The sequence below is a fragment of the Acartia tonsa genome, chromosome 5, assembly GCF_053477335.1.
Source record: "Acartia tonsa isolate MP-2025a chromosome 5, ASM5347733v1, whole genome shotgun sequence".
Lineage (NCBI taxonomy): Eukaryota > Metazoa > Arthropoda > Copepoda > Calanoida > Acartiidae > Acartia > Acartia tonsa.
Window position 1 is genome coordinate 31,213,716 of NC_137264.1, and position 131,938 is coordinate 31,345,653.

Below are 131,938 nucleotides of genomic sequence, written 5' to 3' on the forward strand. Positions count from 1 at the left end.
AAGTGAAGTGTTCATTCAATTTCTCAGAAATTTCTGCATTATCTAAATATATAGCATCATTAAACTTCCATTGACCTATCCCCAACTATTAACCTTTTTTTCTTCCATTGACCTATCACCGACTATTAACCGTTTTTCTTTTATTGACCTATCCCTGAATATCAAACTTTTTTCTTCCATTGACCTATCTCTGAAAATTATCCTTTTTTCTTCCATTGACCTATCCCCGACTATTAATCTTTTTTCTTCCATTGACCTATCCCTATCTCTCTCCGAACCGAACTACAAATCAAGTTACTTATAAAGATTACTACGACATTTATAGTTTCGTTTATTCATCATTTTTTAAAGATTTAATGTCCCTCTCCTCACTTCCCTTTCCTTCCGTCTTTATTTTGATTTCATTATTTTTATATAAAACCGTATAAATTATAAAGTTTTGCCTCTCTTTCTTTAAACTATTTTAGAATCCTAATGTTTTTTGTTTAAAATTATCGTCCAGAAAGGGTTAAACTCTTTAGTTAAATGTTAAACTTTAGTTTAATATCTGAACACATTCGGGCGCGTCGCTAGTATCAAATTATATTAAAACTTAGTTTTCCTTGATTTACTATATTATAGATTTTAATTTTCTATTTTATGAATAGAAATTTGATACTTCAATATAATTTAAATAGCAACATGAAATAAAAAATTTAATTTATTCTTCATAGAGTAAAATAATGGGTCTTATCAGTTTGGGTAATGAGAGTTTATTATTGATTATTGAACCAGTATGAGTTTTTAACTTCTTAACTTTGGAAAACTTGAGCTCATATATAGACATTTATTTCCTATATAGATCTGTCATGGATCTTGATGCAATACAGCAGGCCATTTTGTAAATTGTTTCTAAATGTTACAGGAATCATCAAGCTAATGTTAAAATCGATAGGACAATTCTAACATGCCTGATTATTGAAAGTTGTTTTTTTAGAATAGAATATATCATGTATTGTATATATATATGCAAAACAAGGATGACAACATCCATAAAAGTGAAGCTCTGAAATGGTATGACAAACGAACATTAACAATTGTAGAGTGTCAGAACTGAAAAAGCAGAATATTAATTTTTAAATGTATAAACAAAATTGTAAGAATATTTGTTTCAAAACTTCTGAAATACGGGATACTGTTTAAGGACATACTGACATTTTTAGGACAAAATTATAGAGATGCTTCGCTTATAACATTGTACTTTGTTGTCCTAAGAATCTGTATTTCAAAAATTAGACCAATCGGATAATTTGATCACATAAAAATTAATTGTAAAAAAGTTAATAATCAACATGTATAAAATGGACGTACGGACATTCTGGTAACGATTATGGAGTTGCTATACTTTCTGAATCGTACCTAACTACTACAGGAATCACCAAGCAAAGTTTGAAATCGATTCTAACATGCCTAAATTAACGAAAAAAGCTATCAGTTCCAGACGGACGGAGTGACCCTAATTATGGAGAAGCTTCGCTTTTAAAAATAAAAAATATTATCTGTATCAAAGAAACGTCCCCAGTGGAATCCTTTTCACAATAAATAATATAATTAACTCAACATAAATAAATGTACTTATACCACATGTAGGCATATCAAGGGATAAGATAATGAACGATAAATTGATAAATATCCTCATTAATGACAAACAAAATTACCCCTTCTGTAGATTAGAAAAAGTTAAGACATTAATAGGTTTGGACCCAACCAATTAAATTTCAATCAAAGTATCAAAAGTTATTGAGCCAACGAATGAGACAACATGGTTATAAAACATTGGGTACCAGTGTTATTTATAGTCCAATATCCCCAATCTCCCTAACTTCTACAACATGTAATTTGACACCATCATTTTCTGGAGAATCTCTCTTAAATAGTTGGAAATTTTTGGATCATGGAAGAAAACAAATTAGCGGGCTTCGGCATATTTTCACAGTAGCTTTTGATTATTTTTGGTTATTTTAGGCTAGGTTAGGTTAGGTAAATGTTAATGAAATAGGCTCTGCAGAGTTCGAGCCCCCCTCAGGGGCTAGAAATAGGAGATAAGCTTCTGTGAAAATACGACGAAAACCGCTACTTCATTTTCTTTTCATTATCTTTGTATTTTTTTTTATGTAGAATGTTATCATTTTTCAAAATATATACACTAATGGCTTTTAATTTGGTACTGAATGGTACATCATCTATAATACAAAGTAGAATTATCTGTCCGTCTGTCCGTCCCTTAAGATCTTGGTAACTACTGAACCGATTGGATTCTACTCTTCAGCGTATATACCTACTGGTCCGTGGTGGTTTTAGGCTTTTTTCTTGGGGGTGGGACACCCCTAACCCCCTCAAAAACCAAAAAAATGCGCTCCCATTTTTTTCTTTTTTTAGTATTTATTTTTGCATATATTTTGCGAATTCCCCATTTATTTGCAAAAATTGGCGACTCATTCGCAATTTTTTCAGTTGGGATTGGCGATTCATTCATAATTTTTTCGGCTGGATAGGTAATAGAAGATGTAATGATTCCCGTACTCACATCATGTTTTTAAAATTTTCTATTGGGGAAAAAAGCCCCTAGAGACTAGAGGCGAAGCTTAGTATTTTATAAAGTAATAAGGTTTTTATTTGTCTAAAGCTTAAGATCTCAATAATTTCTGAATTTGGGTTCTAATTTTATGTAAGCTTCACATATGGTTTGAGGCTAATTTATTTTCAGATTTAATTCTTGGGTTAGTTTTCAGCGTTTTTTCTAGCCCTTCTCTGTCACTTGGAGTACAGAGCCCCTGGATGCTAAGGGCGTATCCTCTAGTTAGTTTATAAGTCAGTAATTTGCTAAAATATTTTTTTTAATTACCAGCTGCGCTCCAATCATCTCCGCAATATACGCTGTAATTGATGCCTACCATGAAAATGTTTAAATAATTTAATCTGATATAATTATTAATTATTGCATAATAATTGAGAATTCTTAATTACTTTTCAGCTATAAATTTACTTATTTTTGCTAACTGGCATTTCTATTTCTCATCAGGGATCTAAAGGAATTAGACAATGGCAGATAAATTGATGTTCATTCCCAATGATGATACACAAAATTACTCCTTCTGTAGATTACAATTAGTGGTTGAAACTTTTGGATACAGAACTAAATGAACCCACCAATTAAAATTCAATAAAAGTCCCCAAGGTTGTTAAGCCAACGCATAAGAAAACATTATTATAAAACTTTGGGGAATAGTATAATAAACAGCGCCTCCCTCCCTGATTTCTCATTTACAATTCCCAATAAATCTGAGAATTAATTAACAAACTCAAAACTTTTATGTAAGTCTGATATTTAATAGGAATTGTTTTCTTTTTCTCAAAAAAATTGCAAAAGTAGAAGACAATAGATTCCAAAGAGCCCCAAAATTATTAAAATAAATTAAAATTATATAAACCAATTAAATTTAGGTATTTTATGGTAAAATTTGATTTAATGTAAAAAAAAGGATAATTTTGTCAATGAGTAGAAGGTTTATTTTTGTCTGTAGCTTAAGATTTTAATGACTACTGAACCAGTTCAGTTACCTATTTTAGGAAAGCTTCACATTGGTCCCAGGATGTTTTTAGGCTATTTGATTTTCAGATTTGGAATGGTTTTAGGCTTTTTCCTGCCCTTTCCTACCCTTTGTATTACAGAGTTTGTTTGTTTGTTTTTTGTTTGTTTGTTTGTACCGAAGTATCTTGCTAACCGCTTAACCGATCGGGTTCTCCTTAACAGGGTAGCTTCACCTAGGTCCCGGAAAGATTTATAACTATTTTTGGGGAGGATACCAACACCCTCCCAATAGAAATCGCCTCTAAAAAAATATACCCACCACAAAAAAAAAAGATTTTTTTACCTTTTTTAAAAACTAAATAGGGGCGAAGTCGCTAGTATTTAATATAATATAAGAAAAATTGAACTATTTATTTCTATGAAGCAAAAGGTAAGGTAAATTGTGCAACCAAACTGGAATTTCAAACTATCTTGAACAAGAAAAATATAATCATTGGCTTTCCCTTAACCTTGAACTTCTTAGTGATTTTTGGTTTTTTATACAATACATATATATATATATTATATATATACAGCAATTAAGGTGTGCCGTCTTTTCCACTAATTTAAATTTAAAAAGGGTCATGTTGTTAAAAAGATTCTGAAAAATGAGGGATGAGGAGAGGAGAAGTGGGAAAGAAAACTCATGAAAAAGAGTTATTTTATTTTAAATTTGCAAGAAGTGTATTACTACAAATTTGCAAAATATTACAACTTTTTTCTGAAATGTAAAAACACCACCATAGCCTGATTAAAATGTATGTATAAATTGCCTGTAAAGTAAACATATAAAGCAACTTAAATATATTATGTAAAACATTTATAGGACTATTAAATATTCATTTCACGTTTTGTCAATATTTTTCAGTGGCAGAATGGTATGAGGGCGGAAAAATGTCTTTATTCGTGGAAAATTGTCTGTAATTCGATGCTATACATGATTTTTCAGTATGGTAGAGAACTTGATCTAGTTTATCGTATATTAATCGGTATCGAGGCCATACTGGAATAGTTATTTCTCGCATCATATTATAAACGGCTTTCCGCGGATATAGAATGTACAATTATAAGATTAAAACTAGCTTGTTTAGCCCCGAGGTGCCGAAGGCAGAAAGCTGGATATAATACGATGCTGGACATAGTTTTTTCGTATGGATGAGAACCGGTTCCTATCCACCGGATTCGAATGAATACGAGAAAATATTTTACAATAACTTTTTGTTTAATGATCATTATTTCGACAAAGCCTTAAAAACTAAACTTTTAAAGTATTGTTGATTAAAAATCTATATCCGATTATATTACATTTAATTTTAGGTTAGATAATTAAAATTGTTTAATATCAGTCTTTTGCTAAAATATAATAACATCGCGTCGGTATTGTGTAAAGGAAAACAAAGCATGCCAGTTTGTTTCATTAATGTTTAATCAAGTACAAAATAAATTATTCTATTAATAGTTGCTTTAATACAGACTTACACATAGAGGACTGCTATAGGACGTCAAAATGCATGTTTTTAACATTTATTTTAGTTTAGGTTAGATGACTAAGGTTTATATACAATTGGCCCAAAGACACAATTCCTCTCTCTATTGCAGATAGCCAACCCTTTGATTGCATAACTTTTGTCTGGAAATCATAATAATGAATGGTAATGAGTTGCGCTTGTTTGACGATTGCAATATTGTCGTTCTTAACAAAAATGTCACGCATCTGACATAGCATTATCAGTTAGACTTTATAACGTCTTGTTATCGCGAAATTTATGCTAAGATTCGTAGCAATCATAATCCCGATTACTCGCGAATTTACATTCCCTGTTTAAAAATAATTAACGACACTTTGACTTTAACGTAGCGTTTAACTGCAGGAGGTTATAAACTTTTTTATAATTTTAACTTTATTGTTTAATTTCCATTTTGTACTAGCTATAGAATGAAAACAATGGTTATATAACAAAGGTTTTTTTACCGAGGTTCAACGAATATGTATGGTTCTATTATTAATTAAAAATTTTAAAAAAGGGTTAAGATTAAATATCTTTAAATTTCTATTTAACGTTATCATATTGTTTTATGATCCTTAATTTTGAATAAAAAGCATTTTTCTTAAAGTAGATTGTTATCTGATTTTGAAATAAATTGTGAGTAACAGGCAGGGGTAGTTTTTTGTATGTTTCTTTTTTTCCTTATGTTAGGTTAGGTTATAATGGGTACTGGGTAGCCCGGCAGGGTAACCCCCACTCATTTTTAATTTCTTGATAATGGGAGTGGAGCAGTGTTTCAGTGATCGATAGGCACGTTGACGAAAAGCACGGAATAAGTTACCAATTTCAAATGTTATGGTAGATTAAATCATATTTTTCTTGCAACTTTTTCGTAAATAAAAAATACCAGTTATTTGTCTCACTAAGAACTATTAACTTCATCCCATATAAAAGTATAAACGTTTAGTTAGGCCTGTTAAGTTCTCGAGAACAGTTGTTTTTTAATTTAGGGTAGCTGTATAATTTTTCTTGGAAGGATTTCGGCTATTTTGGTGTCTGGAAGGACAGCCTACCCAATCCCAACATTAAAGCAAAATAATAGAGGGGGAAGGGGTTAAATAACTCTATGTCCCCATCTCGAGGTCCCTGTGCTAACTTACAATTGGGTCTTTAAACTCAACTAATAGCGTCAGTAAATTCACAAAGCCAAGTCGAAACAAAAGAGCAGAAAGCAATTTGCTAGCAGACGAAAAAGGTCCTCAACATGGGGATCCAGGTAGTTGTATGGTTATGCTCAAGGTAGGGGGAGAAAGTCACTCATAAATCAGCCACGTGACGTCATAAAAATGAGGGATTATCCGTCTCTTTTTAAGGGGTTTTCTTTACCCCTTCTCCTCTCATCTACCTCATTTTTATGACGTCAAGTGTCATATTTTTGAGTGACTTTCTCCCTCTACATACTTAAGAGAAATGTACTTAACATTATTAAAAATAACAATTATTTCAGATAGTATATACAAAGATAAAATGAATAAAATAAGATGAATGTACATAAAGAAGTAAGAGTCTGGTAGAAGAATTAACCAACATGAAATTATTATTCAGTTGTTGCGGATTTTTTGGAAGGTGATCAGCTTTTTTTCCACGAAAATAAATTATGCATTTTATGTCCAAAACTTACGTCAGTTCGTTTATCCCTCTATGTTAGAAGATTTACTCAGTCGCTTTTAAAGATAGGCGTCTAGATTTTTGTTTAAACATTCCCATGATCAACGGTAATCTATTCTATAAAACAACATATCTCTGACCAATCATATCATTATTATAATTATTACAAAAATTCTATTGGATTAAAAATCATATTTTAGAATATTTTAATGACCTATTAGAGTCTACTCTATAACGTTGTATGTCTAATTTTCATGTAATGTTACATGCAAATTTGATTATATTTTAGATATGTATATAATTGTTTGAATTAAAGGCCTCCTTTATTTTAAATATGCAAAGGTTATTGATTAAAATATACATTAAATATTTATAAACATTAAATAATCCTTTCATATACTAAAGTAACAGGATGTCTATTTGTAAAAAAAACTATAATATACATTTTTATAATAAATAAAATTATATTGACCAAAAATATAAGTCTTTAATATGTCATGTGATTATTTAAGCTATTTTTCTAGAAATATAACCTATAAAACTTAAGCCTCTGAAGGGGCTATAATACAATGGGTTTATTCTAAGCATAAAAGTTTTAGTTATTTCTCCTCTTCCAAAGCAAAGCACTTAGAAGAAATGAGTGAAGCCACTACAAGTATAATACATAATGTAACAAGGATGACAACATCCATAAGTAGTGAAGCACAAACAATTAAATAAGAATTTAGATATTAGTTGTCAAAAGCATGTATATTAGGAAAAAAATAACGAAACCTTTTCAACATTTGTTTTTAATTTCTTAATATTTATATAAGACTGGCGGTCAAAGTAAATTACATGCTGCTCAAAACAAACGGGACATTTAATTTTAATATTTTTAACTACAAAAATTTAAAAAACGGACCATAAACACCAAAGATATAAGGAAAAATGTGAAAAATATAAAAATAGCCAAAAACCTGCAAAAAGGCAGTCTGACCTTCATTGATGTTTTCTTGAAACGACAGGAAATTTAATTTTGATATCTATAACTGAAAAACCACGGAAATCGGGCCATAAACACCAAAGGTTTTGAGAAAAATGTGAAAAATAGCCTAAAACCTGCTTGAAGGCAGTCTGTCTGCCATAGTTGTTTTCTTGAAACGACAGGAAATTTAATTTTGATACTATAATTGAAAAAAATTGAAAATCGGACCATAAACACCAAAGATATGGTGAAAAATACAAAAATAGACTAAAATTTGCTAAAAAGCGGTTCTACCGCCATTGACGTTTTATAGTTAATTGTGCTCCTTAATAATAGGAATATTGTCAAAAAATTTTATCTTTTATAGGAGCCGAGAAAATCACGTTTCCCCCAAACTAAGACGGACATATGGACAGACGGACATTTTGAATTATAGAGTAGCTTCGCTACTAAAAATTTAATAAAGAATGCCAGAAGAATTTTTATTGTTCTTTTAATAGTTGTACTATGTATATGAAGAAGTTTTTATAAACGTCAAAATAATATTTATTTCTACAGCAAATCTTTGAACAAAAAATTCTTAAAATGCAATATGTATACCTTTTACCATTTTACCATTACCTCGTAAGGGCGGGATTTTCCTTCGATTTTAGTTAATCTAGAGAATCCAGAGCCCCATCTACGTGTAATGGGATGCGATACTCTAACACCCAAGGATATTAGGTTAAGTAACATCCATCAGACAACCAACCCTTTGATAGCACGACCTGAGAAGTGCTAACTGTGCATGGTAATGAGTTGCGCCTGTTTATGGGCCAATGCAATCCCCTTACTCTTATTATTTATGTCGCGCACCTTACATAGCAGCAGTAGGAACCATTTTTAACGTCTTTAGTTATGACGCGGTGTCGGCCCGAGATTCGAACCTTGGTAAAATCCTTGCGGGACTTTTCTAACCTTTACTTAATACAACCTAACATAAAAAGTTTAAAATATATATTATATATGTGTAAAGAATCGAACCTCTGACCTGTACGACAACTAGCGTACATCAGGTTGCTAGTTTATAATTTGCTGTATGGCAACGAACCCAAATTCCATATTCATGTATAGTTTGTGCAGATAGGGAGGGGACAATGGACTGTAATTATTAAACTTTAACCCAAAGTTTTATAAAAGCGCGTGTTTTAATTTTGATTGGGTTATACAAACTAGCAGTGTCCAAACTTTTTCACCAATAATTCAAATAGAAATATTATCATTTGGGGTCACATAAATCTATTGTTCATTGTCTTATCCCTTGATATCCCTGGGTTCGTGTCTGCACAAAATTTATGTTTCTCAAATTAGGATATTTGTATTTTGCGTTGTTTGCGCAATTTTATGAGGTTTTGTCACAAAATAAGATATTTATATTGTTTATTATAGGGCAACTACTCTGTAAAATATTTGTTTGTCAGCCCAAGTAATCAGAAATCTATGGCCGATAATTTCTTGTAACTCCCCAAACAAAATTAACAAAATTACCCCTTCTGTGGATAAAATTATTGGTTGGGACGTTTGATGGTACTTAACTTAATCAAAGAACCAATCAAATTGACCAAAGTCTCCAAAGTTGTTAAGCCAACGAATAAGAAAACGTTATCATGAAACTTTGGGGACTGGTGTAATAAACAACCCCCGTGGTCCCTCTCTCTCTCTGCCAATTAGATATAGAGTGCTTTCGCTTCTTATAATAATTATCGCATTAAAAGTTTAAGTCAATAGGATATTTCTTTAATATAAAAAAAATAAGATTTCATGTTGAAGTCCTCGGACTTATTTAGTTTATTTGTTTGTAGCTTAAGATTTCGATAACTACAGAACCGAATGAGTTCTTCATTTAAGGAATCTTTATTTAGGTCCTAAGGTGGTTTTAGGCTATCTATTTTTTTAATTTAAGCTATAGGACGTTTTAGGTTATTTTTATCCTTTCCACAAATACCATTTGCGATTTATTAAATGTTAAATTTGTGTAGTTTTGATATTAACAAAGCGTTTGTTAATAATATTAATAACTTTTAACGTGCCCTCATTTAAAATTTACAAGGAGGGTAAAAACCATGGAATTTTTTTTTGTTAGTATGTATCAAATTTGGGGATGTCATTGTCTTTGGCACCTCCAACTCAAAAGAAAACTTGTTATGAATGGAGCGAGGGGGTAAATCTGTGCAGAGCAGAGGAAGGAGAAGAATCTGTGTTATTGAATGATGAACAGACTTGTAGAGTAGCTGTTGTTATAAAAAACGTACATAATGTGAAGAGAAAATCTAAAGTATAATCCGTGGTGATTGTTCTTCAAGAATAGTTGAAGTTGAGACTTTCATCATTTATCTCTCTTGCTCTTTCTCTTTATCTCCCTTTCTCTCTTTCTCTCTCTCTCTCTCTCTCTCTCTCTCTCTCTCTCTGTCTCTCTCTCTCTCTCTCTCTCTCTCTCTTTCTCTCTCTCTCTCTCTCTCTCTCTCTCTCTCTCTCTCTATCCCTCTCTCTCTCCCTCTTTCTCTCTCTCTGTCTCACTCTCTCTCTATCTCACTCTCTCTCTATCTCTCTCTCTCTCTCTCTCTCTCCCTCTCTCTCTCTCTCCCTTCCTCTTTTTCTCCCTTTCTCTCTCCCTCTCTCTTTCCCTCTCTCTCTCATTCTTTTTCTCTCTCTCTCTCTTTCTCTCTCCCTCTCTCTCTCTCTCTCTCTCTCTCTGGCAAGTTTCCTCAAAATGAAGAACCCAATCGGTTCAGTGGTCAGCGAGATCTAGAATGATAAACAAACAAAAAAAACCTTACTACTTTATATGGAACTAGATACTTCGCCCCTAAACTAAAGGGAAGAGCGGCGGGTGAGGCCAGAAAATGGCATAAATCCACTCCATTTTATTCCGTCTTTTAAAATTTATATTTTCTTTGTAATAAATGATGAGATTAAACTTTGTAATGTGAATATTCTCAAAGTTATTCTCATATTTTAGCGTAGCTACTCTATAAAAAAGGTATGTTCGAACTTTAAGGGTCGTTAGCTAAAAAATATTATTCCTATATAAAAATACTAGCGGCCACGCCCCTAGAAGTCTCTAGGGCACTTTTTTTTTGGGGGGGGGGGGGTTTTCATCTTCTTTGGGAGGTTGAAGATTCCTGTAAAGGAGAACATAATTGGTTCAGTGAATAGCGAGATCCTTCGCTACAAACTAAAAAAGCTTACTACTTTATATTAAACTAGTTGCTTCGCCCCTAGCCTATAGGGGATGGCAAGAGAGGTCAGGAAAACAGATCTTTAGCTTTAGACAAAAAAATCTTACTACTTTATTTTAATTATTATTTAGTGTATACAACATTCTAATTGTAGCTGCACTACATTACAATTCTGAATTTATAGTGTATGAATATGATATAAAAAAGAAAAAAGACAAAAACTAATCATTTTAAAAGCAAAGCTTTTTTATATTTAGGGTCTGTCCGCACGTCCGTCCGTAACAATTAGCTCTTTTCAATTATCTTAACAGGTTAGAATTGTCCTATCGATTTCAAACTTTGCATGATGATTCCTATAACAGTTAGGTACGACTTAGAAAGCGAACCAACTCTATAATCGTTACCAGAAAGTCTGTACGTCCATTTCAAACATGCTGATTTTTTTATATCAAATTTTTGTATGTTAGAATTATCCGATTCATCTGATTTTTGGAATACTGATTCCTATTACAACAAGGTGCGATGTTATAAGCGAAACATCTCTATAATCAGGTCCTAAAAATGTGAGTATGTCTTTAAACACTCCTTAAAAAGTTATGTATTTATGCAGTTTACAAAACAATGCAACAAATTTACTTATAATTTTGTTTGTACTTATATATAATAATCTTCTAATTCAGTTCTGACAATACCTGTGTTAAGGTTCGTATGTCCTTTAATTTCAGAGCTTCGTTTTTATGGATGTTGTCATCCTTTTTAATCCTGGGTTTTAGCATTGAGATTAATTACTTATGAATATTGAATAGTGGGATAGATAGATAGATTGATGGATCGATAGAAAGATAGATAGACACACAATAATTAAATTTTAAGAAATACTTACATATATACTGACAGTTAGATTGACAATATATACATTAATGAATGATAGATAATAGATAGATATACCTACGTCATGAATATCTTGTAATAATAGGATTTTCTTGAAAGCAAAGTTCCTCTAGAATTCATTTTTTTGTATTCGACTAAGGCATAACACGTAGCGAAACCGCTAGTTTTCGGGTAGGTTTTAGGTTACAGTCATAAGTAACCATATTAAAAAATCCTACTATTGATATGTCAGGTGCACGACATTGAAAACTTTAGTAGGGGGATGTCTTGGCATAAAAAAAAACAGGCACAATTCACTATAATGCACAGTGACTACTTCCAGACAAAGGACATTCAATCAAAAATTTTGTTTCTCTAGGACGTTCGGCTGCAATATTTGTTTCAGAAATTAGCCAAAATAAGACTTAATGGTGTGTCCCCTCATCTAATTTTTCATAAAATTCTTTAGAATGCTTGCCAGTGTTGAACTTGATCTTCCTTGTTAGTATTTATATTTTTATTTATTGGAAAAGGATAACTTTGGCTTCCTTATTTGCTAAATATAATTTAGAATTGCATTATCATCAGGGATTTGGGGATAGGAGAATAGGGTGATACAATTAATCTTCTGACATGTTAGATTCAGTGTTTTTAAGGGGGAATAAAGGGTTGTTGATTATTTGACCATTATTATCTTTCTCGCTGATTATATCACACTGTAAATTAGAAGGGTTCTGAAGGGATAAGACAATGGCCGATAAATTGATGTACTTCCCAAATAATGATACACAAAATTACCTTTTCTTTAGATTACAATTAGTGGTTTAAACGTTTGAACACTCAACAAAATGAACTAACCAATCAAATTCAATAAAAGCCCTCAAAGTTGTTAAACCAACGAATAAGAAAACATTCTTTAAAAAAACTTTGGGGACTAATGTAATAAGCAGTCTGTTGTGCCCTCTCTTTCTGCTTTATTCCTGATTATGACACTGTAGGGAAGATACTTTGTATCTAGGGCATTTCCATCGTGTATCTGATAGTGAAATAGTTTTATGTCTATAATATCTTCTCAGTTTCACTCTATACATATAACAACATATACATATACAAGATAAAATGTAAAATTAGTACTCGATAAATTTAATCAAGAAAAGCTTTATTCTAAGAAATTCGACAATTCATAGCTGACTCATAATGCGTACAAAATGAAAAAAATATGCCCTTACATAATCAAATCTGTAAAATGTTTGAACCAATGACAGGTCTGGGATGTTCCATCACTATTCTCCTATTGGCTAATTTATACATATTGTCTCTAGATTATCTCTATTGTTAAGGTTTGAATTGCTCTGATTATTCTGAAAAAAAACTGGAACACATTCTGATTGTGGAGAGGTGATGGGGTGTGCACCAAGTGCTAGCAGGTAAGGTGAAAGGGGGGGGGGTGCAGAAAATACGCCCCTCCCTCTGCAGTTTTGTTAGACAATAGGAGGAAAAGAAAATTGGAGTGTAAATTATACTGGTCCTTAAAGATTTTAAAACACGACCTCTCATTGGTTGACTAGAAAACTTTAGTAAATTTTATTCGATCTTGATACAACTTTTCAGAAACTAAACTTTTTCACCTATAATTTTGATCTACATTTTGTTTATCATAAATGGAGTTTTACATCAATTTATTATCTATGGATAAGTATCTTCGTAACAAAGATCTTGCATTATTTAAGATTTAATTTTATTTCACGTTCTAATTTTAATTTTAATAATGTTATCTAAAATGTGTAATCCTTTTAAGACCATTTGATAAGTGAGAATTTTACTTAGTATCAAAAAAACCAGTAAGAAAAAATAATACAAGTTAATAGTATTTTTTATGAAAAAGCACAGTAACGTTTTACACAATGAAATAAAGGAATTTTCGGTGATAGGCAGGGATGGAGTATGGGGGGAGGAGGTTGAGGTGAATTAGGCTGTTTATTACATTTGTCCCCAAAGTTTTATAATAACATTTCCTTATTCGTTGTCTAGATAACTTTTATTTATTGAATTTCAATTGTTTTCACCAATTTTAAGTGTCCATACATTTCAATCACTAATCGTAATCTACAGTAGGGATAATTTTGTGTATCATCATTGGGGATGTATATCAATTTATCGGTCATCGTCTTATCCCTTTGTATACCTGGTGATATGTTTTTTTTATATTGTAAAGAAATTACATAAAATCTTTAGCAGTAAATGTTTAATTTCTTCAAAGCTGTCAAAAAATAATGATTGAAAAAAATTATCTGTAATGTAGAAACAACCTGAAATAAATAATTTGAAGATAATTTAATCTTTGCACGAAGTTGAATTAAACAAATTTTGTCAATATTTTACCCTATCTTAGTTTTGAGAGATAATAGCCAACACTACCTATCCTAACCTGTCTGTCTGTCCTTCTGTCTGTAATGCAGGATTGATTTAATTTTCAGTAGAGCGCTGGCAATTCTCTTTTCTCTTCCTCTGCTCCCTCTACCCTTCATTCCCCTCCACCTCTCTTTCTCTTCCCATATCTTCCCTTCTTCTTCTATTTCCATTCCCTCTACTAATCCTTCCCCATCCCTTTATTTCTTTTCTATACTTTCATCTTAGCTACTATTGGACGTTATCGTTCTTGTAATTATTCAAATAGTGAGATGCCAAATAAAATCTTTGCATCGTATTGTAGACAGATTTCCGCGTATATTAAAATGCAAAATTATAAAGGAGCCGAATGAATAGGCTAACAATTTTATTATTTTTTTTTTTAATTGTCTAATTTGATGATATACATGACTTTTCAGCAATAGCATGGCTGTAAAACGGTTCTAATCCACCGGATATTAATCAGTTTCAATACCATACTGGAATATCTTTTATTTACGTATCCCTGTATCAATTCCTTTAACCTGATCATGTTAAAATTTGATAGAATTAATTTTCAAAGGGTTATTAAATTTAAAAAAAAATTTAAATTTATCAGAAAAACCCTGGAAAAATCACTGACATTTTAAATTTAGACATTAAAAAATAGTTTTTCCTATTGGATAAAACTAAATTTTTAACTAAATTTTATTTTTAAATAGTACATGAAAAATAGTATGTCACCAAACTGATTAATTCTCATGGTCCATACTGAAAAACAATGCATTGAATCGTTAAATAACAATTAAAAATGAAACAAAATAATGTAATATATACTAGTTTTTAATTTTACTATCCGCGGAAAACGGTTCATAATACGATTCTTTCCTATCTACAAATTGAAACTTGATATAGATGAAAAAATACTAATTTATTGACAATACCTGTTATATGTATTAATTTTAGGTCAAGCACGACTTCCTCCACTCCAGAACCTGATAATAATAACCAAAGATTCAAACAGTTTGATCCAAATCTACTTCCAGATCCAAAGGTAGATATATGAGACAGACACACAGACAGACAGACGATCAGACAGATAGAAAGAAAGAAAGAGAGACAGAAAGAAAGACAGAAAGAAAGACAGAAAGAGAGACAGAAAGAAAGACAGAAAGAAAGAAACACAGAAAGAAAGACAGAAAGAGAGACAGAAAGAAAGACAGAAAGAAAGACAGAATGAGAGACAGAAAGAAAGACAGAATGAGAGACAGAAAGAAAGACAGAAAGAAAGACAGAAAGAAAGACAGAAAGAAAGACAGAAAGAAAGACAGAAAGACAGAGATACAGACATACAGATGGACAGATGGACAGACAGACAGACAGACAGAACAGACAAAGCATACAGAAAAGACAGAACAGACAGACAGATGGACAGACAGGAAGACAGACATACAGACAGAACAGACATACAGACAGTAATACAAATAGAAAGATGGACAGACATAAAGACAGACAGATAGACCGACGGACAGACAGACAGACAGACAGACAGAAAGAACAGACAGAACAGATAGGACAGACAGAAAAGTCAAAACAGACAGACAGACAGAAAGAACTGACAGAACAGACAGAACAGACAGAACAGATAGACAGATAGACAGACAGATAGAAAAACAGTTAGACAGTAAGACAGATAAACAGACAGACAGAATATATTATCGGTATATTGTATAAATAGATGGATTATCGAATGAATAATATTGTTTAGTGTGGAGTAAGAATAAGATTGAGTCCTACAAACAGCCAAGTTGACGAGGATGGGACTGGCAGACCAGCAAAGTAAGCAATATCCTTGCAACTTCTAGTATCTCAACACTTGTTATCTAAATCTTAGGAATCTAAAGGGATAAGTCTATGGCCGACTAATTGATGTACGTCCCCAATGTTAATACAAAAAATTACTCCTTCTTTCAATTACAACTAGTGGTTGAAACGTACTGACACTCTATTTAATAAACTAACTAAATCAAAATTCAGTAAAAGTCCCCAAAGTTGTTAAGCCAACGAAAACAACCAAATTACGAAAAAAGCATAACAGCCAAACATTTTATTCTAACGAATGACGGAACGAGTTTTTTTTTAATTAGGGTAATGTCCACAAAGGAAAAAACTTCCATACATTTTTCTTGGTTGTGTTAGAAATGTACATGAAAATAAAAAAGTAATTTGGTAATTAAACACTTTAGAATTATTTTTAGGATCATGGAAAAATACGAAGTAGCTGGTTTCGTCGTATATTCACAGATGCTATTTTCCTATTTCTAGCCCCTGTGGGGGTTCTATTTCTCCGGGGCCTATATCCTAACCCTGCGGGGCAATCATTAACATTTACCTAACTTAAAATAACCTATCAAAAGCTACTGTGAAAATACGACGAAATCCGCTACTTTGTTTTCTTTCCATGATCCAAATATTGTCAATTACAAATAAGCAGTTTATAAAAAAAATAAAGACGTTACTTGTATTTAATAATTTTACTTCTTTGTTGAAATTCTTTTACAATAATAGTCTATTGCTTTTTTTCCAAACAAATATTTATGAACATTTTTTCATCAAATTACAGAGTTGATGTTCTTGATGCAGCAGAAGTAGGACATGCTATCATAGATGATGATGAAGAAATGCGGCTAGGCAAACAAATGGCTGAAGAATCTCCAGGCAGAGTTGACAAAAATAAATTACACAACCTGCTGACAAAAAACTAAAAAACAAAATAATGAATTTAGGGTTTAGATTCAGGGTTCTAGAGGGATATGACAATGAACGATAACTTGATGTAAATCCCCCATGATAACACAAAATTACCCATTTCTATAGATTATAATTAGTGGTTGAAATTTTTGAACATTCAACTTGTTTCACCAACCAATCAAAATACACCAAGAGTCTCCAAAGTTGTTAAGACAACGAATAAGAAAAAGTTATTATAAAGCAGCCATTGTCCTATCTCTCTCTCTATCTGGTTTTTTTTCATTTCCCTAAATCTCTGAAAAATTGTAGTTTTTGTTGTACTTAAGGTGGCATCCAACTTCCAAGTGCCATTCAGTTAAGTATAAACAAATACTTCAATATCAATACACTTGATAATTATCAATAAAAAAAATCAACTTTATGCATTAGTTTTAAAAAAATAATTAAAAGAAAAGTAATATTAGATTATAATATTATTAATACAGTGTGTTTTTTTAATGAGAACTTTTTTGAAAGCAATTTTACCCCACTTAAAATTATCAGAATTTAATGATTAATGGCTTATTTTCTTCGTTTTTTAATGCAATTGATAAAACAAACAAAAAATATTACAGTTTTTGTTTAAAAAGTACAGTAAAATGTAAAATTCAAAACTTAGGTGTCAACATCTAAAAATGGTTTTAGCGCATTTTTCTTATGTTCAAATCTTCTACCTTTTGCAAGAATGGCTACAAAATGTTGAGATATAGAGCTAAAAATTAATACAGATACTATTGGGGACATTTACTAGAATATATCAAAGTTTGAAGGCCATATCTCAATCAGGGAGGAAGTACTGGTCCCCCAAAGTCAACTACTGAAAATCCAATTTTTTTCTTGCAAAGGGTAGAAGATTTTAGCATAAGAAAAATGCGCTAAACCTATTTTTAGATGTTGTCACCTAAATTTTGAATTTTAGATTTTTCTGCACTTTTTAACCCTTACAGATCGGAGGGGGGGGGGCTCCAAGAGCCCCCCTCCCCCTCTATTTTTTTCAATCTCATTTTTTTTGTAGGTAAGATGAAGAGCTGTAACTTCATGACTTTTTAAGTTAAGTAACTATACGTCGGCAAGAATTGATTTTATTAGGATATCTGGTCTGTGTCGGTCGTGGTGTCCGGTCAAAGTCGGTTGGGTAGCAAAAAAAAATTAGAAAAAATTCTAAATAAATCTTAATTTCTACATTATGACTATTGTGTATAAGGTAGAAGCCTAAATTTTTTTTGGTGAATACTTAGATATCAATGACCTTTTGAGAAAAGTGGGGTTATGACCGTTTGACCGCTTACTGACCGACTTTATGACCGATTTTGTCCGGCTTTTACTACAGACATATATCATGAATATCGTGGCTTCTATTACAGCTAGAGACCTAAATTTTTTTTTTGTAAATCCTTGAGCAATAATAAACAGATAAAAATATTAATTTGCGCCGCCAACCGCCGTTTTACCGCCGTAACCGCCGAAAATGGCGGTTTCCGTTATTTGCCGTTTTTCGGCGATGATTAGAAAAAGTAATTTTTTTGTTATGAAAAATAAAAGTTCGTCCTAAAATTTGGTCATCCTAGCTGCAAAATTGGCCGCTCTACAGCTGTTTTAAAATTTAGCGGCTGGCCGCTAAAAAGCGGCTAAGGAGCGGTCTGACTGCTACGACTAGAAAAAGTAATTTTCTCTAAAAATACACATGAACCACCAGAAAAAATTTTTACGTCTTTATCTGTACCAGGAGCCGAGATATTAATGTGGGAATTGGGTCCCGATCTGTAAGGGTTAATAAAAAAACTGAAATTTTTTTTAATGTTCCATTAATTGCATTAAAAAACGAAGAAAATAAGCCATTAATCAATAAATTCTGATAACTATAAGTGGGGTAAAATTGCTTTCAAAAAAGTTCTCATAAAAAAAACACACTATATTATTGGCTAGATTATTATTATCATCATTGATAGACTATCTTTCAATTTTTAGCACTCTAAGCTATTGATTTTTTAAATTATCAAACATACTGTCATGGTGTGGCTTATATTAAAAAAATAATGAGCCATGATTTCAAATTTGACAACTCTGTGATGAACTAGGTGACGGCAAGCTGGGTATTATGTCTTCTACTGCCCCACCAAATCATTATAAGGTAGAAATACGTAGATATTGTTAGAGGTTTTCGCATACCCTGATAAATGTTTCTGGCTAATATAAAGATAGCAACCACCCCCCCCCCCCCCCCTCGCATGACTTTAACACTTTCCTTCCCCTGACAGTTGCTGAATTTATTGACCAATATCTGATAACTAAATTAACAACCTAAATAGACGACAAAAATTCCCCGGTCATAATATCCCCGTAATTTATATCCTTTAAAGGTAATTAGATAAAATAAACAGCGAAGCGTTTTTTTGATGATCTTTCTTTTGCACTGTTATATTTTTATCTTCGCCCTTCTGCACTTTTTCCTTTTTCTTCTCAATTTTCTCCTTTATATGCCAAAAATATGTTAATTATTCTGCACAGTATTCTCTCACATATCTACCTGTTCTTCAATCTATTTTTTTTCTCTATCACTTCTGTTTGTATAATTTTCAGTACTTTGTGTTGCAGGGTGATCCCCCATTTGAAGATCCAGAATTTCCAGCGGACAACCAGGCATTATTTTTCAGGTAAAAAATCAACGTATGGAAAGATCACGAAGTAGCGGGTTTCAACGTATTTTCACAGTAGCTTTTGATAGGTTAAGTTAGGTTAGGTGAATGTAAATGTTAATGATTTGTTAGGTTAGATTAGGTAAATGTTTATGATTGCCCTGTAGGGTTTGAAAATAGGCCCCGCAGTGTTAGATCCCCCCGCAGGTGCTAGATATAGGAGAACAGCATCTGTGAAAAGACGAGAAAACAAGCTCCTCGTTTTTTACCATGATCGAAAAAATCTTATCCTGATACATCTTAATTTTAAGTAAGTCTGTTTGTGTGTCTTTCAATTTGACTGTAACATATTTTGAAATTTGGCTTATCTTAGCAATTTTCATCTGAAATGAAAAATTTTAGGATGAAAGCAAGTTTTGTTAGTCATGAGTTGCCGAAGGTCCGGGCTAACAATTATCATTTTTTTTTACCAATTGTGGAAACTTTTTTGTATGCTATACTTGATTTTTCAGTATCGCCGAGAACCGGTTCTAATCCAGCGATAATTAATCAGTTTGGAAAAAATTCTGAAAAATTATTACCATTCGTTATATGCATAAATTGGATGTTTATCTTCCAAAAAAGTAGGAGGATGTATGTGTACATGTGACTGTATTTCTTATAGGAATAATTTTTTCTTTCTTTTCAGGAAATAAATCTAAAACGTTTAATAGGGTTTAACGAGAGTATGGTCCTATTTTGTGATATAAAAGTGCATAAGGTTTCACGAAAACTAATGTTTTGTTTTTAAATTTCAGTGAAAGGAGTGAAGAAGAATTATCTCATTTTTCATGGGTGAGTTTAGTATAAAGTCAAAAGCCTTTATTAAATCGATATTTAATAATTTATTAAAATCTACTAGTTTATTGTTTCTTGAAACATAATTTATTTTATATTTTAATGACTAAAATTATTGATTAAGTGTTTTACAATAATGCTAATATTTTATTCCAATATAAAGGGTGTGCAAAAAAATGCGGACATTTTTAAAATTGAAATTGCGCTGCTTGTGTTAATAGTAGAAAAATGTACGCATACCGTTAGAACCGCTAAGAAGTTTTTTGGAAATATAAGAACGATTCCTGTGCTACGTTTAGTTAGGGAGCTACGTGTTAAAATGTCCCAACTGACTTAAAACTTGACTTAGATTGGTATTTAAAGAAGCTTTTTATAGTGCCCATAAAATATGAAGTAATACTGGCCTGCCATTTGTAATTCAGTCTGTGTATTGGCCTATCATTGATCATTTGTTTTGTATTACGTCATTTTTTATGGGCACTATAAAGAGCTTTGTATTTAAAGAATATAACAGATTTAAAATTTAGAAACGACCCCACGAGTTAGTGGAGTCACCTGAAATCTTTGTGAATGGTACTTCCAGAAGAGATGTATTACAGGTAGCTATCTCCTCATCTTCTAGTGTAATGAACAAAGTCTGCGGACCCGACTTACGGACGTTACTTGTTTTCAATTGTAGAGAGGCTTAGCTTCTGAACCTTGTCATATGATCTTTAAGCAACGTACTGAGTTTATAAATACCCTGTGTAGAAAAGCTTTGCGAATATTTATTATATCACATGAAGAAATCCGAAATTTTGTTGAAAAACTTTGTTTTTCCCTATGGTAGCAGAATATCCACAAATTTTCCCAATGGTAGCTGAATATCCAAAAATGACATCAATAGTATTTATGTGGAGTGGATACTTTCTATTCACAAGTTTACTGGTCTAAAGTTTTAACAATAATAATCTTATTTACAATATTAGGTTAGGTTAAATGCAATATAAACAGATTCCTTCACTTTTTATATATTTTTGGGGAAGTAATTAAATACATAATGACAATACATTTCAAAATTAAGATTTCTTAAGATAGGCATATTTTACAATACATTTATTAATCAAAGGAAGCGCAGCTACTCTTACTCTATGTCTATCCGCTACAAACTATCTAAACTGGAGACTGTTGCATAATACATTGCGCATCTGCTCATATTCAGGAAGGGTTCGAATCGCTGCTTTGGAGTTCTAATAGCAAATGACCAATGATAGGCCAGTATACATTGTAATTGACCAATGGTTAAATGTATACTGGCCTATCATTGGTCATTTGTATTGAATGACGTCCTTATTCATTAGACACTAAAAGCTGATTCTTTTACGGGGTTATATGTATTATTAATCCATCTATATGTACAGCTTAGATTTTTACTATTAGGGTCGGTCCATCCCTCCACAAGTCAACTTAGATGTGTTAGAATTGTCCAATCAACTTCAAACTTTGCATAATGGTTCCAAAAACAGTTAGGTACAATTTAGAAAGCACGGCAATGAACAATATTTATCAATACGCCTGTTTGTCTATTTTAAACATACATATATATTTTTAATTATAGAGTAGCTTCACAACTAAAACACTATAGATGTGGTTCGACACTATATTTTATTCATCTATAAAAAATGACATCATACAATACAAATGACGTCCTTTTTTATTAGGCACTATAAGCTGCTACTTTATCTATCTACATATCTTTCTGTCTGTGTAGGGTATTCTGGGTGATTGTTGGTTATTATCTACATGTGCTGCCCTAGCCAAAAGAGAAGACCTACTGCGTAGAGTTATTGATCCTAAACAGGTAAAATTAAATTCATCTGCATATTGACAATTCAGAGAAAGATGGGACAATGGGCTGTTTATTACACTAGTCCCCAAAGTTTTATAATAACGTTTTCTTATTCGTTGGCCTAACGACTTTGGGGACTCCAGTGAATTTTGATTGGTTGTTTCACTAATTTTAATCTAAAGAAGGGGTAATTTTGTATATCATCATTGGGGATGTACATCAATTTGTCGGGTATTATCTTATCCCTTTAGATATCTGTCCATTATTTTGATTTAACACGGATCTTGAGGATAGGACAATCTATGATACATCAATGTATATCCTCAATAATGATATACAAAATTACCAATAAGTTTGAACCAACCAATCAAGATGTAATAAAATTGATCAAAGTCTTTATGCTAACATTATAAAACTTTAGATACCAGTTTTATTTACCGTTCAATGTCTCCACCCACCCTGAACTTTTTATCTATTTATTTTCTGTCCTAACTATCTATTTATTTTCTATCCTAACTATCTATCTATTTTCTGTCCTAACTATCTATCTATTTTCTGTCCTAACTATCTATCTATTGATGATGTGTTTACCTTATGAATCTAAAAATAGAATTCTATCTAAAACTTTTAATGGAAAATGCAAACGATAAATGGCAGGGACACACGGACGGACAGGTTAAAGAAGATTAATTAATCTCCCCCAATGTGCATGTATTGTGGAGAGAAGTATTTTTCATTGAATTATGGAAAAATATGAAGAAACGACTTTGATAGACAGATCCATGTAAATGGTGAAACTATTAGATTTCAAACTTTTCAACCAATATTTAATTTATAATCTAAATAAGGTGTAATTTTTTTTTTTTTATCAACCTTTGGGGTATACATCAATTTAACGTCAATTGTCTTATCCCTTAAAATCCCTGCCCAACTAACAAATATATGTTTTTCTGCCTTTTCCTGAGGCTTTAGAATCATAGAAAGTTATAAATAGACAAGCAGCTACTACACCCCTAGTCACCTCTAGAGGCACTTGAAATGTGGGTTAGGAGTGAACCCTATTTAAATTTTTTTTTAAATGAGTGGGGGGGGGGGTAATCTTACTACAGGCATTCCTCTTCGAAGGGTGGTGGTACCCACCCCAAAAATAATTTAAACTATAGTTTCACTGTAAAGAAAAAAAATTTATGTTCAGCGGTTAGCGAAATCCTTCGCTACAGACTAGAAAAAAAATACTACTTTACATAATAGGATAGGTTGAAAATGAATTGTTTGCGTAGTGGAATTCTAGAAAAACATCAAAGAACAAAAACTTTTATTAGATGTTTGTAATTCCACACAAAAAACGCACACGCCTTCAAAGTTACACACAAATCTTTATCAGAAAAGTACGTCTCAAAGTAGGTTTCTATCTTCCTCTATTCTTTTTGTAGCGAAGCTACTCTATAATTCCAAATGTCCGTCCGTCCGTAAGAGACAAGGTAGGGGAAATGTAACTTTTTGAAGATAAACACCTGAAATTTTTAGGGATTAATTATGTTAACATTCTTCATATTTTGAAAAGATTCGTCAATGAATTGGGGTGCTGGATCGATTCCTACATTTTTAAGTTTTCATGATTTTCTCAACCCCTATTCAAGATAAACGGCTGAAATTTAAAGGGATTAAGTACTATAATTTTCTGCATACTTTTATTTAGTCTTATTGAGATTTGCCTTTTGGTTGGGGCGCTAGTTTGATTCCTAGATTTTTAAGTTTTCATGATTTTCTTTGCTCCTCTTTGAGATATATGGCTGATATTTTAAGGATTAAATAAGTTTACAATTTACATATACCCACAAAGTTTCATTAAGATTTGCTTATTGGTTGAGGTGCTAGATCGATTTAACACGGATCTTTCACAAGAAAGAAAACCCCTAAAAAGAGATGGATAATCCTTAGTTTTTATGACGTGACATGCTGATTTTTTGAGGGTCTTTTTTCGTCTTCTTTTTGAGCTTCGCTACTTATGGATGTTGTCATTCTTGTCTTCTTATCTTACTCTTTCTATAAATCAATTTTAGTGCCTGCGTACCTTACACCAATTGGATCAGTATTCCAAGGGAAAGTTATCTGCGCAAAATAGCCAAAAAATTCTTAATAATACTTAAATCTTAAATGGATTAGCTTAAAATCCTCCAGGTACTTATATGAAGCTTGCCTAAAGTGGAGAAGTCAATCAGTTTATTAGTTATAGTTATCATAAGCTACAGACAAAAAAATCATACTTCTTTATATCATAGGATAACTGTTTCGATCTTTACTATCTAGTACATGAAAAATCTTCTAAATAATTTTTTTCTAAAAAATTCCTTAAATTTAATTATGATTATAAACTTAAGTTTTATATTGATATCTTGATCGAAACAATGTTTAATGTCTGAATGATTATGTAAAATTCATATTTCGTTTGCTCATTCGTTGGCTAACAAACGTTAAAAACTTCTTTAGGATCTTGAATGGTTTGTTTAAATTAGCAGTCTGTAAACTTTTCAACAAATACTTTTAATTTACCTAGATTGCTAAATTGTATTTTTTTATCATTGGAAATGATTAATTTATTGTCTAATTCTTTAGCATTCCCTGGGTTTATGCCTACTGGCAGCAATACTAAGGATTTAAAGTTGGTTTTATTCAAACATATTATAGGGTACCTATTTTTAGATTTTTGAAGAAGAAAAAATTATACCTTTAGCACATGCGGGGTGCTCTATCTTTTTCAAAGGGCGATTTCTCTTGGGAGGGTGGTTGTGCACTATCAAGTTATAAACCTTCCCGGGACCAATGAGAAGCTACCCTGTTAAGGAGAACCCGATCGGTTCGGCGGTTAACGAGATCCTTCGGTACAAACAAACAAACAGATAGACAGACAGACATCGTTCTACTTATTAAATCTCGTATTATAGATAGATTTAAAGAATTCTAATTCTAGCCTTACTATCTATCTATTAAGCAACTGTATGGAGAAGGATATACGGGCATAGTCAGAATAAATATCTGGAGGTATGGGTCTTGGACTCCGGTCTATATTGACGACAGGTGAGTTCTTCATTTTTAGAGAAGTTTCGATTCTTAAAATCTTATCAGTTTTATCGAAAATTTTAGATTGAGTAACTTCATTAAAAAGACTTAAATAATCGACGTATAATAAATTGGATGTTGCACCAGAATTTCATGTAATAAAGTTGGCTAAAATAACGATGCTCCACCTCCACTACCTTTACCCCATCCCATTTCTCCTACTAGGGCGAACTGACCAATAAATCATGTCCATATTAGCAATCATAGAGAAAAAAATAAAAGAGAGGAATCGAAGCAACTAGAAGACGAAAATAGGCAGTGGGCCTAGAGGCCTACTCAGCGCTTTTGCCGCGCTAAAATTTATTGCTATTCCACTACTTTTCAAATGGGAGGATTAAAAATTATTAAAAAAAATATTTTTTTACTTTTTACTATTTCCATATTTAGGGCAAGAATATTAGATTAGATATTTTCGTTTTAATGTTTTAATTAAAAATTACATAGAATTTTATTTTTTTATAAAAAAAATTGTTCATGAAAAATTAATCCTTCTATTTCTAAAAAGGGGGAAATTTTTTTCATAATGAACATTCAGCTGATTCTGACCGCCCACGGCTGTTTGCTAAATATCGCTTTTCTTTTTATTCCCATTATTATTTATGATTGACTTACAAAAAGCCCTGGGCGGTTTTTGATTTTCGTCTGCTTCTAAATTTAGGGATGGGGAAGTAGTATTTTACCATGAAAAAGAGGTGAGTATTCATCCTCTTATCCTTTTTCCTTATGTTAGCAATCTAAATTGACGACAAATTTTCCCCATATAAATATATCCACGTATTCTATATCAATTACCAAAATAGACCTGTTAAAAAAATGAAATACTTTTTTTGTATTTTTGTATTCATTTGCCCCACTGCAATGTACAATATAAAAACTTCTCCAGTATTGCTTCTTAACCATTCTCAAAAACCATGTATAGCATCTAATTAAGACAATTTTCCACGACTATTAGAATGAATATAATAAAATAAACACTAGTTCTGTTAGCCCGGGCTCTCGGCCCCTAATGGCTGACAAAATTGGTTTTAAAAATCATAATAATTATATTATATATTTCTATTTTAATATCCACGGAAAGCTGTTTATAATGCGATGCGATGAACAACTAATCTTATATCTTGATTAGACTGCCCCAGAAGAATGGAAAGTATTGTTTTGCCCACTGTCAAGATCCCTCAGAATTTTGGGTGGCTCTAATTGAAAAAGCTTATGCAAAATTGCATGGCAGTTATGAGGTAAATCTTCTCTCTCATTTTCTATTTATTTTTTTAGCAATACCTTCTATAATTAGGTATCTATTTAGGCTTTAGAAGGAGGAATGCCTATCTATACCCCTTTATCTATATTTCTCTCCATCTATATAATTATCTATTTAGGCTTTAGTAGGAGGAATGTCTATCTATACCAATCTATCTATATTTCTCTCCATCTATAAAATTATCTATTTAGGCTTTAGAAGGAGGAATGCCTATCTATACCACTCTATCTATATTTCTCTCCATCTATATAATTATCTATTTAGGCTTTAGAAGGAGGAATGCCTATCTATACCACTCTATCTATATTTCTCTCCATCTATATAATTATCTATTTAGGCTGTAGAAGGAGGAATGCCTATCTATACCACTCTATCTATATTTCTCTCCATCTATATAATTATCTATTTAGGCTTTAGAAGGAGGAATGCCTATCTATACCACTCTATCTATATTTCTCTCCATCTATATAATTATCTATTTAGGCTGTAGAAGGAGGAATGCCTATCTATACCACTCTATCTATATTTCTCTCCATCAATATAATTATCTATTTAGGCTGTAGAAGGAGGAATGCCTATCTATACCACTCTATCTATATTTCTCTCCATCTATATAATTATCTATTTAGGCTGTAGAAGGAGGAATGCCTATCTATACCACTCCATCTATATTTCTCTCCATCTATATAATTATCTATTTAGGCTGTAAAAGAGGAATGCCTATCTATACCCCTCTATCTATATTTCTCTCCATCTATATAATTATCTATTTAGGCTGTAGAAGGAGGAATGCCTATCTATACCACTCTATCTATATTTCTCTCCATCTATATAATTATCTATTTAGGCTGTAGGAGGAGGAATGCCTATCTACCACTCTTTCTATATTTCTCTCCATCTATATAATTATCTATTTAGGCTGTAGAAGGAGGAATGCCTATCTATACCACTCTATCTATATTTCTCTCCATCTATATAATTATCTATTTAGGCTTTAGAAGGAGGAATGTCTATCTATACCAGTCTATCTATATTTCTCTCCATCTATATACTTATCTATTTAGGCTGTAGAAGGAGGAATGCCTATCTATACCAGTCTATCTATATTTCTCTCCATCTATATAATTATCTATTTAGGCTGTAGGAGAAGGAATGCCAAACTGTACAATTTCTCTCCATCTATATAATTATCTATTTAGGTTTTAAAAGGAGGAATGCCTATCTATACCACTCTATCTATATTTCTCTCCATCTATATAATTATCTATTTAGGCTTTAGAAGGAGGAATGTCTATCTATACCACTTTATTTATATTTCTCTCCATCTATAAAATTATCTATTTAGGCTTTAGAAGGAGGAATGCCTATCTATACCACTCTATCTATATTTCTCTCTATCTATATAATTATCTATTTAGGCTGTAGAAGGAGGAATACCTATCTATACCACTCTATCTATATTTCTCTCCATCTATATAATTATCTATTTAGGCTGTAGGAGAAGGAATGCCTATCTATACCATTCTATCTATATTTCTCTCCATCTATATAATTATCTATTTAGGCTTTAGAAGGAGGAATGCCTATCTATACCACTCTATCTATATTTCTCTCCATCTATATGATTATCTATTTAGGCTTTAGAAGGAGGAATGTCTATCTATACCACTTTATCTATATTTCTCTCCATCTATATGATTATCTATTTAGGCTGTAGGAGGAGGAATGCCTAACTATACCACTCTATCTATATTTCTCTCCATCTATATGATTATATATTTAGGCTGTAGAAGGTGAATGCCTATCTATACCACTTTATCTATATTTCTCTCTATCTATATAATTATCTATTTAGGCTGTAGAAGGAGGAATGTCTATCTATACCACTTTATCTATATTCCTCTCCATCTATATAATAATCTATTTAGGCTGTAGAAGGAGGAATGCCTATCTATACCACTCTATCTATATTTCTTCCCATCTATATAATTATCTATTTAGGCTGTAGAAGGAGGAATGCCTATCGAAGCCATGGTAGATCTAACTGGGGGTTTGGCTGAGAGATATGAGCTTTCAAATCAAAAGTATTATATATTTTTCAAATAATTTTCAAATGTCAAATATTTTTTGGTATAATCGCTTAAACTGTTTAGTGGAAGAGCAATTACCCCCCACGCCTTATCCAATTTTGTATTACTTATTTTCTTCTCTATTGTAAGCTATATTATGCCTGTATCTAACCTGTAGGGTTTTCATGGATTTACCTAACCTAAATGAATCTAAACCAGTTCTTTTTTCATATTCTGTGGACGCTATCGTTCTTGCTTTCTCTTATGATTTATTTTCAAAAGCGAAGCTTTTCTATTATTAGGATCGGATTTGGTCCGTCATTCCGACTGAAACGGATAGCTTGTTTCTTAATTTATGCATGTTAGAATTGTCCTTTACATGGTGATTCCTGTAGTAGTTAGATACGATTTAGAACGCGTAGCAACACTATAATCGTTACCAGAATGTCTGTACGTCCATTTTAAACATAATGATTTTTAACTATAACAACAAATTTTTATGTGATATAATGATCCGATTGAACTGATTTTTGGAATACTGAATCATAGGACAACAAAGTACAATGTTATAAGCGAAGCATCTCTATAATAAATTCCCACAAATATAAGTATGTCATTAATATCATCCTGTATTTAATCAGTTTTTTCAACCAATTTACTTAGCATTTTTTTCGACTTTTATACATTTATATTCTAATTATTAAGTTCTGACACTCTACAAGTGTTAATGTTCGTTTGTTCTACCGTTTCAGAGCTTCGCTTTTATGTATGTTGTCATCCTTATCATAAATTTCATGAATTTAATTATTAGGCATGTTAAGCAGCTGTACAAGTATTTAAGAAAATCTTTTGCTTCCCAGGTATAGTCAATTTTCCACATAAACGTATATAAAACAACAATATACCAATAAATTTTCATTTTAGTACAATGAAAAAGATAAACCCATAAATTAGATTATTTTTTTGTATGGTAGTGAGTTATGTAACCATTAATAGTAAAAACCAATAAGTATTGTTTTCAGTTCAATTTTACAAATATTGGTTCTTTTAAACAATAGGTTATAAATTTTCAGAGAAGCTTTTTATAGGTCTTATGCAACCTTTAAGTAAAGCCTGCCTTCCATTGGTATTTTAGTCTGTTTATTTGTATATCATCGGTCATTTGTATTGTATGACGTCATTTTTTAAAGGCAGTATAAAGAGCTTCAATTTTAACACTCAACTCCTACCCTCTAAAAATAAACTTAGAAAAGGAAAGAACCTGCACCTTCCATCCCTCCTCCTTTTGCAAAGTACAAAAACTAAAATAATTTAAAATTTGAATAAATGTATAATGCCAAGATCTTCAATCTTATAATTGAACCAATAGGATAAATCTAAACACATTATTTTTAAAAAAGAATTATTCTCACTGTGGTAAATAAATTTCTTTCATTTCATTTATATATAAAATCAGATATAATTTAGTTTTTCTTCATAAATTTCTTTTTAATTTTTTTAATGATTATCATGTCTAATTGACCATCTAATTTTATTAATCTATTATAATCTGTTTCTGAATTATATGAATAAAGATTTCCCTATATATCAATATTTTTATTTGAAAGAATGAAATCATTTCTATTGTTAAATTTATTTTCCATAGAACTATTATGAAACTAAATATTTGGAATTTTTTTTTCATTTAGTCGTTTTCCCTCAAAGTGCCTTGTTAAGCACAAACCCCCCCCCCCCCCACTTTTTGAAAAAAATATACTGGTACCCAAAATTTTGTAAACACGAACTCTCGTTAAGTACTAAACCTTCAGTGTCCAATCTTTTCAATGAATAATTGTATTCTACAATAGACATACTATATCTAGATTAACCGTCTGACCCGATTTTTCGTCAAATCTAAAAAGGAACATTTCTAGCAGACGAAAGAATTGTTACTTTCGACTCTAGCTTAGGTGGATTCTTTAAAAAAAATTAGGCTCTCTACTCGCTGATGAGGCAAAATTATTTTTGTGAAAAATCCTCCAAAATCATATTAAAAATCTACAAAAACTAAACAAAATCTTATGTTAAAAACCCTTTTATTTGATTTTTGTAGATTTTTTATGCGATTTTGGAGGATTTTTCGCAAAAATAATTTGCCTCACCAGCGAGTAGCGAGCCTAATTTATTTTTTAAGGATCCACCTTTGTTTGAAGCTTTCACATTTCAAAAAATTGACGACAAAATTTTTGGGCAATTAAGTCTGATTCAGCAAAGCTTTGTACTTAGAAATTATACTGTTTACTGCTGACTTTCATCTATGTATGAAATGAAAAAAAAAATATGCGTTCGTAATAAAATGTGTAAACAATTTCAACCAATGAGATCTTTTGAATGTTCTTAAAGGATTCTCATTTGGTGGAATCAGATATTATATCTCTTGAGTAATCTCTCTACTTATTCTACAGAAGGGTTAATTTGTAACCATCATTGGGGATGTGCATTATTTTTTCTCAATGGTCTTATCCCTTTAGATTACTAAATTTGTTGTACACTTGATAAAAATTATTGGTTGAAAAGTTTAGACACTCATAGTTAGTAGAAACTAATTGGGATTCTATGGGGACCAGGGTAAAAAAATAGATTAGTGGAGGTGGTGGGGGGGGGGGTGGATGATCTAGAAATTGTGGATAATCAATACTTTATTTTCACTAGAATTTCAGGATCTTAGCTACTCTATGATTAAATTAGTTTATTTTCTAGGCCTTCATAACGTGTTCCAGAAAAGGTGACTGGCGAAGATCCCACAGGTATTATTCCAAACAGGGATTGGCCACCTCAATTATACTGAAAATTCATGTATTTTAACCTTTTTTAGCACGGTCTTTTGGCCTCTCGGGTGTAAAAGAACTGGTTCTAATATTAAAACTTTTTAATTTGATATCCGCAGAAAGCTGTCTGTAATACGATGCGTTAGTAAATATAATTTCTCTACTTTTCGGCCAGTTTAAAAGGATTACGTTGGATTGTTTAAGGCTAGAACCCCTAGCAGCTGTAATTTACATAATTATTATCAGTAACATTTTTTTTTTTTAAAGTGCAAAATTTCTATTTGTTTTTTATATTATTATAATTTCAAAATTAATTTTTATTTTAGAGCAGAGAAAAATGGATTGGTAGAGGGTCATGCCTACACAATGACTGGTCTCTACAGGGTGTCTACTAAAACTCATGGCAGAGTTTCTTTAGTTAGAATAAGGTAAATACTATCTATCTATTAATCTATTGATAATTAGTCTATGACTAGTCTCTACAGGGTGTCTACTAAAACTCATGGCAGAGTTTCTTTAGTTAGAATAAGGTAAATACTATCTATCTATTAATCTATTGATAATTAGTCTATGACTAGTCTCTACAGGGTGTCTACTAAAACTCATGGCAGAGTTTCTTTAGTTAGAATAAGGTAAATACTATCTATCTATTAATCTATTGATAATTAGTCTATGACTAGTCTCTACAGGGTGTCTACTAAAACTCATGGCAGAGTTTCTTTAGTTAGAATAAGGTAAATACTATCTATCTATTAATCTATGGAAGTAATTAGTCTATGACTGATCTCTACAGGGTTTTTACTAAAACTCATGGCAGAGTTTCTTTAGTTAGAATAAGGTAAATACTATCTATCTATTAATCTATTGATAATTAGTCTATGACTGATCTTTACAGGGTGTCTACCAAAACTTTATTAACAAAAAGTGTATTTTTGTAAAACATTTATAGATAGTTTTTTTTGTATATCTTTAGGAAAATATAAGATTAATTCTAGATTTGTTGGCCCCTACGAGACCTATATGTTACATCCTTAATTCTTATTTAGAAACCCCTGGGGTGACCAGAACGAGTGGCGGGGGGCGTGGTGCGACGGGTCCAGCCAGTGGGAGGAGGTGGACGACAAGGTCAAGTCAGACATGGGACTACAGTACATGAAGGATGGAGAGTTCTGGATAGAATTCTTCCAGGATTTTTGTAGAGAATTTGAGGTGAGTTTCATAATCTTTTTTTTGGCAGTATTGCCAGCTATTTGACAGCTTATACCAACAACGAAATCAATTTTAAAAAAATCACGAAATCTATAAGTGATTTTCAGCTTTTGTTGGGTGGCACCACTTAGTAGAATTTACGAATCTGCCCCGCAAATATTATTTTAGATTTATTTCGCTTGTAAGTTATACCTTATTTATGTTAATCTGATAGGAAGCAGGAAAGGATAGAAATTGCACTGTAAATTATACTTGTTCTCTTAATCATTGACTTTAAGACTTTTATTAGATCTTGATGGTTAATTCAAATTAATTATGTTCATACTTTTCAACCAATTATATCAATATACAATATACATTTATCATGAATGAATATACAATATACATTTATTGGCTATTGTCTTATCCCTTAGGATCCCTGATGAATGTCTGTTGTTTTTTTATTACCACTGATTATGATATCTAATTTAAGAGCAGATGTCATTCTCATTCTAATAACACAATCTTAAAAGGAGAAAGTCGCTCAAATAAAATTCTGACGTCATGAAAATGAGGGGTGAGAAGAGGAGGAGTGGGTAAGTAAACCCCAAAAAAAGAGATGGATAATCCCTCATTTTTATGACGTCACATGCTGATTTTTTGAGCAACTTTCTCCTTTCACATATTATTTATCGATTATAGTTGAACTCTTTAAGGAGAGAGGGGACATTGACCCTTAATAACACTAGTACCCGAACTTTTATAAACATGCTTAATTATAAATAGGTTCGAAACTTTGGGTACTTTTCTCTTATCTTAATCGGTTGGGCCCAAACTGTCCCTGTTTTATTATCGTTGCCAAGGTGAATCAATTTATCATCCATTGTCTTATTCCTTAAGACACCTGTTAAATATTACATTTTACTGTATCATACTGTACTGTTCTGAAGTATTGTTAACAGCTGTTGACTATTCAAGGTAAAAATCTTTGTTTTTGTTCAGGAAGTAAGCATCTGTAACCTGGGACCTGATTTTGATCTGGATGGAAAAGTGGACAACCCTACTACAATTAAACTTGTGTACGGAGAGGTAAGATTGGACAACCCTAATACAATTAAACTTGTGTATGGAGAGGTAAGATTGGACAACCCTACTACAATTAAACTTGTGTACGGAGAGGTAAGATTGGACAACCCTACTTCAAACTTGTGCATAGAGAGGTAATATTGGACAACCCTATTACAATTAAACTTGTGTATGGAGAGGTAAGATTGGACAACCCTAATACAATTAAACTTGTGTATGGAGAGGTAAGATTGGACAACCCTAATACAATTAAACTTGTGTACGGAGAGGTAAGATTGGACAACCCTATTACAATTAAACTTGTATATGGAGAGGTAAGATTGGACAACCCTACTTCAAACTTGTGCATAGAGAGGTAATATTGGACAACCCTATTACAATTAAACTTGTGTATGGAGAGGTAAGATTGGACAACCCTAATACAATTAAACTTGTGTATGGAGAGGTGAGATTGGACAACCCTAATACAATTAAACTTGTGTATGGAGAGGTAATTTTGGACAACCCTACTACAATTAAACTTGTGTATGGAGAGGTAAGATTGGACAACCCTACTACAATTTAACTTGTGTATGGAGAGTTAAGATTGTACAACCCTACTACAATTAAACTTGTGTTTGGAGAGGTAAGATTGGACAACCCTACTACAATTTAACTTGTGTATGGAGAGGTAAGATTGGACAACCCTACTACAATTTAACTTGTGTATGGAGAGGTAAGATTGGACAACCCTATTATTCTTAATCCTTTACAGTCCGGCCCCTTGCCGCACCTTAATCGGTCGGGGGGGGGGGGCGTTCAACGACCCCACCCCCTATTATATCAGTTCCTATTAGAGCTAGAGGGCTAAATTTTTTTTGTGCAAGTCCCCTGTTTGATAATGAATTTCCGACCCTTTATAAGTCTAAGTCAATTTCGCTTCCTTTACCCTTTTACTTAACAAACTTTGTTTTTAGGTCTTTTTTTACTTAAAAATTTCAAACGGCTGTAATTGTCTTATTTTTGAAGCTAGAAGAACAATTTTTTTCCAGAAAATATTTATCTTTATGTAAATTTTACATTAGAAATATCAAAATATAAATTTCTGCTGCCGCAGCTGTGCTTGGCAGCTGCCAGCCGCTGCAGTCGGCGGTCGGCGGGAAAACGGCAGCGGATCTTTATGAAATTTTAATACATTATCTGGACCTGCAGGATCATACCTGGAACCTGAAAGTGACTTGAATACCTGTTTTTCATATAAAGATGTACTACTAGAGGATATTTTAGTATTTTGGTATGACAAAATGCTTTGTTTTAGTCAAAAAAAATATTTTTGCTCTTTACCTGGATGACCCTGCTAGGTTTGCTGGTATCCTTTGCCCGCCAGGATGGAGATATTAAAAAATTCCAACTCTCAGTTATGTGTCATACCCATACTTAAAAAGTCACGCAGTTTAGGCTCTTTATCTTTCACACACAGAAAATGAGATAGAAAAAACCGGAGGAATGGGCGTTCAACGCTCCCCCCCCGCCCGTTAAGGGGTAAACAAGAACGAATATGATCATAACACTGACAATGCATATAAGTAAAAAAAAATTAACATGATTAGCATAATTTTTTTTAAAAATTTAACAAAAAATAATTTTATGAGGATACAACATTACTTTCCCTGAAGACTCAAGGTGAAGCTACTAATATATGTGTATATGAATTTTTATTTTCTGTATTTTCAGTGGATACCTGGTAAATCTGCTGGTGGTTGTAGGAATGATCTGCAGCTGTTTGCTAAGAATCCACAATATCTTCTCACGCTTTATCAAGGAGACCATGTAATAATTTAATTTTAATTAAATATAAAATTTATATCTGATAAAAAAATTAATTAAAATAAAATTCTTAGTATTTATCAATTACACGAGTTAATAGTTATTTCTCGCATCGTATTATAAACAGCTTTCCGCGGTTATAGAATGTAAAATTATGAGATTAAAACCAGTTTTTTTTAACCCCGAGGTGCCGAAAGCACGGGCTAAAAAACTGGTTTTAATCTTATAATTGTACATTTTTATATTCGTAGAAAGCTGAATATAATACGATGCTAGACATAGTTTTTTCGTATGGATGAGAACCGGTTCCTATCCACCGGATTCAAATGAATACGAGAATAGTTATTTCTCGTATCGTATTATAAACGGCTTTCCGCGGATATAGAATGTACAATTATACGAGAAAATATATTAAAATATTTCTATTACAAGGAAGAGGAGCAGGACACTAGAATGTAAAATATCCAAAATTCTATTACTGTGTAATGTTACCTTATTAGTTGGCTTAAAAACTGATAATACTAATTATATTAGTATACAGAAGGGTAGATTTTTTCATTAATTAATCGTTCATTATCTTATCCCTTAAGATCCCTGGCTTAATACTGACAAAATTATTTTTCTATTGTAGGATAGTGACGAAGGCAACAACCCGGCTGATCCTAAATGCCAGGAACAATATCATTATTTTTTCGAAGTTTTCCTCAAAATGCCTGGTTGAGCAAAGAAAATAAGGAAGAGTGGGTAGTTTTTCTTGGCTTCAGTTAGGTTATATTGAGTATTAAAGAAAAACTTTATCCCCCCACCCCCTTATTTTCAATCCATTAAAAAAATTAAGGGGAAGGGGCAATGATCAATAGGTACTTTGAGGGCATACATTATTTCTGAGAGCATAACAACTCTATAATCGTTGACAGAAAGTCCGTACGTCCATTAAAAACATGATGATTTTAACTTTTTTGGCAACATTTTTTTTATGAAAGACTATTTATGTACAATTTCGTTTAGACTTAGAAATTAATGTTTTGCTTATTAAGTTCTGACACTCTACAAGAGTTATTGTTCGTTTACCCTTCCTTCTGGGTTAAGAGCTTCGCTTGTATGAATGTTGTCATCCTTGTTTAGTTAGGACTAGGGGTATGTACATCCTGAAAGTGATATATTAATTTCATGGAATAAATTATTCCCGATATCTCCATATGAGGCACGTGCAATGTGATTTAATTCTAATTTTTTCCTTTTCATGAATTATGGGGTATTTAACCTATAATTTGTATATTTGGCATTAGATGTTTGAAATAAACTAGGCATTATTTCCGTATATATGCTTTATTTTAACTAGTTGCTTCGCCCCTAGCCCCTAGAGGTGATTTTCGGATCCCCCTTCTCATATTTTTTGTAGTTTGAAAAAAAATATTAGCTTTAGATGGGCAGACATCGTATTATTTTATAATACTAGCGGCTACGTCCCCTAGATTCTCGAATTCTCTAAGGTCACTTAAGGTAGGATGGGTAAAGTCGACCTCATACTATTTTAAATTTGAGTATCAAAAGAGTAAAAAAATATTTTTTTTGGTGGGGGGGAGGGGAAGACACCTTCCCCAAAAATAGTTTAAAACCTTCCCAGGGCCTATAAGAAGCTTTACTGTAAAGAAGAACAATATCGGTTCAGCGGTTAGCGAAATCCTTCGGGACAGACAAAAAGCGCTTACTACTTTATATAATAGGTTTGATCAGCATTCTTTAAAATTAAATTCATATTTAATAAAATTGTAAAAATAGATTTTTAATAAATAACATATATTTATATAATCATTTTGCATTTATGTTTAATGGAAAATCAGAATAAAATATGAAAATTAAATATCCATTCAAAAAAAAACTCTTTTTATAAGCAAATTGCAATGAACCATTCTAAATAAATCATTCTCTTTTTACTTTTTCTGTCTATTTTATATAAATGCGCAAAAGAATTCGTATTCATAAATTTACCGACCTCTCCCCCCCCCCCTCCCCCCTCCCACTGAATTTTTCAAGTGCCCACCGAGCACAAAAATCACAACATTTATTATTAGATAAATTAAAAATGAAATGAGGGAAAGATAATTTTTCTTTAAGTAGGGGGATCAAACCCTCCGGGGCTTAGAATTTCGGTGGCCTAATCCTGTGGGGCTACCCTGTTCTCAATATAACCAAACCTAACCTGACCTATAGTAAAACACAAGTACACGAAGAACTAGCACCTCCCCTTATTTTCATTCTATTTCAAAATTAAGGATATGTTGAAAAGAGAACGTAATCTTAGTTTTACTGGTAATTTTTAAACTTAATTTTGCCAAAAAAAGTCTTAAAAATTTTAAATGGCAACAAATTCATGATTTTGTATATATCAGATAATAATATCTCTTCTACAAGAACATCGCCGGAGTGATCGGAATAGAAAGGTAAAAGTATTTCCAGTATGGCTTCGAAACCGATCAATATCCATTAGAACCGGTTGTCAGCCATACTTAAAAATCATGTATATCATCGTATTAGAGACAGCTTTATACGAATATTAAAATGATCTATGAAATCAATACCAGTTTTGTTAGACGGGCGTTCGTCACCTATTTAGTATTTACCTAACCTAAAATAATCTCTTCAGACTACTGTGAAAAAAAAGGACGAAACCTGCTACTTCGTTTTCTTTATCCGAATTTTATGCATCTGTTGTAGGTGCGAATGTTACAAATCGGGTTCTGTGTGTACCGTGCAGTTGAGGGTGGAACCAGGCTACAGCCATCTCATTTTCTATACAATTATGATTGTGGTAACAGTGGACCATACATCAACTATAGAGAAGTTTTTGCCAGGTAAATCCCCAATGATGATAAACTAAATTAACCCTTCTGTACTTAAATAGTGCTTAAAAAATGGGGGATAAATTAAAAAAACTTTAATTCTGATATGACGTTATACGGGATTTTTCGGCCAAGTTTTTAAATTTATCCCAAATTTTTTAGGAACTAGGTTGAATAGTTTGGACTCTGACAGATTGAACCATCCAATCAAAATTTACAAAAGTAAACAAATAATGAATATAGATAATGCAAAAAAGTTTATTTATTTTTAAATATTATATTACATTAAACTTGTTTTAATCTTTCTCTTTTTGTTTATCATTGCATATTTCTTTTTTATGACCGTTTTCGGCCTTGTTATAAATATAAAATCCTACTTTATTCCAGATTTGAGCTTTCAGTCGGCAGTTATGTGATTATTCCCGCAACTTTTGAGCCAAACATTGCCAGCAGATTCATGATGAGAATATACACGGAGAAACCAATGGATTTAGTAGAACTGTAATGCGGAGCCTAGGGGCGGATATTTAAACTAATTTATAGAAAAGTAAAAAATGGCGTAGGTTTTGAGTTTAGCCCCAGTGATTGGAATGAATTTTATATAGTTTAATTAAATTTATAATTATGATAAAATGAATATGTTAAAGATTCAATTACAGAGAACTAGAAAGTTTAATAATTCATACATTTAGTGATTATTTGTAATAATGTATTTTAATACCTATAGATTCAAATTTTGTTTTATACTATATGTATTTTGAATATTAGGAAGAAAAAAACCTGCCCTTCTATTATTTAGTAGTTTTTTATCCATAAAGTTTTTTTTTAATTTTGTTATTAAAAAATCACATGAGTATGCAGGATGTCGGTCTGTTTGTGTGTGTAGCAAAGGATCTTGCTAACCGCTAAACCGTATGGTTCTCCTTAACTGTGAAGCTTCTTGTAGGTCCATGTAAGGTTTATAGCTATTTTTTGAGGGACGGGAACACCACTCTCTTAAGAGAAATCACCCAAGAAAAAAGCCCCGACACAAAAATATTTGTTACTTTTTCTGTTTGAAACAAAAAATGAAAGTAGAATGACGACTTCCCCCTTCTAACTCAAGTGCCCCTAGAGGCCTCTAGGGGGCGTAGCAGCTAGTATTATCACAAGCTAAGTTGTAAAACAAGTTGATTAAAATATGTATTAGGTGCAAAAAAACCCGTAGATGAAAAGTACAATTATCTCAGATTTATATAAAATAGACTACCTCTAAACGAACAGATATAACTGAAATAGGTTATAGATCATAACAGAAAAACATTTTTTTCATATAATCAAAAATATCAAAATATTTTTTTTATGCTATAATAATTATTAAAGTATCTATATAATATTGCCATTAATTTTTTAGGCCTTGAAAAGTAATACCTATAGTTTTTATCATTAATTTTCATATGAAGGTGTATTAACTTTTTTGCTTTTTATTTAAGATAGCTAGCCGGTGCTTTTAGTAAGTAGTAGATGTAAAAATTTTTAAGATTTAAAAAAACCGAGGTTAAAAAAATTTATTTTTTCAATAATTACTCAACAGAATTTTAAAAGTAAGGTGTCAAATTAAAGATCTTACTATTTTTGTTCATACTGGCCATTTTCTTCTTTTATTTTGTTGCGTTTTAGTACCTTAAAACCGACTTAATTATTTTTAAAAAAAACTTAAATTACTTTAAAAATAAGAGGTCTACAAAAAAAACCGATTACATATCGGAATTCTATGCAAAATTTTACATCTACTACTTACTAAAAGCACCGGCTAGCTATCATAAATAAAAAGCAAAAAAGTTAATACACCTTCTTTTGAAAACTTATTATTTTAGTACTTCAGCTACTTTATTACAAACTAGCGGCTACGCCCCTAGAAGCCTCTACAGGCATTTAAAATGGGAGAGGGAAATGTCGACCCTTCCCCAATTTTAATTTGAGTTTAAAAAGAAAAGGTAAAAATTATTTTTATGTGGGGGGGCATGATTTTTTATTTGGAGGGTTTAGATACCCCCCCCCCCAAAAAAAAAAAAAAACTCCATAACAGTAAAGTTTCTTATAGTTCCAGGGTAGGTTTAAAACTCTTTGAGGAGTATACCTCCACACCAGAGTCGTCCAAGCTTTTTTTATTGGAGGGGGGAAGGGTTACTTTGTATTTTTTTTTGGGGGGGGGGGTAAAATGTTGCGCAAAGAAAAAAAATTTTTACACACCCTCCCCAAGCAAATTTTTACCCCGGGGGTTAAAATTTGCTTGGGGAGGGTAATTACCCTCCGGAAATCTGTTTTTAGGGGTAATCTTCTAATAATAAAATACTATTTAGCAGTAAAAATGCGTGCGAAGCGCGGCAAATTTTTTTTGTTAGGAATTTTTTTTATGGGGGGGGGGGTATTTACCCTCCCAAAATTGTTTTTTTTATGGGGGGGGGGGGGTAAAATAAAAAATATTTTCGTTTGGGGGAGGGTAATCACCACTTTACCCCCCCCCCCCCCCTTGGATGTCCTTGCTCTACGCTCCAAGGAGAAATCGCCCCTGTAAAAAATCCCCCCTTTGAAAAATATTTTTTTTTACTTTTCATTTTGGCTTTTGGTCGACACATCACATTCCATTTCCCTTACCTAAAGTTCCACTACATGCCTCTAGGGGCTTAGCCATAAGTAAATTTCCTACTTTAAAGAAACAACAGGCATACCACAGTTAATAATTATAGAGTAGATACGCTACTAAACTTAATTTCAAGTTTAAATTTTTATATTTTATAAAATTGTGTTCATAATTATTTGTTAGGACATGTGTTTTCATCCTCAAAATAAAACATACATGATACAAGTATAAGTTTTTTTTAGTAGCGAAGCTACTTTATAACTTGGATCTGTTCGTCTTTTTATGTGATTGTGACCTTAGGTCATGGAAGAAATACAATTTATCGGCTGCTTAATGAGATATGCATCTGAATTTTCTGGTGAAGATTTCTGATCAATGAACAATTTTAGCAGGCCCTATTTTCATTTTTATTTTTTTTATTATTTCTGTGTTTTACTACTTATGGATGGATGTTTCTTTTCTATAATTACACCAGGCCTGTAGTTTCTAGAAACATGATGTATACAAGGATAACAATATCTATAAAAGCGAAGATCTGAACTGGTAGGAAAACGAATAATAACACTTGTAGAGTATCAGAACTAAATAAAATAAGCAAATATAAATGTATAAGACTAGAACCAATAGAAATTAAATTTGTTGCAAAACTGCTTAAATACAGAAAACTGTTTAAGGACATACTTACATTTTTAGGAATTGACTAAAGAGATGCTTCGCATATAAAATTGTACCTTGTTGTAATAGGTTGAACACTCCAAAATTCAGAGGATAATTATATCATACAAAAAGTTTTTAATAATTAGCTTGTTTTAAATGAACGTTTGGACTTTCTGGTAATAATTATAGAGTTACCACGCTTTCTAAGTCGCACCTAACTGTTATAGGATTCGTAATGCACAGTTTGAAATCAAAAGTATAATTGTAATATGTCTAAATTAACGAAAAGAGCTAACAGTTACGGACGGACAGAGACCTAATGAGTAAAAGAGCTTCGCTTCCAAAAATTGAACCTGATTAGAAATGTAAGGAATTATTGCAAAGTTTCTTTGCTTAAAAAGTATGATATGTTTAGAGGAACTCCAAGAATTGTGAATAGATACTGATTGTGATCGATCAAAAAGCATAATAATGGATAATATAGTAAAAGTATTATTATCAAAATTTTGAAGGTTTAGCTATATAAACTATATATATTTACTTCCACACAGAAATACACATTTTTATTTAAATTTAGCGTTAAAAAACATTAAACTCAAATTGTTTGGATAAAAAGAAAAAATAATTGGCACCATCTAGCGGCTAAATTTGGAACAATGTATTATACGTTTCAAGCTCATTTTTGTTCACTAACACTCTGTACTCTGAAATATAAGAAAACTAGCGTCTACGCCCCCTAGAGGCCTCTAGGGGCACGAAAAATGTTTTTTTTTCAATTTAAGTTAAAATTATCTGTTTACCAAAAATATCCACAGGGTGGTATTTTTTTATTTTTGAGATTTCTCTTGGGATGGTGGTGCTGTCCCCCACAATAGCTATTAACCTTCCCAGGACCTATGAAAAGCCACAAAAGGAGCATCATATTGGTTCAATGGTCAGCGAGATCCATCGGTACAAACAGACAAATAGACAGACAAACATCCTGTTATTTTATAATAAGGATTTGGATTACAAATAAATTCAAGTCCAATGCTTAAAATTTCATGAGTTTTGTTCATTAGTTGTTGGTGGTGCTGATCTCTGGAAAGCTTGGTGTCGTTCCGGGTTCTTATAACATACCATCTTATAATTGCAGTGTATATCGTCCGTACGCTCTATAGGCAACCAACCATTTGATTTCACGACCTTTGTCTTAGAAGTCCTAACAGTGCATGGTAAGGAGTTGCGTCTGCTGTAGACCAAGGCATTTTCCCTACTCTTGAATTTTATGTGGCGAACCTTACATAGCAGCAGTAGGTACCATTTTTAACGTCTTTATTTTATATCAAATTTTATATTTAGATAATTATATGTCATCTTTTTTTTTCATTTTGTGGCAAAATGAAAATACTTTTATGTATGAAAAAAATCAGAAAAAAAACACATTTCATCAATTCAATAAATTTTATATTTTGCATTGACAAAATAAAATACAAGAACTTAATTGTAAATTAAATGGTAACTTTAAATGAAAATGCTTTTGGTACATAGTTATACAAAGACATACAATCATTAATTAAATGCTTTATGTACAGGATATGGTATCCAAAAAAATCCTTTAAACATTAAAAAGAATAACAGTTGCTTTTTAATATTTCATTAATTCTAAGAATAGAATTTTAATAAAAATGTAGGGATCCACAGGATGCTGTGAGTATTGGTGCAAAAATATGACGTAACAAAAAAAATTAGCCAATGAGAGGCCGTTATTGACCAATGGTAAAATTTATAGTGGCCTCTCATTGGCTAATTTTTTTTGTTACGTCATATTTTTTGCACCAATACTCACAGCATCGATCCACAGGGATAAGAAAATGGACAATAAATTATATTTCCAATAATGATAAACAAAATTCCCCTTCTGCATATTATAAACTTACACACTTCTAAGTGCAAAACAACCAACCAAGATTCCATGAAAGTATCTGTATACAGTTTTGAGCCAAAAATTATGAAAACGTAGTTATAAAACTTTTGGTACCACTACCAATATAATTTACTGTCCAATGCCACCCTGCTCCATACACAAATGAGAATTATTTCGAGTGAAATTTCTTCGGTTACCATTAATTTTATATGTAAATTAAGTAAAAACAAGGATATACAAATCCATACCTAAATATGTTAATAGTAAAAGTGAAAGAAGAAGAGAGATAATTAAAATAGTTATCTATTGCATCGTATTATAAACAGATTTCCACGGATATAAAAGTGTACAAGATTAAAACCAGGTTTTTTTTATCCCCGAGATGCCAAAGGCTCTGGCGGAAAACCTGGTTTTAATCTCATGATTGTGCATTTTTATATTCGTAGAATACTAGATATAATACGATGCTATACATAATTTTTCAGTATGGCTGAGAACCGTTTATAATCCACCGGATATTAATCGGTTTTGAAGCAATACTGGAAAAGAGATTCCATTTAACTTAAAAATAATAATAGCTACCAAAAACGTTAATTTTATTAATTTTGTTTTAAACAATAGAAATTATTAATAATAGTGAATATAAATATTTTGTTAAATAAAAAAAATTTGAAAATATTTAGTTTTAATGATAGAAAGAACAGCTATGTCCAAAGGTATAGCAGCAAAGACAAACAAAAACGAACTTTTAGAATTGAGACAATTTATGTTTCATCGTATTTTCATTTTTCACTGTAGATTTTTATAGATTAGTTTCGCAGGTAGATGATTGCCCCGCATGGTTAGGAAATTGATCCATCCGTTCTTAATAAGAAAGTCAAAGCTATATTTGCCTCAATGCTTTATAATTGTCTGACAGACGGACGGAAAAAAGTTGTTACGTAGAAGCAATACTGAAAAATCATGTATAGCATTGTATTACAGACAATTTCCCATGAATGTTAGAATAAAAATCATAAATTCAATACCAGTTTTGTTAGCCCATGACTTCAGCCACTTGGGGCTCAAAAATCTGGTTTTGATTTTAAAATTTTCTTTTTTAATATCCGCAGAAAGCTGTCTATAATACTATGCGATAAATAACTATTATGGCTATAATACAACAAAATCTTTTTGTATTATAAAGTCAATAACGTTATTTTTACAAATAAATGTTAGATAGGAGTTAAAATTGATAAAAATAAAAAAATGAAGATTTACAATTCATCTTACGTATATGGACGACTACAAAGTATAGAGTAGCTTTGTTTCGTAAATGTGCAAAAATATGTGAATTTACATTTGGGAAGAAAATCAGGTTCTTAAAAATTCAATATGGAACAATTGAAGAGAATAAATTTAAATTTAGAGGATAGGACAATGGCAGTTTAATCGTTCTTCATATAGGGTAATAAGTAAAGGATTTCTTTTTTTTTACTATCAAAAAGATGGTGCAAATTTTATGTTAAGAAAAAACTAATTGCATCACAATTGATAAGGTTGCGAAACATATATAAAGAGATGATGCAACGTTCAGCTTTAGAAAAAATATAAAATAAAGAATCTTTGTGACATTTTAATTTCATCTATGGGAAGACGCTAAGGTCATTCAAGACGAGAAATAATTTGGATGGCGCAACTTTTATCTTGCAAAGAAGGCAGCTTTGCCCATGGCCTTGCCCATCTTGCCCCCCTTTCCTCCTCCTTTGACAGGTTTTTTGCTTGTAGATCTGGACCGGGGCATCTTCTTCATTGGCGGCTTGCTAGAATTCAGAAAATCAATTACCCTATTTCTTTTGGTGATCAAGAACTTTTGAACACCAAGAGAGCAGGAGCTTCCAAGCTTTTTTTTTTTGGGGGGGGGGGGTAATCCCCACTTCCCCCCCCCCCTTGGACGTCCTTGCAAGAGAGAGAGAGGCGACAATGGGCTGTTTATTACACTTTTCCCTGAAGTTTTCATATTCGTTGGCTCAACAACTTTTGGAGACTTTAAATGCACTTTGATGGGTTGGTTTATTAAGCTGAGTGTACAAACGTTTCAACCACTAATTGTAATCTACAGAAGAGTTATTTTTTTTATCAACTCAACTTTGGGGATGCAAATTAATTTATCGGCCGTTGTCTTATCCCTTTAGATCCCTGGAAAACACCACTAAACTATCTTTTTTTAAACTAAAGACTAGAACCTTTTTTAAAGAAATCCAAAGAAAACATTAAAAATCTTTGGTGTCTTTAAACCAGGATATTTAACCGCAGCTAAAGACGCTATTTAGATCATTATTTTAAATGCTTTGGTTCAATTAAGGAACAGTATTTAATCCGATTATATAAAGTAGTAAGATTTTTTGTCTGTAGCGAAGGATCTCGCTAAACTATGAACCGATATGGTTTTCCTTTACGGAAAGCTTTTTATAGGTCCATGGAAGGCTTCCAGAGACGTAGTCGCTAGTATAGAAATATTGTACTATTGTTGAATTTATGTTAAGGGGTATTTTCTAGAGGACGAATTTTCAGGAGGGTGGAGGTATATTCCCCCAAGAGAGTAAAAAACTATCCCTGCACCTATAAGATGCTCCTTACTGTAAAAGAGAACCATAACGGTCTTGCGGTTAGAGAGATCCATTGGTACAAACAATCAGATACACAATCAGACATCCTGTTACTTTTATATACAGATTTAACAAACTATCTTTACATCTATCTCTACCTGGAACTTCTGCCTCTGGTGAGCAATGCCTTAGCCTCCATGGCTCCTGCCAGATGTCCACCCAGCCCTCCCTCGTGACTGTCCTCACTTCCAGCCCCGTCATGGCCGTGCTCAACGTCGTACTCAAGAGGGTGTCTGCAAGCAAAAATTTACAATTACAAAAAAATAAATAGAAATTTTGACAAAAAGAAACTAATTTGCAAGGAGACACCCTCTTAGTACATAAAACGCCATTTTTAATTACTTTATATGTAATAAACAAGAAATTTTTTTTAATGTCTTTATTTTGTGATTATAAAGTGTAAAAAAAAAGTACAATTAATAATATTTTAGTATAACATATAATACGAATAAATTTTAGTGAAGAAAACAAATATAAGAATATAACTCAAAGTTTTAAGCTAAAAACTAAAACAAAGTTTAAGCACCTAGAGGGTATTTTTGCATTGATCTTAAAATTCACATTATTTTTAGCATATATTGTTTAAATATACAATGATTTGAATCAGCTTATAGAGCCTAATAATAAAAGGTCATACAATACAAATTACCAAATATAGGCCATAATTGACCAATGATAAAATGTATATACTGGCCAATCATTGGTCATTTGTATTGTATGGCGTATTTTTTTATTAGGCACTATACCTAATCTTTTTCCAATAATTTTATTAAAGCCAATGTTAGTATTATTACTTCTAATTGTGTCTTTCTTAACAATTAATATTTTAATAACATTTTGTTGTTGTTGTAGAGAACACCCTGCTTTTTAAGAAGCCATAATAAATTATAAATGGCTTTGATAAGTTTTTTTGGTCAATTATCAGTCAAAAGATATTTTATGCTTTGTTAAATTTAAAATTAGGCCTGTTTATTGAGAAAATCTTTGTACTAATTTCAATTTCTCTAATATTCATATAACAATATAAAAAACAGTATAAAAGCATAATTAAAGATATGTTTAGTTTTAAATTGAAATGTATTTAAAATTGCTTTTTGATAATGACAGGCAAAGGTGGGGAAGAGAATTTTTTGGAAGGAAAAATTTGGCGCGCTTACTGTTTAACGTCGTCTTCGTCGGGTGCGCTGCCGGAGAGAACCGACATGAGAGCATCATCGTCCAGAACCAATTTGTCACGTGGTAGGGTGCCAGTTCTTGACAGTGTGGAGTTCTTCCCATTGGCTGCAAAAGTAAGATTAGTAAGTTTGTTGTATCTTTGACTTTGGTAAAGCTTTTGATAAACAAGGGAAAGGGGGGGGGGGAGGCATTGAAATGTAAAGTATACTGGTACCCAAAGTTTTCTCATCCATGAGGTATTTTAATATATCTTGATTGGTTGGTTTAAATAAGCAGTGAACTAACTTTATCTACAGAGGTAATTTTGTAAATCAGAATTAAGAATGTATAAATAATTTACTATGAATGGTCTTATCCCTTTAGATCTCTGATTAAACTAAAAAAGCTTTGAAGGAGCTTTAAATAATGTAAAGTTTAATGAAGTTTAAATGAAAATTAACATTAAGCATAAATGCAAAGATAATTTTATGTAGTATTCAGTAAATATATGTTTAGATGAAAATGGTCAAGTATAAAAAAATAACCAAACAAAATAAAGGATAACACTTACTTAGTGCTTTTGACCTCTTAGGTCTACATTTCAGTTCTACAGCCAGCTCTTTGATAAATTGCCTAAATAGAAAAAATATTGTTAATGTATCTATAAAAGGAATAGGATAGCTAGCTGTCTGTAAATCAAGATCCCAAAAACCGATGGATAGATATAGTTATCTTCTACATATACGTCCAGTTAGGATATCTCTCCAGCCTTCAAAGAGAAATAAAAAAAAAAAATTTTTTTATGTTTGTCTGCCTGTCAGTCATTTAGGTCTGTCAGTCAGTAAGTCTGTCCGTTAGACAGTCTGTCTGAGAGAGAGACAGTGAGTAAGTTAGGTCTGTCTATAAGTACCTGAAGAAATATTTATTACAGTTCTTGCAAAGCTGATACAAAACAAACCAATCTCCAATTTGACCCTGCCCATACAAATATCATATTTTAAAGCAAAGTTCTTGAAGAAAACAGTTTTAACTTAAAATCTTCTTTATTTTTAAAGAGTGTCATTTTTTTCACATAATTCTGTAAAGTTAGATGCAAGCTTCTGTTCATATGCTCTTATTAGGTCAAGCTGTCCTTTACTATGACCGAACGAATAGCATATTTACCGCATAATTAAGAACAATTTGACCTAATAAGCGCGTTTGCCTTGAAGCTTGCACATAACTTTATGGTATTATGCGAAAATGTAACTCTTTTTAACTCTATCAACTAAATCAAGAATTCAAAGTACATTTCGTTTTTTTTAATTAGTCCTCTGATCCGAACTTAAAAAATTTAAAAATTAATCCTTGAAGTTGGAGCAAACCTTTCTATAATCAAAAATACGTCATACTGACCTACCATTGGTTTTAGAAAATGTATACCGGCCTGCAAAGGTAAGTTAGTCTATATAGTTGGCTTTTTTTTCATTTGCATTGTATGACGTAATCTATTTATAGGCACTATAAAGAGCTTCGGTTGGAGTATGTATATAAAAAAATATTCAAGATTTAGAAACATATTGATTTGGAAAAATGCTGTTTAACCCTTAACGGTCGGGGGGGGGGGGGCGTTGAACGCCCCTCCATCCGGTTTTTTCTATCTCATTTTCTGTGTGTGCAAGATAAAGAGCCCAAACTGCTTGACTTTTTAAGTATGGGTATGACACATAACTGAGAGTTGGAATTTTTTGAATATCTCCATCCTGGCGGGCACAGGTTGCCAGCAAACCTGGCAGGGTCATCCAGGTAAAGAGCAAAAATATTTTTTTGACTAAAACAAAGCATTTTATCATACCAAAATACTAAAAATTCCTCTAGTAGTACATCCTTATATGAAATACAGGTGTTCAAGTCACTTTCAGGTTCCAGGTATGATCCTGCAGGTCCTGATCCTCCAGGTCTCCAGAAATCTTTAAAAGGCTCCTGTGGCCGCAATTTTTTAATTAGAGACTTCAAATTTTAAACTTAAGCTTTTCTTACATGTCTTCATAACGTATTAAAATTTCATGAAGATCCGCCACCGTTTTCCCGCCAACCGCCGACTGCGGCGGCTGGCAGCTGCCAAGTACAGCTGCGGCCGCTGAAATTTATATTTTGATATTTCTAATGTAAAATTTACATAAAAATAAACATTTTCTGGGAAAAAAATTTTCTTCTAGCTTCAAAAATAAGAAAATTCAGGGATAAGGGATGGGAAACGTAAGAAAATATTATTCCAGGCCTATTTTCCAACTAGGCCTAAAAAACTAGTTTCGGGATGACGCAGTAGTTAGATTTGAAAACTATGAACAATGATAAAATAGCTATTATATGAATGCAAAGAAAAAAAGTATAGAATAGAATTCAGGTAGTTGATTTCACCTATCATAAAATACAATATAAACTTTTCAAAGAACCAATATGTTAGTGGCTTTAAGTAGAATCCCGTTATTACTTCGCCAACCCCCCCCCCCCCATTTAAAAAAAATTTTTTTTTGAGATGGTTAAATCTGATTTATTTTCAAACATTATAAGGGGGGATCTACTTCACCCCAAAATTTGTATATAGAAATAAACACCGCTTTAGCTCCCCAGCTTTAATAAATAAATTAAGTAGAATTGAATAAGTACATGGGTAACATTCTATCAACTAATTGTTCTATAGCAAACATATAAATTAAGAATTTAAAAAAAAAATTTATTTTACGTTAAATATTAACAGAAAAGTTCAATTAAGTGTGCAATAATTTTTACCAAAATTAATGAAATTTTTTTTTTAACAAAATACAGTACACTTTTATTTACATATTGAACTAGTTTTGTATTTGTGATCATTTAGATGGGTTATCAATTCCACATGAAATGTAACTTTTAAATTGTCTAAAGACATGAGTTTTTCACATTGTTCTAAAGCATAAAATGTTGAATCCTACTCAGTCTTCAAAAAACGATCTCTCAATTTATGTTTTGCTATATGGACATTTATTAATGTGTAAATTTAATAATAAGTTGATGTGTTTGAACGTCATATATATTGTTGTCATTCTAATAGCAGAAAGTTTCCATTATTGTCTTTCTAATAGCAGAAATTTATGTTTGGTTGAATTAATTTAGCCAATAATGAACTGGGGGACGCGTTTGTTATTAATTAATTGGTTAATGCTAAAAGCAAGTTTCAGGCTATTGGATATTGGCCTACAGCCAATGAGGAACTGGGGGAAATGAGTTGATTTTATAGGCAAAAAAGAAAAGTTGCCCCATCACTTTTAAAAGGAGGCTGAGACCTAATTTTCGGTCAGGTTTCCCATCCCTTATCCCTGAAGAAAATTACAGCCGTTTGAAATTTTTAAATAAAAAAAGACCTAAAAACAAAGGTTGTTAAATAAAAGGGTGAAGGAAGTGAAATTTAGCCCTCTAGCTCTAATAGGAACTGAGATAATTAGGGGGGGCGTTGAACGCCCCCTCCCCCCCCCCCCCGACCGATTAAGGTGCGGCAAGGGGCCCGACTGTAAAGGGTTAATTCTATTACTAGGTAATGTATAAGTAAAAATATGATTTCCTTATTGAGAACATAAGTGAGGCATTTTCTTACATCATCATCATACTTGTGCCGAATCTAAATAGAAGTATAGAATTAATTAATCAGTTGCTACGCTATTTTTAAAACAACAAGTGGTAGGATGTCTGTATTATCTAGGTTTATCTATCAGTCTGTCTTAGATCTCTCAAAGAACAGGTTTCCTTTTAAGGTAAGCCTAATATTAAACCACTAGAGGGTGCGCCCCTAGAGTATAAGTAGTCTAAAACCAACCCAATGCATAGATTAAAGAATAAAATAGCATAAAACCTACTAAATAAATAAAGCTTTCTTAAACTGGAGAAAATCAGATTTTGGTATATTTTGTTTAACCCCTTTTCCACTTATTCAAATTAAACTAATTTATAGACTGACCGACAAATTATTATGAAGTCAATAAACTAAGCTATACAGAAAACTTTTTGCGTTCATTAATAATAATTTTAAAATGCTAGATCTAAAAATAGAATTCTGAATGAAAAACATTTGAATATTAAAATTACATAACCGAATAAAAATAGAATTAGATCATTCTATCAAATTTGATTTGATTATCAAAATAAAGAATATAGATAATTAAACATGAATATATCAATATAAATTCCCACTAGCGGCTCCGCCCCCCTAGCCTCTAAGGGCTTTCAGGTGGGACGTACGGACATAATTAAATATTTTATAGTTTTCTTGATGAAAAATAAAACTTACTGATTTGTAGATAAGAGAAAATCTAACTCCGTCAAAAAGAATTGTCATCAGTCTAATTAAATATCATTATTTTCATTCTTGCATTATTTAGACTATGGGTTTAATCAGAGAGAGAGAGAGGAGACAATAGGCTATTAATTACACAAGTCCCCAAAGTTTTACCATAACGTTTTCTTATTCGTTGGCTTAACAACTTTGGGGACTTCAGTGAATTTTAATTAGTGTTTAATCTACATATGGGGTAATTTTGTGTATCATAATTGGGAATGTTCACCAATTTGACAGCCATTGTCTTAATCCCTTTAGATCCATGGGGTTTAATGATACACATAGATAAGTGGATTGGGGAGTTGTAGAGACCTAACTCACATAAAATTTAAATATGACAGGACCGAACAAAAATTCTCTGAAAATTAACTTTTGATAAAATACCAAAATTATTATGAAATTATTTAGATGAAATAAAATTTTCATACTTTCTATAGAATTTTGATTTTGTGTCTTCTAATGTGCAGGAATAGGTTATTAGCAGATTCTTCTTCTTACTAACTTTAGAAAAATCAATGTACAGAAAAGTAAATTTAGTAAGGGCATTATGGCGCCGTCTTAATCAAACTATGGAGCAGCTTCGCGCCAAAAAAAAAATTTGATCATCCCCATTTTAAAAAAAGAATGCATCTTTTTATGGGTGTTATGGTGTACTAATGAACAAAAGCGCAATTATAGAGAAGTTTTGCTTTTCTTCAAATTTGATATTGTTAAAAATCTAATTTATTTGAGAATTATTTCTGAAGAAGACTTATTTAAAATTCTTCTAAGTACAATAGATTGAAATTCATCCAATATAAGGACAATTCATTTGAATTTATATCCTAATAATAAAGTTACAGGATGTCTATTTGTTTGTACCGAATGATCTTGCTAACCGCTAAACCGATATGGGTTTTTAAAATTAAAAGTGAAAATGAGGAAAGGTGATCGAATACTCCCCCACCCCAAAAAAAAAAATCCACATCATTTTTTTTCTTTTTTAATCCAAAAAATCTGGTTATCGAATTCAAGTCCCCCCTCCTCAAGTGCCCCTAGAGACCTCTAAGAGCAAAGCCGCTATGAAAGATTATATTGACTGGGTGCCCAAACATAAATTATCAAGGATTAATATCTTACCCATCCCCTTGCCTAATTTTCAACGAAAAAGACTATTTCCCTGGGGGGGGGGGGGGGTGTAGGGGGGGTTATAACCTCTTACGTATACCTAACTTAAATGGGCAACAAAATTTTTTTTTCTCACACTTATGTAGTAAAATCAATGTTCATCAAAATTCATAAAATTAATTTCTATATGTATAAAGTAAAATCTTATAATGAAATTAATATATTTAAATCAGGAATGCTTAATAAAAGAAATATTTGAATTGTTTTCTAATGAAAGTTCATGAAAATAACAAAAAGTTTATTTTAAAAAATGATATTTCTGGATTCACTTTTTTTTCGAATAAATTTATATTTGAAGTTTAGAGTTTTCTAAAATCAATCATTTTAATTTTGATTCAATGAATGCTTTAAAATCATACGATATCTTTTTCAAAGGCAAATCTTTTATTAACTTAGGGCCGATCTGTCCATAAGTCCGTCTGTCCGTAACGCTCAGTTCTGATTTAGGCATATTGGAATCATCATATTTCAGACAGTTGGGTACAATTCACAAAGCATAGCAGCTCTATAATCTTTACCAATAGTTCGTAAGTTCAAAGATGCACAGTACAACTACATATGTCAATTTTTTTAAAGTCCATCCGTCTGTTTGTCTGTTTTTAACAGCTATATACAGTTTTTAATTTTCATAATTGAAATATGAGCGGCCCCTAAAATTGTTTTTGAGAATGAAAATATAAATAGAATGTTGAATTTAAAATGTTTCTGTGTAATTGTATATTCTAAAATTGGGACTTAAAAGTAGAAAACATATTTAGACAAATTATAAAGGAATTACATACATTTTACCGTATCTCTTCTAAACCGATTAATATCCGGTGGATTAGAACCGGTTCTCAGCCATACTGAAAAATTATGTAAAGCATCGTATTATATCCAGTTTTCTACGAATATAAAAATGTACAATCATAAGATTAAAACCATTTTTTACCCCGTTCCTTAGGCTTTTCGGGACTAAAAAATCAAATTGTGTCAAAAATGATCCATGATCCTCTCATCTCCCTCATTTTTATTACGTCACATGGGTCATTTTTGACACAATTTTAACACAATTTGGGCTTTGTCGTTTTAATCTCATAATATATAACACTTTCTATCCTCGGGAAGCTGTTTATAATACGATGTGATAAATAACTATTTTAATGCTAAATGTGCAAAATGCTATCGTGTTTGCTAGAACACAGCAATAGTGTCTGACTGATTATGACGTAACAAAAAAAATTAGCCAATGAGAGGCCGTTATTGACCAATGGTAAAATTTATAGTGGCCTCTCATTGGCTAATTTTTTTGTCACGTCATTATCAGTCAGACACTATTACTGTGTTCCTAGTGATGATTCTTTGGACAATTAGATCCAAACTTTATGGATAATGTCTTCCATGTTGTTTTAAGAATACTAGTTCTTACCCTAGAAAAAAAAAACAATTTAACTTTTATCCCGAGAGAGAAGAATTTAATTTTAGCGTTTATGTCAGGATTAAGGTATAGGTAGCCAACAAGCGAAATAAATCTAAAATAATATTTGGGGGCAGATAAAAAGCAGTCAATTTTACTAAGTGTTGCACCCCCCCCCCACCCCCCCCCCCTCCCCACAAACGACAGCTGAAAATCACGTGAAGGTTTCGTGATTATTTCAATTTCGTTGTTGGTATAAGTTCCGTTTATGCCAACCGACAGGCATTCTAAAAAATAATTGGTTGCATGAGAGTACTTTATATGCTGTAATAATATCAACATAAAACCTTAGTTTTAATATCAATATCTTTTTGAATAATAAGGCTTATAAATAGTCATTCTATCTTCAAAATTTTTTTTTTAATGTCATTTAATTTAAAAAACAAGGGACAAAAATAAAATAAAAGATTAGCAAATAAAAGGATTGGGGGAAGAAAATTATTACTTTAACCATTAATTAAAAATTGGGGGCTATTTGCATATCCACGTGGATATTCAACTACCATTGAGCCACTTTGGTTTCCAGAATAATTTATAGTCCAATGTCCCATACCTCCCTGCAAAGTTTAGGGGAAAATAACTGTGGAATGAAATAAAATTCCTGAAGAAAATGAAGAATATTGAAACAGGGCCAAGGAAGAAATACCAAAACCAGAGGAACAGATAAATCTTCTCGTTGATAACATTCTGGGTCAGAACACACAGTCCATTGTGGGCCTACATAGATAGATAGATAGATAGATAGATAGATAGATAGATAGATAGATAGATAGATAGATAGATAGATAGATAGATAGATAGATAGATAGATAGATAGATAGATAGATAGATAGATAGATAGATAGATAGATAGATAGATAGATAGATAGATAGATAGATAGATAGATAGATAGATAGATAGATAGATAGATAGATAGGTAGATAGATAGATAGATAGATAGATAGATAGATGGATAGATAGATAGATAGATAGATAGATAGATAGATAGATAGATAGATAGATAGATAGATAGATAGATAGATAGATAGATAGATAGATGGATAGATAGATAGATAGATAGATAGATATTTTGGCTTCAATAAAAATGACAGATAAAAATAAAATATTTAAATAAAAGCACGAAATTGTAAATACGCCTTGCATTTACCATGTGCAAATTTAATTCAACATTGCATCACAAATAAAAAGTAAAATGGCAGTATCCAGGAAAATGTTAGTGACTCACAAACCCAACTTACTCTACCCCCATTAAAAAAAGTATGGATTAAGAGAGGGATTAGAGCATCTGGTAATAGCCAATTTTGTGTTTAAATGATTTATTCACCTTAGGGGAAAAATCATACATAATAAAGATACGAACAATTTTCATTAAAAAAGGATTATATCATACATATAAATAAAAAACATAATAATTTTAAAGAATAACAAAAACTACACATGATAGATAATATTCGTTAAAATAAGTTATTGTCACAAGCATAGACGTCCAAGGGGGTGGGTAATGGGGCGATTACCCCCCCCCCCCCCAAACGAATCCCCAATTTTTTTTTCATTTTACCCCCCCCCCCCATTTAAAATTTACCCCTACCCTGGGGGTGCCGTAGGCACCCCCAACCATTTAAACAATTTGGGGGGGGTAAATACCCCCCCAAAATAGAAAATCTCTATCAAAAAAAATTTTTGCGCGCTTCGCGCGCATTTTTAATACTAAATTTGTGATAAAATTTAAATTACCCCCCCAAAAAATTTTACCCCGGGGGTAATTACCCCCCCTAAGCAAATTTTACCCCCGCGGTAAAAATTTTGGGGGGGGTAACCGGCCAAATTACCAGATACGAAAGTAGCAAAAAAAAATTTCTTCAGAAATCTTATATAAATTTACATAAAGTTAGACTTGTTCAGAAAAAATGTTCTTCTAGCTTCAATAATAAGAAAATTATAGCCATTTAAAAGTTTAAAAAGCAGAGATTTTTGGTGTAAAGTATAAAAAATTATAGAGCCGGATATCCGGCCGGATAGTTTCAATATCCGGTATCCGGCCGGATATTGAAAATGGCCGGATATCCGGCCACACCGGATATCCGGCCCAACCCTAATTATAATAATAATAATCACCATGACAATAGATAATATAGATTTGTAGTTGAACGCATTGATGTTATTCTTTTTTCAGATATGTTCTTTAAATTGATGTAATCAAGATTCCATGGGAATAAAAAGGGATAAATTTGTCAGCTTTGCAATTGCTGATAATTACAGTTTGTACAGGATACTGAATTCTTCTGTGTTTATACTTGGCAAAAACTTAACTGGAAAATGCCTTAGTATAAGACAGTTCGTCTACAGCATGATGCAAACATTTAATTAAAAATGCCTTTGCTCATAATAAAATGGACTTAGCCTGGCATGAGCAACCAAGGGATTTTACTGACAAGGCAGGAGTAATAACAAATGAATATCCCTATTATATTTTGGTTTTCCCCGGATTTTTGGTTTGAGTCAACTTGTAATTTAAAGTTGATGGTGTAGGCATGGGGTTGGAAGGATGAAATGGGGTGATAACACATGTGTGTAGCTTAGGGATCAACTTGCCAGACCATGTAGGAGAAAAGAAAGAGAAGGCTTGCAAGAGGATGATGGTGAGGAGAGGAGATGAAAATAAATATATGTGTGAAGTAAAACAGAACTCCATGTAAATGGATTTTTTTTGTTATATTTTACATTTCTGGTTGGCTTTTACTTTGATGGTATTTTGTTTTGCTCTTCATGATATTTTTATTTCTTAAAAATCTTCAGAATTCAAGAGGTTCTTATATTACAATTGTCAGCCCAATTCAATTATAAGCTGGCTGTATATAAAAGACTAAAAAAGTTTAGTCTTTTATTTAAGTGTTTTATTTTTGTCTGTAGCAAAGAATAGGTATAGAAGACATATATAAAGGTATCTACCTGATTTCCTCCTGCCGCACCGACGTTGGGTATTGTACAGGACACTTCGGTTGGGAAAACTGCACACATTGGGTCTCTGGATAAAAAAAGTTTGTTGGTAGTTTTCCTGAAATTTTGCAATTCCACCCCCCCCCCCCCTTTCCTTTGTTTTGTAATAAATTGGAAGTAAGGGTGGGTGTATTTTTCCCCTAACACCTGCAAGAAGCCCAAACCAAGCGGGGACCATAACTGCAGGGCTACCCAGCACCCAATATAACCTAACCTAACCTTACATAAACAAACTATGTAAATTACCTTAGCATAAGATTAGGATCATATCTTTCTTTATAAGAATGGCTGTAGTACTCCATGACCTCCCATCCATACCTAAATAAATTTAGGTATCTTAGTATATTGAAAATGTCAAGGTTGACAACTTTATAGAAATTTGTGTCTATTTAAGTACCTATCTATCCATCTATTTACCTATCTTAATATATATATATCTACCAATATCTATCTCTTTGTCTGTTGTTTGTTTGTTTGTCTGTCTGTTTGTTTGTATGTCAGTTTGTTTGTCTGTCTGTCTGTCTGTCTGTCTGTCTGTCTGTCTGTCTGTCTGTCTGTCTGTCTGTCTGTCTGTCTGTCTGTCTGTCTGTCTGTCTGTCTGTCTGTCTGTCTGTCTGTCTTTCTATCTCTCTTTCTATCTATCTATCTAACTATCTATATTTACCAAGTAAACTTATGTCCAAGGAAAATGTTTGTAAAATAGAACTGAACACTGAACAGGGCAAAATTCAGAAATTCACCTGAAATCAAATACAAATATTAACACTTTGATATAAGATATTTTGACGACCGTCTGTCAATAAATATTATGGCTCGGCACCCGCGCATAAGCTTCAAAATTAAAACTGCTGGAGTCACAAAGAAGATATTTTCGGGAAAAAAAATGGATTGCCTGTTTAGGAACAGATTTAAACATTTAGCTGACGTTTAAAGTTATAATATGACGGTTTCACTGAGTCTTCTAAAAAAGGTTGCTCCTTGAGTAGGTTCATACTTTTAAAAAATCTGTTAAGAAATAGACTGACAGATCAACAAATATTCTTATTAGATAGAACATCTATAAAAAAAAAGAAATGTATCGTTGATTTAATTTAGTCCCATTAGATTGTTCGTTTGATGCTTTTTTTAAATAAGCAATTTAAATTTCAAAATTGCTATGATTAATCCGTAAACAAAGCAGTTATATTTATTAAATGTTTCAATGCTAGGCCGTTCAATCGGAAGAACGTAAGGACAAGCAGTAGATATAGAGAAGCTTCGCATGGATAAAAAATACTTACAGAAAACAAAGTATGTGAAGTACCAGTTGTTGTGATGGAAAATTGATTTGAAATATTTGACAAATTTCTCCACTACAGCCTCCATCACTACTCCATCATCATATTTAGCATCCTCACTAGATATATAGATAGATATATAGATAAATATTTGACAAATTTCTCCACTACAGCCTCCATCACTACTCCATCATCATATTTAGCATCCTCACTAGATATATAGATAGATATATAGATAGATAGATAGATAGATAGATAGATAGATAGATAGATAGATAGATAGATAGATAGATAGATAGATAGATAGATAGATAGATATATAGATAGATAGATAGATAGATAGGTAGATAGATAGATAGATAGATAGATAGATAGATAGATAGATAGATAGATAGATAGATAGATAGATAGATAGATAGATAGATAGATAGATAGATAGATAGATATATATATAGATAGATAGATAGATAGATAGATAGATAGATAGATAGATAGATAGATAGATAGATAGATAGATAGATAGATAGATAGATAGATAGATAGATAGATAGATAGATAGATAGATAGATAGATAGATAGATACATACATACATACATACATACATACAAACATACATGCATACATACATACATACATACATACATATATACATACATAAATACATACATACGCATAGATAGATTGATAAATAAATAGACTAGATAGAAAGATTATACAAAGAGATTTAAATGAATGTAAAAGCACAACAAAATATGACCTAAGCAAATTTAAAATCAAACTCTACAAAATATTGAAGCTAAAGCATTTGCTATGCCTTATATTATTGTACCTTACAAGTGACTGTAAACTAGCATGTCTGGATCTAATTTACAAAAAGTAGATTTTGAGATTGTATTCTTTACATGGATCTAAAGGGATAAGACAATGGCCGATAAAATGATGTATATCCCCAATGATGGTACACAAAATTACCCTTTTCTGTAGATCAAAATTAGTGGTTGAAACATTTGAACACTCAATCTAATGAGTTAACCAATCAAAATAAAAAACAAATCATAAGTCCCCAACGTAATTAAGTCAACGAATAAGAAAACGTTATTATAAAACTTTGGGGACTAGTTTAAAAGACATGCATTGTCCCCTCTCTCTGACTGTTTCTATCTTTTGTATAGTATCTAGTTTAACCAAATTTCAATTAATCAACCGATTGATTTCACGATAGTTGTCTATTTAATACTTGTGCATGGTAAGGAGTTCTATTTGATTGTATTGTCATGCGACAAACAAAGCAGCAAAAGAAACATCCCAACTCAAACCCAGGGAGGAATGGAACTGTGGATTGGTTGTCCAAACTTTTCTAGCATTACTTTTGATTTGCAGAGAGGGTAATTTTTTACTTGTAATATGGGGTGGGGGTACAATTATTACTCAAACATGAGGCGACCAATTAGCGCGTACAGGGGTATAACGCCTTTTACAGCATATTAGGTTAGGTAATATCCAACAGACAACCAACCCTTAAATTGCACGACATTTTTCTAAATCTCTAATAGTGCATGGAAAAGTTACACCTGTTTTCAGGCCAACACATTCTTGATTTTCCTCACCTAATAATAACCGGAGTTCTGGCATCAGTTCCAAAATCAGAGATGAGTCCACCCTCCAAAGAAGACCAGATCTTGTATGGCAGGTAGAAAATGGCAGCCTGAAAAGTTTTTAAAGTACATATTACTAGTCTGTTTTAAATTCTGTTCTTAGCTTCTAATAGCTACTCAATTGATTTCTATCCTTCTAGCAACTCACCCATTAATTTCTATCTTTCAAGCTATCTACTAGGCTACTAAATTACTTCAGCTATCCGATTGTTATGTATCATCTTATAATAGCTACTCAACTATTTTCTACACCAATAGCCCAAATAATTTTTATCCTACTTGACATCCAATTAATTTCTATCTTCTAGTTAGTCAATTATTTTTTACCCTAATAGCTATCCAATTTTTTTACTCTACTGGCTATCCAAATTATTTTCTGTCCTTCTAGCTACCCAATTATTTTCTATCCTTCTAGCTACTAGATTTTTAATACCGTGCTAGCAACAGAACTGACCTGGATAGCAAAGATGAATGTTACCCATTGGTAATAACCAGTTTGTGGGGCGTCCTCTGGCCCATCATAGTCAGATTGGTCAACAATGCACTTCATGTGTGCCTAGATAGGTAGATAAATAAATAGATAGATAGTTATTCAGGTAGGTTAATGGTTAGATTACTAATATTCATATATTTTGATGGGCAGATAGATGATTTTATAATAGATTTATAAATATTAAATAGATTTGCCAAACCAAATTTTTAACAATAGTTTAACGCCATTTTGTTAGGTTTTAAGTAAACCAACACATATTACGTTGAAAACTAAATCTAAAACCTGATATTGCGGGGGTATATACGCACTCCCGTGTATCCAACAATAGTCTTGCGCCATGTCCAGCTGGATACCTTGGAAGTCACAACTGAAAAAAAAGAAAGAAAGTGGTTAGATATTGGGGGGGCAATGGCTGTTTATTACACTAGTCCCCAAAGTTATCATTACATTTTTTATTAGTTTGCTTAGCAACTTTGGGGACTTTGGTGAATATTGATTGGTTGATTCATAGAGTTGAGTGTTCAAACGTTTAAAACACTTATTTTAATCTACAGAAGGGGTAATTTTTAAAGTCACCATTGGGGATCTACATCAATTTATCGGCCATTGTCTTATCCCTTTAGATATCTGGTTAGAAACACATCATTGTAAATGTATTTCATTGTGAATTATGATTTACTCGTAAAAATGAAGATGTTTGTTATTGATGAGTTTTATTGGACATAACAGTTCTTGTTTTCAATTATTTCAAGTAAAAAACAGAGTTTTAACAAAATAGTAAAAACATAAATATAAAGAAAATTATTCAGATTTTTTGTGTGAAAAAATTGTTGTAATATTTTTTCCAGCGGCTTGGAAACCGGTTAATATCCGCTGGATTAGAAATGGGACCAACAAAACTGGAATTAATCTTATAATTTTCATTTTACAATCCGGGGAACTCTGTCTTTAATACGATGCTATAAATATCAATCACAGTTTGATATCAAATATTACCAAGATATTTAACAATCTACCTATCATATTTTTAAAAACTATTTTCATTGGAAAAACATATTTCTGTACTTATCATCTACTTAAAACTTTTTATGACGACGTCAATTTTATTGAAATTTTCAGGGGGTCGAGAATAGGCCAATAGAATAGTTATTTCTCGCATCGTATTGTAAACAGCTTTCCGCGGATATAAAATGTACAATTATAAGATTAAAGCCAGTTTTTTTAGCCCTTAGATGCCAAAGGCAAGGGCTAAATAACTGGTTTTAATCTTTTGATTTTACATTTTCATATTCGTAGAAAATTGGACATAATATGATGCTAGACATAGTTTTTTCGTATGGATGAGAACCGGTTCCTATCCACGGATTCAAATGAAAACGAGAAAAACATTATTAATATTTTCATATCTAAAAACACAACATGTATTCGTCTGTAATTTTGTATTGAAATATTTAAGAAAACTAATTTTGTTTTCATTCACCTATCTCTGGATTTAAAAAAAAAAACTACATAATGCTGAAAAGTTTCATTTTCCGAAATTGGAATTGGAAAGTTAGAAAGTTTACATCCTACATAATATTTGGAAAGCTTTTTATAGTTTCTATAAAAAATGACGTCAAACTGGCCTATCATTGGTCAATTAAAATGTATACTGGCCTGTCATTGCTAATTTAGTCAGTGTATTGGCCTTTCATTGGTCATTTGCATTGTATGACGTCATTCTTTTATAAAGGCACTATTTGATTTACTTTGTGTATTCCATTATGGATTCCAAACCGATTAATATCTGCTGGGTTAGAACTGGTTCTTAGCCATACTGTGAAATCGTGTTTAGCATCGTATTGCAGACAATTATCTACAAATATCCCGGATCTTAAACCCTTGGGGGCAGGCAAAACTGATTTTAATCTTTTTATTTTAAGTTAAATATCCCAGAAAGATTTCTTGAATATGAAGGATGAATAACTATTCAAAATATGGTTCTACCCCAAACGTAGGAGTCCCAAACGTCGGAGTGGACAAACGCAGGAATCCCAAACGCAGGAGTCCAAAACGTAGGTTTGTATAAAAAAATTCAAAATTGAAAAAAAAATCAAAATTGAAAAAAAAATTCACAATTGAAAAAAAAATCCAAATTGAAAAAAAAATCAAAATTGAAAAAAATTGTGTTTGTCCACTCCGACGTTTGTCCCAAAAATCCTGCGTTTGTCCACTCCGACATTTGTCCCACTCCTGCGTTTGTCCCACTCCGACATTTGGGACTCCTGCGTTTTTCCACTCCGATGTTTTTCCACTCCTACGTTTGGCGTGGAACCCAAAATATTCTAAAGAATGTTTGTATGGGTTGGTTTTAGGATATTTTTAATGGATTAGGCTAGCTTACTAAAAAAATAGGAAATGGAATAAAGTCTTAGTCCACCCTGTCAATACACATTTTCAAGGGTTTATGTCGATTAAATTATAATAAAAATAGTTGTGGCGGTCATATTATCAACATAATACCTTTTAGATTTTTTTTGCAATATTAACATAATCCTTATACTAAAGTAACAGGGGCGTAGCCGCTAGTATTAACATAAACTACTATAAAGATTTTATTGTAAAAAGTGGTCATTACTGACATAATATCGACAGACTCATGTTGATTTATAGACAAAATAATTTGTAGACAGGGATATGTGTGCAGCTTATAAAATAAAATTGAGTTTCATAACATAGAGAGGGAGAGGACAATGGGCTGTTTATTACACTAGTCCCCAAAGTCATATGGTAACGTTTTCTTATTCGTTGGCTTAACAACTTTGGGTACTCAAATAGATTTTGATTGGTTGGTTAATTAAGTTGAGTGTTAAAACGTTTCAACTAATAATTCTAACCTACAGAAGGGGTAATTTTGTATATCATCATCGGGGATGTACATTAATTTATCGATTATTGTCTTATCCCTTTAGATCACTGCAAAGGTAAGGTCAACAAAAGAAAAATAAATCTTCCATCTAACATATGATAAACTTTTAAATAATTCTATAATTAGAAACTTCAATATTTGGGGAAAAGATTAAATCCTACCCCATTTATCTATACTTGTATCCCTGAAAGTAGCCTAAAATTTAATCTCCAGTAACGTAATTTAGAGTTTCGGCATGAAATTTGATCTTGATTAGTTTAAATCCAGTTACTCTGTTTTGAAACATTAATTATTATATTTACAAATGCAAAAATGACGAATGGGTGACTTTATTCAAAGTGCCTATTGGGAAAAAAAAATAAAAAAAGGGGGGGGGTGGTTTTCATCCTATGCATTAGTGTAGTCCTTGCCATACAGACAGACATACAGATGAACTGTACCTGATAGGATCTCCAAAGAACTGGCTGGCAATGCCGTCCATGGTACTTGCCTTACTGACAGACAGATGAATTGTACCTGATAGGATCTCCAAAGAACTGGCTGGCAATACCGACCATGGTACTTGCCATCCTGACAGACAGACAGACAGATAAATTGTACCTGATAGGATCTCCAAAGAACTGGCTGGCAATACCGACCATAGTCCCTGCCATACAGACAGACAGACAGATGAACTGTACCTGACAGGATCTCCAAAGAACTGGCTGGCAATATCGACTATAGTCCCTGCCATACAGATAGACAGACAGATGAACTGTACCTGATAGGATCTCCAAAGAACTGGCTGGCAATACCGACCATAGTTCCTGCCATACAGACAGACAGACAGACAGATGAACTGTACCTGATAGGATCTCCAAAGAACTGGCTGGCAATACCGACCATAGTTCCAGCCATACAGATCACAAAACTACAGGTAAAAATATTTCATTATGCAAGGACAGGTAAGAAGTGAATCAGATTCTGCTTTATTTTAGCTGGATAGAACCCGGTTCCAAGCCTTGAAAAAGATATATCCACAATTGATTTTAGATTTGTTAGAATGCCTGCATCCACCAACTTTTGCAGACAACCAACCTTTCGATTTCAAACCCTTATCAGGAAGTCCTAATTGTTCATGGTAATGAGTTGTGGTTGTTTTGGCCCAAAGAATTTGCACAAATACCTATACCTGTATAAATAAGTGTAAAGATTAAATTTTTGTTTGACCATAATAGCTTAACATTGAACCCATTTTTTTAATATTGCATATCTGCTGAATTAAATGACTTCAAGGTTGCAAATAAAAAAAATATTAATTTTAATTCAAAAACACTTCCGACATATGTCTTAACAGTAATGAAATATTCCTAAATTTATAATACAGCTTAAACATCCAATTGTCGATGTTGATTTCATCGAACTTCATGTAGCTGACCAAGTCTGAGAGTAGGTGCGCCATCTTGAGGCTGGGGGTGCTGGCACTGGCAACAGTTAACTGTGGTTGGATTTTATTAAACAGAAATTCATTTTAAAATGCAGTTAATATTAATAAAATCGTAAAGTGTTTAAATGAAAAAATCAAGAAGGCCATGGCAGCCGCGCGTCCGGCAGCGACCTTGCCTCAAATTTCAACCCAATTGAATACTTGATTTTTTTATAAAGAGGGAAGGCCATTTTTGGATCAGGTTTAGACTTACAGCAATTTTTTAGATTATAGAACGTTAAATTTCCTTAGGCTTATAGGCGGCTGCCGTTACCTGCTTTTTTCTTTGAATTGAATATTCTGAATAAGCCAATTTTTTTGAAATCCTATTGAATAAAGTAGTAAGGATCTCGCTAACCGCTGAACCGACATGGTCCTCCTACAGTGAAGCATCTTGTTGGTCCCAGGATTGTTAAAGGCTATTATATTATTATAAATAAAGACCTGGGTATGGCTTTAGGCTATTTACATCCCTTCGAACATATAGCCCCTAGATGCTAGGGGTGCATTCGCTAATGAGTCACACAGGGCTATGATTAATATTTACATTATTGTTACATTACTTCAGCCATGAAAAAAGCGAATGTTTGTGAAGAAAATCCGCAAAAAAAAACCTGTCAAAATATTTAATTTATCAACAACAACGCATTTAACTAAAATTAGGAAGAACAAAAAATAATGTTGATAATAGCAATATTGAGTAACTTTATTAGCTATTAATTATGTAACAATATTTTTCTTATAAGTGAAGCCTTTCTACACTTGTACATTCAAATTGTTGATTTGATACAACTCTTTATGATTAGGTGACTCAAAAAGTATCAATATGGAATATTTAATTGTTATTTCTCGCATCGTATTATAAACGGCTTTCCGCGGATATAGAATGTACAATTATAAGATTAAAACCAGTTTTTTTAACCCCGAGGTGCTGAAGAGGGGTTGGTAAGAAGGGGGTAGAAAAGGGGAAGGGGGTTTTCGGGAAATTTTCCTTAAGAATTGTTTTTCAGAATATTATTCCCTTTTCCCTGCATATTAGCAAATCTCTGTTATAACTCTGGGCAAATTTTTTTTTCTTTTCTAAGGATAGCATCCTTGTTTCAATTATATTCACATGTTTTTCTGTTTAATTTTCCTAGAATAAAAAGGCACAAACGGCCAAACAGCAACCGCGGTTAATTTCTGCGAAAAAATAAATCATAATTTTATGGCTTTTCTTAAAAGATTTTATTGATAAGCTTATCTTAGCTTCCTTTTAAACAAGGGTGACAACATCCATAAAAGCGAAGCTCTGAATCGGTAGGACAAATGGACATTAACACTTGTATAGTGTCAGAACTGAATAATCAGCAGATAAATGAATAAGAGTCGAAGCAAAATTGTAAATAAATTTGTTGAAAAACTGCTTTATACAGGATAATGTTTATGGACATACTTACATTTTTAGGACTTGATTAAAGAGTTGCTTCGCTTATAATATTTTACTTTGTTGTTCCAGGAATCAATATACCAAAAATCAGATCAATCAGATAATTAGATCACATAAAAATTTGTTGTAAAAAAGTTAAAAAATCAACATGTTGAAATGGATGTACGGACATTTTGGTAATGATTATAGAGTTGCTACGCTTTCTAAATCGTACCTAACTACTACAGGAATCACCATGCAAGTTTGAAATCGATAGGACAATTCTAACATGCCTAAATTAACGAAAAAAGCTATCCACGGACGGATGTACGGATGGGGACCGACGGACCGACCATAATTATAGAAAAGCTTCGCTTTTAATAAATGAGTAACTTATTTTTGTCGTCTTTTAAGTTCTCGCTTCGCTTTGAATAAATGAGTAAGTTATTATTGTCTGTCTTTTAAGTTCTCGCTAACCACAGAACAGCAATAGATTGAACTCTCCATTTGAGAAAAGCTTTATAAAGATCCTGAGATAGTTTAGGCAACTTATTTGTAAAGAACGTTTCTTAACTTTTGTGATTTTAAAAAAAATAGCTAGTTAGTGCTCTTAGTAAGTAGTAGATGTAAAATGATCCATAGAGTTTAGATATGCAATCCTTTTTTTTGTAGATCTCTTATTTTTTAAGTAATCGAAGTTTTAAAAAAATCAGTTGGTTTTAAGGTACTAAAACGCAAGAAAAAAGAAGAAAATTGCCATTATGAACAAAAATAGTAAGATCTTTAATTGACACCTTATTATTTGAATTCTGTTGAGTAATTATTGAAAAAATCTATTTTGTTTAACCCCGGTGAATAAAAACTTTTAGCTTTGGGAGCTCGTCACGAATGGCTTAAACAAAAATCACGAATGTTAGGACACGTTCTTTGTTATTTTTAAGAAGCCCCTAGATGGTCAACTGAATTTGAGTTGCAGATTGTGTACATAGTTTCCTCATGCTATCTCAATATTTACTACTAGCTAAAAAAGCTTCAAACTTCCAAAATAAGAAATAAAATTTGGAAAATTTAAATTTTGAATGTATAAACGATTTATACATTATACATTCATAATTTAAATTTTTTAAATTTTGATTTTTTTTTTGAATTTTTAAGCTTTTTTAGCTAGTAGTAAATATTGTGTTAGCTTGAGGAAACTATGTACACAATCGGCAACTCAAATTCAGTTGACCCCCTAGATGCTAGAAGAACAGCCACTGGTATCTTATAAATATACTAGCAGCTACGCACCCTAGAGGCCTCTAGGGGCAATCTTAGGTAGGGTTGGTTTCAACGACCTTATTGTTGTATTTTAGATTTTAAAAGAAAAATTTTAAAAAAAATCTTTTTTGGGGACTTTTTTGTTGGGCAAGGGGCAATTCGATCACTCCCCATTTATAATTGTAGAAAATAAAGATTGAAAAATTGTATTTGGGGGGGGGGGGACACTTACATTGCGGCTTTTTTATGATAAATCTGTTATTGCACATTTTATCATCATCGAAGTTTTTATTCAATAATTTTCATCAAATTTTTAGCATATTTGCTAAAATTGTGAGAAATATTATGTTATTTTTAGGTTTTTTTGTGCAGTGAAAAAAGCTTTAAAAATGTTAAACTAGTTGGTGACCTCCAGGAATAGAGGGACGTCACAATTTTATAAATCTATGCGAGATCTAGATTTTCTTAACGGTTTAAATTTTTTTATTCTGGTTTTTTTTTACAAATTTAAACGATTGTAAGAAATAAATTTTATTTTCCATTAACCCTTCCCTTCATCCCAAAGACAAAAAGTATAAAGAATTTTTCTGCAAGAAAACTAAGATTTTTGCCTTTAAAAATACATGATTTGAACATCAGAGAGCTCTAGAACAATGGCGGATAAATTTAGATAAACACATCTCTCAATATAAACATTACAGTAAAGGCAGTAATCATATTTTAGAATTGAGGTTTAGATAAATTAATTTCCGATTTAAAGAGTAGAAAGAATGCCTTGAGCTATAAACAGGCATAACAATGATTTAATCTCTTTAAACCAGGTATTTAAAGGGATAAGAAAATAGCTGATAAAATATACATCCCCAATGAGGATACACAAATTTACCCTACAGTAAATTAAAATTATAGGCTGAAACGATTGGACACCAACTTGATGAGCTAACCAATCAAAATTTATTAAAGTCCTGAAAGTTGTTAAGCCAACGAATAAGAAAACGATATTATAAAACGTTGGGGACTACAGTAATAACAGCCCAATATCCCATCCCCATCTGCTTGGATATTGTCAGAGATTCTGGCATACCTTGATACAATGTTTCTCCCAGCTGGCTATTAACTAAAAACCCCACCCCCTTAACATTGAGGCCGGAATGTATTGACCAATATCTGAAGACCATATTAGCAAAATAAATTGAAGACAAAAATTTCCCTGTCACAATATCCCCTTATAACAGTGTTATTAGCCTCGAAACAACTGGTTTAAATCTTATGATTTTTATTTTAGTTTTCGTGGAAAATTGTCTGTGATACTATTCTATACTATTTTTTTGGTATGGCTGAGAACCGATTCTAATCCCGCAAGATATTAATCGGTTTCGAAGCCATCCTATTATATAAAGTAGTAAGGTTTGTCTGTAGCGAAGGATTTTGCTAACTACTGAACTGATATGGTTCTCCTTTACAATGAAGCTTCTTATAGGCCCTTAGATGGTTTTAGGCTATTTAATCTTTTTTATAAATAAGTCAAGGTACGGTTTTAGGCTATTTTTCTGCTCTTCCATACCCCTTCCAATAGAGATCCACCTAGATGCTAGGGACACAGCCGCTAGTACTAGAAAAATTAATAGTTCCCTTTTTAAAAAGTACATATGTTTCTTTTGTGGAAAAGTCGTATGCCCAAGTATAACTTTAAAAGAAGGTGTATCAACTTTTTTTTTATAGCTAGCCGGTTCTTTTAGTAAGTAGTAGATGTAAAATTTTTCATAGAATTCAGATATGCAATCGGTTTTTTTGTAGACCTCTTATTTTTTTAAGTAATTTAAGTTTTTTTTAAAAAAATTTAGTCGATTTTAAGGTACTAAAATGCAACAAAAAAAAAAGAAAGAAAATGGCCATTATGAACAAAAATAGTAAGATCTTTAATTTGACACCTTACTTTTTCAATTCTGTCAGGTAATTATTGAAAAAATCGATTTTTTTAAACCTACGAGAATAAAAACTTTGAACTTAATATTTTATCATTTCACAGGTAAAAAAATATGGGTTCATATATACCTTTAGAATCAGAAAAATATTACGAATCCATTGTAAGCAAAATTGAAAAAAAAAGTTTACAATATAGTATACTAGCCTACAGCTCACGTTGTTCGCTGGTCTGTAATGCTCTTGAGAATATTAAATATCCGTACTGGAAAGGTAGAAGGCTAATGCAATTATTAAGGTATAAAATCCGATCAGTTAAGAATTTGTAGAGGGCCCGATCTTTCAGGGTTTAGACAAAAGACTTATTTTATGTTTGCTGACCAATGCACCTCTACTCTAAGAATAATATTGTCTGTCGGTCTATCGGTAATGCTCTTAAATAATTTTCCCAGCTTTTATCAAAGATCTTTTTTGTGTAAAGATTCACTATGCATCATTACTTTATATGTCTGTATGTTGTGCACCTTTGCTTTTATTTGCTTTGCCTTTTTTTTTTAATTCAAGAGCTTCTATAGTTATGGATGTTGTCATCCTTATTTACCTGTTAAATGTTAGTAGCGAAGTCAATTAATTTAAACTTTAAAAGTTTTATTCCTTACTTAGTCCATTATTCTGTCTATAGACTACTAATATTTTGTGTGAAGATTTGTATGACCACTGCACTGATCATCGTTCGTCTGACTGTCGGTTATGCCGCGTTTTCTTCTTTTTGCTTTTGTGTTTTTACTTTTACAATTAGGATTTTTGCTACTTATGGATATTATCATCCTTGTTGATGATTTTTAAACTCAGGGATCTTCTTGTTTAGAACTGACGAAACACTGATTAAGTTTTTTAGTCAAAGTGGTTACTAAACTTTGGTTAACAGTGTAATTTACAGTCATATGTTACCTCCTTCCCTGAGGAAAAAAATTTTGGAATTGAAATTATCCTTCTTACTCTATAATTCACTCTAAAATATTTGTTTTCTCAGCTGCTTTAAAAATTAGATGGCTTAAATTTTTAATCAAGATTATAATAGACATTTGTTATTATAATTGCTTATTTATAATTCAAAATGTCCGTCCATTCGTCTGTTGGCTAGGATTGGAGGAAAAAGTAATTTTCTCATTTGCTATTCAATGGCTGAAAATTGTGTTAATATTCCCTTTATAGCTTGACAGTATGGACCTCATTTATTGGTCAGTTAATTCATCCAGTAAGAGGGAAGGAAATGGGGTAAAAGGGTTGTATAATGGTAATGATCTATTTCTTGTTAAAAGCCAAACTTTTCTACAGTGGGGGTTGATCTGTCCATCCGCACGACCCTAACAAATAGTTCTGATAGCCCTATCACCATGACGTTAGTATGTCCAAATAAAATAACTTTTATTTAAGCTATTAAATGACATATTTACTTAAATTTTTGCTGAAATCTAAATGTTCTTTAGTAGAATTGATTAATGTTTCTCTTTTACAGATTTTGTCATCCTTGTTAATGTTATTAATTATCAGAGATAATTACTCTTTTTAAATACTATCGCTCTATGCCTTACAAATTTTATTCTCTTATTCTTCAATTAAATGTTCATTTTATCATCTTTTCAAATTCAGCTTGTAATAAAATTAGAATGCCTATGATTCATTATGTACACCCCCCTCCCCCCATCTCTCTCTCTCTTTCTTTCTCTCACTCCCCCCCCCCCAACCTGTCTCTCTCTCTCTCATTCCCCCGTTCGCTCTCGGTCTCCCCCCTTTCTCTTTCTATCTCTCTTGCTCCTTCTCTTTTTCTCTCTCTTCATATATACGTTACACATAATGATTCAACTTTAACATTTTACGTTAGAATATCTGTTTAATCATTAATTATTAGTTTTATATTTACACCCAATGTAACAATACACGATTTAATGTTTTGCTCCATTTTTTTATCTTATTTTAAAGATTAAAATCCTAATATTCTTCATTTCAATTTATCGTCCTCAAAGGGTTAAAATGTTTAGTTTAATATCTGACCACATTACGGGAGTGTCGCATGAATCATTTCATTTTAAAACTAAGTTTTCTTAGATTTACTCAATTATAAATTTAAGTTTTCTGTTTTATGAATAGAAATCAAATACTTCAATGTTATTTAAATAGCAACATGAATTAAAAAACTGAATTTATGATGCTAAAAGTAGAATAATGGGTCTTAACGTTCTGGTCAATGAGAATTTAATAGGGATTATTGGAGCACTATGAGTTTTATACACCATAAGGTTGGAAGATTCGAGCTTGATGGATCTTGATGCAATACCACAGGCCGTTTTGTACATGTTAAAAATTTGAAGATTTCATTAAATAAAAGTAATCGCAAATATACTTAGTAAATAAACTACAATAAAAGGAATTATATGAAAATATCATATTATATTATACAGGCAACGTCTTAATTCTTGAATTGAGTATAAAAATGGGAAGGGGGTAAAGAGGGGGTAAAAAAGGGAAGACGAAAGTGTTGCCTGAACAAAAAATATAATTGGCCATTTGTTTATTTTTTATTTTTTTACTTTTTTTTATATTTTGCAATGGATTCGTAATATTTTTCTGATTCTAAAGGTATATATGAACCCATATTTTTTTACCTGTGAAATGATAAAATTAAGTTCAAAGTTTTTATTCTCGTGGGTTTAAAAAAATTAATTTTTTCAATAATTACCTGACAAAATTCAAAAAGTAAGGTGTCAAATTAAAGATCTAACTATTTTTGTACATAATGGACATTTTCTTCCTTTTTTTGTTGCGTTTTAGTACCTTAAAATCGACTTAATCTTTTTTTTAAAAACTTAAATTACTTAAAAAATAAGAGGTCTAAAAAAAAAACGATTGCATATCTGAATTCTATGAAAATTTTACATCTACTACTTACTAAAAAAACCGGCTAGCTATAAAAAAAAAGTTGATACACCTTCTTTTGAGAAAGATAAATTTATTTTCCATTGACATTTCTGTGTTACCGTGCATCTATGAGGGAGGGAGGGAGGGAGGGGACATTGGGCTATTTATTACACTAGTCCTCAAAGTTTTAAATTATTAATTGTCCTAATAACTTTAGGGTCTTTCCTTAAATTTTTATTGGTTGGTACATTAAGTTGATGTCCAAACGTTTCAACCACTAATTTTAATCTACAAAAGGGGTAATTTTGTGTGTCGGGATGTACACCATTTAATCGGGAATTGTCTTATCCCTCTAGATCCCTGGTATCTATGCATCTATAAAAAAAAGTGTGTATGACTAATTCACCATATAAAATCTACTTCTTTTATTCATTACTCAAGGATGACAACTCTGTGGAATAGTGAATCTTTTCTCTGAGAACTATTGACTATTTGTTATTAAATCCTATAATATAAAGTACCTAGTCTATAGTTTTTTTTGTCTGAAGCTAAAAATCTCGGAAATTATTGGTCCAAATAAGTTACACTTTACAGAGATGATTTTTAAATGTCTTAGAAAGGTTTTAGGCTATTTTCCTGAACTTCCCACGCCCTCCTATAGAGGCTTGGGCGAGGCAACTTGTATATCATAAAATAAATATTCTTATTGTAAAACAAGAATGATAAAAGCCATAAGTAGTTAGTTACAAATAAAAACATGGATGGAAAACTGACAAAGTGAATTATAGAGCAAATGTTTTATATATAAATGTGCCATTTGTAGACCAACCGATAAAGTAAAGTATATACTTCACAAGGTATTGATGTTGTCATCTTTGTAATATATTTGAAATCTAAACCATGTAATGAAACAGGTGACTTGTATAGTTGCTACGCTTCTATAATTGTGTTGCTAAGCCATAAAAATTGAACCTAAAAGACTTTTTTCAGATCTTTTTTTCTTCACTTTTTTTACTTCGTTGGAGACAGGAAAACTAAACTCATTTTTCACATCTTAAATTTTATATATTTTCACGAAGGTAACTATTATCACTTTTCAAATAAATAAAAAAAACTTGGGTATAGTCCCTTTTGTGGCAACGCACCTTAAGGGGCGATTCTTCGTATTTTTCACAGTAGCTTTTCTCCTATTTCAAAACCCTGTGGGACAATCACCTAACCCAATAGAACCTAACCTAAAATAAAATAAACTATAAAAAGCTATTTTAAAAATACAACGAATCGCCCCTTCAGGGGCGTTGCCACGAAAGGGACTATTCCCAAAAAATTTAATGTTAATTTGTTTTGTGTTTTTATCTACTAATTTCTCATAAAACAAGGATGACAACATCCATAAAAGCGAAGCTCTGAAACGGTAGGACAAACGGACATAAACACTTGTATAATGTCAGAACTGAATAATCAGAATGCGAATTTATAAGAGTCAAAGCAAAATTGTAAGTAAATTTGTTGAAAAACTGCTTGATACAGGATAATGATTATGGACATACTTACATTTTTAGGACAGGATTATAGAGTTGCTTCGCTTATAATAGTGTACTTTGTTGTCCCAGGAATCAGTATACCAAAAATCAGACCAATCGGATAATTAGGTCACATACAAATTTGTTGTTAAAATGTAAAAAAAATCAACATGTTTAAAATGGACGTACGGACATTCTGGTAATGATTATAGAGCTGCTACGCTTTCTAACTCGTACCTAACTATTACAGGAATCACCATGCAAAATTTGAAATCGATAGGACAATTCTAACATGCCTAAATTAACGAAAAAAGCTATTTAAAAAAGTAAAAAAATCAACATGTTTAAAATGGACGTACGGACATTTTGGTAATGATTATAGAGTTGCTACGCTTTCTAAATCGTACCTAACTACTAAAGGAATCACCATGAAAAATTTGAAATCGATAGGACAATTCTAACATGTCTAAATTAACGAAAAAAGCTATCCGTGACGGACGGACGGACGTACGGACGTACGGACGGACGGACCGACCCTAATTATAGAAAAGCTTCGCTTTTAAAAAGGCCAAAATTATGTTCATGAGGATTCCTAGAAAAGCACAGCTCTAGTTTTCTTGTTTAAGAGATATCATATAGACAAACATAAAACTTTTTTATTCTTAAAATACAAATCTATGAATATAAAACAAAGCTATTCAAATTAATGAATGACATATTTTTTTTTTTATCTTTAAACATATTTTCTCTTATTTTATTAGTATTTGGGATTTAAAACTTTAAAACAAATCTTAATTCAACAACAAAGATATCCCTATAAAACAAAGTCACTAATTCGTTTTAAACAAGCATTATTCATCTAACTTTAACTAAACGTATTTCCAAATAACAAGTTTCAAATGATCAATTATAATTATAACAACACAGCAGAGCTAGAGGAGAGCTATGTAAGGAGGAATCATGAAATAATCATAACCCGAAACACTGCAAACTAAACACAAACACACATCTGGTTTCAAAGTTTCTCAATGAAATGTGTGCGCAGCGCTGCTACAGTGCTTGTTTGGTGTAAGCCTTAGTAGCTTAGCCACTATAAAAGCAGCGAAACGCAAAATATCACACTCAAACGCACACATATACACATATACACACACATACACACACACAGAAATTCACGCCTGCACGCACAGTGCTACAACTCATTTACACAGTGTTCCCTGAATTTAGTAAAATATTGTTCATATAGCGAATAAATTATTCTTAAACAATTCTTATGTTCACAAGTAGTGTTTCAATAAACCTTCAATATTCATTAAAATGTTTTGTCTTGAGATTGGTTGAGGCAAAGATAAAACAATGGGATCATGTTACTATTAGGTTAAGTGCTTACCACATGTTACTAATTGGTTAAGCAAACTCTTACATGTTACTAATAGGTTAAACTGAAATAGAATGGGGGGGGGGGTGGCCTCAGTTATATTTTCCAGGGGGGGGGGGGGAGATAGATTTTTTAATCAAAGGTTTTATTTAAGAAATGGGTGGAAATTTCTCTGGAGGAGAAAAAAAGAATGAGAGGAGTTTTTAGGATGCATGGTTGGTATAGAAGGAGGGGTGGGGTTGTTTATGAAATTGGTGGAATTCAAATTAGTTACATCTGCTGAAATAAAGTTGGTGGAGGTTATGATATTTTTTACCTAGAAAATTACAAGATTTCCTGGATTATTAATTTGGTTTTGAATTTCTTAAGAAATGATATAAAGGTCATTTCCCCTTTTTTTAATCTCCCTCTTACATGTTACCAATAGGTTAAGCGCTTAACCTATCAGTAACATGATCCAAACAATGGACCATGATTATTTTTTTACACAATTATAATAAATTAAATTACCCCTTTAGTAGTTAAAAAAAATATTGGTGGAAATATTTGGACACTGCTAACTAACAAATTAAGACGTACCCAAAGTTTTTAAACCAATAAATAAGAAAACTTTGGGTACAAGTAAAATTTAACTGGTTTCGGGCTAATTAAACAAAAAGCCAATTAGAAGTTTTTAAAGGAAAATAGCTATTTTTTACTGTGAATTATTGAATGTATTTTATAAACATAACATACATAGAAACACACATACACACACACACACAAACACATATAACAATAGTTGTTGAACAAACAAGTTCGCCTAAAATATCAGAGGCGTATTATCTAATTTCATATTTTAAATTTTTCCTAAAGACATAGATTGAACGACAACAGCCTTACAAGCGTAGCTCTGAAACGGGGGAACAAATTAACATGACCATTTATAGAGTGTCAAAACTGAATATGCAGAATATAAATTTATATAAAATATAAAAAATGGAAGTATGTTTGTTAAAAACTGCTTAAATGCAGGATATTGGAATACTTACAAATTTTTAGGATTTGATTATAGAGATGATTTGCTAATAACATTGACCTTAGTTGTCCAAAAATCATAATTACAAAAAAAACAGATGAATAAGATAATATTATATCACATAAAAATTATTGACAAAAAAAATAAAAATCTGCATGTTTTAAATGGACATTGGGACATTCTGGTAAAGTATTTTCATCAATAGGACAAATATAGCATGCCTAAATTAACAACAAGTGTTTTCTGTTACTGACAGGCGAACTTACGGACGGACGGATTGTATTTGAAGATTGAGAGAGGTGTAAGAAAATAGCCTAAAACCATCAAGGAACCTGTGTAAATCTTCCCGAAAATATGGGATTTCTGATATATTAGCTTGGTTTTTGTTCTAAAATATTATTTTTAATGGCTTTATCTTTCGTTGAACATTTAGTGTGAAAAAAGTTTTTTTTCCATTTAAAGTAAATGTTTCTTTTTAAAACAAAGCAAAATATTGCATTATCTTATTAATGAGGAGTAATTTACTGTATTTATATAATAAAAATACAAAAATGTTAAAAAAAAATTTTAAATCAATCAACTAACCCTTTGAAATATTTGTAAAATGGTCTAAAATAATACGACATTGCCTAAAATCTCTCCCTTTTCCGGCTTTTCAAAACAATAATCTTTTTATATAAAAATGTTGCTATTTATTTAATATTATATGTTACATTTTATTTTTAAGACACTTCAATTGTACTCTCTTTTTTTATTTTGTATGATTCTTAAAAAGAATTTTTTAGCTTTTAAAATTCTGAATATTTCCCATAGTGTTTAAAGTGCTATACATAGGCACTGCCAAGGGCGCACAGTGGGTTCCTTCATGTGCAAAATTATTATCATTCAATTATTTTTGTTTCCTTGTAATATGTATATTATTATGTCTTAAAATGTAAGTATGTCCATTTTAAGTAAAATTTCACTTTATGGAAGTTTTTTTTATCTGCCAATCAAAGTTAGATAAGTTAAATGATATTTCAGAAATTTGTCCAATCATCTTAAATTTTAGCCCATAGTTATACTTATGTGGGCGTAGAAAAATAAGGGGGCATTATTCAAATGGAAGGGGGAATATTATTCAAATGGGAGGAAATTTTTCCAGAGAAAAAATAAACAGGTGGGGATAGACCGTTGGGACTGGAAGGTAGATAACTCTTTCCTTTCATATCAAATTTAATGATGCTTCATTAAGGCATAATACTAAGATTTTTCTAAATAAGGTGTATTATATTATATTTCCATCGCATATCCCTGGATCCCTGATTTTATTCAAATGAATTGGGTAATCTATCTATAAAACTTGGGGGGAAAGAAGCAAGGAGGGGGAGGGAGGGGACATTTGGCTGCTTAATACACTTAAACATATTTTCTTCTCATTTTTATTTTAACGCCAAAAATGTTAGTTTTCTAATTAACCCCAAAATAACCGGGTAAAACCAATAAAACCCGAGTTTTTTTGCAGGTAGGATCTTGGTTTTGATTTAACAAAATTTTTAGCAGTTTAGTTTAAACTCCTAATCTGGATCTAAAATTTTATCTCTGCCAAAGAATAAATAGTAAAACAAGTTGCTTTTAAATAAAATAAGGATGACAACATTCATAAAAGCGAAGCTATAAAATCAGAATAACCCTTGTAGAGTGTCAGAACTTAATAAGCAGGTCAGGTTGCCTAAATACAGGATACCGTAAAGAACATCCTTTCATTTTTAGGATTTGATCGATTATAAGAAAATTCGGGTCCAAAATTCTAACATGAATTAATGAACAAAGCTATCCGTTAAAGACTCTTATTATAGAAAAGCTTAATTTTTCAAAGTTTTTTATTTACTTAATTTTTGACATTTTGATTGGTTTAATTTTGTGGCAAATTCAGAAATTAAAGTTTTACCTGTCATATAGTGCTTGACAAGCTAATTCTAATTGGTTGATTAAGTATACTGCTAAATCTTAATTTATGGCATATTAATTAATAGTAATTAACTTCTATAATCACTGCTATAACCAAGTCCAAAATGTATTTTTGTCTTTAGAAGATCAATTCCTTGAATAATTTTTTGGATAGATTTATACATGATTTTTATTCATACTTCTACCTAAACATTATGTAATAAAAAATGCGTCTTGTCAATGTTCGTTTGTCTGATCATCATATTTGCTTGTTGAGCTACGCTTTCCTGGAAGTAATCATCCTTGTTCTTATTGTTTGTTTAGTGTAAAACTTAAAATGTTATCTAAACACATTTATTGATCTCATTCCTTCATCGTAATTCTAGAAAATCTTTTAATTGAGGATAAAATTTATAATTTTAAATTTATTCAAAGCGAAGCTTTTCTATAATTAGGGTCGGTCTGTCCGGAACAAATATCTCTTTTCGTTAATTTAGATTTCAAACTTTGCATTTTGATTCCTGTAGTAGTTAGGTACAATTTAGAAAGCGTAGCAACTCTATAATCATTATCAGAATGTCCGTACGTATATTTTTAACATGTCGATTTTTGACTTTTTTTAACAACAAATTTGTATGCGATATTATTATCCGATTGATCTGACATTACAAGTGTTAATGTTAGTTTGCCTTACCGTTACAGATTTTTGCTTTTAAGGATGTTGTCATCCTTGTTTTTATAGATTGATAAGTAACAGGATATTTGGGTGTAGCTTAAAATCTCGATAAAAGCTTATCATTTATAGTGAAGCTTTTAACGGGTCGAGGAATGGTTTTAACCTATTTTAGGGTAAGGATACTTGTAACTTAAACCTTCACAATTAGCCTTATGGCACCTTAAATAATTTCTTCTAGAGACGATGGTGGTACCCTTCCCTAAAATAGTCAATAACCTTACCAGGATCTATGAGAAGCTACATTGTTAAAAAACCACTTCGGTTCAGCTTTATCCTTCAGTAGAAAAAGATCTTGTTACCTTTTAAAAAGAACTAGCGGTTTCGCCCGAAGCCTCTCGGGGCTTTGCCCCAAGAGGTAATTAAAAAAAAAGATTGGAGCTGCAACCACTAATTTTGAACTGAATAAAAAAAAAGGTTTTTCTTGGTTTTTTTTTTTTTTTTTGGGGGGGGGGGGGGTTAGGAGTGTTCCACCCTCCAAGAAAAGAGCCTAAAACCATCACAGGACTATTAGATATATACCCTAAAGAGTAGAATCCATTCGGTTCAGTGGTTTTTCAAGATCTTAAGGGACAGACATAAATCTACTTTGTATTAAAGATATAAGCTCATCACTTACAGCAAAATTTTTGTCGCGAAGTTATTAAAAAGGGGGAGGTTAGAAAATGTACACATTTGCAACATTTAACAGCAATTATTTTTTGGGAAAAGCAGACAGCCTAACTTTGTCAAGTAGCGACTTATCTAAAAACAAAAAATATTTTCATTAATTTATTTACAAATTTAGATATGAAATCCATAAAAAAGAAAGGTTTACATTAATAATAATAATAATAACCATAAAATAATTCTATACATATAATTTAAAACATGATAATTAATAGTTAATTAGCTCTTTAATAAAAAAATGTTACGTAGTAAGCTAAAAAATTAGATAATATAGGTACATAAAACTCCAAGCTTGAAAAAATCAGTAATTATATTTAATTATGGTAGATATAAAAAATGTTTGGCTTAGTCAAAAAATTTAATATTTAAGTGTATTGAGAAAATAATAATTACCGATTTTTCTAAACAAACCATAATTAATAATAATAATAAACTCAATTTGAGATCAAACAAACATAAGGTCAAAGTTACTTTTTACATAATCAAATATTAAATAAGAATGCCTAGAAATAATTACAAAGAATGAATCAGAAATAAATTATAAAAATCACAGGGTGAAAAAATTAGGTAAAAATCCTTCAATATATATACATAAAATGTACAAAAATAATCAAAAACCCTGCCTAATTATTTAACAAACACCACAAAAACGTTTAATTTATACAAATGCTATAATACATAAACAATATCAAAAAACACAAGTCACAAGAATTTTTTAATTATCATAAAAAATGCCAAAAAAATATGGAGAATTTAGTTAACAGCCCAAGATTGGAAAGTTTCATTGCAATATTTTAAAAGTTTGGTTAGGTTAAAAAGGGCACTTTATTCCACTTTTTAACCAACCAAAAATGTTTCTAATTGCACACTTATCATAACTAGTCTTAGTTTTTTTTCAATTAGCACATCAATTATAATTAATATAAATACATTATTTTTCAGAATTTTGTTTGTTTTGTTTCTAATTTTTTTATATATCTGGAACTAGAGGGCACTCAAATTTCCTGAAAAAAAATAATAAAAATTATTTTTTACATACAAATTCACAAAAAAAACATACAAAATTTATTTAAAGGGGTTTAGAATCCCCCCTCCGCCTCATAAAAAATGGGGATGTAACTATAAATTAAATTAGCAACGATTGATAATCACATAAGAGTAATTAAGAGTAATTTAATAAATTAAATGCAGGGTTTTTTTTGGTTTTTTTTTTTTTTTTTGGGGGGGGGGGGTAATCTTATTATTTACTAGGACAGTCCCCCCAAAATCTAATAAAATTTCGGAATAATATTTCTAATTAACTCAGTTATTGGTATGGTAACAGCTAACAGTACGGGCATACTCTGGTTAAAAATAGCAGACAAAAAACACAATTGTACAATAACTAATCTAAATAATCTAACACTTTAAAGGTAATCTAATATAATTTTAATAACTAAATCAGAGCTACATAAAAACAAAACAAGGATGACAACATCCATAAGAAACGAAGCACAAACGTATAAAGTAATTCAACGAGCAGATGCCAAGCAGTCAGGCAGGGGCGTCCAAGCTTTTTTTTTGGGGGGGGGTAAAAAATTTTAGGGGGGGGGTAATTCGTGTTTGGGGGGGTAAAATGGCGCGCGAAGCGCGCCGAAATTTTTTTTTACCCCCCCCAAAATTTTTACCCCGGGGGTAAAATTTGATTGGGGGGGGTAATTACCCCCCCTAAAGTCTGTTGGGGGGGAGGGGGGGGGGGTAAATACTCCCCCCAAATCTGTAATTACCCCCCCCCAAACTAATTTACCCCGGGGGTAAAATTTTTGGGGGGGGTAATTTAATTATGTAAAAAAAGCACCTACCTAATCTATTAAGTTAATAAGTACTATCTTATAACATAAAGTAGTAAGTAAGGTTTATTTGACTATAGCTTCAGATTTCATTACTTTTAATACTGAGTTCTCCTTTTTAGGAAAGCTTCACATAGATCCCATGATGGTTCCACACTATTATAGGTCAATCCTTTGAGTGGTTTTAGGCTATTTTTCTCCTCCCTTTTTACCCTTTAGAAAACACGAGTTCTTAGATGCTAAGGGCGCCACTACTATTCAAATATATAGTAGTATCTCATTCTTTAGAATATAAAAATACAATAATTAACTCACTAACCAATGAACCAATATGATTTTACTCTAAAGTGAAGCGTCTTATAGGTCCTGGTAAGTTTTATAACTAGTTTTGAGACACCCTGACATCCTCCCAAAAGAAATCGCCTATAGAAATTCTTTTTCATTATTTAATGAAATATTTAATTTAGTTAGGTATCTATTTTATGGAATCTTCAGTGCTTTACAATTACATCATAGATATGGTTTTAGCCCTTATAAAGGCCCAAGCAAATAAAACATGATCAAACTATTAAATTTTTTGTTATCATGGTTAAGAACTGTTTTAACTGGTTGGACAGTAAAATTTTTTTTTAAGAACATTCAATATGGGGGGGGTAAATACCCCCCCCAAAATTTTTTTTTAAAGAACATTTATTTTGGGGGGGGTAATTACCCCCCCCAAAATGGTTTGGGGGGGGTAAATACCCCCCCCCAAAATCGTTGGGGGTGCCTACGGCACCCCCAAGGTAGGGGTAATTTTTTTTTTGGGGGGGTATTGTTCACAAAATTTTGGGGGTGCCAAATGGCCCATTACCCCCCCCCTTGGACGCCTATGCAGTCAGGAATAAAAAAAATTTGATGAAAATTGAAAATTACGAAAGATTTCACATTATATGTTTTAATATGTAGCATGACTGATAGACAAGCAGACCAAGTAATTTATGTACGGATGGCTTAAATCTAAATAAAAAACAGCCACTTTTCTTGAAAAGAAGAGAGAAAAAATTATTCCTACTAAACATAGTTGACTGCTGAACAATTCGAATTATAGGTTAGCTGCTTTAAACCAATGGATGTAGAATATCAGTGGATGATATAACAGGAGAAAAATTGTCGTCAAATTAGGTTGCAATTTCCCTCCGCATTTATTAGTCGGGCCATTTATCCAGAAGGAAAGAGAATGTGACAAAGGAGGGGGATGGGGGAGATCATTATTTTAGCCCGCTAACATGAAAATTTGTCAAATCCAAGTAAATATACATCCATTTATAAACCTGAAACTTTACCAATACCTTTAAAATCCAAATCTAAATCATGCAACCAAAGAAAATGAAAATACAATGAGAATCATGCATTGTTTTTTTTACAATCCTAAAAATAATACAGATTTGACTTATCATTTAAAAAAAAATGCTGTTGTTTTAGAAAGCGTCTTTAAAAGTTCAGGAACAAAATAAATGAAAAATGCACAAGAAATAATTTTTTTGTTAGATTTTCTGTTTGCTTTACATTGGGGAAATCAAATCACCGCCACATGCTTTTCAAATGACTGTGGTCTTCATAGATTCTATGAATTAATGAAAAGGAAAAAAATCTAGATACAATAAGCTACGAAAAAACAAAAATTATGTGCAGAAAATGTTGAAAATGTCAAATCTGTAGTTCTAAAATCCTTTTTGGGTTCTGAAGCCTCTGGGTGGCATTCTTGCCCTTCCTCTAATGGGTGGCCGTCCTCTTCCACGTCCCCGCTTCAAAACACATTTTTTAATATCAAAATTTTGACCTATAAACTGCTTATTTATCTATCTATTATCTAGATACCAGTTTATTTTTAAATCCGCTGAAAGCTATTTATACGATGCGTTAAATAACTATTCTCAAATTTTGCATTTTCTGTAAGAATTTTTTAAAAAATAGATCTTTCTGTCTGCATATGTCAATTAATTCCACACAACCTGATTAATACCTATTTATTTTACTAATCCATCATTAAGTTGACCCATCAATCAAAATATATCCGACTATTTAAATGTCTTAATCTCTGACTAATATAAAGTATCTGTTTACTGTCTGGTCGTCTATCTATCTGGCCGTCTCCCTAACTATCCTGATATATAAAGTAGTAGGCTTTTTTTTGTCTGTAGCGACGGATCTCGCTAACCGCTGAACCGATATGGCTCTCCATTACAGTGAAGCTTCTTATGGATCCAGGTAAGTTTATTGACAATTTTTAGGGATGGTGGTGGGGGAGTCGGCTTCTCCCTCTGCTAACTTAAGTGCCCCTAGAGGCTTTTAGGAGCGTAACCGATAAAAGCTAATATCTTTTAAAAAATGATTCCTGGTACTGATAAGGTTTATAATCCAAATCTAACTCGTCATCTGAACTCGAGCTGGACAGGTTACTGGCCCTGTTCCAAGAATCATCTGTTTTGTAGCTGGACATATTACTGGCCTTGTTCCAAGAATCATCTGTTTTGTAGCTGGACATATTACTGGCCTTGTTCCAAGAATCATCTGATTTGTAGCTGGACATATTACTATCCTCAGTTATCATGTGCCCTTTTGAATTTCAAATAAAGTTTTCCCTGTAAAGTCCAACGAATAATATTACAAAAGAAAAGGAAGCGAGATATATTTCTAATTTTCCCCCCAGTCAAAAATAATATCTAAACAAAATTAATGTGATATGTTGTTAGTGTAAAAATACCATGAGATGGAGAAAAATATTGATCAAAATGAAGCAACATTAATCAATCAAACTAATTTATAAAGCCACTTAAGACAAAAATATGTGTATAATAATTTGAATCAGATTATTATATCGCACATATGCAATAATTAAAAAAGAGAAAACTTAATTTGTCCCGACCTATGTCACTTGAGCTGGCACCAGTGGAACTACAACCTGCAGATCCAACTAACTTCCTCCTAGAGTTCAGTTGGTAATACAGTCAAATTAAAAATGTCACATTTGTATACGTTGCTAAAAAAGGGGTCGGTTGTTAAATCAACCACAAAAACTTACCAATAAGTTTTGCCTCGCACAGATTTTTAGCAACAGACGATAAAATAACATACATCCCCAATCATGAACAATCATTTTACCTCTTTTGTAGATCAAAATTATTGGTGTCAATACTACTAGTTTGCAACCAACTAATACTATTTGAGCCAACGAATAAGATAACGTGGAAAAATAAGTTTGGATGAAAGTCTAATTAACAGTTCAATGTCCCCTGCCTCCCTTTAAGAACATAACTTAAGAAGAGGCAAAATAATTTGTGAGTTCATATTTTTAATCTAAAGTTTGCATATTTAAGGATATTTTTAACAGAAAAATACTTTTTCTATGTTAGAATAAATGGTTCTATCCTATTTTTAAATCGTAAATTGAAAATTTCCCCCCCCCCCTTCCCCCTTCTTTAAAAAAACCAGCTAATTTTAACCTCTTCTCTTTTGGAATCAAACCTTTTCGTTGCCGGCCCAAGTAATAATGTAATAATTTGACTGTATAAATCTCCTGCCTTATGGACAATTTAATGCTGTTTGTAACACTCAATTCTCTTTTCTTTTCTCTGTAAATTGCTTTAACACTGGGACAATCCTAAATTAATCATTCTAAACTACAAACAAACTAATTTTACTTTAATAATGGCAACAGATATATTCCTGAAAAAAAGCCACAAGCACCATATCAAACTAAAAAAAGTTAATAAACATTAAGTCCCAATACAACTAATGAACATGCATCTAAATCACAAAACCAATTCTTAAAAATCCCACATTATAATATTTACAATATAAAGGTAGTAAACTACGTAACTATCAATTACCTAAAAAAACAAAACTATAGGTACATTACTAAGAAAAACAAATAGCAGACACAGATTCAAGTAAAAGTTTTACAAATATGTATTTTCTACAAATAGAATAAAAGGGATAGTTCTACGAAGTGTATTTAAAGAGTTAAGGTACTTAGAGTAGTGAACTTTTATATGTCTTAGTAGAATATATTAGGCATTGGATAGATATGATTATATGTTAAAGAATTTTTAACATTGACCAGACCAAACTTTTTTTATTTGACAATATCTAAAAAAGTTAAAGTGATTTGCCACATAAATTACATGAGAATGGTCTATTTTTTTCCAAATATGTATAGCCAAAACACCAATATTAGAGAATCTTTTTTCACATATTTCACAAGAGTTATAAAAAAATTGAACAGGGGTTCCCCTTGGGACAAGTTACTTAAAAAACATAAAAAATAACGTCCGGTTCATTATAGGACAGGTTTTCTATAGATTCTTTTTAAAAAAATAAAGAAAACCGTCCGGTTTACTTACAATATACACATTATCTCACGCGGAAATACCAACTAACCATACAACATATATATATATATATATATTAAGACCATTCTCATGTAATTTATGTTGCAAATCAATAACTTTTTTAGATATTGTCAAATAAAAAAAGTTCGGTCAGGTCAATGTTAAAATTCTTTATCACAATCATATCTATCCAATGCCTAATATATTTTACTAAGACATATAAAAAGATCACTACTCTAAGTACTATGCTAAATATTTTATTTGTCATTCTTTGTTGTTATGTATATTTTGTTGTATAAAAAGTTTGAAGTTCTATTAACTGGTAAATGCTATCTAAAGTTGTATTTATGACAATAAAGTTTTTGCCATATATAACATGCAACGAAGTTGAAAATAAAAATGAAAAACTCATTTTTTAAGGAAAATCCCTGGTCAAATCTTTTAATTTTAATCAATAACGTTTTATTATGCACTACTACGTTATTTAAAATAGAAAAAACTTACAGTTCACTATTTTTTTTTTAAATGCACTTCGTGAAACTATCCCTTTAAAAATGAAAATTTTGAATCTTTGTCTGCTGATGTTAAGGTTTAAATTACTACTACAGGAGAGCAAGCATCCACCTAAAATACAAAGCATAAAATATTATCTAATTCAGGACACACACCTCACTTATTTTCTCCCAAGGGGACTCAAGTCGGCCGCGGCAGCAGCCGTCATAAAACTGGGAGCAACCAGGGAGGAGCCAAGGACGGCGCGGGGCCGCGGCAAACTATGGTTTGCGGGCCGCGGCACGGGCTGCTGGTGACAGTTGGCCAACATGCGGCTAAAATCCATTGGGGTTTCTATACTGGGCAGTTTGATCAGGGACTCGGGTTTACTTTGCATTTGATTATTGGTTGTGGAACAGGGGGGAAGGCGGTAGATTCCATCCAGTTCGTCACTATGAGCAGTCACACTGCTGCATACTATTCTATCCTTGCTTGACGGCGTCTGAGGTGGAGTTGTGATAGCGGGGTTGGCGGAATCATTGGCCGCTTTATTTGCAGAGGACAGTAGGCCAATAACTGTTATATTATTTGATGATTTGTCAACTGGGAGTAGCGGACGGAAAATATTTGCACTAACTTTATTGTTAGATGTGGTAGTTGCTGAGATTTGTTTATTGTTGGCTAGATATGCGCGCAATAGCGGGCTAGTTGATGTCGCCGACTCGCCGCTAGCCATTGACGAGGTTGAAGATTGGCGAGAATAGTTTGATAACAGCTGCAACGGTTTAGGCGATTGTGAAGTTGGATCATCGTTGGACGTTACTGGCGACGGCGGAAGATTTAGAGAGCGGCTGGCCAAAGGCGATTTTCCGTGATAGCGGAAAGATTCAGCTGAAGGCCGAATCCTGAGATCAATTGGGGAGCGAATGGGAGAGGCGGGAGAAGCCAGCAATGAGCGGCCAACAGGTCCCATAGGCGAGCAGGGAATTCCGCTATTGCTGCCAGAAGAGCGATATTTGTGCGTAACCGGCGGCGATTGTGGAGGCAAAATTGCTGCATTGCGTAGGTCTCTGGGTGTAACCGGTGAACGTAAGTGTGTGTGTTGGCGCAGTGGGGATTGTGGCTTAAATACCCCGCTATTGTTTGACCCACCAGGAGTCAGGTTGTTGTGCGGCGATGAAGACATTGGGGAGGACTTCAATGCTAGCGGAGAGGGGAAAGGTACTGGGCGGGCTGAGGATGCGTGATAAGACCGCGGGGAGCGCAACAAAGATTGTCCGCCATAACAATTGGAACTCACTGGGCTGGGGCTGATGAAGTTATGTACATAATGGGGAGTGTTGGCCTTGCTTGCTTGGGATAAAGGTGTGCTCGGTTTGTTGGATGGAATAGGTGTGGGTTTAGAGCTCATTTGTAGTTGAGAGTCAGAGTAGTAGCGCTGCAGTAATGCCTTCTTTCTAGACGGAGCACGACCCTGATTTAATAAAAATAAGAAGTTAGTTTTCTCTGAAGTCAAATAGAGAGTTGATCAAATATATCATATCTTGCAGTTGCCATTAAAATAATATTTTTATTGTATATCCTAGAAATATACATAAAATTAGTATTAATAAGAATGTATAAAAGATAACTTAGTTTCTTTTTTTAAAAATTTTATTTAGTTTGTTAGGCAAAGGAAAAAATTAAGGAAAGTTTAATATGGAATTATCAATATTGTAAAGTAATGAGGGTTTTCAAGTTGGAAATAAAAATGTAGAATGAGAATCCAAGAAATTAGAAAAGAGATTAATCTTTTTTAAAAATATGTTAAAGGTCAAAAGTCATAAGTAAATGGATCAATGTTCAAAATGAGAGACAAACATTTGAGAGAAACAGTATCTGAAGATTTCTGTAAAACTTACCGGGGTAGGAGGCTTCATGTGGAAGGATTGATCAGCGTTTTCCTGTCCCTTGTCCCCTGAACTATCACCAACTAATATTTCTCTTTCTCTCTGGCAAACCTAAACATCATTTGTTTAAATAATATAAAATTAAATAACATAGAAGTTTGTGTACAAAAGTAGCGCCTATAAAATAAAGTATTTTTGTTATTAGGGGGAAAAATCACCAAACCTTTCAATAATCTAAAAAATCTACAACAGAAACTATTCTCAATACTAACGGCTTCGACTTTAGCCTGTAAGTGCTTTGCTAAAAAGAGAAAAAAAGCCTTTAACTTCTATAAAAGATAGAAGACTTTCCTGAAAAGTTTATAATAAATATTAAATTATTTTAATTTAAATAGATTTAAGTGCAGAATGTACCACTACCTAGTATCTTTTCATACCTACTGATTTTGGTAAAATGTAAAAAGGTGTATAAAAAGTTGTCTTACCGCGCCCAACTCCAACAAGCTGCTAGATCCAGACGGGCTAAGCCCCACATCACAACGGGGTTCACTGTGCGTTCTAACTAACTTCTTCCCCGCAGGGTTGTAATTGTTCTCTGAGGATAAGCTTCGAGCACGTTTTTGAGAGTTTCCTAAAATATCAAAATATTTTTCTCATGATACTAAAATTCTTCTTACAAGTTACTAATAAATGTTTATAAATTGTTTATATATACACAAGTTTATAATTAACGCTAGAGGAATAATAGATTCTTTATATACAATTTTAATTGTAGTTTTATTTATTAATTTCTCTTGACCTTCAGCATATTATTTTACCAGTCCACTTTTTCTGGACATATGAAGAAAATAATTTATAATACCTGCAATGTCAGACAGAGCATAGGAATGAACAGAAAATCCGGCCATCGAGCTGACAGAAGAGCTAACTAGCCCAGCTCCCATGGACGAACCAGACTCATCCTTGTCTGGCAACTGGGCCAGGTTCTTGCCGACCGCCAGCAGCGAGTTCTTCTGGCGGGCGCTGGGCATCCGCTTCTTCTCCTCATCCGTGAGATGAACGTCCGCGACATCGGGACCAACATATTCAAAGGCGGGTTTCTTTGTTTTGCCCTCAGCTATCTGAACTTTGCGGATTAATCCAAGTGCCTAAATAAATAGAGATGAAGTCACCTTATACAAACAACGAAATTAATACGAAAAATCACGAATCCTTTACATATTTATTTTAGATTTATTTCTCTCGTTGTTTATACCTTATACTGAGATGAAATAGATTTAATGAAAAAGTTTAAAAATGACCGATAAATCATATAAAACACAAAGAAACATGAATCAAGTTAGAATATCCAAGAGAAAAACAAAATTAGTTTAGATGAAAACTCGTGCCTTTTTAAAACAAAGATTGCTGTCCTAGGGGTGCAGAAACAAAAGAAGGATGACAACATCCATAAAAGCGAAGCTGTTTTTACAAAATTATAAGTAAATTTGTTGCAAAACTGATTAAATACATGTTACTGTTTATGGACATACTGACGTTTTTAGGACTTGATTATAGAGATGCTTCGCTTATAAAACTTATACTTTGTTGTAATAAGAATCAGTATTCAAAAAAACAAATGAATAGGATAATTTTAACATTCAAAGATTTGTTGTCAAAAAAAGTAAAAAAATCAGTTTGTTTTAAATGGGCGTACGGACTTTCTGGTAACGATTATAAAGTTGCTGCGCTTTCTAAGTCGTACAATACTGTTATAGGAATCAGCATGCAAAGTTTGAAATCGATAGGACAATTCTAACCTATTTAAATTAATGAAAAGAGCTAACTGTAACGGACAAACGGAAAGTCCATAATTATAGAAAAGCTTCGCTTTTAAAAATAAGAAAAAACTTTTCGACGACTATTGTTTTAGATGTCCTTAATTTTTTTTGATTTGGTGGAAAAGTTAGAAACAATACCTATGCATTTTTCAACAGGCATACAAGATAAATATGTTTGTACCTGCAAGATATTGGCAATGTCATACAACCGTCTCACACGAGTAACTTTGGCCTTCTCATTAGGGTTAGGACCTAAAATAAATATTTTTAAAAATATTGATTTAACTTCCAGTTTCCTATCCATACATCCTGTAAACAAAATACAAGTCGATTATATACAATTAAGTACACTATGGAACTGTGAAGAATAACGGCTGCGTAAAAGTCGCTGCCGCCAAAAATACGGCGAGTTGAAATTACGGCGGGAAATGGTATTCCGTCGGTACTGCTATAGTTTAAAGTTAATTTGACATATTAGTGACAATAATATAAGTGAAAAACTGTTTGTTTTTTTCTATGGCGGGAATTAAAGCTTGCAATAAGCTTGCAATTCCTTTTGAACAATATTGATAAAAATGCTAGTATAGTCAATATATCGTCTTACTCAGATTTTTTATTCAGGGAAACTTTGTTGGGGTGTAATGTTATCCTAATTATCCTTTTTAGTTTGTATGCTGTTAAATAATAGCTTACCATGTATAACTTTGGCTGCAAAATCCAGGGTCAACTTTCTGGGCTGAGGTATCACCAAGAAAAGCATCAAGAACTTTTGTGTGTTGATCCCCATAGAGGTTCCGCTGGGGTCGTTCGGGGAGCCGTAGGGGCTCATGCCCGGGGACATCATAGGAGACATGGCGGGAGAGGCCATGGTCCGGGGTGAGGTCAGGGGAGAAAGGTTCTCGATGTCGTGAACCTCTTGGTCACGGGCCAACCTAAAAATATTATGTAAAGCATTGGAAAACAGCAAATTGATATAATTTCAATCCACCTATCTCACAGCTTTTACTTTTTAACTATGAGATCCATTTAATAATTTCAAGTTATAACAAGGACACTGGTCATATTCAAGTTATGGTAGGCAAAAAACATTTTTTCACATGTCATGTTTGTACAGCCTATACCTACCAACAACTAAATTAATTATAAAAAAAAACACAAAACCTATCCGTGTTTTCAGCTGTCGTTGGGCAAAACAAAGCAGAATTTACGACCTCTCCATTTGCCTCCCAAATATTATTTTAGATATATTTCGCTTGTTGGTTATACCTTATTCTTGATGTCTATAACTTGTGTAACTATCCCATACATGAGAATTAATAATAAAGTCGACTCAACATCATATTATATACCTGTATTGCTCCTGCATCCCTAGTTTTATTCCCAGCTGTCTCAACCAGGCCAAAGATTGAATTAAGTAAGTTCGTCCATGCCACCTTAAATAATTATTATAATCTAAAAGGAACATTAAAAGATTTACCCATTAAAAATCCTTTAATCCATTTTTAAAAATAACAGGATATCTATCTATCTGTATTTGTGTAGTGAAGGGTATTCTCTTTTAGCAATAAACCGATATGATTCTTCCATGAATCTATACAGTAAGGCTTCACATAGGGACAGGGCAGGTTTATCATTATTTGGGGGAGGGTACTTCCACCATGCCTTCTAGAATATATATAAATTGGCAAGATTTTTTATTATCTAAAATCTTTAAAAACTATATATATACACTAGCGGCTTTGCCCCTAGCCTCTAGGGGCTTTGCCCCAAGAGGTTTGAGCAACCTAATTTTTCGTATTTTAGATTTGAAAAGAAAAAGTAAAAAAAAAATTTTTTTTTTTTGGGGGGGGGTTATTTTTCATTTTTTGGGGGGGTTGGGGGTGTCCCACCCCCCAAGAAAATAGCTTAAAACCATCACAGGACCAGTAGGTATAATCCCTGAAGAGTAGAGCCCAATCGTTTCAGTGGTTACTGAGATCTTAAGCTTCAGACGGACAGACAGACAGACAGACGGACAGACGGACAGACAGACGGACAGACATCGTTCTACTTTGTATTATAGATTATAAATATTTTTATCAGTATCTGTCTGTCGGTCTAACTAATATTTCTTTATCTATCAAAGTCTATGTCTCTATCTAGCTTTCTTACTTGTAAACATTTTTGCAGACCCTAGACATCATCTGAACAGCCTCAAAAACGTTGACAATATCATACACCCTCCTTCTCTCTGTGTGCAGGAGCTTAGCAGTATCATCAAGCTGGACCTCAGCACTATCACCAGGACCCATAGAGTACGGGTAGTTCTACACACATAAATGGATAATTAAATATTTGTATACACTGTTCCAAATTGAAAAGACATTAGACGATTTTACATACATCCCAAATGATACCATTACCTTATATGTGGAATTAAATCAATGGTTTGAAAAAAAAAACTGTCAAAATTAAATTGAAGGAGTTTATGAAAAAACGAATACTGGGGATAGAAAACTTTGGATACCACTGTAATTTACGGCCCCATTGTCCTTTTCCTCCCTCATAAAAATCAACGAATCCTCGATTAAAAATAGTAACTGGTATAATGGCAGGAAGAAAGGGGACATGGGACGGAAATAACTGTCCACTAAGTGTGAAGTAAGAGTTTAAAAATATTTATAAATCCATCCATTCCTGTAGCATTCTTTCGGCCAACAGACCTAAGGACTTATCCTTGCGGTTTCCGCGGTCAATTGGTGGGACAAACAATGCAGATTCATCCGCCAGAGGTGGCAAATAGTCCAGCCTGTCTGGGGTTTTGAAAGTGCCAGCACGGCGAATGTTATTGGCGGGTTGAAGGCCGGTCTCAATTCTGGCCTCTTCAATAGTTACTGTTGGCTCTAGTTTGATTTCATCTGCACAGAATTCATCCTGAAATATTTTAATTTTAACATTTTTAATACATTTTAATTTAACATGTCAATCTATCCATCTGTCAATCTGTTTATCACAATATATATTAGTGTTGGCAAATGCAAAAACAGTAGCTTCTCATACTTATTTTAGGTTAGGTTAATTAAGGGTTAAAAAATGGACGATGAAGGGGCTAGAATTTACTTCTTTATAAAAAAGACCTTTAAAATATTGCTAGAATCCGCAATCCACGGATTAATGCACTTTTTTGAGGGGCGGATTTTTGTAAGAATATGAATCCGGCCCAAAAATTCAGTTTATTCTAAAAGTCGTGTTAATGTTAAAAATTTTTATGTAATGATCTGTCTATAAGTCTATCCATCTATCTATTTCTGTAACTATATTTCTAAATATCTATACCTTAGGTACATATTCTGCAGCTATTATCTTATTCTGATAGTTATGATCTTTATGTGGAGACTCATTGTTGATATTGGAATTATTTGCTAATCCACCCAAACAAACAGGCTCGGTATTGTATCTAAACAAAGGATAGTTATCCAGGGATCTAAAGAGATAAGACAATGGCAAATAAATGGATGTACATACTCATTGTTGATACACGAGTGACAAAATATCCCCATCTGTAGGTACAATTAGTAGTTTAAATGTTTGGAAACTTGACTTCATGAACCAACCAATTAAATTCAATAAATGCCCCCAAAGTTATTAACCCAAATATTAAGAAAACGTTGTCATAAAACTTTGGGGACTAGCGTAATAAACAGTCCAATGTCCCCTGCGTCCAAGACAATTATGTCTAAGTATCGTAACTTTTTAACAAAAAGCTAAAGAGATAATATTATTTTAATAGTGAATATTAAAATAAGCCTAAACTTACCTAGTATCTATATCTTCAAATTGTAAGGTTTGTCTAGCTGAAGAAGTATTGCCACTAGCCACCTGTAATACACAAATATTAATTAAAATAAGCTGCAATAATATTATATAAAGTAATAAGCTTTTTTCTGTCTGTAGCGAAGGATATCGCTAACTAACAAACAGATATGGTTCTCCTTTACAGTGAAGCTTCTTAAAGGTCCTAATGTGGTTTTAGGCTAATTTTTGCCCATCCATATCCCTTTAATTATAGAGCCCTTAGATGCTAGGGGCGCAGCCACTAGTACTTAATAAAGAAGGTAGTAACTAAGTGTAATTAGTTATTTTAAGGATAAATAGATGTAGGTATTAAAAATAAATAGATACAAAAATAAAGTAATATTTAATACTACTACTATATAGGTTCAAAATAAAAGATTTGATATTTTTTTTTTTTGGGGGGGGGGGGATTTACTTATACATCTAATAGATATCTAAAAAACTTGACGGCTAATTTAGTAAACTATTTGAATCTTTTTTTATTATTAGGTAAATAGATACTTAGGTAGATAAATAAATATTATTAATAGATATCTAGATAGAAAAAAAGATATCTAGGTACCTTAGCAGCTAATTCAGTTAAAAGTTTGAGGTTATGTGTTGGGGTTATTGCAGGTGATTTCTTGGTCAAGGATCCAGCCTGAAAATATAAATAGTTAAAAGAACAATAGTTACGAATTCTAACATTTTTAATATGTAAATATAATAAAGTGACACGATGTCTGTCTTTCTATATGTCCAAGAAGATCTCGTTAACATCTGAACAATTTTTAAGGAAAGTTTTATATTGTGAATGGGTAGGTATTGGGTTATTCGGATGGGAGGTAGTTCTGTACCTCATTAAAAAAGAAATAGAAGAAGCTGAATCCGAAGCCAAAACTAATGATAAAAAAATAAACACCTACGAAAATAAAAAATATCTAGAACAGAGAAGCTAAAAACACAATGAAGGGCTAATAATAAACAGTAATTACGCTTAAAATATTGTGTCTTAGACGTGACCAATGCGTCATTTAGATTAGACAGACGAGATTACCTATATGTATAAAAGCTTTGATTGAAAATAAACCCGCCAAAAATTGAAGGGCAAGGCAATTTGTTGGGCATTTCCACCACATTGATATAGAGAAATAGTGTGAGCCTAAACGGTCAAGATATAAATCATAATCTAGATGCGATTTCTTCATAACAACTTAAAAAAATAAAAACATTTTAGCCAGTTAATTCAAGTATATATTTGAAAAATACATAAGTATAGGTATGGTTAGTAAATTCAGTCTTTTTTAGCTTAAAGTTACAAGGATAGGTTAAAGACCTATCTTATATTATCCCTATTAACAAAAATAAAATATAAATAGGCATCAAGAACAGCTAATTACCAATTTTACTGTAATGTATACTAACTGTTCGTGACTGCACTAATTACCCCTCTATATTGTAAATATTGTGTCTAAAAACCCAGGCTTCAACCACACAAAAATTAGTCTTCTTAAAACTTTGATAAAGGTAAAAATATGGTTCGGCAAAATGACAAAATAAACTACATTTCACAAAAAAAATCATAAGCAGAAGTAATTATAAATATGCTTTCCCTAAACCTAATAACTACAAAGGCAGAATTTGACAATTTACAATTGAAGGAGTAGAAAGAAATCCTAAAGCCAACCCATGACTATGTAAAACTTTCCCAAAATGCAAAACCCAATTGGTTCAGACATTACCAAAACCTTAAGCTACTGACACAAAAAATACTTCTTTTTATTATAGAATTATTTGCTTTGCCCCTGGACTAAAAGTCTTTAAAATAGCTTAAATACCCTGAGACAATCCTAAAGCTTTCCTGAAAAATACAACCGATTGGGACCAGTATTTTCAAAGATATTTAGTATCAGACAAAAAATTTACTACTTTATAACATAGGATATTTTGTATTGAGTTATCTGTGTTATTTCCGTGCTATTTATTAGGTAGACAATGAAAACAGAAACACGTTGGTTAGGTTAAGTGTACTTTATATTTATTCAAAGTTAAGTAGGCTCCTAAAGTCAACAAGTTAAAGCACCGTGACAATTCAGTTATAATAAAAAAAATTCAGATATATATAATATAATAAATAATTTTAGTAGCGAAACTACAATTTAGTTCACTTTGTTTTTCGGTCCGTCCGCCAGTCCGCAACGTAATGTTTTTGTTTTTCCCAACTGCTATTCAAGATAAAATTGAAGTTTTCCAAAGGACATCGGTCATGCTATAGAGACATATATTTATTTTTAATAAGGTTACATGATTTTAAATCATTTCTCTATATCATATTTATTTTTGTATGACCACTGAAAATTTGCTATATTATTATATTTCAATTTGACCGTCCATGATTTTTTTCTCGCTATCTACGAATATTGTCATCGTTTTTGGTTTATAATAGGATTTAAGTCAAAATACTTTTTTAAAAAAATGAAGTTTATTTCTTTTTTATTTTCATTACCATATGATTAACTTGATACAAATATTTTGTTGTGATGTTATGGGAGTAAACTACCCAACCATAGACACCACTCTTGACCTTGAGTGGATGAGGAATCAAGTAAAAAATGCGCGCCAGATGAGGGACCACTGATTTTTTGGTACGCAACGCAACTGAAAACAACAAACATTTTTTAAAATGTAGCATTTTTTTCTGCTCTCCACAAAATTGCATTTTAATAACTGTCTTTTAGATTTCTTTCTCTTAGTCTATATACTATTTTTTTATTTAATTTTTAGGCTAAAATTAACAAAATTAAATTTTGACTTGATTGTAAAAACTCCTGAACCATTAATATAAAGAAGGGGAAGAGTGTAAAGAATGAAATGGGAGGTAACATTGAATTGAGAGAGGGATGCAATAATGTCAAGAAAAATTTCTGGCGCCTAAAATAAATGTAGGGTTGTGGAAACAAATATAGGTATTCAAAGAAAAAATTTAAAAGTAAAGGTTATAATTATTCTGATAAAGGACTGTTAATTCGTCCTAAAAATGTAATTTTTTCTTCAAAAATCAAAATTAATTTTTCTCCTGATAAAAAAGGAAGACATTTCAAATAATCCTAATGATCAGATTGAAAAACAACCACCTACTTTTTGTTATAAAACATTGAAATTTATTGACATGTAAAAAAAAACTTACTACCTAGTCCTACCTAAGTACTTTCATTATTCAAACTGTTAATGCAATAATGAAATGTTTTGTATAATAGGATTACTTCAGTATTCTTTAATGATAACCTTTAAAATAAATCTAAATTAGGTTTTTTACATACCTATTTTAGAATACTTTATAGTAGCACTAAAATATAAAAATAAGTAGCCGTTTCCAAATTCAAAGCTATAAAACCGTCAGTAAAAATAAAAGAAGTTTGGTTGTTAACTTTATAAGCTATAAAAATAAACAAAATTTTGGTTTTATCTTAAGATTTATTGAGATAGTTTTTTTACTAGTTTTTCCATTGTAGCTTAAATTTGGGGATGGTTAATCTATATTACATTTTCCTATCCTTGTGTATTTAACCGCCTAACGTAAAATCTTTAATTTAATCTGCATAACTTTAGCTATATTTGGAAATTTAAGACTCACCAAGATTTTAATAGGCATTAAAAGTAAATTTTAAATGCTAAATATCAGTCTCAGTAGCCAAAAGCATTTTTTGTAGAAATATTTAATGTATAAAATAAATCAAGTAAATTCATAACAGTCAGATTTAATACCATGTTGGTAAAACAATAGACTTAAAAAAGATTATAAAATTGGAAACCTTAAACTCTCTAAAAACTGTTTAATTTTAGGAAAGCTCTAGATGTTATACCGGTTAGGTTGTGCTTTAATGAGGAATATACCTACAGGTCCTGGGGTGAAAATAAAACTATTTTTCAAGGGATACAGGCCAGAGGCGGAGCCACTAATTAAACGTAAGATTTCAACAATTATGAATAGCTTTAGAATATACTATACGAAATTTTCTCTTTCGGGCAAAATTGTATTTCATTACAATACATTCATCTGTCCGGTCTCTAAAATCTTAACTCTAATGTATAAACAGTAGTTTACCCCCGAGAAGTACAAAATTTATCTTGGAACTGCCAAAAATAAAAGTATTTTTGGTTAACGAATATGTAAAGGGTAATTTTTAAGGGAATGGTATAAGGTTTCTAAATAAAAAAATCACAGTAAAAGTGTTGGGCGATATTTAATCACATATTGATAAATATATAATATTGTAGTCAGTCTTGTATTTTAAGTAAACAATCTCAGCAACGAAAAGGTTGATTTAGATCTAATTTAATAAGAACCCTAATTTTTGTTCCTGTAGGATGGTTTAAAGCTACTTTTTCGGGGGGGGGGGGGGGGGGGAGAGTCTAAAGCTAATTACTTGATTCCAAAAAGCTAACAGAATATTTTATTTTACGATATGAATGTCAACATTTCTGGTAAAATTAAGATAAACGTTAAATTCCTTAGGCATTAAGATGAAATATTTATGTTTCATTTTATTCTAGATTTGACCATTATGATATTTTCAGAAAGAAAACTATATTGTTAAAGCTTTTTATAAGAAACTCTTTGCTTCATTCCTAGCCTCTAGGAGATTGCAAGGGAGAACAGAAAAATTGCGTTTAACAACCCCAAGACATTATTAATTCGTACCAGCAAATTCAGAGATTACCTATTAGCCACAGAAAACAAAAAAATGTATTTAATTTATATTAAAGTCAAAGCTTTTTATTACACAAAAGTTAATATTTACTTAGTAACAGCGAGGGCATTCTGATACTATTAAAAATATAAAAAAAGTAAATATACCAATAAAAAACCACAAGCCATTTAGTTTCAAACGTTTATCGAAGACCAAAACCCTTGACATCCATGACATTTAAAAAATATTCCTACCTGTTCTTTAGTAGGCGTGGCATGGTGACCAGCATGGATTGGCGATAAGAATCTTGGGCTTCTTTGCTGGTCGAGAAGGCGGGGCGAGTTAGTCAACTCGCCCAGAGCCCGCCGCGGGGTGGGCGAGTTGGTGAGTTCACCAAGCGCCCGTCGCGGCGTCGGTGAGTTTGTAAGCTCGCCCAAGGCCCGCCTCATGGCTGGCTTTTGAAAGCAGGAATCCTAAAACATTTGGATATACATGTTACAGGGTTAAGTTACTGTAAACGGCACGTAAATAAAATAATCCGCACCCTCTATAAAAGTAGGTACATATGAATGAAAGAGATATATACAAGGTATATTTTTTAGAAAAATAAATTGGTACTGGCTTTCATAGGTACTCAATGTTTAATTGATTTGCAAAAGCTTGATGAACAGACAAGTAAGATTGTTTCTTTATACCTTAATTAAATAGATAACATACCTGACTATTATATGATGATAATCTATCTTGCATGATGATTGCACGGGTTAGGAAGATTCGTTGAAAATTTGAACTAGAAAATCATCAACATGTTGTTTCTTTCAAAAGCTTTTTTAGGTCTTCAAGCTGTTTTGCTATCTTATAAAAGTTTGATATCAACTAAGTGATTCTTTCTATTACTCAATAAGCACCAAACACCATAGCACTAAAAAGCTTCAATTTTAAACAAACCCCGCCATTTTGATAACCAACTTAGTCTTGCATAATAAACCCCAAGCTTTATTTCAATATTTAAATGCCCCCATAAATATGTTATAAATGACAGATGTAAACAATGGAATATCATATGTAACACTATTTCCCCTCAAATAATTCAAATAAACTAAAACCCCCGCCCCCCTCTTTTTTATCGCGAAATTAAATATCATTTGATGTGTCCAATGAAACCAACCAAAAATAACAAAACCGCAAAAATTAGGGCTTAATAACAACACACACAAACTGTTTGGTATGTCTATAACTTTTCTAGGTGCTAACTATTAAAAAAATTCGGATAAACAAGAAACATTTTCTAAATTAGGTATGCCAATTACAGCATGCAATTGAACAATATATATTGACAAATAAGAACAGCATTTAATACAGTCAAAAAGGAAAAATTTAATAAAATGAGAATGATATTGGTTGTATAAAATGAACACCAAGAAAGCTCCTATTAATATCACCTGGTCTATCATATCTAAACCCCTCGATAACTCACTTACCCCCCCCCCCCCCCATAAAAATCATTCAATCTACTTTTGAGGTTAAGTTCAAAATATCCGGTTTCAGGGTTCAAATGGGGTAAATTGAAGGGTGGGGGGTTATAAAAAGGACATTTATATATTATCATAATTTTATTGACCCCTAAAATCTTCGGCTAACGATTGATAAATTGTATCTAACTGTCATAGGAATTACCATTCGACAGAACAACTTAAATTGCCTAAATTGACGATAAAGTCTATCCGTAACGGACGGGGTCGTAAGGACCGAGCAGAAATGTAGAAAATCTTTACATATTTGATAAGGGGGGGGGGGGGGAAGTTTAGACACATTTGCGTAAACAGTGAGTATAGGCTTTATCTTTGGACTGAGAGGATAGGTTATTAGGGATAAAATCATTCTTATATGATGAATTTCCCCCAGATTTAAGATTTTTTGGATAGGCCTCCAGGTTCCGGAGCTCCAGGCCTCCAGGTCCTCTCTGTACAGGTAAAAATTAAAAAAATAATTTTTTTTTCAAGAGTTAGAAGTCAACCTTTGAAACAAAATATGCATTTTTTTCTTCAAATATGTGAATAACATTAAAAAATATGCATATTTTGTTTCATAGGTTGACTTCTAACTCTTCAAAAAAAAAACATTATTTTTTAAATTTTTACCTGTACAGAGAGGACCTGGAGGCCTGGAGCTCCGGAACCTGGAGGCCTATCCAAAAAATCTTAAATCTGGGGGAAATTCATCATATAAGAATGATTTTATCCCTAATAACCTATACTCTCAGTCCAAAGATAAAGCCTATACTCACTGTTTACGCAAATGTGTCAAAACTTCCCCCCCCCCCCTTATATAAGTTAACAATGTCAGCTAGCGGGTGCGTTACACTACACTTTATGATAAAGAAAAACAACACGTATGTCCTGCCTTGAAGAGTGACTAGATATGAACTACTGTAAATGTTTAAATCATTATTGGTCACCCATCTGAAATTCAATTACATTCTTTGAAAATATTGTTTTATCAGTATACCACAGTTTGTTTATAATCGAGTAGCATAGCTATCAACCATTTCTATAAAGCATTGCTAAATATCTGATCAAAAAATATTTTGTCATAATTAAATCTTTGCGAGGTAAAAGACTTCATTTAGAAAGTGTTGTATTTCTTACTGTCCAGTCACCATAAAAGTTAGCCTTTAAAAAGGTGAGTTACTACTGAAAATCTAGCCTTGTGGGATCTCCAAACATTACTTAACATAACCGGACTCCATTTAACAAAAATAATACGTCTTACTTCCTTTAATATGTTTATAAAAGGGGGGAGGGGGTGTCAAAAACGGGTATGTATCTTAGAGTTGCAGAATAAAGGCTTTTACCGCATCTCTAATAACATTTGATTCAATTAAAAATTGTCATGATTTGAAAAATACTAACTAAGAGGCTGATCACCCAGCATCAAGGGACTCTGTATTTGAATTAACAGAAAATTGACTAAAATTCCTACCAAGACTAGAATCTAAGAAATAAATAGCCTAAAACAAGCCCGATGTGTGAATTGCTAAAGTTGATAACGTAAACGATTGGGTAAAAATTTGCAGTAGATAAAAAACCTTAATTTAGGTAATAGAATTAATAGGATAATTGCATGTGATTGAATAAGCATCTCTATAATTATGATATGTCCGTCCATAAATGGGTTAATTTTAAGATATAAGATATGGCACAGTCGTAAGGAATTCAATGTAACTTTTAGAAATTTGATACAAAGCTAAAATATAAATGATAAAAAGCTCTCGATCAAAAGTAAGTGCATGTTAGGAAACATAATTGAATTTAATAAATAATTACATCTTGGTATTAACCATTGAAACACCTCTATTGTCAATTTTATTTACATTAGAATAATGAAAATATAGAACAAAACCAAATCCTATGATATTTTCTGTGTTAATTTTAATTAAGCTTCCCGATTATTAAACTATATTTCTAATAAAAAGTTAACGATAATAACACAATACTAATAATCATCCACTTTATTATTTTTTCACTTGAGATTATAAAAAACTGTAGTTATCATAAATGTTTTTAAAAGGCAACAGTTTTATTTATATACTAAATAATTCACAAAAAGTTGAGATATTCTTTGTAATGAAAGGAATTTTTTGTCCAAATTCACTGTTTTTCTAATCACAACTGTAATGCACTTGTCACAATAATATTAAAATATATATCCATATCATATGATGCACACACAAACAATATCTCTCCTCTCTCCTCCTCCAAAGTTTGAGAGTTTTTAATTTGTGGCGGGTTCAGTTTATACTCGGAACACGGGTTGCCGAGTTTTATAACAGGCTTGGTAGCCAAAATATTTTTGTTTTCTTTTTAAACTTTCCATAACAAACTTGATGATTATTTCTTTAATTTGAAATAAAGTATTTACTGTTATGAAGTTTTTTTTTAATATTTCAGTTGTTATTAATTGATGTTTCTGGTACATAATTTTCGATTATAAAATTCTGTAAAAATTAAACAAATAAAAAAATATCAGTAATATTGTTTAATTTAATCATCATAATGTAAAAAATGAAATGTACAATTATACTAATAAGATTCACTGTGTTTAAAGTAATATCGAATTTAATTCTTGTTTCTTATAAGGATAAAACTACGAAATATTAACTTGGTGACCTTTTCCATCGCCATTGGTCACCTGCTTAACTTTAACCCTTCGCAGATTTTTTCATAAAACTTTCGAAGATTTTTATATCTTATAAATTACATTTTTATATAGTAAAAAGTACAATTTCGACATTCTGAAGCCATTTTTGAATCCTTCATAAGTTTCACTTGTGCTTAATAGTTTTTAAAATAAAGGTAAGTTTAGGCAACGATGGGTTTATCCCCCGCGAAATTCAAAACTAGTTTCGGAAGGGAAGGGAAGTTATGGGGAGGACGGGGAATGTCGGAGATAAGAAAAGGAGAGGGAGTAGGAGGAGTAAAGAGAGGATTATGGGTTCAATGGGGGACAAGAAGGGAGAGATGTAAATTTCAAGTCATGTCAAATATTTTTTGGTTTTTAAGCAATGTAGCTCTAATTGCTTATTGATATTTTAGCGATATATTTTTTAATTTTCACCATTTAAAGTCATACAGAAAATCCCGGAATTGAGAAAGAATATTTTTAAGTTTTTGATGGTTAAATATTATTTGCTAATATCTTAAATTTTAACAGTGTAAGAACACAATATTTAACCCCTCGCCTCTATATTTCTGCCCCATTACATGATAAGACCGCGCCGTCTTTTGAGTTCTCCCCCTCCCCAAAAATACTCTATCTATCTATCACTCTCCTCCCTAAAAATTTAAATGCAGTCGGTTGGAAAGCGCGCGAATACGGCTTGCTTGGATATTTTTTTTGGCTTGGATGATGTGTTGTTTGGGGGGGGGGGGGATGGAGTGTGTGTAATGTGTGAATGTTGTAACATATTACGCGCGCTTCTCTCTGCCCTTTCCCTAACTTATCCAACTGCAGAAGCCTTAGCCTACTAGAAGAAGTTTTAGAAGCCAACTTTTTGGCGCAATTTTGTGTATTTTTGGAAAGGCGGAATATTCTGAAATCAGGTATCTCCCGCACTTTTTGAGCTGCGCGTAGCATATCTACAATGAATGTAAAAACATCTTTTAACGTTTATGCAAGTAGTATAGCAACTCATTATTTTTTAAAGCGAAGCTTAAGATATATATATATATACGTTCGTCCGTACGTCTGGAACGGATTGTTTTTTTTTACGTTGATTTACATGTTAGAATTATCCTATCGATTTCAAACTTTGCATGGTGATTCCTGTAGTAGTAAGGTACGATTGAGAAAGCATTGCAACTCTATTATCGTAACCAGAATGTCCGTACGTTCATTTAAACGTCATGTAGATTTTTACTTTTTTTTCACAACTAATTTTTATGTGATAAAATAATCCGATTGATCTGATTTTTTAATTACTGATTCCTAGGACAACAAAGTACAATGTTATAAGCGAATCATCTTTATAATCAAGAACTAAACATGTAAGTATGTCCTTAAACAATATCCTTTTCATAAGCAGTTTTTCAACAATTTTACTTACAATTTTGCTTCGACTGTTATACATTATATTCTGATTATTCAGTTCTGACACTCTACAAGTGTTAATGTTCGTTTGTTCTACCATTTCAGAGCTTTGCCTTTATGGATGTTGTCATCCTTGTTTTATGATTATTGATTTCAATTTCAGGGATATATTTTTTCAATTCTTTTACAGTACCTATTATATACTTGATCAGTTACATGAATATTTCACCTTTGAAAGATTTTTATTCCCCCATTAATTTACTCTAAGTTCTAAGAATAAACTCTTCCTTGTCTCAGACCCAAACAAGTGTTTACTTTTCTTTCAACCAACCAAAAAGGGTAAAATCCTTATTTTACAAGTCAGTTATCTATAATTCATCCCCCAGCTGATAGCAATAATTTTGAAAAACTTATAATGATGTTTAATTTATAGCTTAATTATTTGTTAAATGATATTCTGTTGCTTCAGTGAACCAAGGAGATGGGACAATTTATGCAAAATAATGTATATCTCAATTATTATAAACAAAAAAAAAACCTTTTGCAGATTAAGATAATTATTTACCTACTATTTTTATACATTGTTACTTAATGTTCAATTTTATAAATTATCGAGATCAATACCATTTCCAGTCCATTGTCCCCTGCCTCCCCGTGAGGGCTGTATGTAACTCGATGCTTAGATCGAATAAACTTAAAAATTTGAAAATTGTGTTGGTACTCAGAAGGTTTTACGTGTGTCCCTCTAGCAAAAGAAGAGAAAATACCTTTTTTTTATTAACCAATCATAGATAAAACATATTAGAATGCTTAAAAAAAGTGAGCTATCTAACTTTTATATGTCTAATCAGGGATCTATTCTAAAATGGTAAGACAATGGCCGATAAATTGATGTACATCCCCAATGGTGATATTCAAAATTACCCTTTCTCTGTATATTTTAATTAGTCGTTAAAACTTAATGAACTAGCAAATAAAAAGTTAATACAAGTCCCCAAAGTTGTTAAGCTAACGAATAAGAAAACGCCATTAAAAAAACTTTGGGGACTAGTGTAAAAAGCTTAATGTCTCCTCTATTCCTGATGTCTAATAGTTGTCAAGAGCATTAAGGACATACCAACAGACCAAGTGAGATATAGAGTAGATACTTCAACGTAAATCGAAGGATATTCGGAATCATTGAGTAGCTTCGCTAATAAAAAGGTATTAGAAAAGAAATGACCCTTTATGTGAAACTGCAATTTAATTTTAATAGCTTTATTAGTTAATTATCGTATCGTATTATAGACAGCCTACCTCATTTATTTAAATGAGAAATTATAAGATTAAAATTGTTATTCAATATTTTTTTTAAATATTCGTGGAAAATAATCTGTAATACGATGTTATACATGATTTTTCAGTATGGCTGAGAACCGGTTCTAATCCAGCGGATATTAATTGGTTTTTGTAGCCATACTGGAAAATAGATTAAATGTTTATTGGAAATGAAATCTAAGGAGAAGTCACTGCTATGACTTTATTGTCTTCATTTAATATTTTTTTATTTATTTTATACATCTAAGATTATTTTTTTTTCTTCTTTTTAAAAACATATAAATCACATAAGTTTATGTCCAATGATGGTTGAGATTGTTCTTTTCATTGATCTATCATCAATTCTCAATTTATAGTTTTAGAAATATAAGAAATCAATTAAAAGAATTTTATTATAACAAGGATTACAACATCCAATAAAAGCGAATATCTGAAATGAAAAGACAAACGTACATTAACACTTGTAAAGTATCAGAAGAGGATAAGCAGAATATTAATGCTTAAGTCTAAACTAAATTGTATATAAATTTGTTGCAAAGCTGCTTAAATACATGATACTGTTTAAGGACATACTTACACTTTTTATTTAGGATAATAGAGATGCTTCGCTTATAACAGTTTACCTCGTTGTAATAGGAATCAGTATTCTAAAGATCATATAAATAGGATAATTTGAACAAAAAATTGATTGTCAAAAAGTAAAAGATCCGCATTTTTTAAATGGACGTATGGACTTTCTAGTAACGATTTTAGAGTTGCTACGCTTTCTATGTCGTGCCTACCTGTTAAGGAATCATTATTCAAAGTTTGAAAACGATAAGAAAATACTAACCTGTTTAAATTAACAAAAAACAGACGGACAGAACTACCCTAATTATAAAAAAAGCTTAGCTTTTAAATAGCTGTTCTCTTTTTTCTTTTTCTCTTCAAACTCAAAATCTTCTTATCTATAATACAAAGTAGAATGATGTCTGTCCGTCCGTCCGTCTGTCTGTCCGTCTGAAGCTTATGTTCTCGGTAACCACTGGACCGATCGGATTCTACTCTTCAGGGTATATACCTATTGGTCCTGTGGTGGTTTTAAGCTATTTTCTTGGGGGGTGGGACACCCCCAACCCCCCCAAAAACAAAAAAATCCCCCCCCATTTTTTTTTTTTTTTTTTTTTTTTTTTTATTTGCTGAAGATTTCCTAGGTCCTTTGTTAAAAAATATTTTTTATTCCAGCATTTATTTTGAATGAAAGAATAGCAACATTCTCTCACTAAAAACAATAAATATTAATTTTTTTTATCACCTCTTGGGGCAAAGCCCCTAGAGGCTAGGGGCGAAGCCGCTAGTATGTAATAATACATTATATAAATTTCCAAAATCAGCATCCTAATAAAAAAAAAAAAAATAGGACGCTGTCTGTCTGTAGCTAAAGATCTCGCTAACCACTAGACCTTCAGTTTTCAAAGCAGGAAACTTATAATACGTGTATAAAAAATTTTGGTAAGGGTATGTACCTCCAAGTACCAAATAAATCGCCATTGGCAGAAAATTTCCTTATGTTTCGGACGGAACGACCCTAAAAAAAGGTTGGTGTTCAAAATTTACATAGTTGAGAATTGGTCCCTTGTTAGAACAGAAGATCCTAGAACAAATATGAGAGGACTGCTCACTGCATGGGTCAGATCTTGCAGCAAACTTATCCAAAACTGACGATGCTCTAAAATATAAATTCTGTTAGATAATCAAACTTCAAAATAATAAAAAAGTACAATTGGGAACAAAATTGGAGATACGGAAAGTGTAATGTGTGACGTCATAAAGATACGTCTCAAAAAGAAAGGATGAGAGGAGAAGTTGAAAAGGAAACTCAAAAAAAAAAGATGGATTTAGAAGTATTTCCGTATCTCCATATTACAACATCCAGACAATCAAGTTTAATATATGTGTAGTAAAGCTCCTTTTTGATATTTTTTTGTAATTTTAAAAAACCAATACAATAATAATATTTTTTTACCAATTTGTTTAGGGTCCATAATAAAGTTAAAGTAGTAGAGAGCTATTCCAAGAAGTATGCTGTAACAAAAATGAAAAATACCTAGAAAACAAATAGGAAATAATCTTTTTTCCAGTATTGCTTCAAAACCGATTATTATCCACTGGATTAAAACCGGTGAATATTAATAATGAAGCCATGATGAAAAATCATGTATTGTTTCGTTTATGTACAGTTTTCTACAGCAAGCATTTTGCCTCTAGTAGAAATGGTCAAACATTTAATTATTCTTATTTAAACAAAGATGACAACATCCATAAAAGCGAAGCTCTGAAACGGTATGACAGACGAACATTATCTCTTGTGAAAAGTCAGAACTGATGATACAAAATATAAATACATATGTTTTGACAAAATTATATGGAAATTTGTTGCGAAAATCCTTAAATACAGAATTCTGTTTAAAGGACGCCTGCAAGAAATACCACGCTTTAACTGCTGAAAGACTGCCATAAGTAGACCCAATACCCCAAATTTAAAGCCTTCAGCTTCAATAACAAAAAAAGTTCCAGGCATTTCAAAATAGCATTTTATGTACAATGAAAATTTGAAAGATTTCCAATGCTTATAAAAGAAAAAACAATATTAAATTACGTCGCCTAGACACAAAATTATAACCTTATCTTTGTCAGATACTTAGATTGCATTTTTAAACGAAAATCATAGCGGAAACAAAGGGGGAAACTAATACAATCTCAGCTGTGATTGGTTGTTAAGCTGATTCAGCCTTCTGATTGGCTAGAGTACACTCGGTACAACACAAGTTAAACTTAATTTTTTTTAATGATTTTGACTATAAAAATGGGTATTTTTATAGTAAAAATATAATTAGTTACTGGAAACCTAAATTTATGACAAAAATAAGCTTATAATTTTGTTTCTAGGCTACGTAGTTTAATTTCAAAGTTTTCAACATGAGCATTGCAATTCTTTCAAAATATTCATTGTACATAAAATGTCATTTTAAAATGCCTAGAACTTTTTTGTTATAGAAGCTGAAGGCTTCAAATTTGGGGTATTTGGTCTACTTGTGGCAGTCTTTCAGCAGTTAAAGCGTGATATTTCTTGCAGGCTTCCTTTAAGGACATACTGACATTTTCAGGACTTGATTATAGAGATGCTTTGCTTAAAATATTGTACCTTATTGTAATAGGAATCAGTACTCCGAAAATCAGATCAATCGGATGATTATAACCCATAAAAAATTGTTTAAAAAGTTTTAAAAATTAACATGTTTAAAATGGACACACGGACATTTTGGTAACGATTATAAAGTTGCTACGCTTTCTAAATCGTACCTTACTACTACAGGAATCATCATACAAAGTTTGAAATCGATAGGACAATTCTAGCATGCCCAAATTAACGAAAAAAGCTATCCGTTACGGATGGACCTACCTTAATTATAGAAAAGCTTCGCTTTTAAAAAGAAAAATTTAAAGAAAAAAAAATTGTGTGGGGGGGGGGGGGAGGAGACGACCACCCCCATTCTTACTTGCTTTAAATACAAAAATTTTTTTTTTTTTGAGGAGGTAAATTTTTTTTAGGGAGGGTGGTAGCACACAGACAGATAAAGATCCTATTACTTTTTTATAAGGATTTTATGATTTTCGCAATGCAAATTTTATTTTTACCAGATCTAACTGAAATAATGTTCTGCTTCTTTTTCTCATTTCGTTTTACACCTGTAAAATCAAAATCTATGAAAAATCTTCAAATTACTGCGCATAACAGGTTTGGTGATAAAAATGTTCATCAATTTGTCCAAAAGTCCAAGATTTTCTGAAGTAAGTGTCTCTAAAGGACGCCCAAGCTTTTCGTTAAGTTGCAGTTAAAATTTTTATTTAGAAGGGAAATAATTATTACCTGCTAAGGCTTTATTCTGGTTTGTCTGGCCATGCAAAAACAAAAATATCCTGAAAATTTGAAGCATTTTATAAAAAATGACGCCATATTGGGCTACCATTGGTCAATTAAAATGTATTTTGGCCTGCTATGGGTAATTTAGTTTGTATATTGGCCTATCATTGGTATTTTGTATTGTATTGCTTAATTTTGTAAAGGCACTATAAAAAGTTTCTTAAATTATATTAATAAGAATCACTTGAAAGAGCTTTGGAATATAAGGTAACATCTATTGTTAGTGGCAAATCTACTCAACAATTCACTTTTTCCGTCAAACTGTCGGTCAAGGGAAAACGCTATTTTTTGTTGATTATTATAATAGGCAGCTGAAGATTCCCTGTCTGTATGTAACTTATGTACTTGGTCCTTGAGTCTAACATTCATTCTTCAAAAGTAAAAAGAAGGTTTCGTGATTTTCAATGAATTATCACTTATTCTCTCCCCTTCTTTTTTTATGACAACTAAAAATCTCAACTAAAAGGTCCATTCATGATGTTTTGTAATCATTTACTTAAAATGTTGTCAATAATTGTACTTGAATTATATTTTTTCTGACACTTTAAAAGCAATGAGTTGTGGGCTATGCTGTACTAACTCTCTTCATACCCTCTTAAAAGTTATGATAGTAATGCAAACTGGTCTGCATGCATTTCGGGTACATACTATTAAGAACAGGTAGAATGCTTTGTCCAACAGACAGGTGCAACTACCATACACATTCGTAAATAACCTAGCCTACACCTGCCACCTGTCTAGTCCAAAGGTCAGCCTGTCTTGAACGCCAAAGGTATGCGCTGGTCAAGTATGGTAACTGTTAGGACTTCCAGACTAAGGTAGTGCAATCAAAGGATTTGGTGTCTGTTGGTCATTGGCGAAATAGATACTCCTTTGGCTCTAATGTCTTATTTCTTTGAAGGAAAAATGTTACTTACCGTAAATAACAATACATTGTGATGGCATTGAAGAAAACAAGATAGGCCCTGAAATAATAATTGTGAGAATCCTTCTGGTTAGGAAGCACGTGCCTTTTTACAAAATAGAAAGATTGAGTAATACGGTATAGTCCCTTTCGTAGCAACGCTCCTTAAGAGGCGATTCTTCGTTTTTTTCATAGTAGCTTTTCTCCTATTTTTAGCCCCGGCGGGGGGCTCTAACCCTGCGGGGCAGATTGCCTAACCCTGTGAGGCAATCACCTAACCCAATATAACCTAACCCAACCTAAAATAACCTATCAAAAGCCAGTTTAAAAAATACGGCAAATCGCCCCTTAAGGGGCGTTGCCACGAAAGGAACTATTCCCGAAAGATTTAGCTAGAACTCAACGAGCATAAATTATGAAGATTGAATTGGTTTGATAATTTATAAAAAAGGTGATTTTCTCGGCTACTCTTGGGTGTTGTCATAGGCGCGCCGAGAGAGGTAAAAGAATGTATAAACACCCCTCTAAAAATTATAATTGGAACGACCCACCTTCCCCTTTTAATCCCCCTCTAGAATTACACCCCTTCTGGCAAAACCCTTTGCATGTCATGCTTGAATTCTTATTTACAGAAACTGAAATAACCAGGCAGTGAAAGACATTTGGTTGTTTATTACACTAGTCCCCAAGGTCTTATAATAACGTTTTCTTATTTGTTGGAGACTATTATAGAATTTTGATTGTTTGATTTATTTAGTGTGTCCAAACGTATCAATCCCTAATGGTAATCTACAGAAGGGATACTTTTGTTTAACTTTATTGGGGATGTACATTAATTTATCTGACATTGTCTTATCCCTTTATAACCCTGGAAATAACTCACGAAACAACAGGATGATAATCGTAGAGACCAGTAATGTTGCCAGAATAAAACACTTCCTTTGATGACCAAACTCGGTTACAAGCTGAACATTTTTAAAGGGAGCATTTCATATTTAAATTCTTCAGTTGTGAAGTATTAAGATATAAAATAGAATTAGAGGGGGCCATTACTTCCAAGATAAACCATAGACTAGGATGATAACTTCCATAAATAGCGAAGCTCTTGAATGTAAAAATAATAAGAACAGCAAAGCAAATGAAAGGTGCAATACAGACAGACAGAAGGGTATAGTAGTTAATGATGCTCAGTGCAGTGGTGATACAAATCTTTACACAAAATTTTAGAAGTTTATCTTATATAACAGCTGAGAGAATTTTCTTTTAGAGTATTACCGATAGACTGACTGACAATGTTATTCATAAGGTACGCATTAAAATTTTTATATAAAAATAAGCCATCTATTTTACATAGCAAAAGAAAAAAACAAATTTTTCTTATTTGTCAACAATATGTGTTATGCAACAGTCGCATGTTAGGACATCCGGCTATTTTCTTTATCCGGCCGGATAACCGATAATGAAACTATCCAGATACCGGATATCCGGCTGATTTCTAATGCCGGATATCCAGTAATTTGCCGGATCTGGCATTAGCAAGAGCAAGATATCCGAACGGATACTGGATGTCCGGCATTAGAAATCAGCCGGATATCTGGTATCCGGCCCAACCCTAATGTTAACTTAACTTACCATATTCAAGATTACCAGTTGGAGTTTTTATATCCTTGTCATAAGATACTTTGAATAGAATAGCATGAAGTACTTCCACTAAAATAATCAACCTAAACAATATAATAAAGAAACATTCAAGATATTTTAATTATTGTACAATATGTAATAAAATGTAATCATCTTTGAAATCCTAGATTGGTGTATTATCCCCCCCCCCCCCTCCAAATAACTACATTTTTTAATTAAGAATTAATATTCTTTACGGGGGCGGGGGGGGGGGATGTAGAGCGGGTTCCTACACCCAAAGGAAAAGCAATGTACCTGTTATGGTAAATACCAAATTTTGTTAGGGATAACTAAACCATCTAATGTGAAAGATATGTCTTGCCCCCCCCCCCCTCGCACGTCACTTAAGAAACATGGTCATATAAAGCAGGGATAAGACAAAGGCCGATATATTGATGTTCATTCACAATGGTGATTCACAAAATTACCCCTTCTGTGGATTAATATAAGCGGTTGAAACGTTTGGACACTCAACGTAATAAACAAACCAATCAAAAGTCAAATAAGAGTCTCCATAGTTGCTAAGTCAACGAATAAGAAAGAGTTATAATAAAACTTTGGGGACTAGTTTAATAAACAGCCCTATGTCCCCTCCCTCCCTGCCTACAAAGTCGAATAATTGTATATTTGCTTACAAAACTAAAGTTTTTGACTTGTTAATCATCTTAGCATACTGAACTTGCATGGTACCTCTGAAAAAAAAATATTTAAAAAATGACGTCATACATGCCTACCATCATTGCATTGGTCAATTAAAATGTCTACTGGTCTGCCATTGGCAACTTAGTCTATGTATTGGCCTATCATTGGTCAGTTGTATTGTATGACGTCATTTTTTACAGAAAAAATGTGTATTGTAATATATAAACTTTTTAGGACAAATAAAAATATAATTGATTCTATAATTTTTAATTATTCTATTCTCGGAAAGCTGTCTACAATACTATTCCAAACCTGTATCTCACCAGATGTTGGATTATAGAGTAGCTTCGCTATGTACTAAGATAACATTTCTACAAAAGGGACCATCCAATATCCTATACTTGGATCACCAAGTCCACCAATTGTTACCTTATTAAAAAGTATCTGGTTAAACTTGTCAAAGTGTCGTAAACAACCTGGCTCATCTGAAATCAAATCATTTCAAATTTTTGTAATTTTAATAAATTGGGAAGAAGAGTGATTTTCTTAGACGAAAAATTGACTTCCCCTCTGCTATTTTGATTTTATTCAAAAATAGCAGAGAGGTACTTTTTGAGAAAAGTGCATTTTATGTTTTGTGTATTAAAAATGAAAAAACAAGAAATTTTTATGTTTAAAATTAAACAGTTAGGGAGTTGAATCCATTTTTATAGAAGCAGAAACATAATCTATGGTTATGGTTTGGACCCTCTAAAACTATAATCTACCCTTCCACTTTCCCCTCTCTTGGTGAAGATATCTTCAACGCCGATACGATTTTTGAAATGTAAGATTCCACTTTTGCCTCTCTTGGTGAAGATATCTTCAACGCCGATACGATTTTTGAAATGTAAGATTCCACTTTCAATAGAGGCGAAACTGGAATCATGGTTTACATTTTTAATATCTATGTTTCTGTAATCTTCCATTACTTTTTTAACATCGACATAATATAAATGTACCATACTAGTTTAAAATTATGTCAAATGTGAAAAAAAGCATAGATTTTATATATAATTTAAACATTGTTGTATATTCTTAATTAATTAAACAAAACATACAAAGAGCCTTTTATAAAAGATGTTTTGTTTATTTAAAAAATACTTTTAAAAGTGTATCAAATAAGTAATCAAAATTATTTTAAGAAAGTCGTTTATTAATTAATTCAATTGTATATATTTGTAATTTTTTTGTTCAATTTATTTCATCTTAATATTTCCCTAGTAATCTCTCACCGTGTAAATAAGCACTAAAAGGTTAATTACTTATCTAATTGTGCATTTTTGAGGTAAATTACTGATCAATTACTGAACAATTTGGTCTGATTTGTGAGTTAAAAGTGGATGGAGTAAATAAATGGACATTTATAGTAAAAGTTGCTTGTATCAGTTGAAGTGAAGAAAAAGAAGGAGGAGTAATAAGGGGGGGGGGGGGGGAAGTTCTGACACATTTGCGTAAACCTGGTGTATAGGCTTTATCTTTGGACTGAGAGGATAGGTTATTAGGAATAAAATCAATCTTATATGATGAATTTCCCCCAGATTTAAGATTTTTTGGATAGGCCTCCAGGTTCCGGAGCTTCAGGCCTCCAGGTGGTCTCTGTACAGATAAAAACTTAAAAATAAGATTTTTTTTTGAAGAATTAAAGGTTAACTTATAAAACAAAATATGCTTCTTTTTGATTGTTATTCACATATTTGAAGAAAAAACATTCATATTTTGTCTCATAGGCTGACTTCTAACTCTTAAAATTTTTTTTCTTTTCATTTTTACCTGTAGAGAGACCACCTTGAGGCCTGGAGCTCCGGAACCTGGAGGCCTATCCAAAAATCTTAAATCTAGGGGAAATACATCATATAAGAATGATTTTATCCCTAATAACCTATACTCTCAGTCCGAAGATAAAGACTATACACCAGGTTTACGCAAATGTGTCAGAACTTCCCCCCCCCCCTTAATCCCTTCCTTCCTGTAAGCAGTTTATGACGAAAATTGAAGATTTGGCCAATATAATCCAAATAAGCAAAAATTTTCATCGATTGCTTAAAAGAAATTTAACATAAAAAGGCATGATTTGGTATATAAGCCAAATAAGCAATAATTCTCATTGATTGTTTATAAGTAATTTATCAAAAAATAGTATGATTTTGTATATATATAAGTCAAATAATTTTCATTGATTACTTAGTAGGGGTGTCATGCTTAGTGGTAGCACACTGAGCTACAGTGGTGAGAGTTCAAGTTCAATTCTCTGTAGGTTGACTCTAATTTCTCATTCACAACATTAATCGTGCATCATCCCCTGGTTGTGTAAGAAGGGGATTATTGAGTAAGTTTGGATACCTAATAGTCACTTACTTACAGTACTACCCTTAACCCAAGCTCCTCTTTGGAGAGCGTCATTCATTACCGTGACTTAATTTGGGACATCTGCCATATTCCGCAAGGGTAAGGTAAGAGTAGATCTCATGAGATAGCAAGTCAAGTCAAAATGTGCTTGAACATGGAGCTTGATAGCCCTATTTCTATGGAAAAGTGTCTCAGCCTACTCCAGGTCAAAATCATACAAAACTATGGCTAATCAATCAATCAATCAAATTGATTACTTATAAGTATTTTATCATAAAACAGCATGATTTGGTATATGAGCCAAATAAGTAGTAATTATTATTGATTGATTATAAGTATTTTTTCGTAAAATTACCATGATTTGCAAAAATTTTGATTGATTGCTTGAAAGTAATTTATCAAAAAAGGCATGATTTGGTATATAAGCCTAATAAACAAAAACTTTCATTAATTTCTTATAAACAATTAATCAAAAATTTATAATTAATTATTTTTGTAAAAATGAAAGAGTTAAATTTTCTTGCATTAGGGTGAGGGCGGGCTAAACCGGTAATTTTTCAGTTTTTGAAGAAAGAAAATATTTTCTAATGAAACCAATACCATTAGAAAGCTTATGGAAAAGACTATCAGGTTATCCTAGGACTTTTAGAAGTTTGATATAATTGGACTCAAAGTCGCTACCGATTAATACCCCACAGGGGGGCTAAACCAAAAACATTTTTTTCAACCTAAAAAAAATCAATGAAAAACAGCCAATCAGACATTATTAGGTTAGGTTAGAGGGATTATCCATAAAAATTTCATAAGGATTAGACTATTCCTTCTATGTCAAAAATCATTTTTTTTAAAGATGTGAAATTTTGATTTTTTTGCAAAAATTTTCTTGAAAAATAAAATATTTTCATACAAAAACACTGTCCTACCTACTTTTTGGCCTAATTCTTAAAAAGCCCATATTGAATTTTGGAAAACCTAAAAATTGACCTTAAAAATCAAATTTAAATTTTTTTTCAAAATTACCTGAAAATGCCCCGCCACCAACTCTGGTCAATTTGAAAAAAATATTAACTCTATTTTAAAGCTCTCAACCGATTTGAAAAATAGGGCACAATCCTAGTTAAAAAGGTTTTTACAGATTAGTTCTAGGTCTTACCAATTTTTGTGTAGGTCGATCTTTAACACCTACTGAAAAATTTTCAAAAAAAATATTTTTTGTCCAACTTTGAAACCCTAAAAATACCCTTAAAGGACGCCTGCAAGAAATACCACGCTTTAACTGCTAAAAGACTGCCACAAGTAGACCCAATACCCTTAATTTCAAGTCTTCAGCTTCAATAACAAAAAAGTTATAGGCATTTCAAATTAGCATGTTATGTACAATGAAAATTTTAAAAGATTTTCAATGCTCATAAAAGAAAAAACAATATTGAATTACGTCACCTAGACACAAAATTATAACTTTATCTTTGTCAGAAACTTAGATTGCTGATAACTGATTAGATTTTAAAAATAAAAACACCAACTTTCATAGTCAAAATCTATGAAAAAAATTCGATTTAAATTGCATTTGTAAACAAAAATCATAGAGGAAAGAAAGGGATAAACTAATACAAGCTCAGCTGTGTTTGGTTGCTTAGCTAATTCAGCCTTCTGATTGGGTATAGTACACTTGGTATAACGTGAGTTAAACTTAATTTTTTTTAATGATTGTGACTATAAAAATGGGTATTTTTATTGTAAAAATATAATTAGTTACTGGCAACCTAAATTTATGACAAAAATAAGCTTATAATTTTTTATTTCTAGGCCACGTAGTTTAATTTCAAAATTTCTAACATTAGCATTGAGATTTTTTCAAAATTTTCATTGCACATAAATGTCATTTAAAACGCCTAAAACTTTTTTTGTTATAGAAGCTGAAGGCTTCAAATCTGAGCATTGGGTCTACTTGTGGCAGTCTTTCAGCAGTTAAAGGGTGGTATTTCTTGCAGGCTTCCTTTAATGTGAAATCAATGCAGCAGTTGTGATTTGACTTGAATTTGGTTAACTTGTCTTAGTGTTTTATTTGTTTTCTTTTTGATCTTAAACATTCAGGTATAGAATTCTTTACTTATTAAGAATTGTGAAAATTTAGAGACACCAATTCTAAATCAGCCAATAGAATAACTGCAGAAGAACAATCTGGCTAAGTTATTGGAAGAAATGTGTAAAAATTTTGACAGGAAAGAGATAAAATTTGTATTTCTTAAGACAAAGATAGCTTTTTAAAAATCATATGGTTGAAAAATTCCTTTGCTGTATTACTGGAATGATTCATAAATAACAAAAAATAAACAAAGGTTACTTTAATTGTGCATTTATTTCAAACCAATGAAAATTCAAACTGAAGTACAAAATAGAATCCAGAAATTTTGCCTGTCTATTTTGGCTTTCATTGTAGGTGGATTCTCAGGATTCTTTAAAACTGTAAAAATAGATTTAAATATATTTCAAATAGCTTAATAAATTAGATTCAAAAGCCTTATAGATTTAATTAACTTTGGGATAATGGTAAAGGACGATAAAATATTAATTACCCTTGCAAAACTATTTCATTTTTATGTAAAAAGGTGTGATAACCAATCTGCCATTGTCCTATCACTCTCAGATAAAGTTTAACTTTGGTTTATGTTATATTTTATAACACATACTTAAGACTTAAAACTTAATGTAATGAAAAGCTTTCACTTAAAGGGAGTGTGAACGTAAAAATTTCTCATCTGATTATCAAATCGTAACATTTTCTAAGCACATTTCACTACATTGATCAACCAAAAACGTCCTATTAACAAAAATATCTAGAAATAATGCATTGGTATTTTGGGAGGGAAAAAGGAAAAAACAAGGAAAATCTGAAAGTTTTTGTTTCTTAAAATGTTTGTAGGGGTATTTAACTTGTCATATAACAATTTAAACAATTTAGTTACTGTTAAGGAATTTATTTTGAAATATAAAATTGCCAATTTGTTTTTTTATAACGTAGTAATTAGGTAATAAAGATCTATCTTGACCTATTAGTGCCGAGCGCCACTTTTATGAGCCGATCGAGCTGAAAATCTCAGGGAAGCTTTATAATGGTCAAAACAAAATTCCAATTATTTTGTTTTGCTCTAGTGGCGTGCACAGGAAAGTTGCAAAAAAAATGGGTTCGGCATGGCCATAAATGCCTAACGGGCATTGAGACCCGTTTTGAGCGGTTTCTGCTGGCATTAAAACCCGTTTTTTTCTAAATACCCGGTTATTTCGACAAAAAAATGAAAAATGTAACTTTTGAACGCCCAAAGTGAGATGAACACTTTTTAGAACTTTGATACCATTCGTAATTGAAAACTACACCCTAAATATCTTATTTCAACAGGAAGTTAAAATATTCTCACCCCCTCTCTCCTTCCCTTCCTTAATAAAATTTCCTAAATTTTCTCACGCAAAAATTTTACAACATTTTTTATGTGCTATTTTTTCTTTAAATTTTGACATTTATTAATTATCTAAATGAATGTTTTGCTGATAAATTAAATAGTGCAAATCAAAACGAAATTGAAAGCCCGTATCTCAGTATAGATTTAAAATGTTTCTATTTTGACAACACACAACTCATTAATAAATTTAAGAATTGCAGGAAGATTAAATTCTTAAGCTGGAATCTTGGTTCTTTACCCTCGAAATTTGATGAATTTAAAGAATATATCAATTTTCTTCTACAAAACAACATTTATTTTGACATAATTTGTATTCAAGAAATATTTTCAATTATTGATCAAGATCTATATAAACTTGAAAATTATAATTTTGTATTCTCATCTAGAAAAAAGGGGAAGGGAGGGGGAGTTGGAATCTATATTCATAAAAAGCATAGATTTACTGTAATTGATGATTTATCATATTTTGAAGAAAATCTTTTTGAATCTTTAACATTGAAAGTTATTACTGAACAGAAAAAAAGCAATATAATTAGTTGTGTCTATCGTCCTAATTCTCCAATACAAGGCATGAGTTCTAATGATCAGATGGAATATTTCATTGATAAAATATCAAATTTACAAGCAGCAATGTCATCTTATAAAGGTGACTCTTACATCATGTCTGACTTGAATTTAGATCTCCTTAAATTTGAATCTCATTTAAAAACAAATGATTTTATAGAGAACACTTTATCTAACGGGTTTTTGCCTTTAATTACTAAACCAACTAGAGTTACACATGCTTCATGTACATTGATTGATAATATTTTATCTAATTCTTGCAATAATACATTGGAATCTGGCGTTATTCTGAACTCAATTTCTGATCATTTCCCTATTTTTCATGTTAGTTCTCAAACACAAAAAACAGAAAAGCCTAAAACATTTATCAGCAGGGATATAACAAGTGAAAAAATTATTCAATTTAATGCAATGTTAAACACGAACAACTGGGGTAAGGTTCTTAATGAATTAAACCCACAAATTAGTTTTGAAAACTTTCATGAAGTATTTGATTGTGCTTTTAATTTACATTTTCCCATCAAAGAAGTTAAATTTAATAAAAATATTTATAAAATACAGGGATTTATGACGGGAGGGCTTATGATTTCTAGACGAAAAAAACTTGAGCTAGGGACAATTTATTCAAAAAATAAAACACCAGAAAATAACATTGCATATACAACATATAGGGACATTTACAATAAGGCAATAAAAGATGCAAAGAAAATTTTTTACAGGGAACAACTTAATCAAAATAAAGAAAATCTAAGAAAAACCTGGCAAACTTTAAGACAAGTTATCTCAAAATCAAATGACAAGACATCGTGTATAGATGAAATAATTGTCAATGATACATCTTACAGTAATAATCATGATATTTCTAACAAATTTAATACTTATTTTACTTCAATTGCTGATGAAATTGCCAGCCAAATTAACCCTTCCCCACTTAATCCGTGCAACTTTATTCCTGATACAGACAGTGTATTTAAGCTAAGAGAAATAAATATTCATGTTCTTTTTAATTTAGTGAAAAAAATGGAAAATAAAAAGAGCTCTGACATGTTTGGATTATCAAATTGTTTATTAAAACAAATTATAAATAGTATTGCTGTACCTCTTGTTCACATTATTAACCAATCTATTAAAACAGGTCAAATTCCTTCACAATTAAAAATTGCTAAAGTTTTGCCAATTTTTAAATATAGTAACAGCTCTAAAATGGATAAATGTAACCCAGGCAATTATCGTCCAATAAGTTTGCTACCTATTTTTTTAAAATTGTTAGAAAAAATTGTATCTGAACAACTCACAAGATATCTTGAATTTAATCAAATTATCTATGAACATCAATATGGATTTCAAGCAAAAAAATCTACACTACATCCTATGATTCACCTTTTGAATTATCTAGGTCAAGCAAAAAATGAAAATTTAATTACTATAGGGGTATTCTGTGATCTTGCTAAATGTTTTGATACAATTTCGCATACAATTTTATTAAAAAAACTTTAAAAAATTGGTATACATGGATTAGAATTAGAATGGTTTAAAAACTATTTAAGTAATAGAAATCAGTTTGTTTATACAAATGGCGAAAAAAGTGGCTTATTAGGAATCAGCAAGGGTGTCCCACAGGGAAGTATTTTGGGTCCAATTTTGTTTCTAGTTTATATCAATGATATTAAAAATTGTACTAGCTTAATGACACTACTCTTTGCAGATGACAGTAATTTTTTGATATCAGGAAAAGATTTGAATGAGATAATTGAAATACTCAACATTGAACTTAAAAATATCTGTGATTGGTTTCGTTGCAATGAAATGTCTCTTAATCCAACTAAAACTAAATTTATGATCTTTAATAAAAGGGAGGATTCCATAACTTGGGAACAAATTAAAATTAAATTAGATTTTAATAATGAAAATGAGAATGATACAGATAAAATTAGATATTTGGGTTATATCAACCAACAGAGTGAAATTCCTGCAATTAAATTTTTGGGTGTGTTTATTGATTCTCAACTTAACTTTAAATACCATATTGAATATTTAAGGAAAAAAATATCTAGAAGTTTGTTTTTAATCAATAGAGTTAAGCATATATTATGTGAAAAATCCTTAGTAACACTATTCCACTCTTTTATAAATAGCCATTTATTGTATTGCTTGCCAGCATGGAGCTGTGGCTTAGAATCATCTATTAAGCCTTTAGTAGTTCTACAAAAAAAAGCTATTAGAATTATACACAAATCCGCTTATAACAGCCATACGCCACCTTTGTTTAGGAAAATTAATGTTTTGCCTATTAAGGAGCTATCTATTTATACAAAACTACTATTTTTTTATGATTTTATTCGCTGGAGGCTACCAAATTCTTTTGATGGTGTATGGATTAGAAATAATCTAAGAAATCAGAGACAACTAAGAAATTCTAGTGAGTTTTATATTCCAATAGCCAAATTTAAAAAAATTGAAAGGTTTCCATTATTTTCATTTCAAAGACTATGGAATAATTTTTGTCATGAAAAAGATCTTTTAAATGAGAATATTCCTAAAAAAACATTTGCATTAAATCTTAAAGATGAACTTTTTAAATCTATATGTAATATTGAAGAATGTAATGAATGTACTTAAAATATATTGATTTGCCTGGATTTATTAAAAACCTTACATTATTAATTACAGAAATGGTTTTAAAATTTAAGAAAAACTAGCCTTGAAATTTGTTGTAACCCTTCTTTCCTTCTCTTTTTCCCCTGTCCATTTAATTTTACCTATATTTATTTTGACATTATTATTTCTTATTTTTCTTATTAACTTAATGCCAACCTAAAAAAGGCAATGCAAACATCTCGGATACGCATATTCCTACTTTTAGGGAAGCCTAATCAGTGCCACACATAACATCTAGTGTTAGTCATGCAATTTAAATTTATAAATATTATGAAAAATTGTAAAGTACACCTGGTACTAAGCAGTAGCTTGGTGTACTATTGTATGTACTGCTTTGTAAGACGGGGCGTAATCTGTCACTGAATAAATGTTTTTTTATGTTTATGTTTATGTTATGTTTACTACATAACCTCATGTAATCTATAGAGCTACAAGTAATATACGAAGCAATTTATATCACATTTAGTGTTTTGGCTATAGGTACCACCCTTTTTGGTTAAAAAAGCCCGTTTGTCGAAGTTTTAATACACACACACAACAAAAAAAGAACATATAAAAATTGGGTGATAAATATCAGAAAAAGAGCATAAAAATATTGGAGGACACATATAGAGATTACTAGGGTATACTTATTAGGGTGGCTCAAGAATAATAAATCATAAACAAATATTTAATGGTTGAAAAGTTAAAACCGGGTAATAAACCAAAGCCGAGCCGGGTTTTAAAACTGCTGGGTATTTATTGCCATGCCGAACCGGGTCATAATAGGGCGTAAAAAAACAATAAAAAAATCATATAAAAAATAGTAATTTGAATAAAACGATTTCACAAATAGATGTACTTGTTAATAAACTTTAGATTTCACAAAAAAATCAGCAACTTTACTATAAAAACAAAAAAGTTAGAAGGGGTATTTTGAATTCACCAAAATTTTCGTGGTTTTCAAATTTTGTTGAGCTATACCGGTAACGGAAGTAAGCAAAACTGCCTAATGAAAACCAGGGTAGTAGAGGGGGGATTCATACTGAGAATGATGCAATTTGAAGACTGGAAACCGGTTATTTTTGTGATTTTCTGGAACTGGATGGAACCGGGTTTTAAAACCCAGTTCGTCACTAATGGGTTAGATTTGTATTATTGACAAAAAAATACCTCAAAGTCTACAAAGGGTTGAATCTCATAGGTTATTTCAAATAATGATATTCTTTTTTATTGTGTTGGACAATAAATAACCCACTTTGAAGAATTAGTTTACACTTTTATCAGACTGTTTATAAAGAAATATTGCACCTTTATTATTTACAAATTTGTAATTAAAGGTGGGCAAGAGATGGGCCATCTAAAGTTACTTGGATACTAATAAAATAACCTGTTTCTAGCTTTGTTATTGTATTTGGTTTTCAATAAAAAATATTACTTATTTTATCAATTTTTAAGTAACTATACATTGGTTTACATCAAGGATATTGTTAAAAGTCAGCTTAACTGTTAGGAAAAATAGAGAACTATGTCAAAAAGTTTAGTTTTAGCTATAGGAGGAAAAAAAGACAATTAACTGCACATTTATATAGTCCGGAAATTTTTCCCCCAAACTAGGACATAGTTAAAGCCGTTTTTTAAAGAACGAGAGACAGTTTTGCCCTATATTTGAGATTATATTAAAGAGATGATGTTAAGGTTTGATAATCTGATGAGAAATTTTCTCGTTCACAGTCCCTTTAAGCAAAGCTAACAAATAAAATTATGAAATATATCAGGGCTATAAAGAGATAAGACAATGGCCGATAAATTAATGCACATCCACAATGATGACGCTCTAAATAATTCCTTCTGTAGATAAAAATTAGTGGTTCCAACATTTATAAACACAATTTAATCAACCAATCAAAATTCAGTAAAAATCCCCAAAGCCAATGAATAAGAAATTGTTGTTGTTGTAAAACTTTGTGTACTATTGTAATAAGCAGTCAGTTGTCTCCTCCCTCTCTGGATACGAATACTAACTAAAAAAGAATAAAATGCGATGGTACTCTACAATTCACTTTTCTGCCTGTCTGTCATTCTGTCCATGATTTTTATGATTTTCCAGTATGGCTACGAAACCAATTAATATCCGCTGGATCAGACCCGTCTAATCCAAACTTGAAACCATGTATTGTATTGTATTATAGACATTTTTCTACAAATAGTAAAGTTTGACTGGGCCTTCGCCCCTTCAGGACTAACAAAACTGGAAAAACAGATCTACTAATCTTGGCTGTATATTTTTGACATTGCCAGTTTTCATCAACCAATTAATTGATTAAATAAAAGTAAACAAATTTATAAATCCAACAAATGTTTATAAAACTTTGGGTACTACTGAAATTTAAACCCTCCCTTATTATAGGCATTATTATTAAGACATAGTTATAGAAACCTGCATAAGAGTGATTTCTTTTAGACATACATATAGACTTCTACCAACCCTTTTTGTAGAAAACGTCGCTTAGAAGCAATAACATTTTGTATGTATCTTATCAATTTATATTGTATATAAAAAGCTTCGTCAAATGTTTTAAAAGGACATTCAGGACTTTCTGATATCGATTACAGGGTGCTACTGTCCTTCTCATTCTGTTTTCTCATGTTATTATAGACAGAATTTATTTAATTTTTCGTCCATTTTTCCCTCCCTGTATACAACTTTTATTGTACCCAGGGAGGTAGGGAACATAGGACTGAAATTACCTTCCTAGCTGGTCCAAAACCTCTAGGTACTTTAAGTCAAGTTTATCGCCACCAGGGATCTGATGGGTTTAAGACAATAGCTGATAAATGGATGTACATTCCCAAAAATACCTCTACTGTAATTTGCCATCAGTGGCTGAAACGTTTCAACACTATACTAAATTAACTAACCAATTAAAATTCAGTAAAAGTCCCCAAAGATGTTAAGCAAACAAAAATGAAAACATTATTGTAAAACTTTGGGAACTAGCATAGAGAGAGGTGGACAATGGACTGTTTATTACACTAGTCCCCAAAGTTTTACAATAACGTTTTCTTATTGGCTGGCTTAACAACTTTGGGGACTTTTATTGGATTTTAAATGGTTAGGTTATTAAGTACTAGCAGCTTCGCCCCTAGCCTCTAGGAGCTTTGCCCCATGAGGTAATTTTAAAATTTTTTTTTAAAAATACAAAATAAAAAAATAAAATTCTGGTGCTGCGCCCATAATTTATGAGCATCACCAGAATATTTTTTTTGGGGGGGAGGGAATTTTCATTTTTTGGGGGGTTGGGGTTTCCCACCCCTCAAGAAAATAGCTGAAAACCACAACAGGACCAATAGGTATATACCCTGAAGAGTAGAATCTGATCGGTTCAGTTGTTACTGAGATCTTAAGGGACAGCCAGATGGACAGACAGATAGACAGAAAGACATCGTTCTACTTTGTATTATAGATATTTAGTAGATCAAAATTCAGTAAAAGTCTCCAAAGTTGTTAAGCAAACGAATAAGAAAATTTATGTTTTGAGATTTCTAATATAAAATTTTCTTTAAGATAAACATTTTCTGAAAAAATTGTTCTAGCTTCAAAAATAAGGAAATTACATCCATTTAACATTTTAATTAACCTTAAAAAGAAAGTTGTTAAATGAAAGGGTGAAAAAGCGAAAAATGACTTTGTCTCACTTATAGTCGGAAATTTATTATTTAACAGGGAACATGCACAATTTTTTTTGCCATCTAACTCTAATAGGAGCTGAGATGATATGTGGGGGGGGGGGGGTGTTGAACTATTAAGGTTCGGAAATGGGCCTGATTGTTAAGTGTTAGCAACCTTTAATTTTAGGTCCTTTTTTTTCTTAAAAACTTCAAACTAATAAAAATATAAAAAAAACTAACTAATATGTACAATTTCTACTATGTCGATTTAAATATATGATATGTTATCTTGAATGTATCATTCCAGTTTTGTCTCTATTGAAAGTAGAATGATACATTACTATTATGTCGATATAAATAAGGAAATCAATGTTTATGAATACGCTGATATGTAAACATGAATGTATGATTCCAGTTTCGCCTCTATTGAAAGTGGAATCTTACATTTCAAAAATCGTATCGGTGTTGAAGATATCTTCACCAAGAGAGGGGAAAGTGGAAGGGTAGATTACAGTTTCAGAGGGTCCAAACCATAATCATAGATTATAGTTCTGCTTCTATAAAAATGGATTCAACTCCCTAACTGTTAAATTTTGCATGATTTTGGCTCGTACTTCAGACAACCATCCTTTAATTGTTTTGTTTTGTATATCTTAGGGTAATAACTAAACATAGTAATTAGTTGTGCTTGTATAGGGCCAAGGCATTCTCCTTACTCTATTAATGTGAATGTTAATCATAACTGCAGAAGGAACAGTTTTTATCTATTATTATATTCAATTTGTTGTTTGTTTGGACGAAGACGAAGAAAGACCCTCAAAATATCAGCATGTTAAGTCATAAAAACGAGGGATTATCCATCTCTTTTTTAAGGGTTTTCTTTCCCTCTCCTCATCTCTCCTTTTATGACGTCATTGAGGGACTTTCTTCGTCTTAGTTTGTACAGTCAAAAAGTTAACATTTTAGAATTTACATTTCCCCATAGAACACTAGCATTGAGCAGCAGACAACCATCCTCTAGCTCATCTTCAACTCTGCTATCTGTCAGGTTTAAACTTCCAAGATGAGACCCTAGGAGATACAAGGTTTTGTCATTTATATTCATCATCCCATTATGCCAACTGACCACCGGATCTACAACTAACTTTGTCCGTTTTCCATCCATAATTTTGTTGTTGTAGGATGTTGCCATCATTTTTGGATTTTAATTTTTAAAAAATGTTTACATAAATTTACCTCTTAGAACATAATTTCTCCAAGGGGCAAGTAAACAGCAGTAAACAATTCTATATAAAAAGCTAAGTAAAATAAGGATAAAAAACAGATGCAAAGCTTCTTAAAGAAAATAGTTAAAGATTTGGCTAGATTTGCACCTGTAAATACCTTTTTTATACCTAAAAAGTAGAAAACTATTTACCTGTAGAATAATTGAATGAAAGCAAACAGATTGATAGCTGAATGAAAACTTGTTCTTTCATTGTAAGCAACATGAACCTGGGGTCAAAATATGTATGTTAGCATCTTATGCTGTTCCTGAGCTTTTTAAAAGCGAAGCTTTGCTGTAATTACGTCCGTCCGTTTTAACATGTTAGAATTTTCCTTTCGTTTTAAAACTTTGCATGGTGATTCCTGTAGTAGTTAGGTACGATTCAGAAAGGGTAGAAACTGGTTATTCTGCTCTGACCCTCTGCAAGTGTTACTGTTCGTTTATCCTACCGTTTCAGATCTTTGATTCTATGGATGTTGTCATCCCTTGTTTGTCTAAAAATGTCTGTTCTTGATATCTTTTTAGGTGAGGAGAAGAATGATCATAAAAAAGGTATTTAGGTGAGAACGTTGAATACTTTGTATAAAGACTAGCAGCTGGGTCATTGCATTTTGGGGATCTGTATTTAAAAAGTTAGTTAAGGACGGAAAAATAGGCTAAAACCACCCTAAGAGCTAATTCAAAAAATTAAATGTCTAAAATATCCTGGGGGCTTATAAAGCTTCTAAAATGGAGAACTAAATCGATTTAGTAGTAAATCTACAGACAAATAGAACATACTTTTCTCATAAGATCTCGCAATTAGATATAATAAATAATGGATGAATTTATCTTTTCAGAAAAGATTTTTAAGCAACTCTGAAAAAAAAAATTATGATTTTTAGGGGATATTAAAATTCATTTATAAAACCCTAGAATTTATGTATGCAGAATCAGGGAAGGAGGGGACATTGGCAGTTTATTACACAAGTCCCCCAAAGTTTTATAATAGCGTTTTCTTATTAGATGGCTTAACAACTTTGGGGACTTTTAGTAAATTTTGAATGTCCAAGGGGTTTCAACCACTGATTGTAATCTACAGAAGGGATGATTTTGACTATTATCATTGGGAAATTTACATCAGTTTACCGCCCATTGTCTTATCCTTTGAAATCCCTGGTACAGAATACTCACAATATATCCATTGAATATTGTTCCTATAAAACAGATGAAATCATTCATATACCACCAATTTGGATCTAAAATAGATAACTATTCAGTTAGAAATATTTCTTAACCTAATTTAAAAGGAAAAAAGTCTACTTTATCATTCCGAAATATATGTTTACATTTGACATCCAGCTAAACTACAAGACTAAAGGGGATGCCATGTTCACCGAAATATATGTATGTTTACATTAACAAAGAAGTATCAAAGACTTTTTTCACTCAGTAAATTTATCATAAAAAATACTCATTATCAATCGCATCTCTTGGTGAAGTGAATCAAGCAAATGTAGCTTGGTCAGTTTAGAATTATAAAATAGAGAATTATATGTAGAATTAAACAAAATTCCAACAGGCATTAACAATTTTAGGAAGCTTTGAAAATCTTTTAAAACAATGCATCCAAATTATACATCTACAAGTACCGAAGATAGATAGAGATGCATGTATTTCATCGTAAGCATACAAAAAATGATATTATCAAATACTAAATTATGATGTAAAAGAAAAAATTACGAAACCTTTACATTAATAAATTTATATTTTTTGAAGCATAAACGACAGACTGATAGACCTAGTAAGTTGTATTCTGGATGCTTTTTGGTAAGGGGTATCTTCACAAAACAAATCAGCAGTTTATTTTAAATATCAGCTGAGAAAATTTCATTTTCACCCATAGCTATACGGACGGACGGACAAACAAAATTATTTTTTTAATAATATTAATAAAAGCAAAGCTTAACATGTGCAGTAAGTGCAGTCAAAATTTATTTTTCCTTTGAATGATATTGTAGTTACTTCATAAAAGATAGCTAAATAATAATTCATAATTAAAAAATCATTTTATCATATTAAATTGATAGGAATCGTACTTTTCTTTTCATCTTTTCTTCCCCAAATAAGAAAGAATAATTCAACTTAAAAAGGAAAGTATTTTCCTTGTTGTCTGCTATTTTGGTAAACAATAGAATAAAATATAAAATAACAGGAATAAATGTATGAAGAAAAAAGGATTAAAATATATTTCTGTAAGATTACAATATTTGAAGAAAGCTAATTTATACTACAAAATCACTAAATTAAAAAAAATTTAGATTTACTCAGTCTTTATTCCTAGTTCATCCATAAACAATATTCAATATTCAATACTATTTTTTGCGATATTATTTTTTTGTATTTAGTATCATTTTTATGAAAGTTGTTGAATATGAGAAGAAATTAAGACACTTTTTTACCTACATTTTTTTTTTTTTTTATTTAAACATTTTTTTCTTTATTGGCGACAATGTCTGTGGAGACATAAAATTTATTTAAATACATTTTCCTGTTTTATGTCTTTAAACGTAGATTTGTTGCAGTTTTTCGTTATTTGTATTCTAATAAGACTAAAAGCTACTGTTTTAGTACAACTTATTACAAAAATTATTAGTTTTAAAAACCCAATGTTTTTAGACGTTTCCTATGGAGAAAATACACTTTTCAGATAAAAGACAATCAAAATCCTTATTTACACTATAAAAGGTTACAACTGCAATTATATTCCAAAAATTTTATTGGTTTTAGTGAAAATTGACTGCACTTAATGTGCAGAGATCAGACGAACATACGTACATTAACAAATATAGAGTATCAACGCATTTAATGTTTAACTTGAGCTTATACCAATAACGGAATTAATTCGGGAAAAAATCACGAAATCTGTACGTGTTTTTCAGCTGTTGTTGGGGGCCAACACTTAGTAAAATGTACGACCTTTACATCCGCCCCCCAAAAATTATTCTAGATTTATTTCGCTTGTTGTTTGTACCTTATTCTTTTTTAGGATACTCAACATGGACATAGTTATATTTTAAAATGCTTCGCGTAATTTTTTATCATTAAGATTTTTATGCCAATATCATTATATTTTGCTTTTAAAAATCATAATGTTAAAATTAACTTTCTGATTCATGATTATAGAGCTACAACGTTTACTTAAGGATTCAACATAGCAAGTTTGGTAATGGAAACCAACTTCAACTTGTCTAAATTCTCAATAAGAATTATCTGTTTTGGATGGACGTACTAACAATTCTAACTATAGGAATGCTTCGCTTGAAAAAAAAACTTACCCATATAAGTAAATTCTCCCTTTAGTACATCATTAAAAGTATCAGTAAACACATCATTTTGGAGTGTCTTTAAAAAGTCTTTTGTGTTGTCCATAACGACTCTAAAATCATTTGATAAATTACATTAAAAACCTGTTTTTAGTCTTTTTTTTTTAAAAAAGCATGTGGGTAAATTTCAAATTTATCGAAAGGCATCGAATCTGGGAAGGGGCTACTTTTTTGTATTCAAAGAAACAAATTTGGAGAAGGTGATTTTTTTTTCTAATTTGGGAGGGTTTGGGTAAAAACCTTACCCGGACTTAAAAAATCTTTAGTTTAAAAACAATTCAGATCGGTTCAGTTGTTATCAATATCTTAACGAACAGACAAAAAAACTACATTAATAAAGTAGGATATCTCTCTTCTTAAACGGTATAAAGACAAGTGATTCGAAAATAATTTTCTAAATATTCTCTTTTTTTTACAATATTGTAATGTTTTAGTATTAAACAAGGATGACAAAATCCATAAAAGCGAAGGACAACCGAACATTGACACCTGTTGAGTGTCAGAACTCAATAAGCAGAATAATAACTCTAAACATAATTGTAAGTAAATTTGTTGCTAAACTTTTAATTACAGGATACTGTTTAAAGACATACTTATATTTTAGGACTTGATTATAGAGATGCTTCGCTTATAATACTATACCTTGTTGTAATAGGAATCAGTATGCACCGTAGCTATTATTAATATTGTATGGTGTGTACTATCGGCTACGCCCCCTAGAGGCCTCTGATTGTGATTTAAATGTGCAGATGATTCACTTTACTCCCCCCTAACTTCACTTCTCTTCAAATTTCTTTGTTATAGGTATGTTGTCATCCTTGTTATGAATGTCAAATTTTTTATTTCTATTTTAGGGTTTCAATTGATATTTTTTAGACATGAATTCCTTTTTACTTTTTTTTGGATTTATCTTTTACAAAATGAATTTTTTTTATAAATTTCTTAATGGAGTAAATGGTTTAAAAAGAAAATCTAATAGAATGTAAATAATCTATTTTAAATTTAGTTTTTATTCTTCAATAACTTTTATTTACCTCATAGAAGCGAAACGTTTCTAATATTAGAAAAAGTAAATTATTATGTTATTACTCGTATTCATTCGAATTCAGTAGATAAGAACCGGTTCTCATCCATACGAAAAAACTATGTCTAGCATCGTATTATATACAGCTTTCTTCGAATATAAAAATGTACAATCATAACATTAAAACCAGTTTTTTAGCCCCGAGGGGCCGAAGGCTATATAAAGATCTAAAAGAACTAAAATTAATCAATAACAAGGATGGCATCATCCATAAAAGCGAAGCTCTGAAATTGAAGGACAAACGAACATTAACACTTGTAGAGTGTAAGAATTTATAAACTGAATATTAATGGATAAATTTATATGTACAAAATTGTAAGTAAATTTGTTGCAAAACTGATTAAATATATGATAATTTTTAAGGACATACTGACGTTTTTAGGACTTGATTAAAAAGATGCTTTGCTTATCACATTGTACCTTGTTGTAATAGGAATCAGTATTTGAAGAATCAGATGAATAGGATAATTTTAACATACAAAAATTTGTTGTCTAAAAATTAAAAAA

The 131,938-nt window shown here is 31.7% G+C and overlaps 4 protein-coding genes across 10 annotated transcripts; 1 reads left to right on the forward strand and 3 right to left on the reverse strand.

Annotated features, from left to right (window-relative positions):
- Window positions 1-6,605: 6,605 nt before the first annotated feature.
- LOC145319271 (calpain-A-like) lies at window positions 6,606-41,330 on the forward strand. 2 transcript variants are annotated; one of them, XM_080161297.1, is made up of 23 exons: window positions 6,606-6,723; window positions 13,161-13,247; window positions 15,175-15,262; window positions 15,977-16,047; window positions 16,832-16,926; window positions 19,077-19,129; window positions 19,579-19,652; window positions 20,432-20,468; window positions 20,999-21,070; window positions 22,222-22,311; window positions 25,292-25,377; window positions 26,546-26,654; window positions 28,679-28,761; window positions 29,558-29,606; window positions 31,486-31,532; window positions 31,880-31,981; window positions 32,600-32,762; window positions 33,744-33,830; window positions 35,541-35,636; window positions 36,265-36,303; window positions 38,024-38,077; window positions 38,352-38,488; window positions 38,864-41,330. In XM_080161297.1, exons 2-23 carry the CDS (start codon window positions 13,222-13,224, stop codon window positions 38,979-38,981), a joined length of 1,776 nt encoding a protein of 591 aa, XP_080017423.1. In that variant the 5' UTR covers window positions 6,606-6,723; window positions 13,161-13,221; the 3' UTR covers window positions 38,982-41,330. The 2 variants fall into 2 exon arrangements, with proteins under 2 accessions (XP_080017423.1, XP_080017424.1); XM_080161298.1 differs by having other exon boundaries at window positions 19,594-19,652.
- Window positions 41,331-43,227: 1,897 nt separating this feature from the next.
- Window positions 43,228-73,859, reverse strand: LOC145319273 (innexin inx2-like). Of its 6 annotated transcripts, none has more exons than XM_080161302.1 (20): window positions 73,716-73,859; window positions 66,369-66,415; window positions 65,118-65,245; window positions 64,613-64,678; window positions 61,143-61,227; window positions 60,822-60,923; window positions 60,320-60,417; window positions 59,542-59,574; window positions 58,715-58,830; window positions 58,099-58,174; window positions 57,681-57,752; window positions 57,387-57,462; window positions 55,041-55,153; window positions 51,766-51,820; window positions 51,042-51,099; window positions 48,376-48,439; window positions 48,037-48,098; window positions 47,468-47,591; window positions 46,409-46,543; window positions 43,228-45,464 (listed from the first exon to the last, which is right to left on the reverse strand). In XM_080161302.1, the coding sequence occupies exons 3-20, from the start codon at window positions 65,207-65,209 to the stop codon at window positions 45,344-45,346; spliced, it is 1,548 nt and encodes a 515-aa protein (XP_080017428.1). In that variant the 5' UTR covers window positions 65,210-65,245; window positions 66,369-66,415; window positions 73,716-73,859; the 3' UTR covers window positions 43,228-45,343. The 6 variants fall into 6 exon arrangements, with proteins under 6 accessions (XP_080017428.1, XP_080017431.1, XP_080017430.1 ...); XM_080161300.1 differs by having other exon boundaries at window positions 43,230-45,464; window positions 51,766-51,817; window positions 55,038-55,153; XM_080161301.1 differs by lacking the exon at window positions 66,369-66,415 and having other exon boundaries at window positions 43,229-45,464; window positions 51,766-51,817; window positions 55,038-55,153; window positions 73,716-73,814.
- A 6,223-nt stretch (window positions 73,860-80,082) lies between these two features.
- Window positions 80,083-101,382, reverse strand: LOC145319272 (uncharacterized). The gene is made up of 16 exons (XM_080161299.1): window positions 101,304-101,382; window positions 99,618-99,690; window positions 99,155-99,373; window positions 94,793-94,870; window positions 94,193-94,254; window positions 93,712-93,832; window positions 93,073-93,309; window positions 92,548-92,702; window positions 91,746-91,829; window positions 91,090-91,328; window positions 90,578-90,648; window positions 89,439-89,724; window positions 89,062-89,207; window positions 88,589-88,687; window positions 86,864-88,161; window positions 80,083-80,997 (listed from the first exon to the last, which is right to left on the reverse strand). Exons 2-15 carry the CDS (start codon window positions 99,648-99,650, stop codon window positions 86,869-86,871), a joined length of 3,123 nt encoding a protein of 1,040 aa, XP_080017425.1. The 5' UTR covers window positions 99,651-99,690; window positions 101,304-101,382; the 3' UTR covers window positions 80,083-80,997; window positions 86,864-86,868.
- A 6,016-nt stretch (window positions 101,383-107,398) lies between these two features.
- On the reverse strand, window positions 107,399-128,222 carry LOC145320104 (uncharacterized). Its single transcript, XM_080162545.1, has 13 exons — window positions 128,156-128,222; window positions 127,133-127,209; window positions 126,952-127,001; window positions 126,689-126,786; window positions 113,426-113,481; window positions 112,990-113,046; window positions 112,307-112,398; window positions 111,558-111,639; window positions 110,688-110,735; window positions 109,717-109,766; window positions 109,485-109,535; window positions 107,812-107,892; window positions 107,399-107,514 (listed from the first exon to the last, which is right to left on the reverse strand). Exons 1-13 carry the CDS (start codon window positions 128,201-128,203, stop codon window positions 107,399-107,401), a joined length of 906 nt encoding a protein of 301 aa, XP_080018671.1. The 5' UTR covers window positions 128,204-128,222.
- Window positions 128,223-131,938: the final 3,716 nt, after the last annotated feature.

Bases quoted from the DNA above. Each gene is read 5' to 3' on its own strand.
- LOC145319271 (XM_080161297.1), top strand. From the start codon at position 13,222: ATGGGGTGTGCACCAAGTGCTAGCAG. The intron at 20,469-20,998 runs GTGAGTTTAGTA...TTTAAAATTTAG, and splicing joins AATTATCTCATTTTTCATGG to AAACGACCCCACGAGTTAGT. The intron at 38,078-38,351 runs GTAAAAGTATTT...CATCTGTTGTAG, and splicing joins GGAGTGATCGGAATAGAAAG to GTGCGAATGTTACAAATCGG.
- LOC145319273 (XM_080161302.1), bottom strand. From the start codon at position 65,209: ATGGCGCACCTACTCTCAGACTTGGTCAGCTACATGAAGTTCGATGAA. The intron at 58,175-58,714 runs GTAAGTATTTTT...ATTTGATTTCAG, and splicing joins CTTCACATACTTTGTTTTCT to GTGAATTTCTGAATTTTGCC. The intron at 45,465-46,408 runs GTAGAGATAGAT...TCTGAATTCTAG, and splicing joins ACCAGAGGCAGAAGTTCCAG to CAAGCCGCCAATGAAGAAGA.
- LOC145319272 (XM_080161299.1), bottom strand. From the start codon at position 99,650: ATGCAAGATAGATTATCATCATATAATAGTCAG. The intron at 94,255-94,792 runs GTACCTAGATAT...TGTGTATTACAG, and splicing joins TAACTGAATTAGCTGCTAAG to GTGGCTAGTGGCAATACTTC. The intron at 92,703-93,072 runs GAATGGATGGAT...TTATGTGTGTAG, and splicing joins TGGCCGAAAGAATGCTACAG to AACTACCCGTACTCTATGGG.
- LOC145320104 (XM_080162545.1), bottom strand. From the start codon at position 128,203: ATGAATGATTTCATCTGTTTTATAGGAACAATATTCAATGGATATATT. The intron at 113,047-113,425 runs GTAACAATTGGT...TTTTTTTTTCAG, and splicing joins ACCAGATACTTTTTAATAAG to AGGTACCATGCAAGTTCAGT. The intron at 109,536-109,716 runs GTAATAATTATT...TTGATTTTACAG, and splicing joins CCAGAATAAAGCCTTAGCAG to GTGTAAAACGAAATGAGAAA.